Source organism: Pinus tabuliformis, chromosome X (genome assembly GCF_031772625.1).
Source record: "Pinus tabuliformis cultivar Carrire ecotype Pingquan chromosome X, CPIR1, whole genome shotgun sequence".
Taxonomy (NCBI): Eukaryota; Viridiplantae; Streptophyta; class Pinopsida; order Pinales; family Pinaceae; genus Pinus; species Pinus tabuliformis.
In genome coordinates, this window is record NC_142308.1 from 1582697056 (window position 1) to 1582841234 (window position 144179).

Below are 144179 nucleotides of genomic sequence, written 5' to 3' on the forward strand. Positions count from 1 at the left end.
TGATGTGGCTTGTACATTGATGCGGCCTCAAGAAGGAGGTAAGAACTTCAAGTGGGAATAAATTTGCATCAGAGCTCAATATGAGATGAAATTTATTTTGTTAGAAATCTCTCGATGAGCAGAAGATGATGATGGTATCAGAAATCTAATTTGAGATGACAAATGAAAGAGGATATTTTGATAACCCCATCTTCATAAAAAACTTTTAAGGTTGGGTCTAATTACACACCACGACCCTAATATGACATCAGAGGTTTGGGTGTGTTACAAAGTTGTATTAGAATTGTGGAACACTGGGCCTCAAGGACCAGTAATACTCCATAGGGATAAATCTAGAGCTCCACTCCATAGAGTTGTTAGAACTTATGGTTCAATACTTAGAATGAGTGAGCTTGGAATAGAGAACTAATTTGAATATATGTTGTGATGACCTTGTTTATTTTGATAATTTATTTAACTTGTGTTTGAATGTGTTAAATAACAACTTTAAGCTAGCTTAAGCTAGTGTTGTTGTATCCATGGTAACTTAGTATCTTTGAATATTATTTATGATTATTTTAAATTAATAATTGTGCATGTGATTCTAGCACATAAGGAGATACATCTATAACAGAAATATAGAAAGGAATCTGTAGCAAAATGGTCCAATACAACTTGGACAAGACTTCTCATAATAGAGAATAAGAGTTAGATGAGGGGATGGCAGTAGAGTAACTTCTAATTGGATGGAGATCCTTAGAAGCCTGAGGGTTGAACTCAGGAGTTATAATGCTCAAATTAAGAAAATTATCAGATCAAAAGAAAGTAGGAAGAGGTAAATGAGGTAATATTACAAATCTTATCAGACTTGCAATGACAATAGCAACATGAACTAGGTGCCAAAAATTTGGATAGGCCTATGTCCAAATGGGTTCATAACCCATATGAAATCTAGAAGTATGGAGCATGGACCAACAAAGGAAAAGGGAGGAGATCAAGAAAGGGGACATGAATACAAGAGAGGATACAACAAGTGAGTATACCCCAATATACACCTCTCGGGTTGAAACTAACAGTTTTGATAAGTTGTCCAACATAGCATCTAACTTGAGGTTTCATAAAAAAATTAGACTAAAAGAAGCCTATTTCCTAAATAATTTAAGAATAAAAAACCTTGTACCTTCGATGGGGAAGTTATAAAGAGTGAAGAGGCTGAAGCACTATTTCTAGGCCTAAAGAAATATTTTAGATTGCATAATTACTGTAAAAACTTGAAGGCACAAGTTTCCATATTTAATTTGAGAGGAAAGGTTGATATATGGTGGGAAAAACTAAATAGTGTCAAGGGAATTCAAGAGAAGAAACTAACATAGAATAAATTTGAGAGGTACTTTAGGGATAAATACATGTTTGAAAGGTGATATGACGGAAAAAATAAGGAATTCCATGAGCACGAGATGGAAAACTCACTATGGAAGTGTTGGCGGGAAAAATTCCCTAAGGCAAGGGTTGAAAGCCTCAATAGAGCATAACCATTAGGGGAATTTTGAGGTCTAAAATGGGCCTCCTAAGAAAATTGTACAACCAAAATAAACTTTATATTAACGAATAGGATTCAAGATGATGATTTCAACCATGGGGGATGATTCACCATTTTTGAAGTAAAAAAGTAAAAAGATTAAAAAATAATAAAATAATAAAACTACTTTTTCAAATCGTATTTTCAACTTATCTCCCTAAGGTTTTACTCAAATTTTGAGTAGGAATACTCGTTGGATGAAAAATTTAATTCCTCATCCAAGGAGCACCCATCGAAAGTATGCAACACAGGTACTCCTTTGATGAGGAATCAAATTTTACATCTAATGAGTGTTTCCACTCGAAATTTTGAGTAAACCCATAGGGAGATAAGTTGAAATATGAGTTGAAAAAGTAGTTTTTTCTTTTTTCCCTCTAAAAATCATGATGTAATCTAATCTTATTTTATTATTTCCACTATTATTTTATAATTTCCTTAGGAGGCCCATTTTAGACCTCAAAAGTCCCGTAATGTAAGATAATAAAAATAGAGCAGTCAAACAAGCATGCCAAACATATGAATTACTAAACATGGATTTGGAAACATACCTGGAGGTCCTACGTTTGATGATGTTCCCGTAGGGTCCAAACCCTCTGCTTCCTCCAAACAAGCAGACCTGCAAGTCAATTCACATAAGCATATACATAATATATAATTCAATGTGCATACATAAAAGATATGTTATATCATCATATATAAGAATATAAACTATTATTCATGAGATAATAACATCTCAGGAAGAAAACATGAGCTTCTATATTGATTAACAACAATAGGTACATGAAAGGTACAACATGATCCAAGCCAAAGGCACCAACGAAGCCTTCCTTTGGATCTGTCCAGCTCGAGCCATGAAGAAGAAATCTCTAACAAGCGTAAGGAGATGTTATAAGGATGATGAACATCTCTGCAAAGGAAACTAGGGTTTCCTAGAGACTGGGAGTGTAGGAGGCACGAGAAAAACAAACTTGATCTGGGAGAAAAATGGGTATAATGTCGATATCCCTTCTCTTGTATGAATTAGGCCTACCCAAGGGGTGTATATATACCACCTGAAATTGGTTAATTCAGTTATGTCGTGGGATCTTGTAGGTGGGCTCTCGGTAAAACCCATAAACCCTGCCCAAAACTTAGCATTTTATTTTATTTTTTCATATTTTAAAAGGTATACGCAGGTGCAGTGTTATAGTACCCGTGTATGTACACAATTTAGTGTGGGAAAAATCACGTATGGAATTTGAAATATCATTTTTTAATATAAGATCATGTTTGTATGGGGAAAGGGGTTGCTTAGGGCCATACAAGGACATCAAGTCTACAGGAGTGCTAAATGATGCTATAACAGATGCCCCGAAATATATGAGGTTAGAAGGGGTACATGATGGCCAAAATATATTAATTATAAAGAGAGGATTCATTTGAAGACTCGAGAGAATATCACCACATTCTAGTCCATCGAACACTTGTGGAAGGAGTCAAAAAGAAAACTCATGTCTCAAGCAGGCATACCCATGCTCAAAAGTAATAAATCATGTTTGTTGATCAAGTATAAAGCAGATCTAGAATGTATAAATAGGTGTAGGTAAAGAGCTAAAGAATACATAATGGATCATCAGATCATAGCCATGAAGGAACACAATGAAGATATGTCTCAATATCACATATAGATGAATATTCGATCAATGATACTAGAATATTTTCTGATCAATGGTGTTGCATAACTGATCCTCATAAAAGCACCAAGTCATATAGGTGGAATAATGGTATTGCATAAAATCGAGTGCCATCATGTAAGATGTTGTTGTGAAGTACTGCAACATATAAAGGTGGGAGGTGTCACTGGAAAAAAATGAAGGAGCTTTCAAGTGAACCAAGATGCTGACACAACCTGAGGCCTTCACTAACCACACATGGTACACTTATACACTATGCGAATAAATGAGTTGAAGTTGACCATGTGAGAAATCGTTTGATTACCTGTCATTCATGTATACTATTAACAAACGCGAGACAACTCACCAATAATGATAATGAGTGTCAAGGTACCCTAGTACAATCTAACAAGTGTGAATAAATGTGTTGAAGTCAAACACTTGAAAGAATCTACCAATCATAAGACATTAATGTATTATCATTGTCGATAGTGAAGGAGTCTACCACTAATGACTGCAAACCCTAAGGTTTTTGGGCATGGAATCCCCCCACATCATGTTTTGGGGCTCAAAGCCTAGGTTTTGGTAAAATATGTTGTAAGACTCTACGAATTGTGGGCGCGGAGTGAAAAATGTATATTGAGTCATAGGGTTGTCCACCCTAAGTGTTGTAATGTAATGTAATGTCATGTCGACCTACCCATGGTTAGCGGACCATGGGATTTTTATAAAAAGTGCCTCGGACCATGAGATTTTTATAAAAAGAGTGAGGCTTTAAGTTGTAAAGATAGCTAATTGAAGATAAGAAGAGATGGATTAATGTAATGATCTAGTAGCAGATAGAGAAGAAGTCTAAGTGTATTGGGTCGTAGTAGTAGGAAGAGGCTCTACAGCTGAGTGCACAGAGGCCTAGTAGAGTCCACAGCTGAGTGCGCAGACCAAAGTTGAGTCTGTAACCCAAGAATAAGAGTAATAAAGAGAAGTTTGATTCTAAATACTGTGTATCTAGTTTTGTATGATTTTTTATGCCTTTATATTGTGTTGTTTATCGCATGCACTTATGAATATTGAACACTGTTAAGTATAATTGGGCTCATACAAATAAATTAAGTAATCGGATAATATCGGGTTAAGAACTTGGGTAATAACACAGATTGCACCTCGAACAAAGCTTCGCGAAGGCAACATTGTAGGCTGCAAGGTAATGATAGGTGCGCGTAGTGACATATGCGTAGGGTCAAACCCTGGACCACCGAAAAACCATTAGACATCTCTAGGGTGCGGAAACCTGGTTCTAGCACCTGCCCATACTACTTTGAGTGAGACCTCAGTCTGCGCTCCGCGGACTATTGCTGAAAGGGCCAATAGTACTGGAATTTGTTTGGCTAAATCACCTCTGAACTTGGGTCAGGCCCCTACAAGCCAACAAATGGTTTTGTTTCTGGGACTTGAACTTGGTTTTCTTGGGTGAGAGACGAGTATCCTAACCAGGAAGGGGTCGCTGACAACTAATTTGTTATAATTGCGGATGGCCAAGGCACTATGCCCATGATTGTACAAACCTGACAAGGACATCATGTTTGTATTGTACTCAGTTTGATCATGAGGTAGAAGACTGCCCTACATTGATAGCGAGACTGCGCGAAAAAGGGGTACTTCAGCCCCCTCTGACTCATAATTTGCACATGATGACATCTGAGCCACGCGAAGAAGACCCGAATGTAAACATGATACTCAGGAGTGGTATGGCCATTGGCGATGATAAAGGTAAGTAGTCAGAAGAAAGTGCGTGGGTTCGCAAGGTTCCTACAAAGGAACTTGAATTTGATTTAGAATGTGCGAAGGAGACATTCATGGAATCTAAGAAGGGCTTCATGAAGGCCTCCACTTTAAGTAGTAAGGACCAACTAGAACTAGGGATGGATCCTTCAATTCTCAGTACCTTTCTAGAGACATGCATGAAACTGCTACGATATAGCAAGGCAGTAAAAGGATTATAGGAACTTATCACTAGGTGCGTGCGGTCAGGAGAACCGTGCGTGGTCTAGAAACTTGGAAAGCATGCATTGCACACAGGAAGGGAAATGAGGTTGACTGCGCAAATCGACGAGTATGAAATGGATAAGGTAATCCTAGATCTTGGATCAGATGCGAATGCACTTCCAAAAAAAACATGGGAATGCATGGGCAGACCCGCGCTATAGTGGTCTCCCATTTAGTTACGAATGGCAAACCAACAGAAGATCTTGCCCATGGGAAGATTGCAAGGGGTAACAGTAGATATTGAAGGTGTGAGGGCACAGGCAGATTTTGAAGTGATAGAGATTTTCGATGACAGTAATACCTATCCTGTGATACTAGGAATAGACTGGGCCAATGATATGAACAGAGTCATAAATCTTAAGAAGCGCAAAATGATCTTTGAAAAAAGTCACTACGCGTAGTAGTACCGCTAGATCCAGCCGAAGGAGCGCGATACACTGAACCGGTGCGCGATGATGATAGTGATGACGATCTCGATTGCATCTACAAGATAAATGCACGAGAACAGGATTGGGTGAATCCGGCTGCAGATGGAAGAATTTTGTGGGAGCGCGAAAGCTCCTGCACTTCAGATTTAGACGAAGAAGTAGAGCAATGGCAAAATCGGCTACACGAAGTAACAACACTTAATTGCAACATGATGGTTAGATCACTGCACTGCATCACAATGGAGGCAAAGGATACACCTACATATGATGGGTTGACAACAATGGATGAATTCCTGAACAAATTTGAAAGCGCAGTACCAGAACAACAGCGGTTCGATGCTCTGAAGTGGGCACTGTGTGCAACGCCCGCACAATGGTGGGGTACGCATCAAGGAAGTTTTGAGGACTGGCGTGGATGTAGAAGAATGATGCACCTACGATTTGGGAAACCACAGATACAACTAGTAGACAAATATGACGGACGAGATGATCCACACACACACCTCGCGAAATGGACCAAGGTCTACGGGGAAGAGCCACAGCTTGAATGGGTACATTTATTCTATCATACCCTGGATGTCATACCCATGAATTGGTATACTGAGACGGAGCTCCACCATGGTACAAGTGAATGGGATGTCTTATGCGAGGGATTTTTGTTAACTTTCACGTTTGAAGATCATTGGTCAGATACTGTTGATGATGCGCTACAAGCAGTAAAAGCAGTTATCTTCAAAATACCCCAGAAGCCAATGGAAGTACTTCAGCGAGAATGGGCAACACAGTAGAGCTGTGCGCTAGAGTATTACAACGTAAATGTTGAGGAGGGTGATGAGGACCCAAAAAATATTAACATTTCAGAAATGGAAGGCTATTGCGAGATTCGAGGACCATCACATGAAGACCCCGATATCACTGCGCCGCTAAAGACGAAGTAGGTGAACATTGGAATGGAGGCGGAGCCGAAGTACGCAACACTTGGGGACTATTGGGATGATGCCACAGTGGATAAGGTCGCTGAGTTACTTCGCGAATACCAAGAGTTGTTCCCAACCAAAATTACAGACTTAAAAGGGATCATTGGTGACTTAGGGATGATGAAGATCACCCTGAAACTCGACGCAAAGACAATTAAGCAGCGGCCTTATCGCTTGAATCCGAAGTATTAAGAAAAGGTCTGCAATGAATTAAACAAAATTTTCGTAGTCGGAATTATTGAACCAGTGGAAGAATCCCACTGGGTGTGTCCTATGGTAGTACAAGAGAAAAAATAGAAGGGAAAAATAATAATATGCATGGACCTCAGGAAGCTGAATGACGCCTATGTACATGATCCATTCCCGACACCATTCACAGATGAAGTATTGGAGAATATTGGTGGTCAGGAGGCATACTCATTCACGGATGGGTTCTCAGGGTACCATCAGATCAATATCGTGCTGGAAGATAGGAGCAAAATGACCTTCGCAACAGAATGGGGCTGCTTTCAATACACCGTTATGCTGTTTGGACTGAAGAATGCACCAGCTATATTTTTGCGCATCGTTGTGGCTGCGTTCAAAGAATACATCCACAAGTTCTTGGAAGTATATTTGGATGATTGGACTATCTTTGGATTAGTTAAACACCATGTAGCAAGCTTACTCTTGATGTTGGATACGTGCCACCAACACCAGGTTGCACTGAACCTTAAGAAGTGCACATTCCTTATTCCCTTTGGACACCTACTGGGATATGCGGTTTGCAAACAAGGACTGATGGTGGACCCTGGGAATATTGTTGTTATTCTAAATTTGGAAGCACCACGAAGTGTTAAACAACTGCGCGCTACTTTGGGACACACTAGATACTATAGGAAGTTCATCAAAAGTTATGCCCAAATAACAATGTCGATGGAAAAGCTATTGAAAAAGGATGTTACATATTGTTGGAATGATGATTGCATGAAGAGTTTGGATGTCCTGAAGGGGAAACTGGCCTTTGCTCCAGTCCCGGTCTTCCCAAAGTGGGATGTGGAATTTCATGTACATGTTGATGCGTCATGTATTGCACTGGGAGCCATACTCACATAGGAGGGCATGAAGGGCGTGGAGAACCCAATCGCATTTGCAAGTCGGAGATTGTATAAAGCAGAAAAGAACTATTCAACCACTGAGCGTGAGGGGTTGGCAATGGTGTACGTGCTCCAAAAATACTGACACTATTTACTTGGAGTACATTTCAAGATGTATACCGACCATTCCGCGTTGAAATACCCGGTGAATAAGCCTATGTTGGGGGGGCGCATATGAAGATGGCTCTCACTGTTTCAAGAATATGATTTTGAGGTCATAATCAAGCCGGGATGCCTAAACGCAGGACCATATCACTTGTCACAAACTGAGACGAGCGAGGAACCAATGAATTTGGAGGAGGGACTACCTAATGCACGCTCTTTGCAGTGTGCGTCGCGGATGAACACTTCGAAGATATAATCCATTTTCTAACAACAGAGACTACGTTGAAGGAATACTCAGTCCAACAAAAGAAGGAATTGGTGGTGCGCGCGACAGACTTTTCTGTCATCGCAGGGCACCTCTACAAAATGGGCAATGATGAGATATTGTGAAGATACGTACCTGAATTTGAACGAGGTCAGATCCTCGCGGAAGCACATGGGGGCGCTGCAGGAGGACACTATGCAGGATGTACGACCGCACAGAAGATTCTTCATGTAGGGTTATGGTGGCCAACCCTGCACTAGGATTTGAAAGCGCACTGTAAGGCCTGTGATATATGTCAAAGGATTAGAAAACCATCACAAAGGGACAAGATGCCATTAAATACATAAATGAAACTGCAACCATTTGAAAATGGGCAATCGACTTTGTGGGACCGATCAAACCTCAGGGAAAGATGGGCGTGTGCTACATCATCACCGCGATGGAGTACCTGACACGATGGGCAGAAGCACAGCCGGTCAAAGACTGCATGACCACTACAGCTGCGAAGTTTTTGTTCGAAAATGTGTTGACACGATTTGGCTGTCCAAAAATCTTAATGAGTGATCGTGGAACACATTTCCTGAATGAAACCATCAACGTGCTCACAGAAGAGTTCCAGGTGTATCATCAGAAAAGTACACCGTACCACCCACAAGCTAATGGGACAGTAGAGGCATTCAACAAAATACTAGAGACTGTGCTGACCAAAGTATGTAACACGCAGTGAAACGACTGGGACCTACACATACCTGCCATATTATGGGCTTACAGGACAACGTGCAAGAAATTGACGGGACAGACACCTTTCTGGTTAGTCTATGGCATGAAAGCTGTCATGCCAATGGAATACATCGTACCTAGTTTGCGAATAGCAGCACTCACAAGCATGACGGATCGTGAAGCTCTGGAAGAAAGGCTCACACAATTAGAAGAACATGAGGAAGAATGGTTTTTGGCTGGATTCCATTAGCGGGTACAAAAGTAGCGTGAAAAGGCCTGGCACAACCGCCATATCAAGTTGCGCACCTTCAAGGTAAACGACTTAGTGTTGTTGTATGACAGTAAGTTTGAAAAATTTTCAGAAAAATTTAGAATGCACTGGCTGGGACCATACATGGTTAAGGAGGTAACAGACGGAGGTGTGGTACAACTAGTCAAACTAGATGGAGAACCCTTCCCAGGCAAAGTAAACAGTAGTCACTTGAAGCCCTACACGAGTGGGCTGACTATCTGACTAACTGGCCAAAGCACAGTCTTCGCGACTCGAGGACCTGGACAAGGGCATGGGACTATAAACACACGTAGTAGATGCCGGTACCAAGGTAAGGACACAATTTAGACACAGATGATTCAGAAGAAAAAATGCAGCAGGTGCAACAGGCAGCAACCCAGTGCGCTATCGACATTCAGGCCGTTCGGGACCAGTTGCAGGGACTCCGCGCCAAGATTTCTGCGCCGACAGAGTGACTCGAGGGTGAGTCACGATGTTTGTGTTGGGGGCCTATTGGGCATGGAATTCCCTCACAGCATGTTTTAGGGCTCAAAACCTAGCTTTTGGTAAAATATGTTGTAAGACTTAGCGAATTGCGGGCGCGGAGCGTGAAATGTATATTGAGTCATAGGGTTGTCCACCCTAAGTGTTGTAATGTAATGTAATGTCATGTTGGCCTACCCATGGTCTGTGGACCATGGGATTGTATAAAAAGAGCAAGGCTCTAAGTTGTAAAGATAGATAATTGAAGATAATAAGAGATGGATTAATGTAATGATCTAGTAGCGGATAGAGAAGAAGTCTAAGTGTATTGGGTCATAGTAGTAGGAAGAGGCTCTGCAACTGAGTGCGCAGAGGCCTAGTAGAGTCTGCAGCTGAGTGCGCGGACCCCTGCAGCTGAGTGTGCAGGGAAAAGTTGAGTCTGTAACCCAAGAAGAAGAGTAATAAAGAGAAGTTTGATTCTAAATATTGTGTATCTGGTTTTATATGATTTTCTATGCATTTACACTGTGTTGCTTATAGCGTGCACTTGTATGAATATTGAACACTGTTAAGTATAATTGGGCTCATACAGATAAATTAAGTAATCGAATAATATCGGGTTAAGAACTTGGGTAATAACATAGATCGCACCTCGAACAAAGCTGCGCAAAGGCAACATTGCAGGCTGCAAGGTATTGATAGTTGCGCATATCGACGTACGCAGAGGTTCAAACCATGGACCACGGACAAACCATCAGACATCGCTAGGGTGTGGAAACCTGCTTCTAGCACCCACCCATACTACTTCGAGTGAGACCTCAGTCCGCGCTCCGCGGACTGTTGCCGAAAGGGACATTAGTACCGAGATTTGTTTGGCTAAATCACTTCTGAACCTAGGTCAGGCCCCTACAAGCCAACAAAGGTACTAAAAAAAGGACTCTAGACCTTGTTCCCAGAGAAATGAGTTAGAGTTGATGGGAAAAGATCCATTGGAAGGAAGGAATTAAGGCATCCCACATCAACCAGCATGAGTGTAACCCGCAGGCCAATAATTTGGAAGAAATCAGATGAAGAGAGATGAAGTAACCATTCCAAAGTACATTTCTGATGTACATAAGATGTGGCTAGCACATGACAGAAATCCTCTGAACCAACCAATAATGAAAGTTGACACAGAGGCGAGGAATCCACCAACAAGGTTGTAAGAACCACCTCTATAATAAAGTAAGGACCACTTTTATACTATATATATATATATATACATATATATATATATATATATATATATATATACATATATATATATATATATATATATATATATATATATATATATATATATATATATATATATATATATATATATATATATAGATATAGATATATATATATACATTTTTAACAGAATCACAATAAAATACAACCAGAAGAGAAAAACATAGGGAATTCAAATTTATTCAACTCTATCTAACACATCCCTGAAATTCATTTCACTGAACATATCATAAAATTACATATATTTAACTAAGGCCATAAAGAAATCATACAAATAATTTTGAAACAAATATGTACGGTGCACCAAAAGATGAGACTCCACTTGATTGTTTCAAAAATGCGTATGCAATGGTTACATAATGCACATAACTTAGATCACTGGATCAGTTCTATTATGACAAATTTAGCTCTTGAAACAAGGTGCGAAGTCCATCTGGAAAGCTTGAGCGAAATAGGCTTGACTAGTGTATACAAAGAGTCACAACCAATGAAGTTGTCCACATTGCCTCAAACTTCAAGCATCATGATACTTTTGCCCGAGCCTTCACACTAATAGAATGTGACAACATTAAGCTTCAAGGATGTGCGAATTCTGAACCAGGTCAAAGGCAACAAAGACTTCAAATATCTATAGCGAAACACCACAAAAGACCCCCGAGATATTTTGAGAAATTAACAATCTGCACACATGACTATTCTAGTCGAGGTTAACTTCATTCTTCAAAAAGGACCAGCGAATCCAATCATCTGTAGTTTTAGACCTTCCTCAATCTGTTTCATGGCTCCATAGGGTCAAGTTAATTCATAGAAGAATCACCCTTTCTAAGGTACAAAAGATCTATCTCATGGACAACTGGAACGACATTTGTTGTCCTGTCCAAAAGAAAGAAAAGAAATGAGACCCTTTTAAACCCAAACACTTAGATCTTGAGACCGATGCTTAGATTAGCATGACTGCTCTAAATTAGAACTGGTCCTTACACTTGGTATCCATGATCAAACAACAACCAAAATTTGCTTAGGCTCTCGGATAGATTTTGAAATTTCTGTTAAAAAAGAAAAAAACAAAAAAAAAAACAGACATGATGAAATACTATGCTAAAACTCCACGGAAACCAGACTTATCGATGCAATTGGTGGGGTACTCGAGTACGAATAAATTATGGGTATATAACTTGAGTTGAGCTGCTTAACCAATACCTTATACCACCGAAGCATTACTTACCAAGCTTTACTGTGTGTTCTCTGTGCATATTTAATTCTGAATATCTCCTCTTAGTGCCATGCTCCTTTTGCCAACGTTATAGCATGTGGTTTCTGGGTTCCTCGAATTGACATGTATAGCCATTTTTGCACGATATTTCTATTTGTTCTTTAAATAAGACATAATGCCCAGATTCGATTTTCTTGGAACGAATTCGAATTTAAATTTTTCGAGGACTCTGTGCAGTTCAAACGTCGCTGCCTTTTCAATCACAACTGAACAGAAGTTAGGGTGACAAATATTCATTTGATGTTCTGTTGGAATTTCGGCCTAAATACTTCAGTGTCAAATACCAATTTGACTGGATAGGAATTGTATTCAGATAAACAACGTGATGACAAGCTTCCATTATACTTGTATATCACATTAAAATATGAAGCCTGTGAGCATCATTTGTACTTTCTCATGTAGCATGAATTATTCAGCAAACAATTTTGTACATTTCCTAATCTGTTTCCATGGTTTCAATTTGCTGACCTGTTGTCCTATTATTTTTTCTCATTCGTGAGAGTTTTTTTTATTCAAATTTATGCAGCCCATGTAATATGTAATTAAGGGCTCTATTGTAATCTCTAGTACTTTAATTCTATTTGGGGCTTTTGCTTATATAAATAGCTCCTCTCTGCTTGAATTTGTGTATCTAAAGTTATAAACAGCTCCTCTCTGCTTGAATTTGTGTATGTATAGTTATAAACAGCTCCTCTCTGCTTGATTTTTCATTTGTCTTTTGTTTTCCATCTGTGCATTTGGCATTTGGAACTTAGGGTGGAGTTTGTCAGTTGTTTGGAGCTTTATCAGCTGTTTGGAGAAAAAAATTTCTGCTTTGAATACAGTCACTGCTGCCTGGAGGTGGAAATTGTTGTTTGGAGTTGACTTTGCTAGAAATTGTTGATTGCACATATTTTGATTTGGAAATTGGATTGCACATATTTTGATTTGGAAATTGGACTAAGTACTAAGTCACACTTGCTTATTTCTAATAAAATTTGTGACTTTATGGTGTCAAGAATGCTAAAACATTTGGTTGATTATGTGTCTTTTTACTTCATCATTCATGTTTAATTTTTAAGACTCTTCTAAATAAATGATTGGGAAATTTGAATAATTTTTGGAACTTTTTCATTTTTTTTTGCTTATCTATCTATCTATCTATCTATCTATCTATCTATCTATCTATCTATATATATATATATCTATATATATATATATATATATATATATATATATATATATATATATATATATATTAATATTAATATTATTTCTCTCCCCTAAAGAAAATTCTGGTGTGTTGTGGTCGTCCCCCCATTTGCTATTCTGGATAATTTATTTCATTGCCCTTGTAGGTGACACTGAAATTATTAGCAGATGATAGAGGTTCAAGGAGCTAAGGAATTTGGTTGGAAAATTGAAAATTCTATCATAATCTTTTATTATAATTCACAACATCCTTGAATAGCAAATATGTTTAACATATATGCAGAATATCAAGTATGCATATTACAAAGTTAATCCATTTTTTTTAATAACTCAGAAGGATTGCTACAAGTTGTGTTCTATAAAAATTTCTATGCACTGAAGACAACTTTGCTAAGCAGCTAGGCTATTGTGTTACGTGGTGTTTTTTATTGAGCACAAACATTTTGTCCATGGAGAGATCAAAAGATGTAAAAGTTACAATGGTTATAATAGTGATATCCCGTGATTAATTCCTACATCAATATTATTGATCTCAAATTGTCTATCTAATTGTTGCTCAATGTCAAGGTGCATTTATACTTGTCACTGAAAAGTTATGAACGACATGAGAATGCTAAGATTTCTACTAATTACATAAGGCTTCCCTTAAGAGACATGTAGTCTTTTTGCTTTGAAGAGATAATTCTTTTATTAGGCAGTAGTATAATATATACAAATGCAGAGGTAGAATCATCCATCTCACTGTAGTCAAAGTCAAAAGTGAGTTCAAAATGTGCCATGACAGAGAAATCCTTATCACTTTTTCAGCCAAAAAAAAACCTCAACAGTAACTTGGGAAGCCAAATCATCAAAGGCCATCTTTCAACAAAACGTTGCAGACCCTACCATACCCTCAAAAACATGTACATCAAATCCTACAGAAGCATTGATCCAGTCACCACAACACTTACCCAACACAAGTGACTTAATGCCCCAGTCACTTGAGATATATTCACTTATGTAAACATGTATTTCACAGGAAGCCTTAAAGAAACAATTAAATTTTGATGTCAGGTTTATCAAGGTAGTTTCTACTTTTACAATGCAGGCAGTTTTCCTGAAATAGCTTCACATCTACAAGGCTAAAGCAGAGAAGCCTTTTAAATTGTCAGTCTTCATGGGGTGTTTATACTCATCATAGTTTTGCATCAAATTTGCAATTGCTCACTTTGGTTTAACAGGTTCGCCAGTGGACAACCATTTCATGGTTGATAGTCCACTCTGTAGCCCAATGATTTTTTGTTGGCCAAGTTAAACGAGTTTGATTTAAGATTTTACATTATGTGTTCTCTATAGGTAATCCTGCATCCAGATAGAGGAGGGGGTTAAGTGCTTTGAAAATTTGTTATAATTAAAAGTTAAGATAGTATATTACAAAGCAAAAACTGCTTTGAGCATTTTCACTATATTTGATTTTGTTACCTTACATTTGATACTTGGTTTCTAGTTTCAAATAAGTTCCCCTGCACCCAGTATTGTTGGGAAAGTTGTTATTGTTGGGAAAGTTATAGATTGAACTATCAAGCTTTTCCTCATTGGAGTATGAAGAAAAAATTATATTGAGAGTAAATCAGACCAAAATTGGAAAAAAATGATTTTTTTTTATAGAAATTTTATATGAATAAATGTACCGAATGAATTTGCTGGGTGTGTTTTGACTGTTAATACCAAAAAATATTTACTTCAGTTCACTCATACATTTGAGGTGCTGCAAAGTGGCTTTAAAGAAATGTTCCGAGATTTAGTTAGGGTGAGATCTTGTGCAAAATAGGGATATCTTGCGATAACCACATGAATGTAATCTTTTTGGATTCGAGCTAAGGATAATATGTAACTGTAACATACTAAATCAACAAAAATAGCAGAACATGAACAATATTCAGAGAAATTAAATGTGGAAAAGAAAATACTAAAAAAAAAAGGTTTAAACTTGCAGATTATCTCCCTTATCTTAAATATCTCCATGAGAGTGAGCAATGTTCATAGGCTTCTTCGAGGCAACCTCCTATGAAAAGAGCTCCAATTACGGTAATAACCCTTCAAAAAACATTCCATAACCTCTAACTGTATAAAATAATTTCTTAATTGAAAAAAGCCTTGACTACTTGTGGGCTTGTCATTAATGGGTAACAATCACCTAGTGGGCCTTAACTAATAAAGATAACCAATTTCATGTTAAGTAACTACTTACTATCTAGTGGTCTCTATTCAAAGAACACGACCTCATATAGTAATTGACTAACTATTAAGTATCCAAATTACGGAGGTCATGATAGGAGCCTAACATGCCTCCCCTTCAATGGGAACATTGTCCTAAACACTAGAGGTGGGGAAACTGCTATAGGCTAGCTCTTGGTTCCCAAGTGGCATATTTTGGCTGCATATCTTTGCACTAGATCAAAACTTCTTAGATGGTGCACTGCTCCTCAATAGACAATACAACTTCTGGCTAGGCCAAAAGGACTCTTTTCAATCCATTTTGGAGAGGTTAGATTGAACTCAACAATTTGATGCTACCCCCTTCAAACAGGAAACATGAAAGATTGGATGGATCTTGGAGTGGGCTGGAAGAGTTAATATAGTAGGCAACTTGTCCAATACATTGGGGGATGTAATAGGGTCACATACAATTTTGGTGCTAGTTGTAGGTGGACTTTATCTTTGAGAGAGGTATTATAAGGTTGAAGGTGAAGAAACACATGATCCCTTATAGCAAAAGAACACTTAGAGCAATGCTAGTCAACTTGTCATTCAAGTGATTTTGATCTATTGCCACATTGACTATAAGGGTAGGGAGAATGGCCTTTTGTGTGAAGCATGTAATCAACATCTTGAACTTTGGATGTGTTTGGTAAATATGAAACCATAGAAGGGAATTTTTGGACATAGATTGCCATAAAGTGTCATTGTGGGAGTGCCATGATAAATGGTATTGTACCACCATTATTCAAGGGCTGGCCATTACATTACTAATGTTGCTTGTCTAAAGCAAAGCATCAAATTAGGTTTTCAAGCACTTGTTGACCCCTTTTGTTTAACCATTATTTCAAGGATGGTGGATTGTGCTCATGTACAATTGGGTACCTTGGAGTTTAAATAGCATCTACAAAAAATTGCTGGTTAATGTGGGGTCATGGTTTGACAAAATGTAAGTGGGTAGATTGTGTAACTTAAAACACCAATCCATGAAAACTTGGACAACTAAGGAAGGTGTAAATGGGTGTGGTAAGGCACAGAAGTGTGCATATTTGGAAAGGCAATGAACGACCAGCGTGATGACTAATTTGTTGCTTGTTGGAAGGCCCATTATAAAAACTATGGAAATTTTAGTCCAGATAATGGTTGATATCAAAAGTGGTTGCAATTCCATAGGAGTCTTAATTGTCTCCCCTGTTGGAAAATGTAACTAGGTTCGGTCTTTATTGTTGTACTTGAAGTCGAAATGTAATTTATTTGTCAAAAGAAAGTGAAAATAATTTTTAGTATTGACTTATTAAATCATGGGTTTCATGCTTGGGTCAATTATAGGTCAATCCTCCATTGTAGGCTTTAGTTTAATTGTCAAAGTCATTTATTGTTTGACTCCTCTATCAAGTCATACTCTTTAGCAAAGTCTTCAAGACTGCCTTGTCAAGTCGGCCTCAAAAGTATATTTATTAAGTGAAGATCCTATCGGCCTAAACATAGCGACGTACCTATTCATATACACATGTCGACTCATTTCTAGATGGAAAACTACTATATATACCCAGTTGATCTTGTCACATTTAATCATCTGTGCAGCTCGCATTTTAGAGCAAGTTTCGGTGTTTTCTATGGAATGTTTCAGTATCTTTATAGTGACAAGTTCGAACCTTAGAAGGGAGTTTCGAGTCCATACCCAAAAGTGTTCCCCTTTAGGGTAAAGAAAATTTTCCCTATACTTAAACCTTTGCTCACTCTTCAACCGATATGTCTCCCTCACACTTGGTCCTTACACTATTCCAAGGACTTCGAGACGAAGTCTGCTGGAAATAATACTGAGAGGGTGGGGGGGTGAATCAATATTATCAAATCAATATAACTTTTTCATTTCCATACTCAGATTCATATGCACTACTTTAGTTAAGGATACCCGTGTATATACGCAACTGTGTTTAAAGCAACTAGCGTATATCCAATAAACTTATGATTCAGTTAGTAGATCTTCAATGAGTGTATCAGAACATTATTAACCATATTAACAGTAAACAGGTGCAATAAAACAGAACAGATCATCACACATAAGGAGCACACATGAACACCAAGATATAAGGTGGAAACCCAATGTGGGTGAAAACCACCTGCTGCAATTCGTCTCTATCTTCCTTTAATAAGAAACTTCTGTTTACAATATTTATGTACTGGTGCAGTCTTATACCAGTACGTAGGCTTCTACCTACAGGGAGCTACAACCCCCTTAGCTCTTGTACTAGCCGATCCATTTACTAGTATGTAGGTGCTGGCCTACTGAAGGCTCACTCGTTTTCCAGTTGCTCCTGGAAGGGAGCTACAACCCCCTGGCTCTTGTACTGGCCAATATGTTTACCAGTACGTAGGCGCCAGCCTACTGAACTCTACGATCTTCTCTCTTTCTCCAGGGACCACGTTTCATACATTTTCAGACTGGATCCATAAATACAAAACAATCACCACTGCAATACAATCATCAACTTATACTTGCATCATCAATCTCTAAATCACCCACTACTGAAACACTGAAAACCTGTCAAAAAAATAGAACAGACAACAGAACTCTGCAACTTCAACTATCATATCTCATAATGTATATGCTACTATGAAGAACCAAACCAGCGTACATACACGCTTTCACCAAAGACAACCTGCGTACAGATCTGCAAATATTTACTCATAACTTTGCAGTTGTTTCAGACATCAGTCATACCCAGTTCATAACATAATAAAACATGCGTCAATAATTAAAATCTAGTCTATCCATAATCAAACCTTATAATGATAAACATTCCAAGCCTTAAAATCCCGATCCATCATCCATCATCAACCGCATAGGTGCATCCTTGATTCAGATCAAGCTAAGCATCACAAACCCATAACCAACGTACTAGATCTCACACTTCATCAGATATTCATCACTTGCACCCCTCACCCTTGGCCTAATGATCTTCTCTTTATATAGGTTTAGGCTTCCCTCAATACCATGGTCCAAAACCATGTTGAACCAATACCTTGGACCCAATACCTGGGGTCAACACTTCAGACCAAATACCATGGACCAAAACATAGTTTTCCCACATGTACGCGCCTTTCATTCTGTGAACCTGTGTGTGTACGTATACATGCCTTTTTTTCTTCTCACCCACGTGTATATTCACTTTCATCAAGGTTAACCTACGTATATCTCTCTCTTGACTTGCTATACTAAGATCTGTCCTCTAATTGAGTTTCCATCACCTGTATCATACCTCTGAGTGAGTTGCCATCAAGGACAACACTTGTATCATAATGCCAACAATCTCCCCCTTTGGACTTGATGGCAACCACCACACCAAGTCACTCTCCCCCTTTGACATCAAGGGCAAAGGGTGGACCAAGATATTCACTTCTTTGATATACATTCTGTTGTCCATGCTCCCCTTGAGTACATGCTGAAGTTTTTGATTGAGCTCCCCCTTTGTGCATGCCAAGATGTACCATTCTGTCCATGCTCCCCCTGAGCACATGCAAGGTATCATCCATCCCAGCAATCTAATCAAGACCATGATCAAAAACTATCATACACCATGTGTCATAAGCATCTTTCATCAGCATCCAGACCTGTAACCTGCAATACCATTATTTTGACCAACCAACAATAAGTAGCGAGATGTATCATTCACCAAAGACTTCTCATCAAAATGCCAATAATGCATTATTTGAAGTATATGCTCCCCTGAACCTGTGCCATGTCATCATCAACCAGTGACTGAACCATATCAGACTTCTGTACTGCTGCTTTTCTTCAGAACATCATATACGCGACTATGCATCGTCTAACTCGCGTATATACGTGACTTATCTTCATGATACCTGTGTATGAGATTTAGAACACTGATTTTCCACACTTTCAGCTTCCTCTGAGTCTATCATGTATGTGTACTCTGCTATGCCACATATTTCTGGCTGTACTTCCTTTTTCTTCCATATCTTTAACTGTGATGAAATTTCTCCTTTTGGTATGGTGCCCAAAATCTTATCCCACATTCCTTTGCTATGTGTCCAAGCTTGTTACATGCATAAAATATTACATGTTTCATATTCCTTCTGTAGTAGTCAATGGCTTTGTGACCAAACATATTGCAAGCAAAACAATATCCCTTAAAGTACCTCGAACGTGATGATCTTTCTGTGTGATGATCTTGAACCATTCTACTTCTGCATCTGGCTGCAACATGTCCAAGATTATGACATACAAACATTCAACATTATTCATCAGAGGAAATAATCATCTATCACTTCCACAACTAGGAGCAAAAGATTTTCTTTGAGAAATTCCTTTCCTTGGCTATTGTCCTCTCATCTCCTTGTTGATCATTTTAGATTTCTCATTAGAGTTCCTTGCCTCACCTTGTGAGCTAGATTCACCTTCAGTAGATTCATAAAAACCAAGACCAGTTTTGATAGTAGGTGACCTTTGAATACTAAGAATATCATCCAAAATCTTAGTACTGTCTTGAAATCGTAATAGTTTATCCCTTTCTTCTAATTTACCTCAACCTGATGTTGTTCCTCCTTTTCCATAAATTGCTTCTTCAAAATTTCTTCAGACTTTCTTCCTTCTTCCACTTGTTGCCTTAGTTTGAGAATCTCTTTTTCTTGTTCTTCATTCATCTCCTGTAGCATTTGACGAACTCTGAAGGCACATTCCAGCTGAGATTTTAAGCTGATAATTTCTTCTTTGAGGGCACTCTCCCTTTTGCTAGGTAGATCTTCTTGATCTATGATTTTATCTGATGCTTCATTTGCTTGTTCATCTTCAATCTGAGGTGATTCAGGATCTGAATACTTGCTTCTACTCAATGGCAGGCTGTCATTGTTCCTTTGAGCTATCTTCTTCTTTTGACGCGCTTTCTTTCCCATTGTTCTATGGATCTCCTTCAAGCGATCAAGCTTCTACCAAAGGACCTGCTCTGATACCAATTGTTGGAAATAATACTGAGAGGGGGGGGGGGGTTGAATCAGTATTATCAAATCAATATAACTTTTTCATTTCCATACTCAGATTCATATACGCTACTTCAGTTAAGGATACCCGCGTATATATGCAATTGTGTTTAAAGCAACTAGCGTATATCCAATAAACTTATGATTCAGTTAGTAGATCTTCAATGAGTGCATCAGAACATTATTAACCATATTAACAGTAAACAAGTGCAGTAAAATAGAACAGATCATCACACATAAGGAGCACACATGAACACCAAGATATAAGGTGGAAACCCAATGTGGGTGAAAACCACCTGCTGCAATTCGTCTCTATCTTCCTTTAATAAGAAACTTCTGTTTACAATATTTATGTACTGGTGCAGTCTTATACCAGTACACAGGCTTCTACCTGCAGGGAGCTACAACCCCCTTAGCTCTTGTACTAGCCGATCCATTTACTAGTATGTAGGCGCTGGCCTACTGAAGGCTCACTCGTTTTCCAGCTGCTCCTAGAAGGGAGCTACAACCCCCTGGCTCTTGTACTGGCCAATATGTTTACTAGTACGTAGGCACCGGCCTACCGAACTCTGCGATCTTCTCTCTTTCTCCAGGGACCACGTTTCATACATTTTCAGACTGGATCCATAAATACAAAACAATCACCACTGCAATACAATCATACACTTATACCTGCATCATCAATCTCTGAATCACCCACTACTGAAACACTGAAAACCTGTCAAAAACATAGAACAGACAACAGAAATCTGCAACTTCAACTATCATATCTCATAATTTATATGCTACTATGAAGAACCAAACCAACGTACATATGCGCTTTCACAAAAGACAACAAGCGTATATATTTGCAAATATTTTCTCATAACTTTGCAATTGTTTCAGACATCAGTCATACCCAGTTCATAACATAATAAAACATGTGTCAATAATTCAGATCTAGTCTATCCATAATCAAACCATATAATGATAAACATTCCAAGCCTTAAAATCCCGATCCATCATCCATCATCAACCGCGTAGGTGCATCCTTGATTCAAATCAAGCTAAGCATCACAAACCCATAACCAGCATACTAGATCTCACACTTCATCAGATATTCATCACTTGCACCCCTCACCCTTGGCCTAATGATCTTCTCTTTATATAGGTTTAGGCTTCTCTCAATACCATGGTCCAAAACCATGTTGAACCAATACCTTGGACCCAATACCTGGGGTCAACACTTCAGACCAAATACCATGGACCAAATACCACGGACCAAAACATAGTTTTCCGACATGTATGCACCTTTCATTCTGTGAACCTGTGTGTGTACGTATACGCGCCTTTTGTTCTTCTCACCCACGTGTATACGCACTTTCATCAAGGTTAACCTGCGTATATCTCTCTCTTGACCTGCTGTACTAAGATTTGTCCTCTGATTGAGTTGCCATCACCTATATCATACCTCTGAGTGAGTTGCCATCAAGGACAACACTTGTATCATAATGCCAACAAAGTCTATTATTAAGAGGGGGTGTATGTAGTGCTCGCTCTAGTTGACTGACAGTGATATGACACTAACATTGATTTAACCCTAAGGCCCACACATTATTCTTTGAGGACCTCAGGTTGAGGATCCGGGCACATGAAGCTATTATAATTAGTGATTGAGATATTCATGGTTGTGATGTTTATGTATGTTATCTATTGGTATTATGATGATTGTAACATCAAATGTTTAAGTTTGGTCTTTATTGAATTTATGATGATGATGGAAGTAAAGGATATGTATGCTCTCTATTAAAATCGTGATGATGATTTATTTGATAAATAGGTATACTTCTATCGATGTTACGATGTTGATAGTTTGATGGATAGATATGTTTCCATTAATGTTTTGATGATGATAGCTATGATGGATGTGTCCCCTATGTTACCTACTTTCATTAGTTCAGGCTTGCAATGAACAATGATGTGAATGACTAGGTGTTGTTAATGATGCTATTATGACAATGACTAACACTGAGAAACCTTGTTGCTGATGATTATTGAGTATGGCAGGAAACCACCAAAGACACTCGCATATGACGAGTTGATGACAACTAGTTTGACGAAAAAAAAATTATATTATTTTATCTTTGAAATTCAAAGTCAATTTTGAAACCTGCTATATATTTTTATCTATATTTTGATGAGATGTTAGTGGTTGCAGGAACATATTAGTTGCTTGGCCGAATGACTCACATATGGGTGATGGGGTTGTACAAGTGGATGGAACTACATGGGAGGGGTGGGACAGTGTCCCTGATCTCACCCACTAGCACTCCCGCCGTGACTTGGGCTGGAAAGGTTGAAACACCTTCGCCTTGAAGATCATGATGTCATGAGGGCAAGTCCCAAAGTTGGGTCGCTCATGAGGATTTTACCGGGGGGCACGCATCAAGGTGGATTCCTTGATCCCCGACACCATTAGTCTCACTATAGCAGGCAACATAAGAGATGATAGTGGTCTATGACGTTGCACCTATACTTTCCCCTCGTAGTCACTGAATTCTTGAAGGGCAAGTGGTGTGGCACCCTTGGAACTTCAAGGGAATTTCTTGAAGGGCACGACCAACTTGGAACCCTTGGCATCACAAATAAACTATTAGGTGTGGCACCCTTGGAACTTCAAGGGAAGTTCTTGCAGGGCACGACCAAACTTGGCACCCTTGGAATCATTAAAAATAAATTAATTGATAAATATAAAATGAAAACTAGGTAAATTTACATCAAGGGTAAATGAGGTTAGAAACCGAGGTAATTAAATAAAAAATAAAACGTGGGTTAAGAGGATCATAGGAAGAAATAAAATAGGTTACTTTAAAAACTCTACCCTTCCCATGTTGGAAAATATTAGGTAGATTATGTAGTTTAATTAGGAAAAAAAGGGGAAATAGGGACATAATTGTAAGGATAAAGATTAATCCTAAAATAGTTAAACCTAATTAAGAGAAGAGGATGGGGAATTAAAATAAGATTAATAAATTAAATTCTAGAGAAATGTAGAGAACCTCCATGTGGCAACAACCAACATAAGAATATCCAAGAGATAACTTGAGTTAAATTAGGGAGTAGATAGGGGATCAAATCTTGAATCATTAATTGACTTTAGTAATGAACACAAATTAAGGAGTAAAAAGGGGGATCAAGAGGCAACTAGGAGAATAAATAGGAATCTTTATTGAGGTGAGAAAAATATTATTTTTAAAACAAAATTTAAGTAAATAATTTTGGAGACCCTTGATGAGAGAGTGACACATGGGTGGGTGAATAATCAAACCACTGAATTATAAAAAAAAATTAATTAATTATGCATGACATGCCGAGTGTCACCTATGAGGACTCCTATAAAAGAAGGGGCAAGCCATGGGAGAAGGCACTTTTGGGAACCCTATTGTTGGATGGATGAGACTATGTCAGAGCAGTGATTACGAAACTATAATGAGTTTGGTGAGGTAAAGGATTTTGGAGAGGGGACTTTTGAGCCAAGAAGTGCTCTCCTCTACCAGCTATTGCATTCCTCCATTATACAACCCCATTACAACTTGGGGGTCCACGGGGAAGAAGAGTACCCAAGGAGTAGGCTGGGAGGTTAACCGGTGGGTCATCACATTCAGATCAAGTACGTCATCATTCACATTCGGAGGTGACTAACAATAAGGGAAGATAAGGAACGACAAAACAAGTGGAGTCTCATCTTCTAGTGCACGGTACATATGTGTTGCAATATTATTTGCATGATTTCTTTATGGCCTTAGTTAAATATATGTAATTTTATGATATGTTCAGTGAAATGAATTTCAGGGATGTGTTAGATAGAGCTGAATAAATTTGAATTCCCTATGTTTTTCTCTTCTGGTTGTATTTTATTGTGATTCTGTTAATATATATATATATATATATATATATATATAGTATAGAAGTGGTCCTTACTCTATTATAGAAGTGGTTCTTACAAGGGTCAAATGGAAACCAAGGTATTGCACGAATCCCAATGTGTGATAATGTAAGTTGACTTCTAACACAAGGGAAACCACTCAATCAAAGATCCATAATACTGATTTATGTTGAGCACAAGGTCACCTATCAATGATGTAAATAGGGCCAGGGTGCAACTCTAGGTCTACTCTTAGAGAAATTTGTTGAAGTCGATAAGAGAAGACCTGCCAGTAAGAAGTCAATGGGGACCTTCTTAACCAACATGAGTGAAGGACCATGTCACTGATGTGATATTGAGAATAGCTTGATAGACCAGGTATGGTCGACAGAAATGAGTCAAGAGACACTACAGAATGGATGAAAACAAGTTTACTTCCCTTGAACAAAAGCACGAATTGATGTGACTTTATGGCAACATAAGATAACTTTGTATAAGTTTGCAATGCAGGAAGCATTAACAAACTCTCCATATGATTGGAAGAGATAAACAACTAGAGGAGGAATGACTCAAGAACAATGTTACGACTTCCCTAAAGTCAAACTAAGTCCCATCCCAATGGAGGAAATACTTGTTTTAAGTGATCTATTCAAGGGCGACACGACTGACTCTTACTGCCATCAAATAATAAAGAAACTATCCCATTCCCCCTCTTTTTGGAATATTTGATTTTTTTTTGTCTTTTTCATAGTTAAAGCCTAAAAAAGAATAAAAGAATGCCTATAGTACATTGGAGAGAACGAGTTTCAAGGGAAAGTGCACTAGTTCATGGGACTGGAACAATCCTATGCTCAATGCAAGGTGGAAGATGCTGGTCATCGACACTCAAGGCATGTTCTCTCCATGAAAAAATAGGTATTAAGTCATAAAGGCTTATCAATGCATGGTTTTAACTTGCAAAAATTCATGGTCAAAAGTGTCTTATACACGAGTCCAAATGAAGCTAGCTTAAGGCCAAAAGGCGTATAAGTGGTAAAAATGCAATGTAATTGTACAACTTAACACATGGGAGCCTCTAGGGTATAAGGCTAAAAAACAACGAATAAGAATGAGGCTTCAACACAAATTCATGGCGGAGCTAAAGAGGACTCCCAAGCCTACACAATACTTACAACATGGGCGACATATGCTAGTGAGGATCTAACTAGGAAGACCATGGAAGGAGAGGCTTTACTGCTATGTTAAAATTTTGCAAGTTGATGAGTGAGAGGGGTTAAAAAATTGCAACATAATAGGTTCGAACCTATGGATAAATATCGCAGTATAAGGTCAAGATGCATGATGCAACAAAAAAGTGAAAAATTTCCTAGTGGAGTTTCCAATTCTGTTGGCGGGAAAAATTCCTTAAGGCAAGGGTTGAAAGCCTCAACAAAGCAGAACAAGATAATAAACAAAAAGAAATCAAACAAGCATGCCAAACATATGAATTACCAAAAATGGATTTGGAAACATACCCGAAGGTCCTACGTTTAATGATGTTCCTGTAGGGTCCAAACTCATTGGTTCCTCCAAAACAAGAAAACCTACAAATCAAATCATAGAAGAATATACATAATAGATAATTCAATGTGCATACATAAAAGATATGTTAGATAATCATGTATAAGAATATAAACTATTATTCATGAGAGAATAATATATCAGGAAGAAAACATGAGCTTCTTTATTGATTACCAATAATAGGTACATGAAAGGTACAACCTGATCCAGACCAAAGGAACTGACGAAGCCTTCCTCCGGATCCATCCAGCCTGAGCCACGAAGACAACCTATCTAACAAGCGAAAGGAGATGCTATAAAGATGATGAGCATCTCTGCAAAGGAAACCAAGGTTTCCTAGAGACTGGGAGTGCAGGAGGCACGGGAAAAACATACTTGAGCTGGTAGAAAAATGGGTATAATGGCGATATCCATTCTCTTGAATGAATTAGGCATAACCAAGGGGTGTATATATACCACCTGAAATTGGTTAATTCAGTTATAACACCATATCTTGTAGGTGGGATCTCAGTAAAACTCGCAAACCCTGCCCGGAAAATAACATTTTATTTTACTTTTTCATATGTTAAAAGCTATATGTGGTTGCAGCATTATAGGACCCACGTATGTATGTGATTTAGTGTGGGAAGGGTGATGTATGGAATTTGAAATATTACTTTTTAATATAAGATCAAGTATGTATGGGAAAAGGGGCTGCCGAGGGCCATAAAAGAGCATCAAGTCTACACGAGTGCTAAATGATGCTCTAACAGAAAGCATATGGCAATATGTTTTTGGAACCATTGAGGTATGTACCTTATATTAGAGATGAAATATAAGAATCCAATGCCTTCTCAGTGGGCTTCCATAGACCTATAAAGAATAAATAAAATTCAATGAACATAAAATGTTGGAGGATAGCATTGGGAATGATAAAGACTATTACAACCAATCAAAGCATAATATTGATTTCCAAATGAAATGGAAAAATAAGGAAAATACCAACTTCAAGAAATAAGGGATGAAGATCCTTATGGTATAGAAATTTTGTGAAAAATGTCAAGGTCTACATATCAACTAAGATCAAATTCTAGTAAAATTTTCTTGTTCTAAGTGGGAATAAGCTATCTTGACTAACAAAGGATAAGGTTGAAGAACCAAGGAAAAAGTAATTGAATTGTTGGGGGTGCAGTGAATAACATTTTTTAAGATATTGTTCACACCGATAGCAAGGTAACATAAGTGTGTATAAAGTCCAAGAGGCTACTACTATCAATGATGTGACCTGTAGTGTATCCTGGATCTACAAATTTGTGGAAAACATGTAAGAGGACCATTAAGACTTAGTGGTGGAAATTGAAGGTATACTTTCCAACTGCCCCATTTCAATTTTAACCCCAATTCTAACCTCAGTTATGTTACTCCATTGAAGTCTTTGGTTTACAGAGGAAACAACATGCCAAGCCGTGGTTAGTCCAATTAGTCATTAGGACCAAAAGGAAGGTGAAAAATTATATTGATTCATGCAAGTTTGAGATGAATGGCCTACCCACATGTGCCATTTTAAATGTATTTCCTATTGGGTTATATGAATTTCTAGTCAGCATGGATTCGTTGGAAACGCACAAGGAAAATTTGGACTTCTACAATAAAATGTTGGAATGCAAAGATGATGAAGGAGAGAATTTTTTTTTACAAGGAATATATAAACTTGTATATGTGAGGTAGATTTTAGCTTTTCAATTGAAGAAATATAGCTAAAAGGTACGCCCCTTTTACGCCATGCAAGTGACTAATTTAGAAAAGGGTAGTAAGTTAAAGTTAAAGATGGCCAAATACTACATAATATAATGATGTATCTTTTGTAGAGATACTAGGATTTCCACTGAAGAGAGACATCAATTTCTCTATAGATCTCACTCTAGGAACAATTATTGTATTTAGTACACCCTATAGAATGAGCACTTCTGAGTTGGTGGAGCTAAATTTGCAATTGAAATAAATTTTGGACAAAGGGTACATTAGACCTAACATGTTTCTCTAGGGATATCCAAGTTTTGTTTTTTAAGAAAAGGTTGGTACCCTTAGGTTATCTATTGATTATAGATAGCTAAAAAAAAACTATTAAAAACAATTATTCGTTATCTAGGATTAATGATATCTTTGACCATCTAAGAGGAGCCACAATATTTTAAAAAATACACCTGAGATTAGGGTGTCATCAAGTCTAGAGCAAGGATGAGGATATCCACAAGATTGTAATAAGGATTATATATGGACACCATGAGGTAATAGTGGATCCATTTGAGTTGGCTAATGCACCAACCACATTTATGTGTCTTATGAATAATGTTCACAACCAATACTTGGATAAGTTTGTGTAGGTTTTTAATTGATGGAATTCTAGTATATCAAAGACTAAAGAGGCATGAAGAGCACCTCAAGTCCATGGTACATTTTATAGGAGCATCAAATATACATTAAATTCAGTAAATGTGAGTTCTTTCAATTTCAAGTGCACTACTGTGGTCATGTTATTTTAAAGAGAAGTAGTAGTAGTTGATCCTAAAAGGGTTAAGGAAATACTAAAGTGGCATATTACCTAGAATGTAATGAAAATAAGATCTTTTATGGTGCAGTAAATTCAATGATTCCCAAATATTGGGCACCTAATTATAATATAGCAAAATCAGGGAGTGAAATTTCATTGGACATTAGATGCCTAACAAGCTTTGAACACCTTAAGTACCTTCTCACACATGCCCCTATCTTGAAGATTGCAGAATCAGATAAATATTTCTTAGTTTGCATAGATGCTTGCAAGTGTGACTCAGTGAAGTTCTCATGCGATATGAACAAATGATTAGCTATTCATCCAATAAATTAAATGAACACATGAGGAATTATGTAATACATGGCTTAGATCTTGTAGATATAGTGCACACATTAAAAATGTGGAGGCACTACTTGAACGGAAAATAAAATAATCTTAATGATGGATCATAGTGGGATGAAGTATTTTTTGAATTAACCCCAATTGAATTATCGAAAAGCTAGGTGGATGGCACTCATTAGTGAGTTTGATTTTGAGATCAAACACACCAAAGGAAAAGAAAATTGAGTAGTTGATGCACTCAACAAAAGTGTGCAAGTAATACACATGGAAACCATTGGTACATGTGAGATAAATATCAAGGAAAGAATCAAAGAATCACTATAAGAAGATGATCAATTATAACATGTAAGTGATGAATACTTGGCAATTACTGAGAGAAGGGGTGAATAAAAAATTGTGTGTTTTTAAAAACAATCGATTCAAGTTAATTTTTCACTTTCAATATTTTATTTTGCAATTGATGACTTATATATATTTTCAAATATTAATTGTTTCTTTTGCAGTTACCATAGAGACATTTACATTCAACATACAATAATGATTTTGAAAATAATTACACAAGTGAGACATTTTGATGGAAGTGGATATTGGTGGACACCCTCCTATTCCACTTCAACCCCCAACACTATTTCCTTTTAGTTTCCTTAATTCTAGCACATATTTCTATTTTTGGTAGCTTTTAGGCCCTAAACTTCTGAAGAAGTTTTGAGGTCCTAAAAGATGTTTCCTGGGAAAATAGAGAGACCTGAAAAATGTCCAAATCTATTTCGCTTATACTTTTTTTTCCTATCATGGAGATCTTCAAAATGAGGTATTATGATAGCAAAACGAAGATCATATTCCAAAGTTAGGACCTCGGGAAGTTGGTAGTCCAACTTATCCCAACAACCCCAAAACTATTTGTGCTTCATCTCCTAGGGTTAGGGTTTCACACTTCTTCTTTATGATAAAAAGGCATCTGAGCCTAATTGTAACATAATTCAGAAGGAATGTAGTCATCACATCTCTAGTAACTCAATCCATTGCCTTCTAGGGCTCTACAATGTTTTTCCAACCTCGCTCCAAGGGCTAGTAATCCAACCCACCAAGGGCTCCAGAGCATTTGTCCCAACCTAGGCTCTAGGACAAGTAACTCAACCAAAGCTATTCCAGGGCTTCTAGAGTGTTTTTTCCAACGCACATCCATAAGGAATTATGAGCACCCGTCAGAAAACAATCAAGTGGAAAAACCCACAATACCATGGCTTTCCAGGAAATGGCAAGGAAAGGCTAAAGCCACTGTCAATCTAGGAAATCCTCCATGCAAATGAAAATACATAACTAGAAAATCACATGCATTTACCGCGCATCCATAAACCAACAAGGAAATTACACATGCAACCTATTACCTGCCAAGCAATCCAACTGTAGTTGTTGATCCAACTATTTCCTTACACTTTCCAGCTTTTCTTTGCCTTCTTTCTCCAATCCAATTATGCCAAGGTGCTCCAAGAATACTCTAAGTGTGCAAGAGTATGAGAGAATAGAAAAGAGATCCAAAAGTAAACTGACAAAAACCTGTGAACTGATCCTCAAAATCATTTTTATCATTGAGGCCACTATTTTCTTCATTTTCCTTCATTTTTCCTTCAATTTCCCTCTCATGCAAATATGTGTCTCTTCACATTCTGTTTTTCCTATTTTCCTTTATTTTCATAAATAAATACCAATTAATGTCGCTTTTCATTAGAAATTCCTTTGCCACTTTCCTTTTAAATAAATAAACCGAAAGAAAGTGAGTTGGATAACGAGAAGGGGAGCGGACAGTGGAGGGCGAACAACGATCAGTGCAGCTAGAGGCAGACAGAGAGCCCTATGAATGGTGGTAGAGGAGGGGGCTCCACTCCCTCCTACAAGGAGGTCGTGGCTAACAGAGGCAAGAAGCCTCTAGAAAATGCTAGGGTAACAGGGGTGGAAGGAAAAAGAATTACGGAAGAGGTGATAGAAGAACCCATAGATAAGGATCAATATGGCACAAAAGACAAAGAGGTAGAAGACAAAAAACAGGGAACTAAAGAAAAGAAAAGCAAGGGACCCTGCAAACCCAAAGTAGAAATAACTCCCAGGGTTATTTTAAATAATCCAGAGCTGCAGGCGCACAAGGAGCACATGGGGACATATGCCATCATCTGTAAGTTCATGGGACTATGGCCCACTAAAAAAGCTTTACAGTCATGGATTAAATACCACTAGAAACCTAAAGGGAGCATAGATCTTCATCTTGGGTCTAAGGGATTCTTTACGGTGGTGTTCACAAATATTGAAGACAAGGATAGAATATTTGAAGGAGGGCCTTACTTCTATGCTGCTGCGGGGCTCTACATGAGACCATGGATGATGAACTTTGTTCCAGAAAGGGAAACTTTTACTTCAGTTCCGGTCTGGGTAAGGCTCTATTCTCTACCTCTTGATTACTGGCAAAATGAATTGTTAGCAGCCATAGGCAATAAATTAGGTCGCTATGTTAAAGCCTCTGAAGCCACTAGAAGGGGGAAATATACTTCCTTTGCCAGAATATGTGTGGAAATGGATCTATCAGGAGCTTTACCGGATGAGGTCATCTTGGAAGTTTTTGATGAAGAATGGGTGCAAACAGTAGATTATGAGCACATTCCGTTCAGATGTCGAAAATGCCATGAACATGGACATCTTTTCAGAGACTGTCCGCTCAACAAAGAAATAAACAAAAGCAAAATCAACACAATGAAAGAAGCAGATAGCTTCCAGAAAGAGGTTAATCAAAGTAAAGGAGGTAAAAGAGGACCGAAAAATCAGTAGCGAGAAGGACAACAACTCAGGCAGAATAGTTTCTAGGTGCTTCAGGAAGAGGAAGAGATTACTAAAGAAGATCAAGCAATGGAAGGGAGTATTGTAGAAAAGGAGAAGGAAGAAAACCTGGAACAAACACACAATATTGAGTTCTAGAAAGAAGCCACTATGAGCGATGCTAAACAAGAAATGGATCAGGAAATGACCCAGAATGATACCGACCCAGAGGACCATGAACTATTAGAAATTCTTGACAAATAAAACCTAGACCTAGAAGGATTCTTGAGGTAGGGAACTACGGGGGGAGTGGATTTGCTACCTCAAGAAGAACTCAACAGAATACAACAGCTGTTTTTATGGAAAATGCAGACTAAGGAGCTAGAGCGAGGGAAAAACATAGATAAGCAGGACAACCGAGGAGTGAAAACGATGAAAACTATTATGGGACTAGCTACTAGAAACCCAGGCAAGAAAAGAGGTAGGAAAAAGCAAAATGAACTCTTGATGGAGTGTGGAAAGTTGATGATTGATTCAGGTAAGATGAAAGATCTAGCCAGCTACTCCTTTACAAATCTTTTATAATGAAGTGGATATCTTGGAATATTAGAGGTCTAGGGAGTAAGAGAAAGCAGAGAATTCTTAGTAACAGAATGAAACAAGAAACACCGGATATAATGTTCATCCAAGAAACAAAATGTTCCATTCAAAAGGTAAGACAAATTCACAACAAATGGCTCAGCAGCTATGAGTTTCTTGAAGTAAAAGTAGAGAATACAGCAGGGGGCATACTCACTCTATGGAATCCCCACAAAATAGGCATTCTGGATGCTGAGGCTTCCAGAAATTATTTATCGGTTGTTATTCAACCGGTTGGAGAAAGGGACACCTTTCTGGTCACAAATGTTTATGGTCCTCAGAGATTAGATGACAAACTTAGGTTTCTAGATACCCTGGTGGATCTCAGGGATAGACATGCAGATATACCCTGGATCATGGGAGGGGATTTCAACATGATCAAATCTCTTTCAGAGAAAAAAGGAGGAACAAGATCTCTAAGTAAAGACTCCATGGCTTTCCAAACCTTTTCTGACAATATAAAGCTTGTTGACACTAATTGGAATACTGGCCTCTTTACTTGGAATAACAGGAGGGGAGGAGATTCCCTTGTTGCCTCAAAGCTAGACATATTCTTCATCTCTGAAAATCTTATGCTGAATGGTAAAGAGGTAACAGTGCGAGTTCTTCCCTTTGCAGGCTCAGACCACTGGCCAATTCAATTGGAAATCAAGGGTATTGGCACTCCTAGGAACAAACCTTTCAGATTTGAAAATATCTGGCTGTCACACCCAGACTTCACAAGCAACATGGAAAAATGGTGGTCAAAAGACTTGCAGATTCAAGGGACCAGAATGTATCTTCTTCACAAAAGACTAAAGCACATCAAGCTCTGGCTTAAGGAATGGAACAAGAAGGATTTCGGTAATATTTTTGAAGAAAACAGAGTAGTTGAAAAAAAAAATCCAGGTTCTCAAGCAAGCTCTAATTAAGGATGGCTTTGATAAAGATATCAGTGATCAAGCAGATAAACATTATCAAAAATGGGAGAATCTATGTAAACAAGAGGAAATATTTTGGAGACAAAAGTCCAGAGTTCAATGGCTCAAAGAAGGAGAGCGTAACACCAAGTTTTTTCATAGAACCACCATGGCCAATAGAGCTCATAACAGAATCTCTTCGATCAAGAATGAAGCAGGGGAACTGCAGACCTCCCATGATGCTATCGAATCTGTGTTAATCCACCACTTCCAAGGTATAACACAGGAGAATAATTCAGATAGAGAACAATCCATCAGGGAAGTTATTAGTAATGTACTGAAACTGGTGTCTAAAGAGGACAACTTCAACCTTAATAGACCAGTAATGGAAGGGGAGCTAAGTGAAGTCCTCAAAGATATGCAGAATGGAAAAGCACCAGGCCCGGATGGTTTCAATGTGGACTTTTTCAAAGCTTGCTGGAATATTGTTAAGCAGGACATTTTGAATGTTGTGGAGGACTCCAGGTCAAACAAAACCATTCTGAAAGCACTTAATACATCCTTTATAGCCCTGATCCCCAAACAGGAGATTGCTCATACACCGGATAAATACAGACCCATAGCCCTATGCAACATGATCTACAAGATTATATCCAAGATTGTTGCTAACAGACTCAAGCCTTTGCTTCCGGTTCTTGTTTCAGGGGAGCAATCTGGTTATGTGGAAGGCAGAAAAATTCTTGATAACATCATTCAAGCGCAAGAAGTGGTGCACTCTTTAACTAGCAAGAAGTAGGCAGGTATGATCATGCAATTGGATATTGCCAAGGCTTATGACAAGGTTAATTGGGTCTACCTCAAGAAAATGCTAATTGCATTTGGTTTTGATCATAACTGGGTCAGATGGGTAATGGCACTGGTGACCTCCTCTAGTTTTTTTATATTGGTTAATGGCTCTCCCTCAGAGATGTTTAGTCCCTCAAGAGGCCTCAGACAGGGCAACCCGCTCTCCCCCTTTCTTTTTATCATCATGATGGAAGGACTAGGTAGAGCTATAAAGCAGGCGAAATCATCAGGAAAGATCAAAGGTTTGCAGCTTATTGATAATGGTAAGGCCCTGACTCACCAGCAATTTGTAGATGATACCATGTTACAGGGAATTCCCACAGTCCAAGAAGCTTCAAACTACAAAAAAATTCTGAATCTTTTTGCCTCGGCTTCAGGTATGGAAGTTAATCTCTCTAAATCTAAAATCTTTTTCTTCAATACCAATATTTCTATTCAGAAAAAACATCTCCAAAATTCTTGGCTTTCAAAGGGATTCCCTTCCTTCAAAATATTTGGGAGTCCCTCTAACTGCAAAACCTATGCTCAAAAGTATATGGGAACCTTTGATCAACAAGTTGCAGGACAAAGTCAGTAAATGGACCATCAGATCTTTAAACCTTGCTGGTAGGTTAGTTCTTACAAAAGCAGTTCTTCAAGCAATCCCTATTTTCATGTTATCAACCCTCCCAGCTCCAAAAGGAGTCCTTCAGCAAATTAGAAATATTCAAAGAAACTTCCTTTGGGGCAGGGAGGAGACTAAGAGGAAATGGGCCTTGGTGTCTTGGGAAAAAATTTGTAAGCCCAAGAACCACGGTGGGCTAGGATTGGATGATCAGGAGATTCTCAGCAAGGTTCTAGGGGCCAAACTTTGGTGGCACTGGGTTCAACATCCAGAGACTCAATGGGAAAATATCTGGAAAGAAAAATATGCTAGTTCCTAGCAGAACCGTGATCTTATAAGAATGTCAGGAAATATAAAGGGTTCATATATTTGGAACAAAGCCTGGGAGAATAGAAGACTAGTACAAGAGAATAGCTTCTGGGAAATTAGAGAGGGAAATCTTGCTCTTTTCTGGGAAGACAAGTGGCAACAAGAATCAATTCTGTTAAAAGAAGACTTCCTTGATCTTAAACAGGAGTCAGATTCCCAAGGTTTAATAAAGGTTAAGGATTTCTGGAATCATTCTCATCTTATGGGTAAGTGTAAAATTTGGAGAAACATAGACGCAAAAATAACAATCTCCTGAAAACAAAAGCAGAGGAGCTCAGGAAAATAGTAGAGCAAAGGAAAATCTTAGTGGCAGAGGGACAAGACCAACTGAGATGGGGAAATAACAAAGAGGGCACCTTTAATCTTAAGGAAGCAAAAAGCATTCTCCTTGAGCTGGATCCCCTGGTTCCAGACAAAATCTGGCAAAACCTTTGGAGGCACCAAGGGTGGATGAAAATCAAACTCTTCATGTGGGTAGTGTACCACAAGAAAATTCTGACTTGGGATAACATAAGGAAGAGAGGTGTTCAGGGGCCTTCAAGATGCCTGCTCTGTGAGGCTCAAGAAGAAACTTTGGAACATTTACTCAACAACTACATTTTCACATCCTGGTTATGGGACTTATTTGCTACAATCTTTCAACAATCTGATAGAGACAGAGGAAGCATCATTAGCACCCTCATCAATTGGAGGAAATTTTTTTTGGATAATGAAATTCTAAACTCGGCGTGGGCTCTTACACCAAGCTTCATTATATGGAACGTTTGGAAGGAGAGGAACAAAAGAATTTTTAAGGAGGAAAAAAAGCCCCCACAACACCTGCTGGAGATAATCCTGAAATAGCTCAAGGAGACTGTGAGAACCATTGTTCGCAACTTCCCTAAAAAACCTCCCTCTGATGTAGATTTAAATATTCTCAGGCAGCTGGGGATGCAGGGGCTCACCCTCCTTGGCCCAGACAGGAAGGTGATTTCTTTGGATATGGAGAAGGAATTTTGGCATCCTCCTCCAGATGGCTATTTAAAATACAACATTGATGGGGCTTCAAAAGGGAACCCGGGAATAGCAGGGTATGGAGGTGTCCTCAGAAATGCAGAGGGAAGTATTGTTTTTATCTTCCATTGCCACCTAGGTACAACCACCAACAACATGGCTGAACTAATGGCTATGGAACAATGCCTGGATTTACTGAAGCAGGTCAACTATCTCAATGTCATGATAGAGGCAGATTCAGAGTTAATTATCAACTCAGTGCAAAAAATACATAATGGAACTGCGCCGGATAAAGTCTCTAAGCACTGGAAATTAATTTGGGTCTTCCAAAGAATTCAAAGCCATCTTCAGGACCTACGCACTGTCAGTTTCCACCAAAGTTCGCGGAAAGGGTAATAAGCTGGCGGATCTTCTGGCCAACCAGGGAGTTAGCTTCATAGAGAATAATGTGTTGATGAAGTGGCAGGAGTTGCGGCCAAGCAGACTGAAAGCTCTATGCTGCGAGCAGGCGTAAGAAGATAGGGAAGTATTTAGACTCAAATCCATGGAGACTAGCTCGATTTGATTTTCCCCTGCATGTGTCTTCATTTTCTGAGTTGCTGGTCTTTGAAGAGAAGAGATCCAAGGCTGGTCACCCAGACTCATGGAGTAAACGTGATGAAGAGCTCAGTTCATCATGGGCAATGCTTTGATTCCCACAAGTCCTTGCTCGGTGGAAAGACTCTTAACCTCACTACCTCCCAAATTATGGCAAGGAAGTTTAACATCTGCAAGAGGATCCTGGTTACTCGGCAACTGGAGTTTTCTGATTTTGGGGTCCAGAATTGCAAAACCGCCTCCCAGGCGGTTTTCGACCGATCGCGCCGCTCTCAAAGTGGTAATGGTTTTGGCGTTTTCGCAGCGATTCCTTTCATCCTGCGACACGTGGCAGGGTGGGGTCCCGAAAACCGCCCTCCATCGCTGACTAAAGTTGCACCTTCTTGTCCCGCGCGAAATCATTCTCATCCGTTGGATTCAGTTGTAGTGAATCAACGGTTGACCTGGTTAGAGCAACTTGGTGGGGCAGGACCATTAATCTTCGGTCTCTTTAGCTTGGCGTCTTTCTCTTCTGCCGTCGATCTTCTTGATTTGATGGGATGGTTCTTTTAGTTTGGGTTTTTGCGGGCTTTCCGAGGGATAGACTTTAGTTGTTTTTTAGTTAATTCTTAGGCTCAAACTTTGAGATGTAAAGCCGTATGGTTGTGCCCTGAGTGGCTTAAGCTTTTATTTCTTTTCTATTTCTTTGACGTCGGGTGGATGTTTGTACATACTGTATATTTTTTTTTTGACTCAATGATATAGAAGGATCCATACTTTCTTCAGCAAAAATAAATAAATAAATAAACCAAAAGTGATACCCACTAGGATGTTTATCCCACCATTCAACTTGAAATATGTGTCCCATTACCTTGGTCTTATGTTTTTTACATGGAAAATTGACTAGGCACTGTTAAACACCCCCAACCCCTCCCCCTCCCACCCCCTTTTGGGGGAACACCATCCTAGGTTTTCTATAACACGTATAAATGAACAAAACACATGCTTCCCATGGAGCTTTATAACACAACTCATTGCAATATTTACAATAACCACTGCTGAAAACATGACAATCATACTATTTACTGGAGATTTATAACACAACTCATTACAATATTTACAATATAAACCACATATATACTCATGCAATTTTTCTCTCACTAGAAAATAAAAGGACATGGTGCCCTCATCAGTCAACAAGGGAATCCATAGGCTCACACCTCCACCCTCAAAAGTAGTACCAAGATTCAATCCTTCACAGGAAGTCCACAATCCATTTCCAAAGTCAAACCTGCACCCAATGTCCAACTGCAAAAATGACCCATTTTATGGCACTTTATGGATATCATCCACCATCCATTGCATCATATTTAAGGGAGAATTCTAAGGTTAAAGCAATGGAAGATCACATCGAGCATCAAAAACAAGTTCTCCAACTCTTAAAGGATAACCTCACTCTGGTGCAAAATCGAATGAAACAATAGGCCGATCAACATCGAAGTGAAAAAGTTTTGATGTAGGCGACTGAGTATTTTTATGGCTACAACCATACAAGAAAATGTCCCTCAAGCAAGCTAATAAGGATAATAAATTATCACCCAAGTAATAAGGTGTTGCAAAATATTGGTACTATGGCATACAAATTGGAGCTACCTACATCTTCCCGAGTACACCAATTTTTCCATGTTTCATGCTTAAAGACTGTCATTGGTGACAAGCTCCTAGTTCAAACAATATTTCCAAAACTTGATGAAGAAGGAAAAATCTTATTGGATCCTGAAGCAGTCACAAAAACAGAACCTAATAACTACGAAATCGATCAATTCCAGAGTATCTCATTAGGTGGAAGAAATTACCTGTTGAAGATTCCACGTGGGAGGATGAGAATTTTATACAGAAGCATCCAAAACTACTCAAGCATTGAGGGCAACACCTTTTTGAAGGAGAGGGGCATGTTAGGTCCCTATAATACTAGCGTATACCCTTTATTGTTATTGTTAGTGTAGCCCCCCTATTGTTATTGTTGTGCCCATGTAGCCCCCATACTATTATTGTTATGCCCCATAGAAGCCCAATATTATTATTTTCGTGTCCTTACATTATTATTTTTATGTAGGATCTAATTATATTATGACCCCTTAGACTCCTATATATAGCAAGGAGGTCTAGTCATTTGAATCATTTAATAATTTTTCATTTATGTGATGTAAAGGAATTTTCCCCTTCGAAGAGGCTAATTTTGAAGTCATTGATCTATCTTTTTTTTGTTCTGTTTACATAACACATACACAACATCACTTTCATAATGTGTACACAACACCACATGCACACAACACCACATGTACCACATGTACAACATGCACACAACTCCAAATGTACACAACACCACATGTACAACATGCATACATCACCATATGTACACGTCACCACATGTACAACATTCACACAACATCATATGTACACAACAACACATATACAACATGTACACAACACCATATATACACAACACCACATATACAACATGTACACAACACCAGATATGCAACATGCACACAACAATATATGTACACAACAATGCATATACAACATGTACAAAACACCATACCGTTACACAACATTGCATATGCAACATGCACACAATACCAATACTACACATCCAAAGACCACACTGTCTCTACCAAGCAAGCTTGCTTCTAGTGTCTTCCACTATCCATGCTTGTCCCAACATGTCGCAGATAGCACTGCTTTCACTCTGCTAATGTATCCTTCATCACAAACTACCATAATATAAACATAGGCATAGTATAATCACATAATATCAATTAATAGCCACATGATACTGACCTCATAGATATGTTAGGGCTACTCTTCCTGCTTGATTCCTCATAAAGCAAGAACCTCTTCATGTCATCCACTTGCATAAGCAATCATTCCTCCACAAGAATGATCTTTGATGACCCTGTTAGGAAATTATATTCATACATAAATATATACATATAAACATTAGCATAAAAAAATCATGATCCATGAAAACCCTGTCACACACACACACATATACACAAATGTAAGCATGATCATGACCACAGTACAATTACCAGATATCATAAAGTCAAGGTTAAGAGAAATCCCTTTATTCATGCACAACATGCACAACATTGAGAATAGTAGTTCTCAACTTAGCCAAGGCATCCAACACCTCACATCCATCTAATTTATCTTTCACGTTACCTTTCTTATGATTATACTACCAACATCTATTTATCCCAATAGACCCAACCAACCCAACTCGCTATCATATTCTTGCCATCAGCTGCCCTTATACATGCATAGAGATTCATATGGGTCTTACATTACTTATTAGGTTTCATTCAACTCTCCTCAAGCTCCATGATCGTCCTCTTTCCCAACCAATTCCCAAGGCCCTCAAAACATAAAAGGCAAGAACAAGAATAAAACAAAAGAAAACCATGAAAACTAATAACAATATGATACTACAAACTAAGTGGCATGGCCATGCCCTAGAAAAAAGAAAAATGAAAATCAAATGCAAAAAAATCACAAAAAATTGAAAGCACAAAACTTTTAACATACACCATGACTCAATCCCCATGGGTTCCCAATGCTTCCCAGGTGTTGTCACTCACTGCAAAATTTGTTTTTAGCTGACCAAAGTACAAAAGAGAAGGAAATTTTCAGCCATATTTCAATCCATTGAAGCACTCAAATATAAATTGGACCCCTTCCAATGGATAGTGCTCAGAATTATCTTTCCAATGGTATATGGAACTCCTCAAATGGATTTCAGAATCAAAATTTAGAGCAGATTGAAAGTTACCCTTGAAAACTAGAAAACCAAGGAAAATGCTTAAGTATAATCCTGGATCCCGCAAATCAGAGTTTTCTAAAGCAGCCATAGGGGAGGTCATAGAAAACCAGTGATCAACAATCACCAATATTGGCAATCAGAGATTGAAGGTCCAAGGCATAGTATCTATCGGCGATCGGGGGGTCCTGCAGTATCGACAGGGTCACACATTGGCGATGCCACATATCAGAGGTCCAAGGCGTTAGAGTAGTAGGAGATCGACACATAACAATCAGTGATAAAATAGATGACACCCTTTCAAAGTTTCGATTGCGATTAATATTGTTGGGATTTGAGCCTCTAGTGTTAAAGCATTGGGAAAGCCTTGAAATGTTTAACAAAGGAAATCAACTGAAAACAAGAAGAGGGATGACCTTTTATTCTTCCTTGAGGGGGGCCACATGGTTGAAAATCATTGGATCCAATAAATAAAACATGGCTACAGATGATTGGTTCTGATACATGACACTTGGCAGCATATTGTTGGTTCTGATAAGGGACATGGGGCAGGTGATGTCAACATAACCTAACGGTACGGTGGACACGTAGAAGGAAAATTCGATGTTTTGAGGGGTCATAAGGGGCCAAAATAGGGCAACACATGTACCAATCACAAGGTGAGATGTGGCAGAGGATGACATCACATAGGCGATCGATGATCATAGGATGAGAATTGTCTCTCCCAGTGAAACCTTTGATTGCGATCCACTGATAAAGGGGCTCCGACACAGGGGCTAGTCTGCCATCACATAAAGAGCCAAAGATCCAAGGGATTAGCGTAGAAGGTGATCGAAAATCGAGGATCCACAAAACAATGCATCACACCATAGTGAAATCGCTGATTGAAAACCTCTGATTGGGGGGCTCTGATATAGGGGCTGGCCTATGGTCACAGGAAGAGCCTAAGAACCAAGAGGTAAGCAGAAAACATGATCTCATTGTTTCATGAAGCCTATTTAGTGTGAAGTCTCGATTTTCCGAGTTCTGATATTTGGCTAAGCACCCGGTCATAGCCCCTGGTCATACGATGAAAAATAACAAAAGAGACCTAAAGGGGATCATAATTCACTGTTTTTCAATGTTTTCTAGTGTTAAGTGTCAATGTTGGAAAATTCCCGATATTACATTGTGGTTGTTATAAAGGTACGTATGGCTTCAATAGTGTTAAACAAGGAGTCTGGAGGAATAGATGAGTTTGCAGTTGTGCTTAGCAGATGTTATGGCCATCAGAAGTGATCGCTCCTGGTTTCTGTAAAAGGAAGGAGTAAAACTATTAAGACTGAAAGTAACATGGAACTGTCTAGGAGTGTATGAGGCATGATGCAACATAAATGTGGCTAGAACAAAAGCCATATGAGGAAGTGGCAAGGAGATAATTCATACACCATCATTTAATTTTCATGTTTTGTTATTTAATTTGTTTATTAGTCTGTCATTCTATTTTATTTTAAAGAAAATCATCTTTCTGTTGTAATAATTGGAGGCGACAGAGCCTACATGCCGAGACAGCTAGTCATGTAGACAGTTGGAAGCTCATGCCTAAGATATTTTTATAACTAATTTTCAAGATCTCCCTCTCCTTATAAAAGGGAGGAAGAAGAACTTAACAAAGGTTCCAAATTTTGGGAAAGGTGACTCTTCTACGAGACCTTTCCTGTTTTCATAAAGGACTTCTTGAAGCTTGTTGTATTCTAGTTTTCCTGAAGATATTAATAAAAAGTTTATGGTGATTCCAACTGATATGGATTGCAATATGTTTTTATCTCTCTATTTTTCATATATGTTTTTAATTCTTCACAAATTGCATGTCATAGTAATAGCGAGCTATGTTTCCCTTTAGATACATATTCATTTAAATCATAAATGCTGGTGGATAATGCTTGTTTCATGGTGGAAATCAAGTCTTTAAAAAGTGCTCCATGCATCTTAGAAGTTCATATCATCCCCTCTTTCCCGTTTCTCTCTGAGTCTTCATATATAGGATTCTTATGTCTTAAGCTCTATATGATAGATTCCTCCTCTATTATATCCCTCAATTTACATATGTTTTAACCACTAAATCGCTACAATCTCTAGACCTTTTTGGCCACCTTAAATCAAAGGTTATTTCCTAAGTACTCCTATATATCAACTGCATTCCATTTGGTGTGTTTATAAATGGTTCTGGATCAAATTCATTTGTATTTGTGTGACATAACTAAAGTGTTGTAAGCCTCTACTCTAAAATCTGTCAAGCACTCTCTTAAGATGTCCTAGGCACTGGTCTACAATCAACCCAGAGGCTGTCTCTAGGAAGATTTTATATCTTCTGAAGTACTTGTGTTCTCAGTGCTAAAAAAAGCTACAACATCTTTTTGGCACCATTATCGGGGAACGGATTAGAATATTTTTTATCCAGGTGGATGTTGGTGGCCACCCACCTATCCCACTTGGACCCCCACAACTCTCTTTCAGTTTTTCAGTTTCCTTACTTGTAGCACAATTTACTATTTTTAGCAGTTTTTCGAGTCCTGAAATTCCGAAGTCGGTTTGAAGCCCTAAATGACGTTTTTTGGGAAAAATGGGACCAACATGGGTCCATGGACCGATGTTGTTCTTCCCTAAGTTGTAATCCTCAGATAGATCTTTCTAACGAGGTATTGTGCACATCAAACGAAAATCATATGCCAAATTTACGACCCTGGGAAGTTGATGTACCAATTTACCCAAATAGGGCCCATAGTTTGGTGCTTCATCTCCTAGGGTTAGGGTTTTGGATGGTTAGGGTTTTCCATTGTTTCTCAACAATAAATAGGCCTTCAAGCCTCATTGTAACACAGTTCAGAGGCATGTAGCCACCACATCTCTTCTCATAGATAAGCTACCATCGCCCTAGCTAGTTTATTTCTATTTCTGTTTGTAAGCATATTTCAATATTTTTCATTAATGAAATGAAGTATTATTTCCGCTGCATCCTTGTATTTATGGTTATTTTTGTACTTTATTGCATTCCTGTTTAAATCCATATCAGTGGTATCAAAGGGGTCTGTTCTTTCTCTGTTTTTCTTTGCATGTCCCCAACGAGGTCGGGATATAAGGAGTTAGGGCTTGAACTGGTCAAACCTTTGCAAGACCAGCCTCGCAAATCCTAACGGCCTCCCATGGCAGATGAAAAGAAAGATGAGGGGGTAGGAGATCCTATCAAAATATTGCTCGAAGAAGCCCTCGAGCGACAAAGGAACGCTGGAAAACTTTGCCCAGATCCTTCAGCGGCTACCCATGGGCAATGCATCTAGTTCCGACAGCTACCCAGGAAGCACCACACCATTTAAGGTACAAGTTAACTTTGGAATCCCCATAGTCAAAGGTCAGATAAACGCAGATGCCATAGATAAATGGTTAAATTTGCTAGAGGGTTATTTTTCAGTTCATGATTTTTCCAGCTGGGAAAAGATTACTTTCACTCTTCTCAAAGTAGCCCCCCACGTCAAGGATTGGTGGGAAACCTACTGCGAGCAGAAGGATGAAAGTACGAGCTCACTACTTTCAGCCGCACCCACTTGGAATTCATTCTAGGATTCCATCAAGGAGTAGTACTACCCTGTCAAGAGCTATAAGGACAAATACATAAAATGGACCAGGTTGTGGCAGGGAAGGGACCAAGATGTGCCGAAGTTCACAAATATTTTTCATACCCTTCGTATAAAGTTGGGTATCAAGGATTTTGAGTTGCATTTGGTACTCAAATACCGTGGATTCCTGCATAGATACATCCAGGACGAGATGGAGTTCCTGAACATCTCCTCTATTTGCACGACATATCGATATGCTGTCAAGATTGAGTAGAAGTTTAAATAGAAGAAGCGAGACTTTGGATCTGCGAATCCAAAGACCAAAGGACAAAGCCAAGGTGGGGTGACCCAAGACAACCTGTCGAAGCCACAAGAAAAGAAAAACACCACGAAGTTGAATAAGGAAACAAGAAAGTGGTGTGAGTTCCACAAGAGCCCCACTCACAACATAAGTGAGTGTCGGACCAAGCAGTCACTGGTGCCCGAGTTGAAGGCTTCAGAATCAAATGCATGTTCCGACCTTGAGTCAGAACCTGACAAGGGGAATGGCAAAGGGAAGCAGATCATTGACTCGGAGCACAACGCCACTGTTGCCACCGCTAAGATCCAAAATAATGAGCCCGAAGATCCAGAGGAGGGGGAGCATCTTTTCCACTCACAGATGTGGGTGAAGGGTTCACCACTACAATTCATTGTTGACAGTGGGAGCCAAAAGAACCTCATTTCAGTAGAGGTTGTGAAGCGGTTGGGCCTACCGACTACACCACACCCGTAGCTGTACAGTATCAGGTGGCTTCACCAAGGATGAGATCTCTGAGTTCGCCAGCAGTGCCACCTTCCCTACAACATCAAACCCTTCACAGACGAGGTATTGTGTGATGTTGCACCTCTAGATGTTTGTGATGTATTATTAGGTCAACCATACTTGTGGAGGTGACATGCTATATATGAGTCAAGGCCTCACTCTATTATTATTTCTTTGTGTAATTCATTATACAGGATACCGGAGGTAGCCCCACCTACCACCACCTCTTTGATCTCTGCTAAGAAATGTAGCAAGATCATCTCCCAGACTAGGAAATTCATTTTCTGTCTGGTTCACTCCCAAAGTAAGGGGAAGATCGTCACCACATCCATGACCCTTGTGAAGGGTTCCTCCATGCAGCAACAGTAGCAGATGGATATAGTCATGAAAGAAGACACGTATCTTCTCCTCACCCACAGGGGTACCATCGCACTATCAGGTCAAGTAGTCATTCAATCTGAATCCCAGAGCACCTCTACCCAACGGGCTGATATATCATTACTCCATTCAAGAAAATGCCAAGTACAAACAACAACATGAACAACATTGGGTGCCACACAAGTTTCAAGTGGGTGACAAAGTTTGGTTTCACTTGCAAAAAGAACGCCTTACAAGAGCCCATCAGAAGCTCAGATCACTCCGATGTGGTCCGTACACCATTACCAAGGCTATGGGAAACAATTCTTTGGAGCAACACATTCCCCTATTCCTTCGCTTACATCGAGTGTTCAATGTGGACCGCCCTCGACCATGCTTCCTGCCATTACTGGACACATCAGAGGTTGAAGAACATCTCACTAGGAACCAATTCCTGCAGAAGTTTCCTCATCTCATGGAGGAACTTAATGCAATGGGGATCGTTGTTTCCTAAGGGGGAAGGAATGATCTAGGTGTATTTTGGTGGTCACCCACCTATCGCACTTGGACCCCCACAACTATCTCTTTCAGTTTTTTAGTTTCCTTAATTATAGCACAATTTACTATTTTTAGCGATTTTTCGGGTCCTGAACTTCTAGAGCCGTTTTGAGGCCCTAAACAACGTTTTTTGGGAAAACTAGGAGCAACACGGTTCCATTAACTAATGTCTCTCTTCTCAAAGTTGTAGTCCTCAGATAGATCTTTCTAACGAGGTATTGTGTGTGTCAAACAGAGATTGTATGCCAAAGTTACGACCCCGAGAAGTTGATGTACCAATTTACCCAAATGGGGCCCATAGTTTGGCGCTTCATCTCCTAGGGTTAGATTTTTGGATGGTTAGGGTTTTCCATTGTTTATCAATAATAAATAGGCCTTCTAGCCCCATTGTAACACAGTTCAGAGGCATGTAGCCGCCATGTCTCTTCTCAGAGATAAGCTACGATCGCCCTAGCTGATTTATTTGCATTTCTATTTGTAAGCATATTTCAGTATTTTACATTAATGAAATGAAGTATTATTTCCACTGCATCCCTATATTTATGGTTATTTCTGTACTTTATTGAATTCCTGTTTAAATCCAGATCCATTTTTCCCTGGGTACGACAAATCTTTACATTCCCTTTATTAGGTGAGCAAGGGAAGTGTGGGTTGAAGATCTCTCACCTTGATGACTCCACTACCTGAATACCCATTGTGTGATAGTCCCAACACTGACAACATGTTTCTGACACCATTGCCGAGGAACATATTAGAATATTTTTCCCTTGGTACGAAAAATATTTACATTCCCTCTGTTTGGTGAGCAAGGGAAGTGTGGGTTGAATATCTATCACCTTGGTGACTCCACTACTTGAATACCCATTGTGTGATAGTCTCGACAATGGCAACATTTTTTTGGTGCCGTTGCCGGGGAATGAAACTGAAATATTTTTCCTTGGGTACAACCAATCTTTACATTCCCACTGTTAGGTGAGCAAGGGAAGTGTGGGTTGAAGATCTCTCACCTTGGTGACTCCACTGTCAGAATTTCATTATAATCACCTTGGTGACGCCATTTTCTGAATCTTAATTTAAACACTCTGATGACTCCGCTGTTCCTTTTATAGACTGGAAAAACTGGAGTTAGAAAGTATAAACCGACAAAACTTCCAGGCTTCTAATCCATGTTTAAATCCCAAATATAGAAGGCCTCCCCTACAAATATTGCAAGGGGAGAAGAAAGAACAACAAGATAACACTCATCCTCCACTATATATAGAAGATGATCTGGAGAAACAAACACCAGATGCCTATAAAGTTTAGGGTAACTTATGTTCCTCTTTCTCCAATAAAGAAAAATAACTCAGAGCATGTGAAGGAGAGGAAGAGGATATTTATGCAACGCTGAACTATGACGAGATTCATGGTTACTGTAAACAGTTCACTGATCTCATGTAGGTTCAATTGCATAATAAATACTATCTGAGGTCATCTTGAAAGATATCGAGAAGACAAGATCAAAATGAAGGTACTCCTTCCCCAGAGCCTCCTAAGATAACTGATAAGGGAAAGGGGCCTTTAGATCCCAATTTACTTCAGCCTTAAATCCCTCAAAGAAGAGAAGCCACCCTCCCCCTCTAGGCCCATCTAGAATAAATAAAAAGAGCTAAGTAGTGCTAGCGGTTGCCTGAACCAAGAATATATTGGTCAACAAACTATTCAAGAAAATGAGGCAGCTGCAATTTTCACTCATCAGGTCCATGATCCAGTAGCTGACTACATGGCATATTTATTTGTCCTAAAACATTATGCCTCAATTCCAAGACCAATTAGAAGGTTGATGGAGGAGATTAAAAGAGCTGAGCATCAACAATCAAGTTAGGGGCAAATATCAATTTTTTTTTCAGAAGATTTTTCAGCGTGCATACTTATTTTGATTTTTGAATTCTAGCAACATGGAGGCATAAGGTCCAGTACTCTGATGTTGGGTTGGCGTCACTAGAATGTGGACCTAACTTGGGTGAATTGATGCCCAGTACATAAGTAGGAGTTGTACATAAATAAGTTCACTAGCTAAGCATTTATTTTCAGTTCTTAGAATTTACTTTTCTGCATTTTAGTTTGATTAGGAAAGGACTCCCTACAAATAAAGTTCCATGGGATTCCTGATTGTATAAGTGCATTATAATTGTTGACTCCATGCCCAATGGTGAAGGCTACTGGTCTCCAGGTTCTCAATACCTTACCAACAAGGCATTGTCCCCAGTTGGAGCCAATGTTGTCACTCACTACAATTTTTTTTTTCATTTGACCAAAGTACAAAAGAGAAGGAAAGCTGCAGCCATATTTCAATCCACTTAAGCAATCAAAGCTAAATGAAACCACCTCCAATGGATGTTTCTCAGAATCAGATTTCCAATGTGTTGACGGTGCTGGACCTGCCAACATGTCAAGGGGATATCCCCAGTAAGAAGTTCCAGTTAGACCTCAGACTGTTTGGTGTAGGAGTCCCAACAGTGGGTTGTAAGGTAATGCCTTAGCCACGATGTCACACAGAGGCAGGTAAGATAAATCTGTCAGTAGCAAGGGTATGACTGATGTAGTGAGTCAATGAAGGTGTATGAGCAGTTCTAACACTTCGAAGGGAGGATAAGGTGAAGGTGAGTTCCAGGTTGAAAGGGATCAGTCCCAACTCAGCTTGGAACACACAAAACAAAAGGACATGCATAGCTTCTGGCAGAGAAATCCACTCGGATGCAGCAGTCACATAATACAAGGTAAGATAACATGTACAACACTCACGATCAGTCTGAGATGAGTGCGATGGTTGTTGCAAGAAGGTTCATGTGAAAGGTCTGTTTGATGCCTGACAGAGCAGTCGAAATGGGCAGTGACAACATTAACAACATATACAACCCATTAACAACAAGATTCATATAATTGCATACAAATCAGTTCATACACAAATACTTAATTTAAACAACATATATCATTAAGGAAACTGGAACAGTCCAACTACAATAACAACATATGCATGAAAATGTGTTGGCTCTTATTATATAAGGAAGTCTAAGTCACAATCATACAATACACCCATGTAAACTTGCCTGCCCAAACAATGGAATGTTACAGCCACATCCACCTGCTCCTCCAAAGAGATGAACTAGCTCAGTGCAGTGGAGAAGCCAAGGCGCGTTACAATACTGTCCAAGATTTATCCAATATAGTCTTACCAAAAACTTGGCTAACCACTAGCCCGTACAATGAGTTATGAGGGACTATTTATAGTAAAGGGTGGGGTGACCCTTGAAATTCCCCTTTGTGACAGTTCGACTACCCTCATGACTCTTCACCTACTCTATGACTGTTACATCCAACTATGAACACTTGGCTTACACTTGACATGACTCAACATTATAATGCACATGTACTCATGTGAGACAACATGGCTTGAGCAAGCCAAGAAATACATCACTGACACTTGGTCCACTGTGGTGAGACCAACTGTTTGACATCCTTGTGATGGTGAAGAAGGTGAGCTGATGCCAAGCTTGGTCATCTGTGAGGGTGTGCATGCACCTCATGGTAACATCTTGCTGAAGCGAACTCTTGCCTTAGTTGCAACCAGTGGATTGGTTCGGACCCTTCATCCAACTTGTCTACTAACATACGCATGGTCTTCTTGGGTGCAGCTGAAATGGCAACACACTGATGCATAATATTCGTGCTAATATTCAAGTGTGTGGTGGTGGTCATGCGCATCAACTTTCGGAAGTACATGTTCAACTCCAGTTGGACTTGCTTCTTGTCTTCACCTTGGTGAGTGTGTTGAATGGGTTGGATTGCATGCTTGCGCTCAATGACATAAATGATGCTGAATCCCTTGCATGCAATAAAAAACACTTCTCACCATTTCTGCAATGTGTCAGCTATTGGGATGGATCTTTAACTTGTACGAGCGCAGTTTCATGCATGAGTGCATGTTGCGCTCACCGCTGTTCTTATTCCTGCTGCAACTCATTTGTCTGTCTGTGAAGTTTCTTGTTCTTCCCGAGTTGTTGCTTCAGCACATGAAAATCCTTGTTTGTTCCATTCTCTATCTTCACACGATCTTCATGTCGTGCTGTCACCTCATAGTAGAAGTCTCCAAAGTTTCTTTCATCATCCATGGATCTGCTTGAGCTTACAACCTTGTTTCGCCTCTGTGTTGTCAACAACTCTCCTCTTACATTCGTTGCATTTGGTATGTTGTCTTCAACTATTGTTCATGATATTTTTCGCTGTGATGCTGCTGCTATCATATCTTGATGTCCTTGTCTACGAAAAACTTGATGTCTTTGTGGGTAGGCAAGTCCATAGACACTTGATCGACTGCATCCCCAAGTGTGCTATGAACGGTGTCCTCATCTCTACTCGCTTGGAAACCATTTTACCTATACTGTTGAGAGGCAGATGAACACCTGTGATACCTGGAGACATGGAAACACTTATGGCAAGAAATATGTCAGTCGAAAACCAAAATGAACACGAGAACTGATTTGCAATATACTTGGGTGAATGATCATGAAGGTTTCGCAATTTCGGCTAGGAGGTCGGGAGACCGATTGCCAAGACTGCACAAGGCACAGTCTGGGTTGCTGGGAGACTGAATGACTGCAGGAACTATGCAATGCACAGTCCAGTCTGGCTACTGACTGCTAGGATTTCACAATGAGCAATTCCAGTTGGCAAGGACTGCTGGCCCAGGGACATATTTGCGTAATTTCTTGGGCTAAACAGCCACTGTCCTCCAGAAATGCACAAAATAGTCTTGTAGGCCAGTGCTGGGCAGGAATGCACAAATTTGGAGAGGAAGGTGAGACTTCCTTCCCCAGATTGCGTAATGCAGCCTTGGTGAAGGCAGAGTCCGGGGCAAGGTTGGCCCAACTTATCGACGGGCAACTGAAAGAAACTAAGATAGTAAATGCATGGCGACACTAAGTGATAGTAGAAGTGATTGATAGTACAAACAAAACATGAATGAAATATTCTGCAAACAGATCAAAACACATGTGGGTGAGGTAGTTCGTTGGTTGGGCGAATGTATGTGCAAAACAATTTCATGCATGCGACAACAGTGAGATAGAAACGAAAACTGAAACAGAGCTAGGACAAGCTAGAATACATGTAAACAACAACAAGCATTCAAAATAAATCAAGAAAACAATATTTCCATAAGAGAAAATACAAAAAGTGACATAAATGCAGCACAAGGCATGGGAAGTGGGCTTACCCCAAAACAGCTGAGCTGAATGTGCCGACTACTCCTAGATGTGATGTGGGATGTTAGAGCTACAAGGTTGATGTGAGGAATGAGCTCTGCAGCATCTAGTTGATGAGTTTTGATAACATCGAGGTTGTGATGTGCATGCCATGAATCTAGGGGAAGCGACACTTGGTGGGAGGTTTCAGAATTTCTCCTTGCACATAACCTCCAACTGCTAAATATAGATCCCTGAAACAAGGGATGCCTTTGCATGCTGCATTGGGAGAAGCAACCCATGCATGAAAGTCTGTTTCGCTCAATCCCGGAGGGAACCGGTCAACTTAGTTGCACATGCAAGAGATTGCTCAACTTGTGGAGAAAAATGCACATTTTTGGCTGGGCGCTGGGCTGGCTACCTAGGAGATTTGCTCAATTTTTGGGTAGAGCAGCTAATTGTTGCCCAAATTTGTGCAAATTATGGGCTGAGCAGCCTTGCTGGGGAAATTTGTGCAAATCCTACTAGGAGTGTTGGCAGGTAGGATTGCACAATCATGGAGCCCAACAGGCTGCCAGATAAGATTGCATAATTTCTGGAGGGAAGGCCGGTTTCCTTCCAAAATGCACAATTTTCAAGGGGAAGCTGCTCAGCTTGCAGCTGGGCGAAGTTCGGGTGAATAGCCTGTGAGGGGAATGGATCAAGCTGTGACCGACAAGCTGCCTTTGTGCAATAAAGACACTGAAGCTTGAGAACTTGACAAAGCAAGGAAAGCTGCTATGAAGGTTGGAAGGGAGGCTCCAAAACGAGGCTAAGGTAAAATTTTGGAGGGTGGTTGTAGCCGCTACAACACTTGGTGACACACTGGTAAAAATCCAACTCTTCGAATGGACCTTGTTTGTGAAAGGCAAGTTTAACACCTTCAGAAGTATTGTTCAGCTTTCAACTCATCTTGGTTTCACACTAACTTGATTGTAAGATTTAGCATTTGCCAAACCCTTGGTTGATTGAAACACATTCCAAGCCAAGGAAACATAGTTGTTTTGATTGGGGTCGAGGGGTATATAGGTTCACAAGCAGTATAGTCGTCAGAGTCTTAGTTTCATCTTTGGTGTTGCTCCACTACCAGTAGGCTTGGACAACACCTTATGGAGTCACATAGGAACACAAGCATGGCTCTGTTGCTAGTGAGCCTGGTCAGTACCCCGACGGAGTTACTTGCATCACCTCCCTACATAGGAAGCCTTTCTCTTCTTTTTCCTTATTCATTTTTCATTTTTCATTTTTGACTTTTCATTTTTTTTATTTTTCACTGTGCATAACACTTATTCATTTCAAAGGCAGAAGAGGGATCTTGACTTATTGAGAGTAGGAGAGGTTATTCCAGTAGAGAATTAGTTTATTGTATCTTTGACGTGCCTGTTAAGGTTTCCCCCCTTACCTTACTCTACTTGATTGAGCTGACAAGGGTTAAACCAAAAAAAATTGACTATAGAAGGTGACACTAGTTAGTGCGCAAGCGTTGTGTTTACACCAAGGTTCACTTCGAAGAGTACGTATTTTCCTTCGACATATTATGGACTAAAAGTAAAAAGCTCATCATACAGAGGTAAGATGAAAGATAACCAAGTAGTGATAGCTATACAAGTACTCTTGTACTTTACCCAGCTTGCTTCAAGAGTCATACATGGTTTCATGCAAAACTAACCTATGAACGAAACAAGCAAACAAACTAACAATCAACAAAGAAAAGCAAGAGCAAAGGCAAAAATGAAAGCAAAGCAAGAAAACAAACAAGAAAACAAAGCACGTAAGCAAACAAGCATGCAAGCAAACACTACTCCTACTCCTACACTAACGATACATGGGCCTGATCACGTGAAGTGATACTTCCAATGTAGCCACCGGTGCATTGGTAGACCCATGTTGGTGAAGGCTTGGTCTGCGAGAAACCCAGTTGTGTGAACCAGCAAGCAAGAAATATATAACAATGAAGACAAACACACTTCGTGATTCAAAGTGCCCACGGGACATAAGTGAGTGCATGTGCATGGCGGGTAGTCCACGGACTTATCATGGTGTTGTGTGACACTACATGCAACTTTGAAGCATAAGCACGCTCTTGGTTGTGACATGCAATAAAATGAAAGAAACAAAGATAACTTGTGTCACGCACTAGTGCTTGTAATGTAAGGCTCCTCCAATGCGTGAGCAATGGGATTGTGTAGTTCGAGTGGAGGAAGTAAAATATGAGTGTTAGATTGATCTTGAGTGCATACAAATGAGTGATGAGGAGCCTTGGCTATTTGAAAAATTTCCTGATCGGAAGTGAAACCAACCTCATGACAGCGAGGGCCTGACATAACCATCAGCTCAGGTTAAAGTGCCTCGACGGTCTGTGGGATTTCGACTTCGTTGAAAGATGGATCTTCGCAGATCTGTGGCTTAGACAGATTAATGATGAGTGAATCGACATTGTGATCAGATGATGAGGTGAAGAGATCAAGACAACCAAGATTAGAAAATTCAGGATGTCGGTCGGCATCCTTATGGTTTGATGAATCACATAGAGGGGTAGATGACAAGGAAGGATGTTCACCCTCTACATTTCCGGAAAAAGTAAATGAAATATCAAGTGGATTTCCAATGAATGATTGGTCCTCTTCGTTGTTGAATGATAGGATAACATACAATGTGTCCTGTGAAATATCAACAATGGGTGCATCTGTGGATGAAGACACACATGCGAAATCATGGATGGAAGGTTCACCAACGATGTTAGGAAAGAATGGAGGGGGCTTGGACGAAAGGGAGTCATCCTTCGCTGAGTGTTTACGCTCAAGCTCCCACTCATACTCTTCATGAATGATAGCATATGTTAGTTGTGCAACACCAACTCCATCAGTGGGTTGTTCCTCGTTCACAACAAGTGAAGAGTTTGGAATGGATGAACACAAGACAAAATCATCCAGAGGAACACCCGGGTACGAAGATGGAGGTTGTAGAAAAGAATTCATATGAGGCCTCGAACGACTCACAACCAATTAACTGTGAAAATTGAGTTAAGTGATGGTGGGAGGGTTTGAAAGATGAACAGGTGTGTGAGCATGATCCTCAACATCACTGGGCAGTGGTGGAGTTGTTAAATAAGAGGAAGGCAGACAATTAGTTGAGACAGTGCCTGCTTCCACATGAGATTGTGTAGCTCCATCAATGAAGAATGTTGAGCGAGGGTTGATCTCAAACTTTCTCTTGGGACGGGCAGATTTCGTAAGGCAGTACTCAAACTGTTCCCAAATATAAGAAAATTTCATCTAGCTCCTTGGAGCTTGGAATTGCAATTCATGGAAGCACTGCCAAAAATCAATAATAGATTCATGCGAAGACTTTCATTGATGTAACAATTTCCGGTCAAGATGGTCTGGATCAAAATGATAGAACATGTCTTCAATAATATCACAAAAGTGCTCAAATGAGTGCATGATGTCAGTCGTAGGCTGAGAACCCAATGAAATGGAGATTCGCGAAGTGTGTATGCAAGCAGCGAACCGACCTATTCATCAGAAAACTCATCTTCCTCATGAATCATGGAAAGAAAGTTATGTAAGTGCTTAGGCTAGGCCACTTCTCCTTCACCATCATACATGCGAGTGAATGATGAGCCTCATAAATGGGTAATTATATGGGCTCACTTTACCTCCTAACCTAGTCAAATCAACCATTCTCTTATCTTATTGTGTGATTTTCTGATTATATTTATGCTTATAGGGTGAGTTGAGTTAGTTAATATGCCATGTCGTCTAACATGTATTTAATGTAGATTATTGATGGATTTTGAGGTCAAAGTCAAGGACCTAGTGGTCAAACTGCAGCAATAACTCGAAGTAGATAGAGGAGAGGACTTATAGGAGGGAATCCCCCTCATTTATTTCTCCTCACTTTGAATTCCCCTTCATTCAGCTCGGAGTACAAGCAGCCGAATCATGCACTAAAAGGCAACTGAGCAAGTAGAAGATGATTGATAGTTATCTTGAGTTTTGGAAGCCAATCCTCCCTGATTTTAAGGAAGCTGTTGGTAGCTTCAGATGTATAAGTAGAGAGGCCTAGGGCCTCACTAGAGTTGACTTTTTTTTGCTTGTGTAAACTCTGCTCAAATTTCGAGCTTACTATTTTATGATAGTTTTATGTAATCTTGCTATTTTTTGATGATGAAGATGGAATCCTTTTTGAGCTAGCACTAAGTTGCCTCAGAGGGCTAAAGCTCTTGGGTTAGGGCCTAATCCAATTAGCCAAGCTTCTCTTCACTTGTATTTGTATGCTTTACTTCAGTTTGTAGATTAGTTTGTTGTTAGATATATTTCTCTTATGGTTAAGAATAGGTTGCTTTTGATGATTTAGTAGCTTGCTTCCATTTGTGCTTTTTGTAGTAGGTTAAGCATTGATCAGAGAAGATTCAGAAGGCTAGCAAAAATTCCTTGGCCTCTCTTCCTACCTTTGGGACCATGATTTGAGGCAAAGACTCTCTTGTTGCCCCAAAAACACAGATTTTCCTCATTCTTAGGACTTCTAGTGTTTGCAGCTCTCTAGTAGGTTGATAGTCCAGTTTTGCTTTGCTTTAGATATTCTTTATCATGTTCACTTCCTGATTTGCAATATTCCTTTTGCATGCTTTCCTTTCTTACAACATTTCCCAGCATTTCCTTCTATACATCATAGTTTAGGCCATTTTAATGCAAAACTCTATTTTTCCTAGGATGCACTCATTTAATTGGTTGCTTGATTTTCTTGGTTGACTGTCAATTTCTATGCAGTAGATCTCTTCCAGAGGGAGGCCAAATTATCAACAATCACACCCTCCATCTGATCCATTCCCTATAGGTCTCCCAAACCTCACCTCAATTTTTCCCTAGTTTCCTTCATTTTTCATAGAACTTCTTCCTCTTTCCTTGAGCAAACCCAATCATATTTCTCTCTCATGGTGATTCATGGTAGACCTTAGGTGCCCTAACACCTCATTCCAACCTTCATCCACATTTTCCACCCACTCTCACACCCTAAAAACAGCGAAAATTGCTCTCGGCCTCCTCCTGTAGGCCTCCTGTAGTTTACCTGTTTTCCTCCTGTAGTTTTCCTGTGTCCCGCTGTAGTTTTTCCTATAGGCTTTCTTTTGAAGGCCAAGTGTGGGAAAAGCCTCTAGAAGGCCAGCTAAGACCTCCTAAGACCCATCCACACCATCCTACATCCTCCTAAGCTCCAAAACCGCCCTCTAACGCCACCTGTTCACTGCCACACTCACACACAATAAATTAGATGCATGTTAAATTCACATAAAAACACATAAAAATCCAAAAATATGTTTTTTGATTATTTACTTCCAGAAATAGCATGGTTAGATGTTGTTTACTTCCTTGATTAGGTAATGGAATTTCTTTCATGGTTTTCATAGTGTTTTTGGCAAAAGTAGAATTAGCTTGTTAATTAGGGTTTACTAGGTTTTGCTTTACATTCCAATCTTTCTCCTTTTTGCAGTTAGAATAGCATCTGTAGAGTAATATTTCTTTCCTTTCATCACAAATATACCTTCTTCTAAAATCTATATAAGTTGGCTTGATCTCCTAGTGATATCGCGCTGGCTGACCAAGTGACAACTTGTAGTGAGAACTAGTACTTGTGCATATAGCACCGATGCTTCCAAGTTTGTTACGAACTACTAGGTTGATAAAAGTAAAGTTGGTAGCCCAGGATTTGCAGCATTCTTACTGCAATACTAGCGCTCACCACTTTTTGGCGTCGTTTCCGGGGAAGTGTCAGAGTATTATGTGATTACTGCTTTCTTCTATTTCCTATTGCAACATTCTGCTAATAGTTTATTTCGACAAAAGTAGACTAGTCATTTCTTTTTTTTTAGTTCTACATTTTCTTGCTTTCCTTTTCAATTCTGGAAATTTCCATTCAGCAAGTTCATTTCATCTAGTTGCAAATTGTTTTGTTCAATCACAATTTTAGTTTCTGCAGGTAATTTCAGTGTGGGGAAAAAGAAACAAAAAACCAACCAAAAATATTTCCTTTCATGCCTCGTAGGAGTAGAGATAACTTAGGAAAATTTTTTCCCAACACCCCCACTGCTTCACATAGCCAACCTTCTCTCTTCTTTGGTGGCTAAAATCAAGAAGAAACCTTAGGTGAACATCCAGACATATTTGAAGAACCTATATGGGAAGAAGAAGAAGAAAACATTCCTCTGGAGCCAATGGATGAAAACAGAAATTCTAGGGGAAATGGAGAGAGAATAGAGGGCACCTTCTCCATTTGGGAGACCAATGGGGACACCAAAATGAATAATATAAGTCCTTCAACCCTACCTCACTTCCATGGTCTGACTACAGAATATCCTTAAACCTTCTTGTTCATGTTTGATGTCATCTGTCGAACTTGTGACTATGCAGAAGATGAGAAAAAGTTGAAACTGTTCCCTTCTACTCTCAAGGACGTAGCACTGCATTGTTTCATGGGTTTACTTGGCAATAGCATCACAACTTGGGCCTACAACACAACATGGAAGACCACTACTAGGTTCACACTCTATGAATTGGTCTATGGGAAGAAGGATTTACTGTCAATAAAGTTTGAATTCAATACCCTAAGGATGGTGCCTCAGGTGGACCTAGACCTCAACCATGCACAGAAGGAGAGATTACTTCAGCTCAATGGATTAGATGAATACACATTGCAAGCCCTTCTCCATACAGAGGTAGTTCAGCTTCAGAGAAAGATATGGCATGATAGAAATATTAGGGAGAAGCAATTCCAAGAGGGAGATTGGGCACTACTCTATGATTCAAGATACACAGATTTCAAAGGCAAGCTGAGGAAAAGATGGCTGGGACCCTACACTATGGAGAAATGCAATGACAATGGTTCAGTTCTGATCAGAACCATTGATGATGAAGCCATACCCATGCTTGTCAATGGAAATCGGTTGAAAGTCTACAAGAAACCCCTCTCCAAGCAAGAGTTTATTGAATATCTGAATAAAACATTGATGGTAGTGGAGCATGTCTTAGATTCTACTTCACCCACTCACTGAAAAAAAAAAAGAGAAAAAATAAGGACTTAAGTGAAAACCTCCATGAGGTGCTTGAGTCCCATCATTGGGTTGAAAACCTCTTTTGAGGTGGCCCAGTGATGTCAAAAAAAGAAGGGAAAATAATAAGATCCTTGGGTGAAGACCTCACTTGGAGGCACCCAGGGCAGGAAATTAAGGTGAAAACCTCTTTGAGGTGCCCTAGTTGTTTTCAAAAAAAAAAAAAAAGAGAGAGAGAAAGAAAAAATGAATTTTTATTGCATTGCAGGTTTGCAGGAGGACTACAGGGAGTAGAAGAATGTGCCAAGGGGACCCTGACATTCATACCAACATCCATCTCATCTTCTCCACACCTTCCTCCATCATTTTTGGCATTTCTTTCACCCCACTATACCTCTTCTTCCAAAACTGTGTTTTCTACAGGAGGCTCCTGTAGGAATTACAGAGAGCCAAAAGTATTTACAGGAGGCAGTTTGAGGGACAAGAAAAGATTCATGAGGAACCTATAATCCCTATTACCATATTCAAACCTCCTTGCCATCATTTCCAAGCCTGCATCACACTCCAAGTATCATTATTGTGTTTTTTTTCCCTTTCCAAGAAAAAACATAGAAAAATAGTTTTTCAGTTTTGAAAAAAAATAAAAAAAAAAGGAGGAAAAGGCACCATTAAATTTACTTGAAGCTTACCTACTATCCCTCCATCATTCATTTCCAGATTTGGCATCATTATCGAGCTCCAAGCATAGGGAAATAACTAAAGTTTCAAGGGGAGAAGGAGTTACAGGAGCTCGTGTAGCAGCTGATCCCATAGAAGTCCAGCACCAGTGGCAAGGGATAACACATCTAAAGGTTGAAAAGGGACATGCAACTCAGATCCAGCAAAGAAGAACCTAAAAAAACACACAAAAACACATCATCAATCAAAGACAACATGCATGAAGGAAAATTAAGGCATGTAGCAGAGAAAGCCACAACACCTCACAGTCGATGGCAGCAAATACACTTTGATTACAGGTAAGTAGCTAAGTCACTCCTCTATCTGCATTTGTGTAATTAGGAATCATACGAAGGCAACGATATGGTTGAAATTGAAAGAGGGAAAGGTGGCCAGTTAACATGGCCACCTTCATTTAGTTGACTCCACTTAACTGAGATATCACCCACACATGCACACAATCAACTCAAGCAAAAGATGCGAAGGACAAGTAGTGGGAGGAAGAGTTAACTACGATGCAGTAATGAGGGGATGATTACGAGGGGGGTCATGATGACCAAGCAGGTGGGGACCAATGGTCCTAATCTAGGCAACATACACCTTGCCAGCTCAACACTCATAACCGAAAACAACCATAAAAGGTAATGAGCACTCCTCCCTGCGCATTCTCACCACCTTTTCTTTAGTTTCTCCTTGTAACTCAGCCACACAACAATATTCTTATTCCCCCACAGCCTCGTATCCACCATCCTCCATTGATTTCCTCCATATTTTTGCTCTCGGCATCTTCTACAGGAGCCCTACAGGTTTTCTACAGGAGCACCTATAGGAAATCTATAGGAGGGACAATGGGCTTCTACAGGAGGGGCAGTGAGTCATTTTGAAGGGAGGAAACATGATTTTTGGCACGAATTTCAGTCTAAAGAGGTAGGGTTCATGAATTCCCTCTGTTGAATATCAAAATGTGAAAGAGTTGGTCTCAAATTGAAGATAAAATGAGTCTTTAAGAGGGTAGAAATACATTAAAAAAAAATTGTTTTAAAAAAAAACACAATCCCCTCTGTTTTTCTATTTCACTCAAAATTCTTTGTCTCCACCTCCATATCTGGTTTTTCAAAATAAGTACAGGCAGTATGACAGGGGGGTTTATGAGAAAAGAGCCCACTAACTCCACTAGACTCCATGCACATCCTCAAGTGGTGGAAATATTTACAAGGGCAAACTGGATGAATTTCTTTGAGAAGTTTAGAGGGTTTGATGATGAAATTGCCCATGAATTTGCTCTCTCTTTGGTCCCTCACACAAGAACTCATGCTACTGTAACCATTAGAGGCCTCTCCATTGAAATAACCCCTGAATTCATCAGTAAGGTTACTACCCTTCCACTTGGGCTGCCTTGGAGTAAAGATGAGAAAATAATTGGCCAGGCTGCCAAGAGGAAAATTTTCCAAGATAATGAAACCCCTGTTGAAGACAAAAATGGAATTAGGAGGGCTAGTGTACCATATCCCTGGGATGAGGTTAGCTACCAAGTGATCAAATAAAATTCTTGTGAGGGGAGGCACAACATTGTTTATGGATATTGTTTCAGAATCCTCCAAGAATTGAGATATAGCATGGATACCCCAGCACATCAAAAGTTCAGTATCCCTTACTTTCTCATTCAGTCCCTCATTGACTCCAGAACCAAGGTACAACAAGGAAATTCACAGCAGCTAACCCACCATAGCCTAATCAAGATCCTAGTAGAAGAAGTCCTCCATACCCTTACAATCCCTATAGCATGGGAAGTTTTCAGAAATATGACAGCTGAGGATGACATCAAGGCATTAACCTATGATGTCAGTCCTGTTATCAGTGAGGAGGGAGAAAAACAAGGAGGAGAAGATGAAGCTAGTGGTGACATAGCAGAACAAGAGAGGAAGGAGGAAAGAAAAGAAATAAGGAGGGGAGAGTTGAAGAGACAAAATAGGAGGTAGAAGAAGATACAAGGCTGGAGGAGGAAAAAGAAATAGAAGAGGGAGAAAAGGAGGCAGAGAGGGTAGAGCAAAGAGAAGAGTCCCCTGAAACTTTGGAAAGAGAAGAAACAGCTGCCCTTACTGCCCTCAGTACACCAGTCAAGCAGAAGCAGAAGAGGAAAAGAAAAATCTCTATGTATTTCAAGGCAAGGAGGAGTACCATATTTAAAACAGGCAAACCTCAGCCCTCATCAAAGACTCCCATTAACATTGAAGATTCACCATCTGCCAAGGTGAAAGAATCTCCTTCTAAGACACCCATAACCTATGAAAGGAGGACTACAAGATTTTCTACATGGAAGGGAAAGGCAATTCTATAGGACCCCAAACCAGACCTATAGGAGGCTAAAATAGTCCTACAGGAGACATTGTCCAAACTACAAGAGACACAAAAACTTGAGGAAAAGATAGGAGGACAACCAGAGGTGAAAGAGGAAGCACAAGAGCTACAAGAACCTGACCCCCAGCCTAATCTTGACTCCTATTATAGACTACTTGAGGGAGGCAAGATAATCCCACAGAAATTTGCAATTCCATTGTTTTTCGAATTGGAAAAAGAGAGAGTGAGAACACATAGGTGGATGCAGATAGCCAAGTCCAAAGGAGTTGAGGATATTGGCCACATGGAAGAAAAACTCAGGGAAATGGGCAGGGAATTGAGTGCTCTCAGAGACAGAGAAGCCATTACAAGAAGCCACCTTGAGAATGAGAATGAATTACTAAGGAGGTAGCTGCAGGAGAAAGAGACTCATTTGGCATACATGGCCAACTTATCCATAGAAGCATTACAATGCAGAACACCAGCCAAATCTTATGGCCTCTATCTGAAGGATCAATGGCTTCAATTCCAAATAAAAACTTTGGCACAAAGAGGCATAATGCCTTTCCAAGACTACAGGCAGTTCATGGATTTGTGTGACCAAAGCACCTCCAAGGACAAAGAAAAGATGGCAAAGTTCTATCTACATAACATGGCCCTCACAGACTTAAATGTGTGGGACCCCAATGCTAAGCTAGGGGATCTACAATTAATGGCCATGGTGTCATGGATGAACCATGAATAATTTAGGGCAGTAGAAATGAAAAGATTGTTAATAAAAGAGAAGAATGAACCATTAATGATAAGAGCTAAGCCATCAGATCCTATGGCACTCATCAGCACACACAACTTGCTTGCCAATGACCCTAATATTGCCCCTAAATATCTAGTCAATCGGGAACAAGCCACACTTATAAGATATGCTTAGGCTACTTGGGGATGATTGTGTGCATGTGTGCATGAGAAGATGGAACACTCTATCCCATAGCTTGCAGATTAGAGAATACCATTCCCCCATGAGGTTGAAGGAGGCATTGAAAAGAGTGCCAATGTACAAGCACTCCATGTAAAGGCTAAAGGTCAACTGGATTGGCCTCAAACTGAGTCCTCCACTCATATTATGCATGCTGGAAGGCAGAAGAGAAGAAGAAGAGGAGGAGCAGTGGAAGGACATAGACAGAAAAGTAGGATTTATGGAGAACATGAGCAGACCACATCAGAAGCTTGGAATGCTAGGGAGGCCACCAGGGCCATGAAAGACCAAGAGATTGACTAGGTTGCTCAGAGGATGAGCAACACCTTCAGTAGGGGGGTGATGATGAGCCTCATAAATGGGTAATTATATGGACTCATTTTACCTCCTAACCTAGTCAAATCAACCATTATCTTAGCTTATTGTATGATTTTCTGATTATATTTATGCTTATAGGGTGAGTTGAGTTAGTTATTATGCCATGTGGTCTAACATGTAGTTAACGTAGATTATTGATGGATTTCGAGGTCAAAGTCAAGGATCTAGTGGTCAAACTACAACAATAACTCGAAGTAGATAGAGGAGAGGACTTATAGGAGGGAATCCCCCTCATTTATTTCTCCTCACTTCGAATTCCCCTTCATTCAGCTCGGAGTACAAGCAACCGAATCATGCACTAGAAGGAAGCTGAGCAAGTGGAAGATGATTTATAGTTATCTCGAGTATTGGGAGCCACACCTCCCTGATTTTAAGGAAGATCTTGGTAGATTTAGATGTATAAGTAAAGAGGTCTAGGGCCTCACTAGGGTCAACTTTTTTTTTGCTTGTGTAAACTCTGCTCAAATTTCGAGCTTACTATTTTATGACAGTTTTATGTAATCTTGCTATTTTTTTATAATGAAGATGGAATCCTTTTTGAGCTAGCATTGAGTTACCTCAGAGGGCTAAAGCTCTTGGGTTAGTGCCCAATCCAAGCAGCCAATCTTCTCTTTACTTGTATTTGTATGCTTTACTTCAGTTTGTAGATTAGTTTACTGTTAGATGTATTTCTCTTATGGTTAAGAATAGGTTGCTTTTGATGATTTAGTAGCTTGCTTCCATTTTTGCTTTCTGTAGCAGGTTAAGCAGTGATCAGAAAAGATTCAAAAGGCTAGCAATAGTTCCTTGGCTTCTCTTCCTCCCTCTGGGACCATGATTTGAGGTAAAGACTCTCTTGCTGCCCCAAAAACATAGATTTTCCTCATTCCTAGGACTTTTAGTGTTTGCAGCTCTCTAATAGGTTGATAGTCTACTTTTTCTTTGCTTTAGATATTCTTTATCATTTTCAATTCTTTATTTTCAATAGCTCTTTTGCATTCTTTCCTTTCTTACAACATTTCCCAGCATTTCCTTCTATACATCAGGCCATTTTAATGCAAAACTCTTTTTTTCCTAGGATGCACTCATTTCATTGGTTGCTTGATTTTGTTGGTTGACTATCAGTTTCTATGCACCAGATCTCTTCCAACAGTAGGCTAGCTTACCAACAATCACATCCTCCATCTGATCCACGCCCTATAGGTCTCCCAAACCTCACCTTAATTCTGCCCTAGTTTCCTTCATTTTTCATAGAACTTCTTCCTCTCTCCTTGAGCAAACCCAATCATATTTATCTCTCTTGGTGATTCATGGTAGACCTTAGGCACCCTAACACCTCATTCCAACCTTCATCCACCTTTTTCACCCATTCTCACACCCTCAAAACAACAAAAATTGCTCTCGGCCTCCTCTTGTAGTTTCCCTGTTTTCCTCCTGTAGTTTTCCTGTGTCCTCCTGTAGGCTTTCTTTTGAAGACTGAGTGTGGGAAAAGCCTCCAGAAGGCCACCTAAGACCTCCTAGGACCCATCCACACCATCCTACATCCTCCCAAGCTCCAAAACTACCCTCTAACGCCACCTATTCGCTACCACACTCACACACAATAAATTAGATGCATGTTAAATTCACATAAAAACACATAAAAATTCAAAAATATGTTTTTTGCTTATTTACTTCTAGAAATAGCATGGTTAGATGTTGTTTACTTCCTTGAGTAGGTAATGGCATTTCTTTCATGGTTTTCATAGTGTTTTTGGCAAAAGTAGAATTAGCTTGTGTTAAAATTGGCAACCAGGGCAAAACTTCATGTGGGTCATCTTATTCATGGCTGATAATATTTTTATTAGATTCCTCTCATCGAGAGGTGTAGGATTGATATAAAGATCATCCGATTCCAATAAGTATTCATGGAGATATGAATTTATTTTGATTATGGAATTATTATCAAGCCGACCCAACTCATGTAGGCTCAGAAGCCCAACAGTCGCATCTATTCACCCACCAACGTTGTGTATAAATATAAGAGGAATTTTCCTCATTTGGACTCACTCATCTCATCACATCTCTCTCTCTCTCTACTGCGCAGATATGAGTCTCTTCTCTACTGTGCTGAAATGGGTCTCTCTCTCTCACACATGTGAAGCCAGAAGCTATTGAATTTGAAGCTGCAACTGCAGAAGTAAAGATTGACTTGCGTGGCCTAGAAGATCTCTTCTTTGGAACTGCGTTGTAGGTTCATCTGAACCTCCTTTGAAAGCCACAACTTTTGGTGGTGGAATGAAGTCAATTCGACGAACGGTTTGCAAGATATCGACTGCCCTAGTTTGAAGCAGGAAACTGCTGAAACTGAAGCTGCAACTGCAGAAGTAAAGATTGACTTGCGTGGCCTAGAAGATCTCATCATCTGAACTGCACTGTAGGTTCATCTGAACCTCCTCTGGAAGTCGAAACTTTTGGTGGTGGAATGAAGTCAATCCGACTGTCGATTTGTGAGATATTGTCTGCCCTAGTTTGATAATGAAGCCGCTAATGCTGATGCTGCTGATCTAGGGTTTGCTACTGCTGATATGAATCAGATTTATTGTACTATTTCTCTCTGCTGAATTATTGAAGATAAAAGAAGATTTGATCAAAGGGTTTCCCCACACACTGTGGGGTTTGTCCTTGGCTAGCCGCCACATCTTGTGTCTCTTGTCTTGGCTTGTTTTCTATCGATCGTTTAATGTTCTATCTGCACTTTACTTTATGTACATGTGATTGCTAATCGGTGGAATATAATAAGAAAAAGAAGTAAACTGTTATAAGCATAGAATATACCATAACTTAACATGGTATCAGAGCTGAGGTGAAGACAAAGCCCGCGCAAGAGTAAGAACAATCATTGAAGAGAAGATTGGCAAGGCTATCCTAAAAGAACTATGGGGTCCTCAACACTCTTTCCTGCCGAAGACAAGCTCCGTGAGAAAGTTGACTATCACGGATGGAAGATGTCTATCGATCTAACCCTTGAAGATCTAGGAGTGCTGGACCATGTAAGAGGCAATATTGTTGAGCCTTCATCAAATGCATCTGCTGCTGCCTGGAACAAATGGAAAAATGGAGAAGTCAAAACAAAGAAGATCATCCAGGACTCTATCGACAAGCGCTTGGTGGCCTACATCTCTGATCTAGACACCTCCAAGGAAATCTATGACAGACTGGTGAGTTTATTTAAAGTTAATGATGCAAATCAAGTTTTGTTTCTTAGAAATAAGTTGAGGGAAATCAAGAAGGGTAAAGATGAAAGTATGCAAGCATACTTCTTAAGAATCACCGAGATCAAGAACGATCTCCTATCTATTGGGGAAACCATTACTGACAGAGAAATGGCACTCACAACTCTCGGAGGATTACCATTTGAATGGTATGTGTTCAGGACTACTCTTCTAAACAATAATGTAATTCCTAGTTTCGAGGAATTAATGGCTAGATGCATTCAAGAAGAAACAAGGGAAGAAGTGCAAGAAATGCCCATGCCTAAAGGTCCTCCTGCTGCATTTTCTTCTCATGCAAAGAAAAGAAATAATTCCAGGACTAAATCAAAAGGAAAGGCTGGATTTAAGGGTGGAAGAAAAGGACGATGTTTCATTTGCAATAAAGTAGGTCACTATGCAAGGGAATGCCCTAATAGAAAGGACTCTCACTGTGACGATGATCAAAATCCCTCTCATGGTAATCGAAGGAATGGAAAATTCAACAACAAAGGAAAAAGGAATGCGGGAAATCAAGGAAGAGGGCAACCATTCAAGAAGGCTAGAAATTCCAGGTATGAACCTAACACTATTGACGATAAGCACACTGAATATTATCTACCAGCTGCTCTATCTACCTCCACTCCTTCGGACTCAATGGGAATTTGGCTCATTGATAGTGGTGCCTCAAGACACTTCACTGGTTACAAAGAAGTACTCTACAATCTGGTAGAGAAAGAAACTAACCTGGAAATTGTCCTTGGAGATGACATGAAATACCCAGTGAAAGGTGTAGGCAATGTTTCTCTTAAACTGAATCAAGGTAATACGATTCACTTACAAGATGTATTATATGTACATGATCTCAAAAAGAACCTGGTATCCATCTCGGCAATGGAAGACAAAGGCTATAAGGTAACCTTCAGCGATGGTAAGGTACGCATATGGAAAAATAATGTTAAAGATGCTTTCACTCTTGGGTTTCGAGTTGATTCTTTATATCAAGTCGGTGGAAGTCCGCTAGGTGTCATGTCTTGTGACACAACGCTTTAGTCTGAACTTTTGCATTGGAGGTTTTCCCACCTTCATTACAAAGCTCTACCCAATGTAAGACAGATGGTAACAGGGATGCCTGAATTCCAAGTAGAGAAAGAAGGTGTATGTCCGGGATGTGCTGAAGGAAAGCTCAAAAGGGGACCATTCCCTTCAAGTCAAAGCAAGACCTCCGATATATTACAATTGGTTTACTCAGGCATACCTAAGGTTGGAATTAAGAGGGAGAATACTACACCACATACTCCTGAGCAGAATGGTGTGGTGGGAAGGAAGAACCACACGATGATGGAAGCTGTCCGGGCCATGCTACATGATCAAAGACTTCCAAAGTTTCTATGGGCTGAAACTACAATCACCGCCGTATATGTACAAAATCGATGCCCTCATCAAGCATTGGGTTCCTAAACTCCTGAAGAAATGTTCACCACCGGTCAAAGGGAAGTCGTGATTAGTCATGATGTCATCTTTGACAAAGATATGGCTCTCAGCAAGGTAGACAATCTGCTGACTTTGAGTAGCTCTCAAGAAGCCGAAACCAGGGAACCGAAAGAAAAGGATGATGAATCAATGCCTGATGTAGAAGAACCCATGGATCCGATTGATCCTCATCCACATGAGCCTTCCTCTTCTAGGAAGAGGCCTTCATGGCTTAGGGGGATACTTAATGATGCTGAAGGACATGTTGCACCCTGAGGAACCTTCCATCAAAGTAAGAAACTTAACAGGTATCAGGGATACCTGACCATCATGAGCACGATCATACAAAGTGAACCTTCATCATTCTTAGATGTCATCAAGCATTAACTATGGAAGGATGCTATGACCATAGAATATGAGTCTATTATGGAGAATGATGTCTGGGAAGTAGTTCCCAGACCGTGGACAAGACAATTGTTACTTCAAAATGGCTTTACAAGATAAAGCATGCAGCAAATGGAAGTATGGAAAAGTATAAGGTTCATTTTGTTGCTCGTGGTTTATCCCAGAAGGGAGGTATAGACTATGATATTTACACCTGTTGCCAGATATTCGACCATCCGCTTGATCATAGCCCTTATGGCTTCACAAGGATGGAACCTACATCAGATAGATGTTAAGACTGCGTTCTTGCATGGTTCTATCAAAGAAGAGGTCTATGTGGAGCAACCTGAAGGATTTGAGATTTATGATTCAAAATATCATGTATGCAGGTTGAAGAAGGCTCTCTGTGGGCTGAAGCAAGCACCCCGAGCATGGTATGAGAGGATCGATAGCTACTTGATGAAGCTGGGATTCACTAGGAGTGAAGCTGATCCTAACCTTTACTTTAAGGTTGAAGATGACAGGCCTCTCATACTGGTGTTGTATGTGGATGACCTCTTTCTAACAGGTGCAAACCCTCTCATTCACAAATGTAAGAGGGAGATGGCTTCTGAATTTGAAATGAAGGACCAAGGAATTGAAGTGTGGCAGAAGCCAAGGGAAATTTTCCTATCTCAAGGAAAATATGTGGTAAATATATTGGAAAGATTCGGTATGATGGACTGCAAGCCTGTGACTACCTCGAGGATCTTAACTTTTAGAATTTATATGGTAGTGATGTTGGACCATACTTGGGAAATGCCTCTGAGTTTCAAAAACTCATTCGCATTGATGTTCTTGGTGAACCTCCGTCCGAACATATGTTTTGCAGTTAGCATTGTGAGCTCATATTTGGCTGAGCCTCACTGGATTGATGCCAGGAATCTTCTGAGATGTCTTCAGGACACAATCTCTCATGGATTAAGATACACTGCCAGAGATGTGAGACTACTTGGATATACTGATGTTGATTGGGCAGGCAGTGTGGTGGACCGTAAGAGCACTTCCAGGTACTGTTTCACCTTCGGATCTTCTTCGATATCCTGGATGAGCAGGAAGCAGAATTCGGTAGCTTTGAGCACCGCCGAAGCAGGATATATTGTTGCTAGCATAACCTCGTGTGAGGCAGTCTGGGTGCGAAAGCTCTTCAGTGAGCTGTTTGGATTTACATTGGATACCACTGTGATTCTCTGTAACAACCAGAGGTGGGATTCGATTATTGAGGAATCCCGTATTCGTCAATTGCTTTAGCAGATAGACATCATCTGGGATATGGTAAGTTGATGAGAAAGGAAGCTCCATCACATTAAGATGATGTACATGTTGATACACCTTGTTAAAGCCCCGAAGAAAGATCTAATCTGTGATTTTCCAAAACGACTTGGAGTCGGCAAGAAACCTTTGTACAAGGGTCCTGCATGTTGCATACATTGAGCTCTGGGAGCTCTAAGGGCTTGCAGTTCCTACTGGAGCAACATATGACCACAGGGTGACTCACCCTCCCCTGGTGGTGCACACTGGAACAAGATGATTCGCTCTCTTGTGGGACAAGATGATTCACTCTCTTGTGGAACAGGATGATTTTCTCTCCTGTGTAGCAGGATGATTAGTTCTCCTGTGAGGCCTGGATTGATGTGTTCTCCATGGCAGCCTGGATTGATGTGTTCTCCACAACGATTGTAGCAGGATTGATGTGTTCTCCTGTGAGGCCTGGATTGATGTGTTCTCCATGGCAATTGTAGCAGGATTGATGTGTTCTCCTGTGAGGCCTGGATTGATGTGTTCTCCATGGCAATTGTAGCAGGATTGATGTGTTCTCCTATGAGGACATGATTGATTAGTTCTCCTGTCGAGGCATCCTACCCATGCAGTCTGGGACTCATTGGAAGTACCTCTCATCTGATCAATGAGCAGGGAAATGAAGTTAGGGACCATAGTAGTACCGATGGATGCATCGTTGTAACTACCGTACTCCCTACGCTAGGATGACCTCCATTGATCTGGGATCAATGACACTGGTCTGGGACCGGTGGTAGGAGTTGTACCATACTATGACACTGACTTCGGGTCGGTTGAGACTGGTCTGGGATCAGTGGTACATACTCTAAGACTAACTTTGAGTCAGTGGAGGATGATATTGGTCTGGGATCATTGGAGTTGTACTCACTGTGACACTGACTTTGGGTTGGTTGAGACTGGTTTGGGACCAGTGGTACATACTCTGAGACTGACTTTGAGTCAGTATAATACATCCTCGATCATTTCTTCTTCTTCATAATTCAGACAAAAGCAGAGTAGAACAGAACAATGCAAGAGAAGAGCAGAACAGAACAAAACAGTACAGATCAGTGCACGGCAGAACAAGAAAAAGCAGAACAGGCAGAATAGAGCAGAGCAGGGCAAGGGTCAGGCTGTACAGGGCAGTGCATTTGATGGATGAATAGTAACGACCGATAGACAGATTGCAGATGAAGTTCTCCATGGTTGAGAGGGAGTGTTAAAATTGGCAACCAGGGAAAAACTTCATGTGGGTCATCTTATTCATGGCTGATAATATTTTTATTAGATTCCTCTCCTCGAGAGGTGTAGGATTGATATAAAGATCATGCGATTCCGATAAGTATTCATGGAGATATGAATTTATTTTGATTGTGGAATTATTATCAAGCCGACCTACAACTCATGTAGGCTCAGAAGCCCAACAGTCGCATATATTCACCCACCAACGTTGTGTATAAATATAAGAGGACTTTTCCTCATTTGGACTCACTCATCTCATCACATCTCTCTCTCTCTACTGCGCAGATATGAGTCTCTTCTCTACTGTGCTGAAATGGGTCTCTCTCTCTCACACATGTGAAGCCGGAAGCTGTTGAATTTGAAGCTGCAACTACAGAAGTAAAGATTGACTTGCGTGGCCTAGAAGATCTCCTCTTTGGAACTGCGTTGTAGGTTCATCTGAACCTCATTTGAAAGCCGCAACTTTTGGTGGTGTAATGAAGTCAATTCGACGAACGGTTTGCAAGATATCGACTGCCCTAGTTTGAAGCCGGAAACTGCTGAAACTGAAGCTGCAACTGCAGAAGTAAAGATTGACTTGCGTGGCCTAGAAGATCTCCTCATCTGAACTGCGCTGTAGGTTCATCTGAACCTCCTCTGGAAGCCAAAACTTTTGGTGGTGGAATGAAGTCAATCCGACTGTCGGTTTGTGAGATATCGTCTGCCCTAGTTTGATAATGAAGCCGCTAATGTTCATGTTGCTGATCTAGGGTTTGCTACTGCTGATATGAATCAGATTTATTGTACTATTTCTCTCTGCTGAATTATTGAAGATAAAAGAAGATTTGATCAAAGGGTTTCCCCACACATTGTGGGGTTTTTCCTTGGCTAGCCGCCACATCTTGTGTCTCTTGTCTTGGCTTGTTTTCTGTCGATCGTTTAATGTTCTATTTGCACTTTACTTTATGTACATGTGATTGCTAATCGGTGGAATATAATAAGAAAAAGAAGTAAACTGTTATAAGCATAGAACATACCATAACTTAATAGCTTGTTAATTAGGGTTTACTAGGTTTTGCTTTACATTCTAGTCTTTCTCCTTTCTGCAGTTATAATAACATCTGTAGAGTAATCTTTCTTTCCTTTCATCACACATAGAGCTTCTTTTGAAATCTATAGAAGTTGGCTTGAGCTCCTAGTGATCTCGTGGTAGCTGACCAAGTGATAAACTGCAGTAAGAACTAGTACTTGTGCATATAGCACCGACACTTCCAAGTTTGTTATGAACTACCAGGTTGATAGAAGTAAAGTTGGTAGCCCAAGAGTTGCAGCATTCTTGCTGAAATACTGGCACTCACTAGTGAACAAGAGATTGAAAAGCTTCCTTGAGATGGAGACATCTTCAGGATTTGAAAAACACCTCGTGGGAAGAAGAGTGCAAGACTCCATGAAAGATATGAAAATGTTCAAAATTGGATGAGAGGACACAACTTGTCATCAGGCCCTCCTTCTAGCGCCAGAAATGTTCATGGTGCTGGACCCACCAACATGTTAAGGGGATCTCCCTGGTAAGAAGACCCAATTAGACCTCAGGCCGTTTGGTGTAGGAGTCCCAACAGTGGGTTGTAAGGTAATGCCTTGACTGTGATGTCACATAGAGGCAAGTAAGATAACTCTTGTTAGTGTCGGTCTTGAAAGCCCTCCATCAGTGATCAAAGCTCTTTGCATTTGCATTAGTAGGTGTCCCATCAGTGTCAAAATTTGCATCCCGTTAGGCATGCCATAACCCTGATGGAGGAGCTGGTCTATTCATATCCCTTTTGGCTTTGCTGGATCAGGTCATATCAGGTCATTGAGTTTATCAAAATGCTCTTGTTTGGTCTTAATGTCAAAATTCTAGGTCTAGGGTTTTGGTCAGTTGTCTTAGCAAGGTTAGCAAGGTCCTGTTTCTGAGAGTCCTTGAGTGACCAGCAAGCCAGAGGGAGGATGGTAAACATGTTCCTTTGAAATTTTCATCATGTACAGCTCATTTTTAACTTTGGATTTAAAAACCCTGTTTTTAAAGCCAAGGTCATGATAATTTTTGTAAAAAGAATAAGTGTCCAAGAAATCTTCAGAAAGGCAGCAACAACCCTGGTCCCCTTGCCACAGTCCTTCAGACGATCTCCCTGCAAAAAGAATCAGGTGAAAGCACTCAAAAAGTCAACTTCAGGATAAAGGAAACCAAGAAAATCAGTGTTTTTAAAAAGTGACAAAATAAACTTTATAAAGTGGGTTTTGGATGAAATTTTTTCAAAAGTGAGATTATAAAAGGTAATTCTCCCTCACAATCTTATTATGCATTTCGAGCTTCCAAGAGAGATTGTGAGAGCGTGCAAGGAGAAGAAGGCGAAGATACAAGTGTTTCGGGCAGTTTCCAGGTGCGCGACCCGTCCAGGTTCGTGCGCGACCTGTTGGGCGGTGCGCGACCCGTCCAGCAGCTTCCGGCAGTGCAAAAACACAACGGGCGCGACCCGTCGAGCTGTGCGCGACCCGTCCAGGGGTGTGCGCGACCCGTTCGTCTGCCAGCTTCCAAAACTGCCAATAAATTCCCTCATTCCTCTTCAAACTTGCTAAATCGATCGAGGTAGGCACTCAATTCATGAATGTTGATATGGGTGGTGGAAATAATGATGTGTGTCATGGTTTCATCATTTAAATTTGCAAGTGAATGGATTAATATGGCTGTTGCTAATGTTTGTAAAATGCTAGGGTTTTGTGACTGTTTCAAGTGTTTATTGTCCCATTGATCCCTTCCTTTTTCCCCTCTTTCATTAATAATCATGCTTGCATCTCTGTCCTATTTCATTTGCACATAAAATGTTGCCCTACCCCCATCCCTAAGTTATAAACCCTACCCCTCTCACAAGCACTCAAACCCTAATTCCCTCTACCATACACATGCAACAACTAAAACAAAAAAGAAAAGATACATTGTAAAGACAGAAGGGAGTCATGTAAATTTAATGTGCTGTATATCTAAAAGCATGTACAAACCCCTATATATCTTTGACATCTCCTTATGCATGAACACTTTCCCTTTATGTGAAAATGATGAGTATGTACCCCTTAATGTGCATGCACTCCTTAAGAACAGAAAAAGAGCAAAATTTGCCCTATGCCACACATGAACTCCTGCAAGCAAATTTGTGTATGGTGTCTTTATGTCCCTGTTGATTCATGTATGCCCCTTCATGTTCATTATCATACATGTTTTGTCCCATAATGAGATGTTCTTTGCAAATGATTTCCCAATGATTAAATTGTTCCTATATGCATGACAATATGTAAAGTTTCCCTTAAAAATTCCCTGTTATTATCATATATTCCCATTCCTTGTTAAGAAGTTCCCTCCCCTAACATTCCCCTCATGTTTTTTCCCCTTGAAACAGCATAGAGTTCAGTACTTTTGCAGGCAGAGGCAGCAGTTCATTTACTCCTTCAGTTTGCCCACCTTGCTCCAAAACCATGTCAGATACTGAGATTTATGAGCAAGGTGATGACCATTCATCATCTACAGAGATGGAGGAACAGAGGAGGCCTCGTAGAGGGGGTAAAGGAGGTCACCATAGGAGGGAGGAGCCCACTTCATTGGCAGAGTTACAGGCTTGTCCTTTGGCACTGAGTTGTTTCCAGTACATGTCATGCTATCAGTTTTGTGAGAGGCTCTCTCAGATTCAGCATCATAGAGAGTTGGCCCGCTTGTTTTTCTTACACCTCCATGATGGACATGTCACTCTTGCAGGGGTGAATTTCATATTGACACCCGAGGTGATCTCAGAGGCTACAGGTATACCGAATGTGGGGGAGGTGTGGTCTAAGCGCAGACTTCTTGATTTTGTTCACTTTGAGCCCTATATCCGGCCATCATTTGTGAAACTGTTGACAGGTGTTTTCCCATTCAGATTTCTTCAGAGTGAGTATGCTCCCCTCATGAGACTCATCATGCATTATTTCACATGTGAGGGCAGATTTTCACAGGTGTATTCATATCACATTCGCCTGTTGATGCATTTCACCCGGGTGAGGATGATGAACCTCCCAGTCTTTCTGTTTCAGAACATTCAGAGGATGGTGCCTATGTTGCAGAGGAAGACCCCGGCCCAGCAGTACAGGAGTCTTTGTCATTATGGTTTGATTCAGCTCATTGTTTTGCATTAGTTGACTCAGCAGGGCATCTCATGGGAGGAGTTCATCTCCCGTGAGTTTTTCACAGTGCCACCTCAGCCACATCCGGAGGCCATTCATGAGGAAGGGGGACCATCTCAGCAGCCTGATGCTCCCATCACCCGACATGTCAGCTCTACTCCCATGGTCACTTATCAGAAAGGCCCAAGGGCCTTATTTGCAGCAGCCAGGCGAGTACTATCTCCACAGCAGGTGGAAGGGGTCTCGCCTTCATCTTCAGAGCAGCGAGTGTTATCTCCACAGCAGGTGGAAGGGGCCTCGCTTTCTTCACCAGCAGAGGTATTGCAGAGGGGCAAAGAGCCCATGGTTCATGAGGATCCAGTGATCGATCTTGAGGTCAGTTCTCCTAGCCAAGAGGCCAAGGAGATCATTCAGCAGCTTAGGGCCGAGAATGATACTTTGCAGCGGAGACTTGAGGGTGCTCAGTGGACCATCACATATTTAGAGCAGCGGAACACTCAGCTGGAGGAGGAGAAGGCCCTTGATGAGATTTGGAGGATTCGAAGTGATCGAGTCCTAAACCGTAGGAGGCCCGGTGACCTATTGCCTGCTGAGAGAGAATCCATGCTCATCCGGGTCAATGCACACTTGGAGAGGCTGTTGGCTAAGGCCAACCAAGACAAAAGGCTGCTAAGGAACATGAAAAACCACTATTGGGCTAGGATGCACGTTTGTAAAGCAAAGATGAAAGTGTTTCAAAGAAGATTGACCGAGGCTCTTGGGAGGAAGAAGAAGGCCAACCCACTCCGCATCTTGGCCGAGGCTTCTCTCACTCATCATGACACTCACTAGCCTCTTCACAGCATCAAGCACAAAATTTTTTGGAAGTTTTGGCTCATTTTTGGCATTTTTGGGCAATTTACAGGTTTTGGCTTCTCAACGGGTCTCACCCCCGGTGAGACCCTTTGTCATCGTAGCTCCGTTTTGCGGAAACTCAGGATTGGTGGATTTTTCATGCAAAGTTACATATGCCCATCCCTTACCTTGAGTTTTCATGGGGTTTTGGGCCTCCAAAAGGTCAAAATTCAGTCAAATTTTGACTTTCTGCCCTTTTTTTGAGCTGCAGAAGTAGTCTTGGGAGAATTGACTTCTGACTAGGCAAATGACCTACAAATCCAAAAATTCCAGTTGGGTTGAAAATTAGACTCAGAGACCTTTCCAATGAGCTATACTACACCTGATTCTGACACCGGGAAGGCCTCCAAACAAGCCTCCAAAGTGCGCGACCCGTTGAGCAGCATGTGCGCGACCCGTTGAGCAGCATGTGCGCGACCCGTTGAGCAGATTTGGCCAGATTTGACTAGTTCAGCCCAGAATTTGCAGATTAGCCCCAGTTTGACTTGCTGAGGTCGATGATGATCCTTTTGACTGTACTTGTGTCACTTTTTGGGTACTTTTACTCTTGTTTTACTCTTCTAGAAGTTTCTCTCATGTAAAAGGGTAAAATTGACTGTATGAACTGGTTTCCAAGTTTTTAGAGGCAAGTTGTTTTGACTGCCTATTTTGTAGTGCTTAGTTTAGGAGTTGTTCAAACAGCTCCTAGGATGGTGAGCTCGACCCCTAGAGGTGGGGAAGAGGTTAGATCACCTATATTATGTACTTTCATGCTCATTTTCATGGTTGGACTCTTGAGGGATAAGCTATCATTGTATTATCACTTGTATCTCTGCAATTTTTGGCTAAGGAAGACCAGGGTTTTGCAGTCATCTTTGGGATTCATGTGGACTCAGGTGTTGATGGTGTGTTTCTTTATGTTATTGTAAGCTTTGTTATGTGATTCATTTCCTTTCTATACTTCTGCATATTAAATAAATGAAGTGATAAAGTCAGAATTCATGCTTGCCATGCTCTACTTTTAAATTTGTTTAATTTCTATGTTTTCTGCTGTCTAAAGAGAATTCAAATCCATTGTTTGCTCTCTTTAGCCTTCTTTTCTTTCTTCCTAATCATCCCTTTCAGCTAAAGACATCAATACAGCTTCCTACCTTGCCCCAAAGACCCCCCTGCAGAAACTGTGTCCAATCCCCGCACCCTAAATTGCAGCTCCTCAATTTGCCACCAAAAACCCAAAAAAACCCCAAATCAACCTTCAAATCAGTTTACTAGCCTAATATCAGTGTTACCTTGATTGGTCATCTCTTCCTATTGAAAATTTACCGAGATTGACCGGAGAGAGCCTTCTCCTGCCCCGTAGGGCTAGCTACGAGGCTGAATGGTTTGATGTAGCTTTGAGATTTGCCTTTTCAGCCTGAGATGAAATTTCAAGTGCTAACAACTCTATCAGTAGCAAGGGTGTGACTGATGCAGTGAGTCAAGGAAGGTGTATGAGTGGTTCTAACACTTCGAAGGGAGGAGAAGGTGAAGGTGAGTTCTAGGTTGAAACGGATCAACCCGAACTCGGCTAGGAACACACAACACAAAAGGACATGCATAGCTTCTGGCAAAGCACCAAGGCGCATTACAATACTGTCCAAGATTTATCCAAGATAGTCTTACTAGAAGCTTGGCTGACCAAAATCCCGTACAATGAGTTATGAGGGACTATTTATAACAAAGGGTGGGGTGGCCCTTGACATTCCCCTTTGTGACAGTTTGACTACCCTCATGAATCTTCACCTACTCTATGACTGTTACGTCCAACTATGGACACTTGACTTACACTTGACATGACTCAACGTTACAATGCACATGTACTCATGTGAGACAACATGGCTTCAACAAGCCAAGAAAGACATCACTGAAACTTGGTCCGCTGTGGTGAGACCAACTCTTTGACATGCATGTGATGGTGAAGGTGGTGAGCTGATGCCAAGCTTGGTCATTTGTTTTGGTGTGCATGCACATCATGGTGACATCTTACTGAAGCGAACTCTTGCCTCTGTTGCAACCGGTGCATTAGTTTGGCCCCTTCATCCAACTCATTTGCTAACATGTGCATGGTCTTCTTGGGTGTGGCTGAAACAGAAACACACTCATGCATAGTGTCTGTGCTGATCTTCAAGTGTGTGTTGGTGGTCATGCACATCAACTTTCCGAAGTACATGTTCAACTCCAATTGAACTTGCTTCTTGTCTTCGCCTTCGTGAGTGTGTTAAATGGGTTCGATTTCATGCATGTGCTCAATGACATGCATGATGCCAAATCCGTTGCATGTGATCAACAACACTGCTCACCATGTCTACTCCGTGTCAGCTACTACTAGGATGGATCTTTAACTTGTACGGGAGAAGTTTCATTCGTGAGTGCATGTTGTGCTCACTGTTGTTCCTGTTCCTACTGCAACTCATTTGTCTGTCTGTGTAGCTTCATGTTCTTCTTGAGTTGCTACTTCAGCACATGCAACTCCTTCTTTGTTCCATTCTATGTCTTCACATGATCTTCATGTCATGCCATCACCTCATAGCCGATGTCTCCAAAGTTGTTTTCATCATCCATGGATCTACTTGAGCTTGCAACCTTGTTCCGCCTCAATATTGTCAACAACCCTCCTCTTGCATTCATAGCATTTGGTATGCTATCTTCAGTTGTTATTCATGATGCTGCTTGTTGTGATGTTGCTGCTATCATACCATGATGTCCTTGTCTACGAAGAACTTGATGTCTTCATGGGCAGGCAAGTCCATAGACACTTGATTGACTACATCCCAAAGTGTGCTCTTAACGGTGTCCTCGTCTCTGCTCCCCAGGAAACCATTATACCTGTACTACTGAGAGGTAGATGAACACTTGTGAAATCTGGAGACATGGCAACACTTATGGCAATAAAGATGTCAGTCAAAAACCAAAATGAACATGAGAACTAATTTTCAACATACCTGGGTGAATCATCATGAAGGTTGCGCAATTTCGGCCGGGAGGTCGGGAGACCGACTGCCAAGACTGCATAAGGCACAGTCTGGGCTACTAGGAGACTGACTCACTGCTGGAACTACGCAATACATGGTACAGTCTGGCTGCTGACTGCTGGGATTGCGCAATGCGCAATTCTAGCTAGGAAGGAGTACTGGCCCAGTAATAGATTTTTGCAATTTCTTGGGCCAAGTAGTCACTGTCTTCCATAAATGTGCAAAACAATCTTGGAGGCCAGTGTTGGGTAGGAATGCGCAAATCTGGAGAGGAAAGTGAGCCTTCCTTTCCCATATTGCACAATGCAGCCTTGGTGAAGGCAAAGTCCGGGCCAAGGTTGGCCTGACTCGCCGACGGGCAACTGAAACCAACTAAGACAGTAAATGCATGGTGACATTAAGTGATAGCAGAAGTGATTGACAGTGCATGAAAAACATGAATGAAATATTCCGAAAATAGATCAACTGGCATGTGGGTGAGGTAGTTTTCTGGTTAGGCGAACATCTATGCAAAACAGTTTCATGCATGCGACAACAGTGAGATAGAAACGAAAACTAAAACAGAGCTAGGACAAGCTAGAATGCATGTAAACGACAACAAGCATTCAAAAGAAATAAAGAAAAAAGTACTCCCACAAGTGAAAACACAAAAAGTGACAGATATGCAACACAAGGCATGAGAAGCGGGCTTACCGCAAAACAACTAAGCTGAATGTGCCGACTGCTCCTAGACATGATGTGGGATGTTAGAGCTGCAAGGTTGATGTGAGGAATGAGCTCTGTAGTGTCTAGTTGATGAGTCTTGATAACATCGAGGTTGTGACGCGCATGCCATGAATCTAGGGGAAGCGACACTTAGTGGGAGGTTTCAGAAGTGCTCCTTGCATGTAAACTCCAATGGCTAAACATAGATCCTTGAAATAAGGGATGCCTTTGCATGCTGCCTTTGCCTGAAACAAGGGGCTTCAACACAGGGGCTGGCCTGCGGTCACATAAAGAGCCAAAGATCCAAGCGATTAGCATAGAGGGTGATTGGAAATCTATAATTGACGAAACAACACATCACTTGATAGTGAAATCTCCGATTGAAAACCCCCAATTGGGGGGCTCCGATAGAGGGGTTGGCCTATGTTCATGGGAAGAGTCGAAGAACCAAGAGCTAAGTAGAAAAGGTGATCGACATTCGCTATTTCATTAAGCTTGTTCAGTGTGAAGTCCCAATTTACCAAGCTCTGATATTTGGCTAAGCACCTGGTCATAGCCCTCGGTCATATGATGAAAAATTAAAAAAGGTGCCTAAAGGGGATCAGAATTCACTGCTTTACAATGTTTTCCAGTGTTAAGTGTCAATGCTAGAAAATTCTCGATATTACATTGTGGTTGTTTTAAAGGCATGTATGGATCCGATAGTGTTATACAGGGAGTCTGGAGGGATGGATGAGTTGGAAGTTGTGCTTAGGAGATGTTATGGCCATCATGAGTGATCGCTCCTAGTTTCTGTAAAAGGAAGGAGTAAAATTGTTAAGACTGAAAGTGACAGGGAACCGACCAATAGTGTATGAGGCATGATGCGCATAAACATGGCTAGACCAAAATCCATATGAGGAAGTGGCAAGGAGATATTTTCACACACCATTCAATTTTCATGTTTTTTTATTCAGTTTGTTTATTAGTGTATCATTTTGTTTTATTTTAAAGAAAAACATCTTTCTGTTGTAATAATTGGAGGCAACAGAGGTTACACGATGAGACAGCTAGTCATGCAGACAACTGGAAGCTCAGGCATGAGATATTTTTGTAATTGATTTTCAAGCTCTCCTTCTCCTTATAAAAGGGAGGAAGAAGCATTTAAAAAAGGTTCAATAATTTTTGGAAAGAAAACTCTTCTACGGGACCTTTCCTATTTTCATAAAGCCTTCTTGAAGCTTGTTGTATTTTGGTTTTCCTGAAGAGATTAATACAAAGTTTATGTTGATTCCAATTGATTTGGATCACAGTATGTTCTTATCTCTTTATTTTTCATATATGTTTTTAATTCTTCATAGATTTCATGTCATAGTAGCAGTTAGTTGTGTTTCCCTTTAGATACAAATTCATTTAAATCAGAAACGTTGGTGGATAGTGTCTGTTTCAAGGTGGAAATCAAGTCTTTAAAAATCTCTCCATGCATCTCAACAATTCATAGCATCCCTTCTTTCTCATTTCTCTTTAAGTATTTATATATAGGATTATTATGTCTTAAGCCCTATATAACTTATTCCTCCTCTGTTATCCATCTCCATTTACATATGTTTTAACCACTAAATCGCTACAAGCTCTGGACCTTATTTGACCACCTTAAATCAAAGATTATTTCCTAATTACTCCTGTATATCAATTGCATTATATTTTGTATCTTTATGAATGGTTTTGGATCAAATTCATTTGTATTTATGTGACATAACTGAAGTACTAGAAGCCTCTACTCTGAAATTTATCAAGCACTCTATTAAGATGTCCTAGGCACTAGTCTACAATCAACCTAAAGGCTGTCTCTAGCAATATTTTCTATCTCCTGAAGTACTTGTGCTCCAAGTGCTAGAAAAATCTACAACACTAGGGAAATCTCAATCTAAGCCTTATTCAAGATTTTATGGAAGTCTCTTTTCCATGCAATCCCTTGCATCACACTGCCATAAACACACCACTCTTAGTGAATAAATAAACATAGCAATATACCGATTATCTTATCTTTTTGTACCCAACACAATAACTTGTAACTTAACACGTACATATATCACTAATTATTTGACGAATCTAGCCATAAATGGAAACTAGTTGTTATACCCATCAAATACATGTTCAAGAATATAACACATATCCACATAATGTTTGAAAAAATCAAGGTTAAGAAAACTTCTTCTACTCATGAAAAACACTCATTCATTTGGAATTGTGTTTTTCCAAACTTAGCCAAAGGAATTCTTACCCAATTCCTTTCTTTTAACTTTTACCTTGCTGTTGTTGAGTCTTATTACATGCTATCACATCACCCAACAGTTAGTTATATAGACAAATCAACTGTTACATTGTCATGTTAATACCAAGCATGTTTCCCTCCAAATCTTCACACATGACAGTCACCTGTTCCAAAGATCAATACATCGTGTCTAATAATTTGAAATCATCCTTTACCAACTAACACCCACTCACATTCAAGTGCCTATCAGTTGTCTCCTCACTTATTGTGTTTTTACAACTAACTTAAAACGAGATCATTCCTTCATGCAATTTTATATACACATACTCATATCATGCAATTAATCAAACATTTAAACAACCTATAAACATACCATGTTAAATAAACGAAATAGATGACATAATCAAACTCATACCTCGATGTATCTCAAGAGAGGCTATCACTTCTGCATAAGTCAATCCAGATTAGTACAACACAATATCACAAGTATATCGACTCATACCTTAATATCATAACCATAAACATTTGCAAAAACTAATCCAAATTAGCATGATACATAATAACACCAGGAACTTAACGGAATAACCATAATCATCATGTGTATGACCACAATGCATATAACAACAAGTTAACTACCATGCATGACCATCTGACACATGTGCATATGACCACACTGAAAGCTAACATCTATCATGCATGTAACCACAACAAAAATAGAATGACAAGCATGCATATAACCACAAGGAATCTAACAACCATTGAACATGATACTTGAATGCCAAACATAGAAACCTGTATGACGATCTATTCTTTGCTCGAGGTCAAGTGCTACAACCTCACTTTGATGATTTGCATCTGCTGCTCCATCTCAACCAACATATCAACATCATAACATACCAACAAAATCATGATGGCACATACTGCATAATGACCACCACGATGCATGTCTGACATACTATGCATGCATAACCATATACTTTTAGTTGGATGGGATAAATGTACGAGACATCACCCAAAGAGAAAGAAAATCCGTTTTGATACCACCCTGTAACCACCCCTCCCACATTTACCTAAGTTCACTAGCCTTCCAGGGTAAACATGAGACAAAGAGTTACTATGACATGACCCAACCTCCTAGCTCCAGTTAAGGAAGTGGGGCCTACAACTAACCACAAATAACTTGCAATATCCCTTAGGGCTAAAGGACACTCAGGGACCAAAGAACCACCCCAGGTGACCAAACCCTGAGTTGGGGCTCCTTTTCACACAAATTAATCCCCAACCACATGCATGATAATTCCTCCATGTGATTTAAGGCCTCCAACCACATGCATAACACTGCTTGAGTGTAGTTGTGACCCAACTTGCCCAGCTCAAAAGGTGTGGTCCTGAGATCTGAGCTACAATTCCAAGTTAGCCTCTAAACCACTACCCAAAACTGTCCGAGAGTTTCCAGAATCACAAATGACATAAGGACAAAGCTAATCATACAAAACTTGAACAAGAACTTGACCTAACCAGGTCTAACCATGACAATCATTTCATTAAACACATGGAAAACATGTAAGCTACAGGTCATGAATTCATATCTGATCATAATAGCCTGAGATTCATTTGAGAATCACCAAGAAGTCCCTATGCCCTCTCCACATAACTAAAATAACACTTATTATTCCATGCACTTATCAACTATTCATATATTCTTCAAACATGTCAAGATCCATAGAAAATATACATCATATAACCAACATATAACTAGTAAATAACCAACATATAAACCATGGAAAATAAACCATAATATCACCATCATAATCAATACATATGCTCATATATCACAATAGAAAATACCTTATATTAACATATGAAAATGCCAACCAAGTCGGGGACTTCCACGTACCACCCAACCATATATTGGGCTAAACTAAATATCTCTTTCAGCCAATCACCCCCACTCCATATTCCAATCATGAATGTGGGATCTCATGGAATAAACCAAACAAAACCAAACCAAGGATTCCAGAGATCAAGCCGCCTCAACCCTCAACCAGTGATTCCACCACACAGTTCAACATCACCAACACCAACCAGATCTGTCTCTACCCAATTTTTCCAGGGCTCTAGGAGCTAATAACTCAACCCACAACCTTCAAGGGCTCCAGAGTGTTTGTCCAACTTAGCTCCAGGGACTAGTAACTCAACCCACCAAGGGCTTCAAAGCATTTTTCCCAACCTAGGCTCCAAGAATAGTAACTCAACCCAAGTTGTTCCAGGGCTTCCAAAGTATTTGTTCTAACCCATATCCATAAGGAGTTATGAGCACCAATCAGAAAACAATCAAGTGGAAAATCCCACAACACCATGGATTTCTAGGAAATGGAAAGGAAAGGCTAAAATTACTTTCAATCCAGGAAATCCCCCATGCCAATGACATCACATAACTAGAAAATGACATGCATTTACCATGCGTCCATAAACAGGAAAGGAAATCACGCGTGAAACCTGTTACCTACCAAGCAATCTAGCTGTAGTTGTTGATCCAATTGTTTCCTTGCACTTTCATGCTTTCCTTTGCATTCTTTCTCCAATCCATTGTATGCCAAGGTGTTCCAAGAATACTCAAAGTGTGCAAGAGTATGAGAGAATAAAAGAGAGCTCCAAAATTGAACTGAAAAAAGTATATGAATTGATCCTCAGAAGCCTTTTTATAATTGAGACCTCTATTTTCTTCATTTTCCTTCATTTTTCCTTCAATTTCACTCTCATGCAAATATTTGTCTCTTAAACTTTTTTTCTTCTATTTTGTTTTATGTTTTTCCCACCATTCATCTTGGAATACATGTCCAATGACCTTGGTCTTATTTTTTTTTACATAGAAAATTAACCAGGGTCTGTTACAACAACAACATGGGAAATCTAGCATGCCATGAAAAAGGCATACTCATTTTTTTCTTTGTATAGATTCAATTATATGGATAGTAGAACATCAAGGAAGGTGTTCCTTTAAAGGGGAGCATATTATAACATCTATTTTTCTAATCCTCGAGTTTTGTAATATAATTAAAGGATGATAATGCTAGAGGCCTAGCATAGATATCTTCCTAAAGTTGTTTGAAGTAAATATTGTACTAATTAAATCATCAAATGTTGAAGTTGAAGTGGAGGACCAACCTATATGAATATTAATGTCTAAAGGGACAACTTACTTGAGGAAGCTTGTAATATGGATTGGGAAGTTTCCTATCTTTCCTAAAATTAATATTATGACCCTTCATGTTCTAGTTGATCTACAAACTTCCATGAAGTTATGAGAGAAATGGTGGAGGAGGTACCAAACTACCCAAGCGTGGGATACATACCATATGGAAGATTCATGGTTGAATTTGTAGCCTGAGAAGGGACCCTATATCTCTCATACGTGAGGAAACACACATGAGGAAGGAAAAGTAAAGCAATTGCATCCAAGGGAACCATTTGAAGGTTGAGATTTTGGGAGACTATGAGTGATGGTGAACGTGAACCCTGGTGAACCCATCGTGTGCCACAAAGTGGTAGTGACATGTTATACCGTCACATGAAAGCAATGGGTAAGCTTGTGTTTGGAAGCTAGACCATAAGTGTATGCTTGAATTGAGTTAGCTAAGGAAACCAGTGAGGGGGCCCTTATATTGAGTTAGGTAGAATAAGAGGAACTCAAATTTTTAGTTATGTTTATGCAAATTAAGAATTGAAGAGAAATATAATTTATAAGGGACCATAAAGAGCATTGAAGGGATTTCCTTTTGTGTTGTGCAAGGATTTAGTGGTCATATTTGTTTGTGTGATTATCCTAACCTCAATGCTTTAAAGTTAGCATCATTTTTCCCTTCCAGTGAAGGAGAATGGATTCCCTTATTAAGCCCTATATAAATCCCATGTTAACCTTAAAACCCCTTGTTAAGACCTACATATTGAGTGATCAAATTTTTGTTGTTATATATTTTTTTTAGGATAGAACCCCTCGTGGTCCCATTTTATTATAATTGTACCCCATTGTCTCCTATATATATACTAAGGAGACCTAATCTTAGAATCGTGAAATATTGTCTTGTAAATTGTATTAATTATAAAACGCTATTTTCCCCTCAAAGAGGACTATAATTATTGGCTTCTTATCATTTTTAAGGTGCAAGTGTCATAAAATTTGGCATTAGAGCACATGATCTTATGGTTTTTCTACTTCAAATAGGTCATTGTGGAATTTTAACTATAATTTTTTTTTTGTTGGGAGGTTTCAGACGGTGAAAATTGGAGAAGATTGAGAATATGTATTAGGAAATGTCTAGTTCAAGTTAAAGATCTCGGTTTGTTATACTTTTGGAGATATGTTCCAAGGAATTTAGGGTTTCTAAATGCTCCTAAAAGCTATCTTAAACATGTCAATTTGACATTTTTGCTATAACCTTTTTTGTGAGGCTTTAGATCGTGAAACTTGGATCATGTTGAGGAAAAATAATGGTGTTTAAGTTATATATATTAGTTCAATATATTTTCGAATATATTCTCTAAGGAAGTTAGCGTTTCTATGTGCTTAAAAAATCAATCTCAAACAGGTCAATTTGGAATTTTCACTATAACCTTTTTTTAAGGCTTTAGAAAGTGAAACGTGGATCATACTAAGGAGAAATATCAGGGAATATATGGTTCATGATTAAGCATTTGGTTCTCTACATATACATAGTTATATCCTATGGAAGTTATGGTTTCTGAATAGTTAGAAAATAATTTTTAAATTGGTCAACTTGGTATTTTTGATATATCTTCTTGTTTGGGGATTTTCACATTGTGAAATATTCAGGGATTTTCGAAGACATACAAAAGTATCTTGGGTAGAAGTTTTAGAATTATATTTGAGTAATTGGACACATGGCATGCTATACACATTTTCTTGTGGGAAGATGCCAAGAAATCAACAAGTTTTGGGAAATTTACCATAAATTGTAGTTGCCACATCAAATTCAATTCACACCTATGGAATTAAAAAAAATACATATCATAGTATTACAAAAGGAATTTTTAGATACAAAAGGAATCAATTCTCATATGTGTGTGTGTGTGTGTGTGTGTGTGTGTGTGTATATATATATATATATATATATATATATATAAATCTTCAGTTATTCTAATATTCTCCAAATTAAGGTACTTAACTTACTAGTGACCTAATGGGTGATTAGAAGATCCTTTGTTTTGGTGATTGAAAGTTGTGATAAAAAGGAGTACTACTATTATTTTCCAACATGCCTCCAAATAAAATTGATATACCATTTAAATATATTGAAGGCACATCCTTGACTCAGGGGAACCAAAATGTCTAAAATGTAGCAGTGTCACCCGTATTTGGCATTGTTCTCCAAGTGGAGGATAAGTGTCACCTGTATTTGACAATTTTGGCCTAAAATCTAGGCTAATATGAGTGCCATGTGTCATAGATTAGTAATTTCCATGTATTGGATGATCCAAAATAGCATTTTCCACATATCAGGTGTTGATTGGATGTTGAAGAATGATGTTGCACACTAAGCTATCACATCAGCATATTAGCACATTATGATGGTTGTACCTTGGAAAATCTATAATATCCCAACATCTTAGTATACACATCAATATTTCAACATGTATGGAACATCACAATCCACCACATGTTGGACAATAATTAGGTGTCAAAGAAATGAGGTGGCATGATGAGTTATTCTACGAACCATTGACCTATCTGGAATTTACATAGTTTTGCAATTATAAGGAATTTGTAGATATCCTCGTATTTCATGTAAGAGGATATAAAATATTGGAATATCATAGGAACTCAAGCATATCAACATATCGATATTTTAGGGCATACCCACTTATCAGAATACTCGAACCCCTAGGGATATGGAAAATGTTGGGTGTGGAGCCTAATTATCTTATTTATTTAGAGGCCTCAGCCATGTTGGACCCCAGTTCCTAGAAGGGGTGGAAATGCCGTGTATATGATAGTCACCAAGGTGGTCCAAGTAGGGGGCAACGGAAATAGATGAAAAATTTCCTTGTCAAATATTGTAATTTCATAGTCAATCTAGGTCGTTCATTAAGCGAATGATATGACGGTAGAAGTTATGTTAATTTAGGGTTTTTTTTCCCTAGAAGGCAACCCTCGGTTTATATAATGGAATTGTATTACGGTTGTGTATGATTATTCTGGGTGAGAGAGAGAGGAGGTTGTGTGAGAGCATGCTAATTTTTCTTAGGGCTATATTGTTCTTTTTTTTGATAATTTCATTTCTTCATTAACACATTAAATTCACCCCATAACATCACAACATTATTTAGATTTACATCATTATTCAACAACATATGAAATTATATAGAAACAACAATATCATCATCATCAATGCAGTGAAACATAGAGGAACAATAGAAGAAAAACATTCACACATACAACACTTGGATTGGTCGAAATCGAGGGAAAAACCCACTATGGGGAAAACCCTTCAAGTTATTTTTCTTAGTAGATTCTCATCAAATGATTCAAACTAAGAGAGTACAATGACCCATATATTCATTTATGCAACGAACCAGCAAAACAACTACAACATCCATGAAATGAACCCAACAATGTATATACTCAAAACCTTGATTCTAAAGTCTGTAATGAACTGTCACTATCTGTGGTCAACTTCCAAACATTGCGGTCAATGAGCAAAAAATTCAGAAGACTGAGATTTCATATTTTAGGTATTGGTTGCATGGAGGAGGAGTTATCTGAGTGACTATAGCTTCCTAGTCACTCCCTTAAGCTTGGCATGCGAGCGATTGGGGTCAGATCTGGATTGCAGAAACGCTAACTCCCAGTCGCATGGATGAAGGGTTGTTTGTGCAACTGGAAGGCTCCAGTTAGACATATGAGATTCTGTGTGAGCAACTGTAGTTGACATCTTCCTGTGTTGTTCCTACGACTGAGGCTCGAAACCCTAAATCAGAGATGCGAGCTTAAGACCCTGCAATTTCACCTCAGAGCAAACATGTTCCTCAACGGACAAGCCTTAGACTTGTGCGAGCCAAAACACAAGATAATAGAGTGTCTTATAGTAGTGTCTAAATGAGGTAGATGTCACTTGTATTTATAGCCTTCCAAGGTGGTCCACTTTGCTTTAGGGCCAACCTTATCAAATATTCACATGTGGGATTTTCTTCATAAGTAAAATTTCCATTATCCAATTTGAGTGATGTTTAGGTCGATTATAGTCCTCTTGAAAAGAGGAATTCAATGCAATTATTATCTCCATCAAGTGAGTTGTCCAAAGTGGAAATTGGCTGCAATTGAATATTTTTAACACTCCCTCTCAACTAGGGAGAATTCCATTTGTATCATGTCATGTGTATCCTATCATAAAATCATATCCAATTTCAAGTATCTCTTCATCGCATATCGTCACTGATCATATCAATTCATCTCTTGCTTATTCTTGCTTATCTCTTGATTGTCCCTACTCATATGTTGAACATTCTCAAATCTAAAAGAAGAATAATTTTGACATCGGAGGGGAGCTCAATCTACCACCTTCTGTCCATTGGGCTACTACCTGGAATCACATCAGAGAGTCAATTTGCATCATCATCGGAGAGCATATCATCAGGGAAAATATCTCAAGCTAGAACCACATCAGGGAGCACATCTTGACCCAGAATCACATGGGGGAGATACTACTAAGATCCCATATTGGGAAACAGGATATCTAAACACACAGGGGAGCACATCTCAACCCTGGAATCACATCGGGGAGCTCATTCTCAACCTAGAATCACATAGGGGAGAAAATATCAACCTAATCCTATTGCTTGTTGATCTTCCCATTGATGACTCTAAGCAGTCATGTGGTAGAAAAACTGCATCATAATCGACTTGGGTTGTACACCCCAAGTACACTCTCAATCCATTGGCCAGATGGGGAGCGGTATTCCCAACAAGCCCAGCTTGTGGGTATGATGCCAACTGGGGTATACTATGCAAATACCAAGATAGGGGAGCAACATCTTCGACCCTATGAAGATAGGGGAGCAACATTTTCAACGTTGTGGGTAACAGATAGGGGTGATACCCTATTGTCCAAAGTTCCCTCAACCCCAGGAGCCCTTCTATCTCAATTCCTCACCCTGGGAGCTCAGACAGGGGGGAAAAGCTAGCTTAATGTCCTCGATCAGTGATGCTCTCTATCATATCATTATGTTCATTTCAGGTATCATCTTGATCATCATGAAGAAATAGCAGCAGTGTCTTGTTCATGCAGGTCATTACATCAAATATCATATTAGAACATAAACAATCATATATATATATCACAAAACAAAATATACCATATTCATCCTCCCTCTCAAGGAGGTGTCAATCACAAGTCTATGCTTGTCTCATACAACAACACAGCCTCACTATATGAAGGTATCTCAGTCCCAACTATATATAGGATTCTATGCCAATTGGATCCCACTCATTGTCATCGCAATGTATCTATGTCATATTCAAAACTTTCTCAAACATCTCTCCAAAGATCTTCTTCATATTTCCTCATAGCTAGTCATGCTAGCAACATCATACTAAAACTTGGTCATGCTTAAACCTATGAACCTCTCATATCATGCTAGATCTCATACTAAGGCAACACCCATACACGCTCATCAATAATAATCCCAAACATCATCAGTACATCCATGCAGTCACATATCACAAGAAGAATGTCTCATATCAAAAATATATCGTCCCATGTAAATATCACGAAGGGTTATCCGTGGAAACTCTATGTTTATGAAGTCACTCAATCACGAATTCATCCAAGTTGTATGTGCATAATATATATATACAGACAAGTGTTCAACATGGAACATCAATGCTTCAATCAACTGTTAGTTGCCAAGTTGAGTTCAACAAGATCTATTCACAACATCTTGAAATTCAATCAGAGTGTCTAAGGATTTGCATTTCCACTTTCCAATAGTTCTTCAATAGCTTTGCAATATAGATGATCTTTTCCCAACTTCAGAAATCGATTCATCATTCCATGAATAATTATTTTGAGATTCAGAAGACATATCCCTCTTACTTAGATCATCATAGGCTCATGACCTGTGAATAGTAGATTGTTATCATATAAAACCAAAACCAAAATTAAAATAATACCTTGGAACACTTTTGGAGTGGAGGTTCGGATCAACATATCATCCTGACTTCATCAGAAAACTATCAATGCAGACACATCAAGATCAAAGATCTTGCTTCATACAATGCTCTTTGCAAGCATAGCACTTTTCCAAATGAATATGCTCAATACTGTACAATCAAATCAAATAAGTCATCTTATCAAAGTTTAGATGCCAGATCAAAACCAATACCAAAATCATCACAATATCATAGTATTAGATTCTTTAGACCAGGCGATAGGTAGAGCTCTCATCAAGTCATGACTTCATCTATTATCATGCCACCAAGTTGTCATATTGTTGGGAACGAGTTCCCCAAAGAGCAGTTTTGGGGCTAAAAGCCCATGTTTTGGGATAATTTTGTAATAAAGTTGTAAAGTCTCCGCATTTTGTGGTCGCAGAGTGTGAAGGTGTCAAGAGTCATAAAGGGTTGTCCACCCTTATTTTGTAAAGTGTCAAGTCGGCTGTAAAGATCCACCCATGGTCCGTGGACCATGGGATTGTATAAAAAGGAGCTAAGTAAGTAAGCTCTAAGTAGTGAAGAGAGGAAGAAAGTAGCGAAGTAGAGTGGAGAAGTCTAAGTGTTCTCGAGTCTTAGCGTAGGTAGAGGCTCTGTAGCTGAGTGTGTAGAGGCCTAGGGTGGAAGTCCACAGCTGAGTGCGCGGACCCCTGTAGCTGTGTGCGCAGGGCGGATAGAGTCTGTATTAAAATGGAAGATATCAATAAAGATAAGTATTCTGCAATTACTGTGTATTTAGTTCATATTAATGCATCTAATTATATTGCGTTTTGGGTTTAATTTACAATGTTTATTTGATGCACGAATATATGTGATTGTATTGGTTAATTGAATGCAAGTAAGGATATCAGTTTACATGGTGCTAACTGTGATTGATTAGTAAGATAAGTAAAACACTTGAGATAACTTGGGAACCTATACAATACATTGTCATAGCTACGTGAAAGTACCTGGACCACGGGTTAGGGTTGCACGAAGGTCAATTGTACACCTTTGTGGAGGTACTGAAGGGCGGAATAAAGGGTAGATTGGTAGAGCCCTAAGGCTTATCGACCCGTGTGAAAGTAGTGGCAGAGGGTATAAACCAACATCACGACCATCTGAGGGTGCAGAAACTTGGTTCCAGCATCCCCCTATATTGCTCCAGGTGAGACTTCAGTCCACGCTCCATGGGCTAATGCCGAAAGGGCCAGTAGTGTAGGCATTTTTTTGGCTAACTAATGTTGAACCTAGGTCAGGGCCCACAAAGCCAACAAATGGTTTCGTTGTCGGGACCAGAATCTGGATGAGAGATGTGTGATGTTGTATCACTAGAATCCAACTAAGAAAGATATTGAGGACTAGTTGGATAAAAAGATCCACGAATTCGTAGTGCGGGAGAACAGAAACCTGCGGCTAACAAAGGAATAGCGGCTAGATAGGTACCTATATATAGAAATCCACGAGATATTTTTTTTTCCTTTCCAGTTGAGTTATACGAGTGGATTGCGAAGCTAGCATATAGCCAAAGAAGGTGGATGATTGATGGTCCTATTGTCTAGACCTCGGAGCTAGTACAAAGACTAGAAGCTTCGAAGGATAAGATTGCCTGCGTTGTCGATCATTGGATCAATTGTATCATAGGAGTACTTGTGACTGAATTCATGGTCGATACCTCAGTCAGTTACAGTGAGGTGGAGCGACGCTTTTTCAAAGGTCTGCGAGGTAAGTACTTAAAGTCTTTAAATACTTGGATTAAGATGTTATTGTGCGAAAAATGGGTTATGCAGCTACCTTGATGTTCGGAGCTACGCAAAGTAGAAAGACTTACAGGAACGAAGGAATAAAGGGACCTGAATATAGCCCACTGATTTTACCTCCTTTGATTAATGAAGAGGGAGTAGCACAGGCTTCTTCGCGAAGTGCATTTTAGTTGATAAAACGAGGATTCCTACGACTGCCACCTCCACCTACACCACCTCCAACTTCACCACCGTCACCTGCGACTTCGCCCACACCACCACCACCTCCACCATAGTTCAACATGGTGAATTCAGTGAAGTTGCCTTTGTTTAAGGGCTTGGGAAATGAGGACCCGGACCAGTTCTAGTTCATCATAAAAGTTGTATGGGAAGCTCAGGGTGTCACAAACGATCACATGAAGAAGGCAACGTTGGTTAGTGCTTTACAGGATTGCACACTAACTTGGTACATCAAGTACTCTAATGATAACCCAAACGCTGGGTTGGTAGAGATCCAGACCGCACTGAATAAAGAATTCAGTAGGCCTAAATTTGAGGTGCAGTCGATTGTGGGGTTCAAGGAAATTGCGATGAAACCAGGTGAGATACCTTGGGAATTGGATCAGAGTTTGAAGTGTAAAATTCATGAAGCTAATATGAACTTAACAGATGGACAACACCTCGAGTGGTTCGTGGCTTCGCTCCTACCTCACCTAAGGGTTGCACTATCACAACAGAAGATTACAACTCAGGTAGAGGCCTTGGAGATTACAATAAGATTGCATGAAACACCAATGCAAGATCCGAATATGGGGTTTCAGCAGATCCATGCACAGTAAGCTTGAAGCAGGACAAAATAATTCGACCGGAGGTACGTGAATAGATATGGTGCTTGAAATGTAAGGGTCAAGGGCATGAAAAAGACCACTGACTGGTATTTGCTAACTATATTGCAGGAGGAGAACCGATTCCTTTGAGGCCAGAAGCCCAAGCAGGACCGAGTGCGGGGCCTACATTGTGGTGTGCTATATGTTAGGTAGCAAGGAAACATACGACTAATAACTATCATTTGCTGCAAAAGTTTGTACAAACACTGCAACAACTATTCTGCAACTTCTACCAGTCGGTAGCGCATGATGAGCGCAACTGTCGAAGTTATGAATTGATGATGGACATAACACCCGCTTATAGAGTTCAGGCAGAAAGGTGGCCTCTTGACCAGAGCGCTTCGGTGGCGTGAACAGGATTTCAGGGGCATGGATGAGGCCAAGGTGGAGGAGGACCTGGCAGAGGTCGGGGACAGTTGATCTATTACAATTGTGGAGGACCATGACACTATGCTCATTAATGCACTAATCCAATGCGTCTGTCATGCAAATATTGTACTCATTTTGATCATGAGATGGAGGACTGTCCTACACTGATAGCAAGGATATTTGAAAAAGGGCTGCTACCGCTGCAGCTGACTCAAAATCTGTAGATGATGAGGGCTGAGCCTCATGAAGAGGATTCAAATGTGAATATAATGCTTCGAAGTGGAATTTCAATGGGCGACGATAAGGGGAAACAACCAGAAGACAACGCATGGGTTTGCAACGCTCCGGTGAAGGAGGCTGAATTTGATTTGGAGCGTGCACGTGAAACATTCATGGAAGAAAAAAAGAGCTTCACTAAGGCCTCTACCTCAGGGAGTTGGGATAAGCCTGTTCAGGAAATGGACCCTTCTATGCTTACAACCTTTCTAGAGACCTGCATGAAGCTGCTGCGTGATAGCAAGGCTATGAAGGGGTTACAGGAACTTATAAATAGATGCGCTAGAAACGCTCCGGGTGAACCGTGCGTGGTATAGAAGATTGATAAGCATAAGGCAAGGACAGGGCATGAGATGAGACTCACCGCACAGATAGGAGAATATGAAATGGATCAGGTTATTTTGGATCTGGGGTCAGACGCGAATGTTTTTCCAAAGAAGACTTGGGAGCAGATGGGGAGACCCACGCTGTAGTGGTCTCTGATTCAGTTAAGGATGGAAAATTAGCAGAAAATCATCCCCATGGGACAACTGCAAGGAGTAATTGTAGATATTGAAGGCGTAAGTGCATTGGCTGACTTTGAAGTGATAGAAATTGTGGATGACAACAACCCCTACCCTGCACTCCTTGGAATTGATTGGGCTACTGACATGAATGGGGTAATCAACCTAAAGAAGTGAAAGATGATATTTGAAAAGAAATCGCTTCGCGTAATAGTACCCCTAGATCCTGCTGAAGGATCGCGCTATATTGAACCAGTCTGTGATTATGAAAGCAATGACGATTTGGACTGCATATATAAAATAATAGCACGAGACCAAGATTGGGTGAATCCGATAGTGGATGGCTGAATTACATGGGATCGTGAGAGTTCCTGCACCTCAGACTTAGATGAAGAATTAGAGTGCTGGCAGAATCGGCTACATGAAGTAACTACGCTGAGTTGTAACATGATGACTCGATCGCTGCATTGTGTGTCATCAGAGGTATGAAATATGCCCACTTATGATGGCTTGAATGATGTGGATGTGTTTTTGGATGCATTTGAGAGGGAAGTACTAGAGAAGCAGTGCTTCCAGGCTTTGGACTGGGCACTGCGCGCTATGCCCATGAGATGGTGGGGTAAGTACAAGGGTAGTTTTGACGACTGGCGCAAGTGTAGGAGGATGATGAGAACATGGTTTGGGAATCCGAAGGTATGAGTGACAGAAAAGTATGACAGGAAGGACGATCCATGCACACACTTGGCTAAATGGGCTAAGGCCTATGGAGTGAAGCCCCAACTTGAATGGGTGCACTTGTTTTGTCACACCTTGGATGTTATCCCGATGAACTGGTACTTGGAGATAGAGCTTTTCCATGGCACAGGTGAATGGGATATTATGTGCAAAGGGTTCATAATGACATTTAGCTTTGAAGACGGGTTTGACTATGTTGTGAAGCGCTACAAGAAGCTAAAGCATCAATCTTTAGGATACTGCAAGATCCTTTAGATCTGATTCAACCCGATTGGACTACTTAGTTGAGCCATTCGATTGAATGCTATAATGTGATAGTCGAAGAAGAAGACGAGGACCCCCGAAAGATTGATATCCCTGAAATTGAGGGTCACCGTGAGGTCGAGGGACCACATATCGAGAATCCTAATATAACCACACCACTAAAAATGAAACAGGTAAATATTGGTACGGAGGTGGAGCCCAAATTCACGAAGATTGGAGATTACTGGGATGACACGACAGTAGATAAGGTCGTCGAATTGCTTCATGAATACTAGGATTTGTTCCCTACCAAGTTGACGGAGTTAAAAGGGATAATAGGAGACTTGGGCATTATGAAAATCACGTTAAAACCTGACGCAAAGCTAGTTAAACAAAGACCTTACTGTCTCAAGTTCAAAGTATAAGGAGAAGGTTCATTTAGAGTTAGATAAGATGCTCGCGGCAAGAATCATTGAGCCTGTAGAAGAATCTGATTGGGTGAGCCCGATGGTGGTACAGGAAAAGAAGAAAAAGGATGAAATAAGGATATGCGTAGATCTCAAGAAGTTGAATGACGCTTGCGTACATGATCCTTTTGTTGAGTCTTGAAAATGTCATTCATTTGCATTATACTTTCACTATTATGTCCATTATATCACCTCCATTTCACTACTATGTCACCACATTCATCCCACTTTCATTATCATTGGGCCACCTTTATGTTTTTCCAATATTTATTATTTCTAAGCCTTTTAAGTGAATTTGTGGTTAAACATTAGAAAATAATGTGCATATGCTTATACCTAACAAATGGGTTGAGGTTGTTGACATGTGTAGGTTGAAAGGAGACTTCTAGAAGACCCTTATGTGGCACCCCAAGGCCAAATACGAATTTGGTTGGAAAGAATCATGGGATCATGAGAATATGTGTCACATCTCCTAATCGTATTGTAACTCTAAAAAGACATGTGTCTTATCAGTTCCTATTTTGATTAGGACTCTAGAGGTAGAGAGAGAGATTCATGGATTCTCATTAATGAGATGGCTCTCATCTTTTTGTATAAATAGGAGATCTCTCTCCTTCATTTGTTAGTCTTTTCCTTTAGTCTTTTCTTAGTTCTTTTAGCTTGTTAGTCCCATGGCTTTTGAAAGCTTTGGAGAACTTTGTTGTACTTTGCACTTTTGAAGAAATTGAATAAAGCTTTGATGTTCTCAACATGGAAGGAGATGTGAAGTAGATGTCATGGAGCATATTAGGATGTAAGTAGAGTAGATTTCATTTTGTAAATATTGCTTTGTAGAATGTAAGGTAGATTATATTTTCATTCATGCAATTTTAATTTATGCAAGTGTGTTTAATTTTGCTTTGATTTCATAGGTGGTAGGGGGCCCCTGCCTTGTATAGTTGTCACTTTAATTTCTTGCATTTCTTTTTCTTATTTCATGTATATTAATGTACAGATGTCTTTACTTTATTTTCTTGTATTTCTTTTTCTGATTTTCATGTATATTAATGTACAGTTTGAATTACTGCATTTTATTTTCTTTTTAACATGTATATTATTGTACATAAATTGCTTTCAAGTTGATTGTAGATAATTTAGTGATGCACATAGCCTTTTAATGAACTAATGACGTGATAGAATCATCTTGTCCTTTTGCTGAAGCAGCAAGGATACTGGGTCTCATAGTCATTCTCTCATTATTTGATTATTGCATTTTATTTTGATTGAACTAGTTGTATATTTACACTTTTGTTTAAATACTAACTCCATCAATAACATGTTTTAAGTTCTTTTGAAGTGCTAAGTTTTGGAAGTTACCATTAAAGACATAGGCCTTGTCTTGAAATCTTTATCCATACTTGTCCTTTAAAAGTATTCTTAAGACCTTAGAAAACCAACAAGAACAAAACCCCAAAAACAACATAAACTATAAAACAACGAAGTAAGAGAAAGGTTAACTAAGCACATATAGTGCACCACACTTCATCAGTTTATGATACCCGGATTGATAATTTATGTAGAGCAATTTAAGACATTAAATTGACTAGACATTTTGGCGCCGTTGCCGGGGAAGTGTAATTAGGAGACCTTATTTCTTACATCTAAAAAAATTAACAATTATTGAGTATGCTCTCCTCCTGCACTTTGTGTGATCTGGAGGATCAGAAAAATGATTGTTATGTAAAAAAAAAAAGGTTAATAATTCTTGAGTATGCTCTCCTCCTGCACCTTGTGTGATCTAGAGGATCAGAAAAAGGATTGTTAAAAGAAAAAAAATAGGAGACAAAATAACTTCAACATTTCAATTGATTCAATAAAAAAAAATGATAAAAAAAAAAAAAAAAAACTCAACTGCTTTGATAGGTTCAAATTGTCCAAAATTGTCTGGTTTTGCTTTGTAGTGGTCTTCAAAACACTGTATCCTGTTCAAATAAGGTTTTGCAACTTAGCTGCGGAAACTGCCTGATTCCGCAGCTAGCTGACAATTCCGCAGTTGTTTCAAGGTTTAGCAGGTTACAGGCATCTAATGAAAAAACCGACCACATGGGCATCTCCAGAATCGTCCCGACATGGATCCTATCCTAGTCACCCAGCTCAGATCGATGAAAAACCAGCCTAAGACCTCAGTCAAAGTCATGTTTTTAGCATGTTTTTCTTGAAGTATTTGCTGCCTGAAATTGAAAATCATTAATCCTTTTTATAAAATTTTACAATTTCAGAGAAGAAGAAAAGAGAAAAACAATCTATAGCTATTTTCAATCCTAGCTTCCATTGTGGCTGAGAGAAAAAATAGATCGAATTGCATGGACTGCTGTGTTAAAATAAAAACTCTGTGTTTTTGGGATTTGGTTGGACTCTTGCTGATATGGCTTTCAAAGAAAGGATATGAAGGATTAACTGGATATCTTGTAGAATATAATAACAATGAGCCAAGGAAAATGATTAATGAGTTTGAAATTTTTGAGAATCTAAGAGAAGATGAACTCTATATGGGAGATTCTCTTGCTGCTGTTCGTATTACTACTGAGGCAGCAGCAAGATTCAAGTTGCATTTCAAGAACAGTAAAGACATTTGAATCAGCTGGCAATGGTCTAACCAAAGAAGAAACTTTTGAAGTGATCGCTGTCCTTAGGATTTAGAAAGCATTTCGGAAACACCATGAAAAGAAGTAGATTATTGCAGTCAGGCGTATACCATACAAATGCTGTGATTGGAAGGCTTGGAAAGAATTTTTTTTAGCATCTCCTCCCTTGACTGATTCATTTGTTATTGATTTTTCCCTCTGAGATTTAATCTTACAGCCGCACACACTTGCTCTACGGGGCAGCAGCAAGAGTGACTCAATAGATTTCTTCATTCGGGCTTGCTTAGGCACCAAACCATGGACTGGGTCTGCTAAGTAAGTTACTTCCCTCGATCAGTATCAGAACGTGTAGAGTCTAGACAAGGGTTTTGCCGAAGGAAACGAAAAGGGAACATATTACAGAGGTTCTAACACGTTTGGCATACACCTGCAAAACAGTAAATCAAGCCAAAAAGCCGAATGCAGCAATTCATCAAAATACAGAACAGTTAACTCAGAAAACGTAAACAGCAGAAAAACGTCAAACTTCACACCTTCGATTCTCCCAAACAGAGATGAATTTAGAAAAACTAAAACATGGGTTTTTTTTCCAGGTGGGTTAATTAGATAACCCAGAAACCGTTTGAGAAAATTCGTGGCGGTCTGGGAGAAATCCTTGGTTCTTTGGAGTCCCTTTTTGACTGCCGCGCGTGAAAAAATCAGTGTTTTTTTTTTTAAACAATTGTGACCATATTTCGTTTTCCCTGAGAAATCTGCTCAGATCCGTTTTCCTTGGCAGCCAAGTCATCCACGGTGCCGCTGAACATGAAAAAAAAAAAAAAAAGATTTTTATTCATACACGGTGCGCTTTGGTTGTTTGAAATAATACGTCTTCCGCCACCCGTCTTCCATTCTTAACTCTACCTCTCCCACGTCTTCTGCCCTTGCAAATCATTAATACCTGTTTTGAACAGTCTGAATCGAAGATGGCTCTGTTTGATTTGGTTGGATACGGCTCTTCTCCACCGTATAACTCTTACTCCCGTGCTTGTCTTCCACTCTTCACACTTTCACCATTTCCGCTCTCGTTTTGCTGTAAACTTTACGTCTCTGTTTTAAACCCCGAATTGCTATAGTTGGCATGGGCTCGTATTCTTATTTCTGTGTAGTTGACAATCAGTCAAAACAAAGTGAGCCGCTTGCACAACTGTTTCAGATCAATGATGGTGACATCAAAAGGATTGTTCTATGCACCTGCATTGAAGGTTGATGTTGCAGATACTGTAGGATGTGGAGATAGCTTTGCAGCTGCTATTGTTGTTGGTTATATAAATTTGATGCCTATAATAACCACTCTAGTATTGGAAAATGCTGTTGGTGGTGCTACAGCAATGGGCTGTGGGGCAGGCCGGAATGTTGCAACCAAAGAAAAAGTTTGTGAACTGTTATTGGCTTCAGAAGTAAACAATGACTACGAGGATTTCTGGAGAAGAATACGTGCCCCTGAGTATTTTGAACCGTGAATTGCACTAGTTAAGGGATACATTTTTTCTCTTCCACGCACACAGCCACTCCATTTCACAGTACTTTCTACACTCTGCACTTTCCGCAGCCAATACAGCGTTTCCGCAGCCAATCCCAGATTCCGCAGCTGTTTTGTTAAACTCTAGGTTGCAGGTGTCCTCAAGCAAAACAAGTCACATGGGTAGCTAGGGAAATGTCAGTACATGGATGGTGTCCTATTCATTCGGTCAAATTTGATGAAAAAGACCCCGGTCAAAGGAAAGTCAAATTGTGTGTTATCACAAAGTCGCCACCCTGAGTCGCCACACTGAGTCGCTGCATGTCAAGAAAAAATAATAATTTTGAATCAATGAAATGAACAAGTTATTTTCTCACTTTTCTGAAGGTATTGATTAATTTTGGACTGATAATGAAAGATGAATGGCTAACTTTTTATTCAAGATTTTTAGCTACAGAGCTGTTCCTCAATTCCGCAGCCAGAAAAACCTCATTGTTCAAATCAGCCTATCTTTCTCATACAAAATCAGATTTTGATGATTTAAGTACCATTGGAAAGATCTCAACAAGATCTATACAATGAGAAATATATCATTAGAGTTTGAAATGGCAAATAATGAAATAAATTGCTGAAAAGAAGCAACATCAACTTGAGGCACTAATTCCAAGCAGGTATAAATTCTTTTGATTTTTCCTTTGAGAACTTGTTTCATTAATACAAATTCTTAGTTTTGTGTGTAAATATCATAACTAGAGAGATTGATCACCTCTCTCCTTTGATAATCTTACATTCCATTGCAGAAGAAGTATTAGTTTTTTTGCAGGTTTCAGGAGGAAGGACAAATGACTACAAGAGAATGGTGTCTCTCTAAGAGACCAATTTGTTTCATAAGAGGATGATCAGCAACAAAGAGGAAATATGCTGATGTAAAATCAGATCCAAACACTTGAAAAACTTTCAGATACTATTGTATCCATCATATCCATCCATCACATCCATACCTCATAATAAACCATTCACCTCATTCCACTCCATATTTTCCATTTACATTCACATACACTTTCCATCTCTTTTTGTCCATTCATAACCCACAAATAAAAGCAAGAGGCTCATTCACATGCTTATTGCCATTGCCATTTCTGTTCTCCATTGCCATTTTCCATTTTCATTTTCCATTCCTTGTCATTTTCATTCCACAAATAAGCCCTGCTTCAATGCAAATTATTGAGTCCATAGTCCTTTGAGTCTAAGTTCTTTGTAAAAACACCTTGAGGCTTGCATGCCTTAATGGCAAGTCCTCATGCTGACAAACAATGGGAATACATTAATGTCCCTTGTTCGTTAGATCTTCTAGGTGACTCGACATCAGCAAATTCATTCGTACCTAACAAGATGTGTTTGGGCATCTTGACTCTCATTGTCATCAATGGTGAGAGTTCTCGTGTTGACTAGTGGCATCCATTAATGGCCACTAAGCCAACAATTTCCTACTATGTTCGACATCAGAACATCTTTTCACATAGTAGGAATTGTGCCAATGAGTTTTGAAGACATGAAGACTATTATTTTCAGCATTTTGGAGCAGATTCAACAAGTTTTAGTAGAAGAAATAAAAAGTCATCTTATCTCTCTATCCATGACTCCTCTTGATCAGCCACTTGAAGAAGAAAATGATCAGAAGTTTTCAGCCACCACACATACAACTCATCCATTCCAAAGGGTAAGTGAAGGTACGGAATTTTCTAACTTTTAACCATAGAATTCCATAAAAAGCTAGAATGATAATTGTTGGAAAAACATTTCTCTTCCTCATTTCAGAAAATTGCCAATACCATCAGTTGGGGGGGGGAATACATTCATATTCATATCTTGCCATGTCCATATCATATTATAGAGCTCACATACTTCCAACATATATTAATTATTACATTGCTATTATGAGCATACAATGGCTTTTGAAAAAGTGCTTAAAGGATAAATTGGATACAAACAAAATCATGGTTGTCACACAAGAACCAACCATCATGCAATCCAATAAAGATATACTTTGCAACAATAATCAAAATATCATTATGCAAAGTTCAAAGATCAAAATAGAAGGCAACAAAAAATGGTTGTAACACAAGAACCAACCATGTTGCAATTCAAGTGAAACACTTTGCAGAAATATGAAGTTATCAAATGATATCATGCAAAGTTAAGCCAAAGCTCAAGGATCAAAAGAGTTAATGTAATATATATTGCATGAGGACATGCAATAGCTTCAGTTGGGGGGTATGTTGAGTCTTGAAAATGTCATTCATTTGCATTATACTTTCACTATTATGTCCATTATATCACCTCCATTTCACTACTATGTCACCACATTCATCCCACTTTCATTATCATTGGGCCACCTTTATGTTTTTCCAATATTTATTATTTCTAAGCCTTTTAAGTGAATTTGTGGTTAAACATTAGAAAATAATGTGCATATGCTTATACCTAACAAATGGGTTGAGGTTGTTGACATGTGTAGGTTGAAAGGAGACTTCTAGAAGACCCTTATGTGGCACCCCAAGGCCAAATACGAATTTGGTTGGAAAGAATCATGGGATCATGAGGATATGTGTCACATCTCCTAATTGTATTGTAACTCTAAAAAGACATGTGTCTTATCAGTTCCTATTTTGATTAGGACTCTAGAGGTAGAGAGAGAGATTCATGGATTCTCATTAATGAGATGGCTCTCATCTTTTTGTATAAATAGGAGATCTCTCTCCTTCATTTGTTAGTCTTTTCCTTTAGTCTTTTCTTAGTTCTTTTAGCTTGTTAGTCCCATGGCTTTTGAAAGCTTTGGAGAACTTTGTTGTACTTTGCACTTTTGAAGAAACTGAATAAAGCTTTGATGTTCTCAACATGGAAGGAGATGTGAAGTAGATGTCATGGAGCATATTAGGATGTAAGTAGAGTAGATTTCATTTTGTAAATATTGCTTTGTAGAATGTAAGGTAGATTATATTTTCATTCATGCAATTTTAATTTATGCAAGTGTGTTTAATTTTGCTTTGATTTCATAGGTGGTAGGGGGCCCCTGCCTTGTATAGTTGTCACTTTAATTTATTGCATTTCTTTTTCTTATTTCATGTATATTAATGTACAGATGTCTTTACTTTATTTTCTTGTATTTCTTTTTCTGATTTTCATGTATATTAATGTACAGTTTGAATTACTGCATTTTATTTTCTTTTTAACATGTATATTATTGTACATAAATTGCTTTCAAGTTGATTGTAGATAATTTAGTGATGCACATAGCCTTTTAATGAACTAATGACGTGATAGAATCATCTTGTCCTTTTGCTGAAGCAGCAAGGATACTGGGTCTCATAGTCATTCTCTCATTATTTGATTATTGCATTTTATTTTGATTGAACTAGTTGTATATTTACACTTTTGTTTAAATACTAACTCCATCAATAACATGTTTTAAGTTCTTTTGAAGTGCTAAGTTTTGGAAGTTACCATTAAAGACATAGGCCTTGTCTTGAAATCTTTATCCATACTTGTCCTTTAAAAGTATTCTTAAGACCTTAGAAAACCAACAAGAACAAAACCCCAAAAACAACATAAACTATAAAACAACGAAGTAAGAGAAAGGTTAACTAAGCACATACAGTGCACCACACTTCATCAGTTTACGATACCCGGATTGATAATTTATGTAGAGCAATTTAAGACATTAAATTGACTAGACACCTTTCCTGACTCCATTCACTGATGAGGTATTGGATAATGTAGGTGGCTAGGAAGTGTACTCCTTCACTGATGGGTTTTCTGGGTACCATCAGATCAAAATTACGCCTGAAGATAGAAGCAAGATGACCTTCGCAACTGAATGGGGATGTTTTCAGTACACTGTAATGCCTTTCGGATTGAAGAATGTGCCTATGATTTTTTCACGCGTAGTCATTGCTACATTCAAAGACTTCATTCATAAGTTTTTGGAGGTGTACTTTGATGGCTGGACTGTGTTTGGGTTGGTAAAACGCCATGTGGCAAGTTTGTGCTTAATGCTAGATACTTGTCGAAGGTACCAAATTGCGCTCAATCTGAAGAAATGTCTGTTTTGTGTTCCTTTTGGGACTTTGCTGGGTCATGTGGTTTGTAGATAGGGACTGATGGTAGATCCCACGAAGATCACAGTGATACTTAACTTGGAGGCACTGAGGAGTGTGAAACAATTGCACGCAACCTTGGGACATACTAGGTACTACAGGAAGTTTATCAAGAGCTATGCCTAGATCACCGCGCTTATGGAGAAGCTGTTGAAAAAGAATGTCATGTTCTATTGGAACGAGGACTGTCAGAAAAGCTTGGATGTGCTAAAACGAAAAATGGTCCCGCACCGGTATTAGTCTTCCCAGATTGGAAGAAGGAGTTTCATGTACATGTAGATGCATCATGTATAGCACTAGGAGCAGTAATGACACAGGCTGACAGAGGAGAATTGGACCATCCTATAGCGTTCATAATTTGGAGGTTATTCAAGGCTAAGAAGAACTATTCCACCACTGAGCGCGAAGGACTAGCCATGGTATACGCGCTCCAGAAGTTTAGACACTACTTGCTGGGTGGACATTTTAATATGTATACAGATCATTTTGCGTTGAAATGCCTGGTCAATAGGTCTATGTTGGGGGGGAGAATCCGTAGGTGGTTTTTATTGTTATAGGAGTATGATTTTGAAGTTATTGTGAAGCTTGGATGACTGAACGCAGGTCCAGACCATCTGTCGCACATCGAAATGGGGGAAGAGCCTTCTAATTTGGAGGAAGGATTACTTGATGCATAGCTCTTTGAGGTACGCATCGCGGATGGTCACTTTGAAGACATCATACACTTCCTAACGACAGGAACTGCCCCGGAAGGCTACACTGTCCAACAGAAAAAGGAGTTAGTGGTGTGCGCGATAGACTTTTCTGTCATTGCTGGACATCTGTACAAAATGGGGTCTGATGAAGTTTTGTGATGATATGTACCAAAGTTTGAAATAATCAGTATCCTTGCGGATGCTCATGGGGGTGCCACGGGAGGCTATTATGCAGGAAGAGAGACTGTGCACAAGATTCTACGTGCAAGGTTGTGGTGGCCAACCCTCCATCAGGATTCCAAAGGCTACTGTCGGGCATGCGACATGTGTCAAAGGACTGGCAGGCCATCATGGAGAGATGAGCTGCCCCTGAACCCATAGATGACGTTACAACCTTTTGAGAAATGGGCCATAGATTTTGTGGGACCCATTCATCCCTAAGGAAAGAAGACGAGAGCATGGTACATTATCACTGTGACTGAGTATTTGACTCGATGGGTAGAGGCACAACCTGTGAAGGACTGCACAGGCATGACCACTGCGAAGTTTCTCTTTGAGTATGTATTGACGCAATTTGGGTGTCCAAAGGTTTTGATGAGTGATTGTGGTACGCACTTTCTGAATGAGACGATCAGCGCGCTGATGGAGGAATTTCAGGTGTATCACCAGAAAAGCACACCTTATCACCCATAGGCTAATGGGATGGTGGAAGCATTCAATAAGGTATTGGAGAACGCACTGACCAAGGTTTGCAATGCTCAGTGAAGTGATTGGGACCTGCACATACCTATAGTACTATGGGCCTATCGAACGACATGCAAAAAGTTGACTAGGTAGACACCCTTTAGGCTTGTATATGGTGTTGAAGCAGTGATGCCCATGGAATACATTGTACCTAGTCTACACATAGCGGCTCGCAGAGCCCTAGAAGAGAGGCTCGCACAACTTGTTGAGCTTGAGGAAGAAATATTTCTGGCTGGATTTCACCAACAGGTCCAAAAGCAACGCGAAAAAGCATGGCATGATTGGCACATTAAACTATGCACCTTTAAGGTAAATGATCTGGTTCTGTTATATGACAACAAGTTTGATAAATTTCTAGGGAAATTCAGAATGCACTGCCTAGGGCCCTATGTCATTAAGGAGATTACCGATGGAGGAGCAGTTCAGTTGGTTAAATTGAATGGAGATCCCTTCCCAGGAAAGATGAATTGCAGTTGATTGAAGCCATACACCGGTGATCTGACCAGATGACTATATGAAAGAAGTGTTGTCTTAGTGCTCTAGGCAGCTGAAAGGAGGTGCGGGAATATAAACTACACTGCCTGGGTTGGAGAACTGCACGATTGGAGTATTGTGCGGAATGAGGCAATGTCACAGGGTTCGTGACAACGCAAAGAGAGTTACACTACCCAGGGGAAAACTGTGCAGATCAGCCGAAAAGTGACTGTACATGATTTGACAATGAGAATGTGGCCAAATGGAGCAGGCGACTAACATTTAAGAAAAAATTTATGGGTAAGATCTTTGGAAAATTTCCGCCAATCCGACATTAATGAACCGAATGTTGGGGGAACCATCGGATTTGAATTCAAAATGGCCTATAAATTACAGATGGATGCCCGACAAAAAACACTTGGCATTTTGAACATTGAGTTGGTGAGCTGTCAGACGTGCATGATCCACGCTTTCTTCGAAGAATTGCTTGACTACCTAGTGTTTGATCGATTTCTAGAGTCCAACTGCAATTTCATCTGTGATTTTATCCAAATACGAATTTGGTTGGAAAGAATCATGGGATCATGAGGATATGTGTCACATCTCCTAATTGTATTGTAACTCTAAAAAGACATGTGTCTTATCAGTTCCTATTTTGATTAGGACTCTAGAGGTAGAGAGAGAGATTCATGGATTCTCATTAATGAGATGGCTCTCATCTTTTTGTATAAATAGGAGATCTCTCTCCTTCATTTGTTAGTCTTTTCCTTTAGTCTTTTCTTAGTTCTTTTAGCTTGTTAGTCCCATGGCTTTTGAAAGCTTTGGAGAACTTTGTTGTACTTTGCACTTTTGAAGAAATTGAATAAAGCTTTGATGTTCTCAACATGGAAGGAGATGTGAAGTAGATGTCATGGAGCATATTAGGATGTAAGTAGAGTAGATTTCATTTTGTAAATATTGCTTTGTAGAATGTAAGGTAGATTATATTTTCATTCATGCAATTTTAATTTATGCAAGTGTGTTTAATTTTGCTTTGATTTCATAGGTGGTAGGGGGCCCCTGCCTTGTATAGTTGTCACTTTAATTTATTGCATTTCTTTTTCTTATTTCATGTATATTAATGTACAGATGTCTTTACTTTATTTTCTTGTATTTCTTTTTCTGATTTTCATGTATATTAATGTACAGTTTGAATTACTGCATTTTATTTTCTTTTTAACATGTATATTATTGTACATAAATTGCTTTCAAGTTGATTGTAGATAATTTAGTGATGCACATAGCCTTTTAATGAACTAATGACGTGATAGAATCATCTTGTCCTTTTGCTGAAGCAGCAAGGATACTGGGTCTCATAGTCATTCTCTCATTATTTGATTATTGCATTTTATTTTGATTGAACTAGTTGTATATTTACACTTTTTTTTAAATACTAACTCCATCAATAACATGTTTTAAGTTCTTTTGAAGTGCTAAGTTTTGGAAGTTACCATTAAAGACATAGGCCTTGTCTTGAAATCTTTATCCATACTTGTCCTTTAAAAGTATTCTTAAGACCTTAGAAAACCAACAAGAACAAAACCCCAAAAACAACATAAACTATAAAACAACGAAGTAAGAGAAAGGTTAACTAAGCACATACAGTGCACCACACTTCATCAGTTTACGATACCCGGATTGATAATTTATGTAGAGCAATTTAAGACATTAAATTGACTAGACACCTTTCCTGACTCCATTCACTGATGAGGTATTGGATAATGTAGGTGGCTAGGAAGTGTACTCCTTCACTGATGGGTTTTCTGGGTACCATCAGATCAAAATTACGCCTGAAGATAGAAGCAAGATGACCTTGGCAACTGAATGGGGATGTTTTCAGTACAGTGTAATGCCTTTCGGATTGAAGAATGTGCCTATGATTTTTTCACGCGTAGTCATTGCTACATTCAAAGACTTCATTCATAAGTTTTTGGAGGTGTACTTTGATGACTGGACTGTGTTTGGGTTGGTAAAACGCCATGTGGCTAGTTTGTGCTTAATGCTAGATACTTCTCGAAGGTACCAAATTACGCTCAATCTGAAGAAATGTCTGTTTTGTGTTCCTTTTGGGACTTTGCTGGGTCATGTGGTTTGTAGATAGGGACTGATGGTAGATCCCACGAAGATCACAGTGATACTTAACTTGGAGGCACTGAGGAGTGTGAAACAATTGCACGCAACCTTGGGACATACTAGGTACTACAGGAAGTTTATCAAGAGATATGCCTAGATCACCGCGCTTATGGAGAAGCTGTTGAAAAAGAATGTCATGTTCTATTGGAACGAGGACTGTCAGAAAAGCTTGGATGTGCTAAAACGAAAAATGGTCCCGCACCGGTATTAGTCTTCCCAGATTGGAAGAAGGAGTTTCATGTACATGTAGATGCATCATGTATAGCACTAGGAGCAGTAATGACACAGGCTGACAGAGGAGAATTGGACCATCCTATAGCGTTCATAATTTGGAGGTTATTCAAGGCTAAGAAGAACTATTCCACCACCGAGCGCGAAGGACTAGCCATGGTATACGCGCTCCAGAAGTTTAGACACTACTTGCTGGGTGGACATTTTAATATGTATACAGATCATTCTGCGTTGAAATACCTGGTCAATAAGCCTATGTTGGGGGGGAGAATCTGTAGGTGGTTTTTATTGTTATAGGAGTATGATTTTGAAGTTATTGTGAAGCTTGGATGACTGAACGCAGGTCCAGACCATCTGTCGCACATCGAAATGGGGGAAGAGCCTTCTAATTTGGAGGAAGGATTACTTGATGCATAGCTCTTTGAGGTACGCATCGCGGATGGTCACTTTGAAGACATCATACACTTCCTAACGACAGGAACTGCCCCGGAAGGCTACACTGTCCAACAGAAAAAGGAGTTAGTGGTGTGCGCGATAGACTTTTCTGTCATTGCTGGACATCTGTACAAAATGGGGTCTGATGAAGTTTTGTGATGATATGTACCAAAGTTTGAAATAATCAGTATCCTTGCGGATGCTCATGGGGGTGCCACGGGAGGCTATTATGCAGGAAGAGAGACTGTGCACAAGATTCTACGTGCAAGGTTGTGGTGGCCAACCCTCCATCAGGATTCCAAAGGCTACTGTCGGGCATGCGACATGTGTCAAAGGACTGGCAGGCCATCATGGAGAGATGAGCTGCCCCTGAACCCATAGATGACGTTACAACCTTTTGATAAATGGGCCATAGGTTTTGTGGGACCCATTCATCCATAAGGAAAGAAGACGAGAGCATGGTACATTATCACTGTGACTGAGTATTTGACTCGATGGGTAGAGGCACAACCTGTGAAGGACTGCACAGGCATGACCACTGCGAAGTTTCTCTTTGAGTATGTATTGACGCAATTTGGGTGTCCAAAGGTTTTGATGAGTGATTGTGGCAAGCACTTTCTGAATGAGACGATCAGCGCGCTAATGGAGGAATTTCAGGTGTATCACCAGAAAGGCACACCTTATAACCCATAGGCTAATGGGGTGGTGGAAGTATTCAATAAGGTATTGGAGAACTCACTGACCAAGGTTTGCAATGCTCAGTGAAGTGATTGGGACCTGCACATACCTATAGTACTATGGGCCTATCGAACGACATGCAAAAAGTTTACTAGGTAGACACCCTTTAGGCTTGTATATGGTGTTGAAGCAGTGATGCCCATGGAATACATTGTACCTAGTCTACACATAGCGGCTCGCAGAGCCCTAGAAGAGAGGCTCGCACAACTTGTTGAGCTTGAGGAAGAAATATTTCTGGCTGGATTTCACCAAAAGGTCCAAAAGCAACGCGAAAAAGCATGGCATGATTGGCACATTAAACTATGCACCTTTAAGGTAAATGATCTGGTTTTGTTATATGACAACAAGTTTGATAAATTTCTAGGGAAATTCAGAATGCACTGGCTAGGGCCCTATGTCATTAAGGAGATTACCGACGGTGGAGCAGTTCAGTTGGTTAAATTGAATGGAGATCCCTTCCCAGGAAAGGTGAATGGCAGTTGATTGAAGCCATACACCGGTGATCTGACCAGATGACTATATGAAAGAAGTGTTGTCTTAGTGCTCTAGGCAGCTGAAAGGAGGTGCGGGAATATAAACTACACTGCCTGGGTTGGAGAACTGCACGATTGGAGTATTGTGCGGAATGAGGCAATGTCACAGGGTTCGTGACAACGCAAAGAGAGTTACACTACCCAGGGGAAAACTGTGCAGATCAGCCGAAAAGTGACTGTACATGATTTGACAATGAGAATGTGGCTAAATGGAGCAGGCGACTAACATTTAAGAAAAAATTTATGGGTAAGATCTTTGGAAAATTTCCGCCAATCCGACATTAATGAACCGAATGTTGGGGGAACAATCGGATTTGAATTCAAAATGGCCTATAAATTACAGGTGGAGGCCCAACAAAAAACACTTGGCATTTTGAACATTGAGTTGGTGAGCTCTCAGACGTGCATGATCCACGCATTCTTCGAAGAATTGCTTGACTACCTAGTGTTTGATCGATTTCTAGAGTCCAACTGCAATTTCATCTGTGATTTTATCCTAGGATCCGAAGCTATGGATGCCAAAGCAGTGACAGCCGAGGGGGCTATGCTGGAGGTTGTTATGGAGGCAGAAGGCATTGCTCTAGAGGTTGGAGAGGTACTAGTTGAAGTCCCCAAGTCACCACGGACACCTAGATCGAAGCCTACCTTGACCAAAGAGAGTGCGAAGGATAAGAAGGGAAAGTAGGCTGCGATACCGATGCACGTGTCGCCTAGAAGAAACCCACAGAAGGATAAGACAACCACACAGGACAAGGGCAAAACCATTAACTTAGAGGCGGAGGAGGAAGAAATTGAGGACATCCCGATGGATGATGAGGACTTGGGGGTGGAAGTGGAGGACATTGAAGTTGAGAGTTCTGACCCTATCACTAATTTGTCTGAATACGTCCCTCCGCGCAAAGGCAAGACCAAAGTGCCGAAGGACATCGACAAAATCAAGGTCACCCTGCACATACCTTTGCTATCGGACGAGATTATCTTTGAAGGTCCACACTTGGGGCGGGTTCCTCTGTTGAAATTGGAAGATTGGGACTTAGCTGACAATGAGAAGTTCCCGCACTTGGCGACAGAACAACTAATGCACCACATTGTTCACACAACCACCGAGATGACTGCATTGGAACCGCAGAAGTGGCTCAGGGGTGTAGACAAAGTAGGTCTGCTCAACCTGCTATGGGTGCCACACTACAATCGCACACCCATTACAATATTGGTCATCAAGCAGTTGTTATGCTTGGTGCACGATGGGTGTCTGTGGCTGGAGGAACCATTACCCATCACTAATAGGTTGATCAATAGGATCATATGGCTGCCCTATACTGGGGAGAATCTGGCCATGATGTTTGGCAGAAAAGGTGGCAAGTAGGCCCTCGTGAAGGCCATGAAGGAGAAATTCAAGCTCGTGAAGAAGCTGCGTGGCTATGCCATCTCGAGTATCTGCGACCCTGCGGTCAAGGTGTCCGTGCAGATCCTAGCAGGAAAAGTTATGTGGAAGTGTCACGCATGTTAGGGTCCTATATTAATAGGATTCATAATTTTGAATTAGCTGTGGTTTATCTTGTAATATTGTACATACTTTTTCTTTCTGCAAAAAGTTTTCCATATTAAAAAATAAAAAATGTAAAGAGGGTATGTCCTAAAAGAAATATGAAACGATAAAAAGAATAAGAAAAACTCAAAAAAATGAAATATATGAACCCCAAACAAAAACAGATCATGAAAGTGTGCAAGTCTAAGTGCCACTACTTTTTACTTTACTGTGAAAAATAATGGTTGTGTGCAGCTTGTCATAAATTCCACAACCCATGATAGTCAAATAGTTTAAACTTGACTAGTTCATGCTTTAAATTTCATGTTTATAGTTAGAGAATAAAGATCTAGCCAAACTGTTTAATCTTGGCAGATCAATAGTTAGGTAGAGGAATAAAATGTGCTCATAAGCTTAATCTAATCCATTGGAAGATATAAGGTTATCTAGAATTAGAAAGTTTGTTTTACAAAAGAAAAGGAAAGAAAGGGTTTTCTAGTTTAAATGCACCCAATAAAGTGAAGAAAAAATGTCAGGGCAAGTAGAAGAAAGGTTGCAGAAGTACAAAAATGATTGAAGCATAAGCACATTTATCATGCTTGATCTAATGTTTTAGTGTTCAGGAGCAGTTATGAAAGTGAAGGATGTTCACAAGCTGATTTGATTAACTTCCCCTCCTTTCATTTCATCCCCACTACATACTTACTAATTTCCCCATTATCCCATCATTTCTTGTTAGAATTCCCTTTTCCCTTCATTTTCACCTTTGCCCCTTGGTTTCACACATTTCCCTAGAAAATTACCCTCCAAAAGTCATTTCCCAACCTAAAACCCCTTTTCCCTAGTGTGAAACCCATTCCCCTTTAAAAAATTCATTTTACCCTTACTAATTTCCCTATTTTTCCTAAAAAAACCCATAAAACCCCCCTTGTCCTAAGTTTTATTACCCCCCTCTGCATTATTTAATTAAATCTCCGAAATTCACATTTTCCCGATATAAAACCCATTTAACCCACCACTCTTGTGCGGTTAACAAATCCCACCGCATTTAACCCTGGTCCCACTCCATAATTCGTTCATTATATTTTAATCCCCATTTATTCATTAAATAATTACAAATCAATTGTAATTAATCCCCTGAGTCCCGCAAATCTCCGCCCAAGTTCCCTCCATGGAGCTTCACCACATGACAATTGTCCAATCTACCACCCCTAGATCTAACGACGTGCATCCATATCGCACTGATTCCCTTCCCTAACTTTGCCCGCTCGAGAGCACGCGAGATTCACGGTTTTGCTCGGGCCCTCTTTGGTTATGTGGCAGCACCAGGTGAACTCGCATGCTCTCGGGGAAATACCGCTCGACCGTCAAAAACAGTGCAATGGCCCCCGAAACCACCTCCCCGCCAAAAGCCGAAACCACCCACTATTCATTATGAAATTTCGCGCCAAATTCTAACCATTGCTGGTTAAAAGGTCAAAGACGCTCATTTTCACTGTTTTTGCTCATTCGCACTGTGAAAGCTTCCTAAGCCTTCCTACACCACCCTAAGCCTCTGCAACCAAATTTGACTGCCAGCTACCTCTTGAACACACTCTAGATGCCCAATTCAGCCATCCAGTGCACAACTGAAGCCAGAGTACCCTCTGCAGCCACCATTGAAACCAGTTGCAGCCTATACCACCATTTCCAGGTATTTTGACAAGAAACCAGAACAATCCTCTCAAATTTAAAAATGTATAGTGAATTCAAATGTTAAATTAATTGAATTTAATTAATTTTCCCTAAATTGAGAGTATTTCCCCCCATTAATACCTAAACCCCTTTTTTCCGACCTGCAAACTACCCTTTCACTCCACCAGACTTGTTCAGGCTTCACTTCTATAGTTTGTGCAAGCCCAATTCACACCTTTCCCCACAAGATGGCTTCCCAGACCTCTCTGGATGTTATACCTATGTCAACCCCTCACCTGGGCATTGACCATTTGGCCCTAGCAGACAAGGATTTCCAAATAAAAGACAATGCAACTTAAACCCACCTTCTGAAGCTCCACTGTTGGAGTAAGGACAGATTTTTGAACCATGTAGATGACATCAACATTTGGGAATAAAATTTACCTAAATACACATTCCCAGAAGTTCACCCTTTCCCAGATATTGTACATTATTTTCATGCCTATTATGTCCCTGGCCAAAGGGCTATTGTTGCCCCAAATCAGCATTTGTTATTCACTATTACACCTGAGTCAATCAACCAAATGTTACAAGTCTAATCTAGCCCTAATATGACCGCTCTATCCAACAGAAACCTATTGGACTTGTACATCACATTACACCAGGTGAAAATTAAGCAAATTTACCAGAATTTTATCATTGAAGGCCTCCATACTCCTACAAGTACCCCACCTTATGTTGCCACCATTTTCTCAGAAATTGGTAGATGCATAATCACCATGCTCTCATGCATCCTAGGATACACATCAGATGAGCATGTGGATGAGGTCATCCTGGCCTTCCTGTCCATTTTCACTCCAGGCAAGCCTCCTGCTATCATGTATGATTATGCTCAGTTCATTGCAGACAGAATGCATGAACAATTCACCAGACTTCCCACTGAAAGAGTTTTCAAATACTCTTCAGTGTTGTTTTATATGTTTTTGTATTACCAAATAGATAAGTTCCCTATGAGCATCCAGAAGTTGGACACCAAGGGAAAGGAGAGATCAGTGGTCTACTGGACACCCTTGGTCCAGAAGTTTTCCACAACATTCATCTACAAATATTTCATAGACTCCTTTGTGTACCCAGTCATGAACTCGCTGACTTCTAATACTCAGCCTAGAATCAGCCAAGACATCAAGAGAGTGATTCAATTGGCAAAAAATAGTAAGGTGGGAGACTGGTACCTCTACCAGAACCACACTAAGATCAGAGTTTATGGCTACCAGTTAGCCCCTTATAAGTTGCCAAAATACCTCCCTATGAGGATATTTTCCCTTGAATATTTTATACAATTCATCAATTCTGATGAGGCCCACTTCCTATTTGCTAGGAAGAAAACCCAGTTCAAGGTAAAAAAACCAATTGGGCCCATTCATTTGCAACAATAGAGAGAACCAGAGGCCGACAATTTACTACAACAGATGAAGTTCAGAAACAACTTCATATGGCAGTATGACCCTCATGGGGTCATACACAAGATGAGCCTTAAGGTCAAGTTGGGACCTTACATACACCACCCAAGACCAGACATTGAATAGTTTGCTAACCAATTTGAGTGGGTGGAGAACACATTGATTGATATGGACAACACAGTTGTGGATGTTGAGAACACACTGATTGACCTTGAAAAACAATTTGACCAGAGCTCTTTCTTGTAGGTTCCAAAATTAGGAGAACCAATGAATGTTCATCCTGTGCTTCAGACCCTAGTCAATGAGGAGAAAAATCCTAAAAGGAACAGGGAAGAAGGATCCAACTCTGCCATGGAGACTACTGATGAGCTGTTTGAGCTAAGAAAGAGGCCCAAATTGAATCTTGTGTCTGAACAGGAGGAAAACATTGCTTCAAAGGAAATAACTGACACTGAGACAATGGGACAGAGAAGTAAAGGAACAACTGCATTAGGGGAAACACAACAACCATCAACCTCCAACACACAGATGATAGAGAGACAATAGAGTATGGAGGTTTCTTCCTTTGTTAGGCCAGCTGACAGGGAAAAGGATATCAAAGACAGATTCAAGGAAATAAAGATGAGGAATGAAAAATTGAAGGCAGAGACATATGCCCAATACCTCAAGCTTACACCACCAAACCAGACTAGACTGATGTCAGCCTTTGACATCAAAGCAGGCAAGATGCAGGTGTCATTTCTATAGCCCACTATTCAGCAACCAAAGACCTCAGCAGACTACAAGAAAACAAATTTTGAGGTGTTGGCCAGGGATGTTCATCCCATTGATCAGATAGAGTTCCATAAATAGGTTGGAGAAATGATTTACTCCACCCTCATAGGAAAGGCCATGGCTGCCCACAAGCTACAGGATTCATTGGATAATGTGACAACCCAATACAAACTGGAAAAGGCCTCCTCACAGGCCAAAGACAATAGAATAAAGTCCTTGGAGGACTTGGTCATTGAACTCGGCCATGATCCAAGTGATATTAAGGCTACTGAACAACTGATCAAGAAGAAGAATGAGGACATAGCAGCCCTCAAGAAATAGCTTAAGCTGCCTCATTCAAAACAACCACAGATAAAGGAGGTCCTAGAAAGTTAGAGCAATCATGAAGATATGATGGACTTAGAGCTGTAACTGAATGATCAGTTGAAGGAGATGGAGAAAGAATTCGATAGCATGATGTAGCTCAAACAAGCTAGTCTTGATGATGTTCCAGCAACTATCATTCCAATAGTTACCACTGTTGTACCTTCTACATCTGCAACATCCTTAGCTCCCATTGCTCCAATGGCCACTACACTACCGGCATCTACACTGACTACATCAGCAACAAGATCGAAAACAACAGGCTCTACAATTGATGAAGCAAACATGTTGGTCAAAGCAATGGAAGAAATTTCCATTCAGACCACGGAGATGAACAGACTTAAGGAAAAAGTCACTAGCCTAGAAACAGATTATAAATTGGCCCAAATCATGCACATAGAAGAACAACAGAAGGCCACAAGGATGTCTGAAAGAATCAAAAACCTGGAGAAAGAGCTAACACTGAATGAACCTCTAGGTCAAGCTAAGGAACAATTGTGGGCTAATATCATTGACTCTGCCAATGATATTTGGCCATCCATTCAGGTTATTTTTGAATAGATTGAATTGATAAAGCAGGCTACATAAGCCATTCAAATAGTCAAAGAAGAACTTGGAGATATGCCAGAGGAAGCTGAAAGAATCATCCATTTCCTCAACTCCAAGAACAAGTATGAGCTACAAGAGCTAGAGATACCTAACATGATAGGTACAATTTTGGAAGTCAAAGGAGTCCTCATTAAGAGAAATTTGATGTTGAACTTGGAGGATAAGTGTTAAACCATGCAATTGGCCATTGTCAGGTTCATGGTTAAGTTCAAAATTTTGAGGCAAAAGGGATTACCAAGTCCTTGAGTTATAAATGTTAAGCTAGTGACATAGGAAGATTACAATAAGAAGATCAAGGAAGTGGCCAAAGATCAGGTAAACAATTCATCCATGAGGGGCATACCAACAGGCCAATTATTATAACAAACTTTTGAAAACTTGTTTTACCTCCAGCATGAGGTAAAAAACGTTTTTGTCAATAGGCCTACTTTTGCCAAATACACAGAGGCAAATGAGATATACTGAAAAATGCTCAATATCCAATTACCAGATGTTGATACATGGGAAAAACTCAATGATCTACTGTAGGAAATACATAGTAAAAATATAAATATACAGTAAAAAGTGAAAAGGCACATTAAAAGGGTATTGACAGGACAACAAGGTCAAAGAGTATCAGATGAAAGTGTATCAGATGAAAGGTCATAAGTAAATATGACATCCAGCGTGAAGACCAAACAGCCAAGCAACTTAAAGGGCAAAAGATCAAAGAATAGAAGACAACAAAACCTAAATAACAAGGACAACAAACAACAGTTCAATAGCTATCTCTATCTTCTTGCATGAAGATATTTCCTTTTCCTAGATTAGTTCTCAATGCAGTTTGAGATATTTTGTAAATTCTTTTTGTATAAATACTTCATAATTCGAAGTATTGAAGGTGGATTGCTATACATTTGTAAAGTTATTTTGATCTTAAACCTAAGGGTGATTGTACCAATTTTCAAGTCAACAAACTGGAGCAAGTAATAAAAGGATTGCACTATAGGATTCATGAGATGAGCTATTTGCAATGAAGTATCTTCTTTGTCTAATTTTGTTACTTTTTTATGTGTTTCATAAACTTAAATGTTATTCAAATTTGAATGAATTAACTGGAAATATAACTCAGAACTTGTTTAAGTACACTCTGTTTTGCACAGTTAGTCATTTATATGTTTTCCTCTGATATCCAGATTTGAGAACCCTTAATTTCTCTCCCATCCCGGTTGAACTCTTTCATTCTCTTCATAATACGGCCTAAGGAACCCTCAATTTCTCCCTGGATCTGATTAAAAACCATTTCACCATCCAGCCTTTGATATCTGTAATAACTCACCTATCTTGCCCTGTAAACACTATTTTTAAAGCTTGATCCAGTCCGGTTTGTCTAACATTCGACCCCATAGACCAATGGTAAAAGACAATCCTTTTTCATCTAAGTAAGTGATCCCACCACCCAAATTCAAATAAAAACCTCCAGCACTATCAAAACTAGCCTAAAATCAATTAACTAAAACAAAGTTAAATAAAAAAGAGAGAGCGCTCTCTGAGATCAGGAAGGCTAGATCCTGATCTCCAAAGTTGGTTTGTGGTTACCTCTATCATTTATTTTTCTGAACAACTTACAAGAAATGTTGGAGTGATAACATCATTGGCGACCATACTGGGGACTTCGACCCTCAGTCTTATAAAACTTTAAGGAAACCTTAAATTTAATCCTAAGCCCCTTAACGTCATTTTTAGAAGTTTTTCTTCAAAAAGTTTCATAAAAAACAGTTAAAAAGTTAAATTTCTGGCTCCCAAAAAGACTCACTATACCAGGGAAAATCAAAATCCAAACCCTGCTACCATAGTTGATGAACCAGATAGGATTTTAAGAAAACCCAAAAAACAAGAAACTCAGGCAAGTAGTAGCTAGTTAGTCAAAGAAAATTCACTCCCTGAGGAGTTGTCAACTTTAGAGGAAATCCCTTTTGATTTGTCATTTGACCTCTCATTATTTAGAACTAAATCTGAGAATGCCATCCATGAAACAATGTTAGACCCTAAGTTTACTCAACTCATCAAATCAAACAGGGTAATTATCCATATATATTTAGATAAATTTGTCTTGGACGCTTTTGACAAGTTAGAAGCTTTAACCTCTACATTGATAAACAATATAGATGATGCTTACCTTCAAAAATCTATTGAACTAGCTGCCCTCACTGCTTCTGCCTCTGAAATTTCCACACAATCTTCACTCACTGTAAATACACCTTCTTTTACCACAACCTCGCCTATAGTATCCACCATAGTCCATTCCCCTAAACTAGTAATTCATCAACCATCCTCATCCTCATCATCATCTAGTTCATCTCCATCAAGTTCAAGCCCTTCCTCAAGCACCACTTCTTTACCCCCTAGTCAAACTAAAATCTCAGCCATGGTAGACCGATATGCACCTCTGGTTTTACCTGCCCAACTCCATGCCATGCCCCAATATTATCAGAGAAAAATCTTTTTGTTTGATGCTACTGGTCAGTACACTGTCTAGCATCATGTGAACAAGATGACTGACTATTTTGAGTTGCATGAGACAGATGAATCGGATGTCCAAATGAGGTTTTTTTCCCAAGCATTAACTGGGGATGTCAAGAAATGGTTCAAATCTTTACCTACCCATCATATTGTAGACTTAGCTAATTTTCATAGATTATTCATTGATAGATGGGAGAGAAAGAAAAACCCTCTGCAAATACTTTCTGAATATGACAACATTAGAAGAGCTCCTAATGAGTCAGTCCAGGATTATTGTACTAGGTTCAATAATATCTACAATGCAATCCCAGCTAATATTAAGCCTCCACCTGACCTAGCATTAATTAAATTCCCTAATGGTTTTGACACTGACATGTCATACCAGTTAAGGGAAAGAAACCCTGAAACATTGGAACAAATGCAAAGCAATGCTGTTAGTGTAGAGGCCAACCTATTAGCCAAGAAAGCCAGAATGAGAAATGAAAAGAGAGTTGTAATTAAAGAGGAAACTTCCACTTCTGATGGAAAGATAGATAGTTTAGCCAAGAGTGTAGAGAGAATAATGGATAGATTAGAAAACATGGAAAGGAAAACTCAATGGGAGAATCAACAACCACCCCCAATAAGAAACCCCAACTTTAGGAAGAACCCTAACACTAGAAAGAATGTTGTACCAGATCAAAAAATTAGGCCCCCTTCCAAGAGAACTATGCTGAGGGTCCACAGATCCAAGAAGGAGAGGATGATACCCAGATAAACTTACTAGAAATCAAAGACGAAGATGATAAAATTATGCAATAATTTCATGCAAGTGATTGTGGAGGACACTTGCACTGGAAAACTACTGCTAACAAAATCCTAAGGGCTGGTTTCTACTAGCCCACTCTTTTTGCAGATGTTAAAAAACATGTGACCTCTTGTCATAAGTGCTAGATATTTGAGGGGAAGAGAAAACTTTTACCCTTGCCTCTTAAACCAATCTCCACAGAAATTCCATTTCAACAATGGGGGTTAGACTTCATTGGAGAAATACACCCAGCCTCCTCAGCCCAGCATAGGTGGATTTTGACAGCCACTGATTATTTTACCAAATGGATAGAAGCCATCCCTTCTAGACAAGCCACAGACATTGTCATTATTTCATTCCTAGAAAATAATATCCTGTCAAGATTTGGATGCCCCCAAAAGCTCATTATTGATAATGCAGTTGCCTTTAAATCCAAGAGAATGATAGACTTCTGTAACAAATACCATATCACCCTTGGCCACTCCATTGCATATTACCCTCAAGGTAATGGACTTGCAGAATCCTCTAACAAAAGCCTAGTCAATATCATTAAAAAATTAATGGAAGACAACAAAAAGACATGGAATAAAAGGTTAGTCAATGCCTTATGGGCAGATAGATTAACTACCAAGAAGTCCATTAGCACATCTCCCTATCATTTAGTATATGGGATGTATGCTATTTTTCCATCCTCTTTGGGAGTGCCAGTGATGAAGATCATATAGGAATTGCAGGTAGAACCAAATGATATCCAGAGAAGGATAAATCAGGCCATACACTTGCCACAGACCATAGAAGAAGTATATGTAAAATCACAAGTAATCCAGGACAAAATAAAAAAGATATTCGATAAAAGGACCAAAGGTGATGATTTTTACATAGGTGATAAAGTTCTTAAGTGGGATTCAAGAAGAGAAGACAAAGGCAAACATGGAAAATTTGACTTCTTATGGAAAGGGCCTTATGTCATTTATGGTTACAGGGGTAACAATGCATTCTTCTTGAGAGAGATAGATGGATCAGATCTACCAGGAGGACCTATCAATGGTAGAATGCTGAAGCATTATTTTTCCACTGATTGACCATAGTTCACTTTACTTTGCATCATTGTACATAACATTGCAGAGTGTAGATTGGATTGGATGGTAATCTTTTGAAGTTGAAGCCCGGAGAGAAGGCCCTGAGCTTTGAAGGGTTCACCATCATAAGTATCAATAATGCAAAAACACAGAAGGACAATTTACAAGGTAACTTCAGTCACAATTCAAGGGCTACTAATCTTTAGAGTTCTTGACATTTCACCAGGAAATGTGTTACACAAAATATTGTCACCATGACTATTTGTAGTCAGTATGGGTCTATCATCATTCATACTGTCCTCCTTAGCAAGTCTCAAACCTCAGCTCTTCATGTCAAGCTTTGAAAATGAGAGAAAGACTTTGAAAATCAATAAAGCTCTGGTTCCGCACTTTCTCTTACTGTTACATGCGGTCCCGCACCCCTTGTTCATGTTACCTGTGGACCTGCCCGCTTTGTCTCTAAAGGAGTGGGTGCGGACCCCTGTGAAAGTCAAAAAGGCGCAAGTTTATTCTTAAAAACTCACTTTGGGTTAATTCTGGATGATTCTAGAAGGAACCTTGACGTGGATGGTTTGCTCCTATGTGGTTCATGCATCCCAAAACTAAAGGAGCTAATCCCTTGATGAGAGGAGCTTATCCCTTTGAAGGAGGACTTTATCCCTTTGAAGGTGGACCTAGTAACTTCCCTCCATTGCACTATAAATTAAGGAATTGGGCTGGTTGCTAGAGAGGTTAGAAGATGAACATTTTTGAGGGTAAATGCTGTTGGAATTTAGACTTCCTAGTTAAGCTTGAGAGGAGAGATTACATACCTTTTGGCTTCATTGGGAAGAGAGTGAAACTTGTCAAAGTAGAGGAGATTCTTGCTGGACCCTCGGAGGAGCTTGTACAACATCAAGGCACCAAGGTTGTAAAGTTCTTCTTTGATTAAAGTTAATACAATCAGATTCATTTTTCTCAACAAATTGTCTTATGTGATTTGTTTCATGAATTCCTTGATCATCATAATAAATATGCTTTATTATATTGGCTTTGCAGGCACTATTTAGTGTGTGCTTGTTTGTGTTTGCAGATTCTTTACAAGGGAGCTCATTTGGATCAACGGAGCGTGGCTTCCACAAACTTGCACTTGACCTAAGGTAGGCCTAAAACACTTGTTTTCCTTTATCTATAAATTTCATATTTAGAGAAAGATAGAATTTGTTTGGTTTGCTTGTTGCTAGATATCATTAGATACTAGGGAGGTCGGTCTTGTCCGCAAGAACGACTTATTCGGCCGACAAAATGGCGACTCCACTGGGGAACTTGAATTTTTTATTTTTGTTTTGCTTTTACTTTGACTTGAGAAACTGTATCTTTGTTTCTGTTTTTGGCTTGATGTGTGTGGGATCGGGTAGGTTTAGTAGATATTGAATTATTTTTTGTTTTTCGTACTTTTGGGAGAGGACCGCACCCTCTGCTTGTAACACAGTGCGGACATACCCGCACTTTTGCTTTACACATAGAGCAGTACCGCACCTGGGTAAATTGGGGGCCTGCAGACCCTGTCAAAATTTTGAAAAACTTGGAATTTTCTCATTTAGTCAGCTTAGGATTTGTTAATGTGTTTTTAGCCTCTACCCAGATCTGCACGTGACTTTTCAGGAACTTTTCTTAGGTTCATTCCATTGGCATTAGGGTTTTAGGTGAAATTCCTAGAAGTTTTGTGTGCCGGGCTTGATTTTCATTTGGTCTTGTAGTAACTCAGAGCTTAGAAGCCTTAGAAACCTCAGATCACCTTGGTTTTTGCTGGTCTTCTTATGAGTCTGACCGTTTGCAAAATCTGCCTTTGTTGAGGAATCCATCTTGTTTTTCTCTTTGCGAAACTTCGAAAGGACTTGTGTTGAAAGTTTTGGATTTCATTTTTAGAAAAGAAAACAAAAATTGGTTGTTTTTTGACTGATTTGTGATTCTGGACAAATTAGTCCTTAGTTTGCTTATAGCTAAGTAAAACATCCTTGAAAAGAAATCTTGTAAGCTTTTACTTCAAATAGTTTTTTAGAATTTATAGATCTCAAGATTAGATTTTTCCATCATTTTGAGTGTTTTATAAAAATAAAAAAAACTTATTTTGAAAAAGTTTGTTTTAGTAGTATTTGAGTGTTTGAAAAGAAAGGGAAATTTTCATGAGCATAACTAGTTGTCTCGTTTTTTAGTGTATTGGAAAAGACAAAAAGCTCTTCTTTTGATTTGTTTGTTAAGGAAAGATTTGTTTTTACAAGCATTTGCATTCTCAACTCTTTCTTAGCTAGAAATTCATTGAAGGGAAAGGATTGTTTTTCATCTTAAGTGCATTTTTAGTGATTTGGAGTCGAGTCTTCACACCATAAGTTTCATCTCCGCACCTTTTGACTTAAGAAAAAACTAATAAAAATAACGCTTAATGCAAAATCTATCTAGTAATCTTTTCATTTCTAGGGCTCTTTATCACCAACATAGCTTAGGCTAGTATCTTGGAGTAGGGAGTAATTAGCTCTCCAAGATAGTGTTATCACTCAGGTTGTTCCCTGCCTCCTGAAGGGAATATGGCCGAGGTAACCACTAACCAATATTTCAGCTACAGGTCCTAGCCTACCTGCAACCAGAGAGGGCTCTCTCTTAATAATCTCGCTTTGTTTTGGAGTAATTTTTGGCTAGTTATGATGTACAGGGTTTTGTTTTAAATTTGGTTGGATGATGATTTCAGGCAGAACTGGTATGCAGTCTCAGAACAGTCTAGACTATTGGGCAATGGAGTCAATGATGGTGTACTGCTAAAAGTATTTCTTGGGGAAAAGGTAATGCTACAGAGCCAGACAAGCATCTATGGAACAATTCTTCAAATCTGGGAATCGATGGCATGAAATCAGGGAATGAAAGGCAGTCAAGGATCTTTCACTATGTTGATAGAGGGAAAGTGTGAGAATATTATCTAGGAGCAATTAAGAATTCCTAAACAGCATTCATAATGAGGGAATTAGTGCAAACATGAGCAATTAAGAATTCATATTTATGACCAATTCTGAATAAAACATAGTTAGAAACAGAGATTGATCACAGGGTGTATTCAAACAAGTCCTGAGCTATTCTTTTTCCCTATTTCTAAGATCATGAAACATATATGAAACTTGTAAACATAGAAAAGACAAAACATGGTTTAGGAAAACTTATTGTTCCATTAAACGACACAGGAATTCTGTAGCAGAACGCAGTTCATTACTTTCACATCCAGATAGTGCAGAGACCATGAACTTCACCAGCCATTTGTATTATAATGTCTAAAAATTTACAGCGCAGCTCTTAGAGAGAAAATCACCAACACCATAAACGTTCTATGGGGAGGTATATATACAAAAATGAGATACAAAATATCTAGATGATGAGTCTTCATGCAATAAATTACATCACCAACTCTTCTAAGGAAGTAAATAAAGAATTAAATGCTGCAGTAAGTATTAGCTTGCTAGCTGTCCATTTTGTCAGAAAAATTAGACTTTTGGGATCAATTGAGTCGACTGAGGTTGCGCTTTTAATTTGTATTTTTGGGCCTACTGTCCCAGTGATTTGCTGAGTCACTGCCTTGACCCGCTCTGCCTGTTGTCTTCATGCTATGTCCGGTGCCTACGTACTCAACTCTGCTAACCTGTAGATGACTTGTGGCTGACCAAAAAAGAGAAAGGACCGAGATTATTTTGGCAAAATTTCTAGCATTTCTTGCCACCAATCTTCTTTAGGCAGTTGATGTCTTTGTATCTTTATTAATGTCTCATCTGCCTCGGTATATCTGTAAAAATTGGACGGGACCTCAAACAAGTGATTGATCTCATGCTCAATATAAAATAAGTTTTCCAGCTTTTCATAAAGGCTCTGTCCAGATGGAGGCCCTGTTTCCTCCGAGGTACTTGTGGATGCTGTAATCTGATTTGAAATAAAATTATTCATCCTGGTGGCATACTGTTCCCGGGTCAGCAGTCTTCTGGCACTGGTTAACAAGCTGGGTAATCCCCTGTTTTGTAATGCTGCAAGCTTTAGCTTGAAATCATCTACTTCTGCCTGCGTTTCCTGACACTTTCTTTCTAGACTTTGCACAAAATTTCTTAGAGTCAGCACCTTTTTTGCTGTCAGAACAGTATCTGTAGTGTTACTGATGTCTAATGCCGCCAACTCCTCTTTAGTATGAGTGTTCAAGAAATGAATCATTTTACTGGTCTGCTCAGGCATATTCCCTAATGCTGCTCTAGCCCTTTGATTCTCAAATCGAGCCATGCCTATCAATTCTATCTGTTCATGCATGGTTTGGATCGATTTCCATTGGTGAGTGATTGATTGGCCAATTTTGGCCCACAAAATCTCTTTATTTCAGCTAGAGTCTTGTCCAAAGTCAGCTCCTTCTCCAAGGATTTTATTTTGTCATTCAAGGCCTTAATCTCCCTTGTTTTTTCAGCTACTGTCATCTTGGACTTATCGTAGCTTACTTCCAGTTTGGCCAACTTTTCCTTGGCCTCTTTCACCTCTGTTGCCTGAAGTTCTAGCTCCTTGACAGCTTTCATCATTTCTTCCATGCTCATGCTAGACTCAGGTGTTGTTGTTGTTGTTGTTGTAGCATCTGTAGTTGTTGTAGTTGTTGGGATAATAGGAGGGGTCACCGTTGCTTGTGTAGGAGGAATAGTAGAAACAATTGGAGTTGTTTGAGGTGGCTTGGAGGTTGACTCTCCCTGCTTGCCTTGGACTGCTCTTTCCAATTCTTTCTCCATCTGAATTATTCTTTGGTTCATTCTCATCAGTAGATCCATTGTATCCTTAGCATCTTTTTCTTGTACCAGCTCTGCAGTTTGAGGGTGCATAGTAGAAGGCAACCCCAATTGTTTTCTAAGGGCAACAATATCATCTTCTTTTTTCTTCATAAGGGCTCTGACACCCTTAGGATCCTTAGGATCATGTCCTAGGTCCAAAATAATGTCCTCCAATGTTTTTATTCTGTTATCTTTGGTTGAGGAGGACATTCTTTCCAAATCTAGTTGAGTATTTGTGTTCTTCAAAGATTCCTTCAATTCATGGGCCAACATGGCCTTATCTGCTAGAGTGGCATAGACCATCTCACCTGTTTGCTTGTGCAGCTCTATTTGGTCCATGGGGTGAATGTCCTTGGCAAGGACCTCTAAATTTGTCTTCACATAATCTGTAGCTGATTGTGGCTGCTGTATCTTCGGCTTGAAATGGCTAAGAATCATTTTTTCTTCTTTGAAGTCATAGGCTGCCATCAATCTTTGTTGTTTGGCAGGTGTTGCCTTGAGGAACTGATCATATAATTGTACTCTTAACAGTTCATTTTGAGCCTTAATTTCCATGAAAGCAGTTTTGATACCAGGTGGCCGCTTGCTTTGTTGTGTTGAGGAGGATACCTCCATGCCATGCTGCCTCTCTTGCTCTTGCTGGAAAGAGCTAGTAGGTGTCTGCTGGCTTGCTTCCCTTTCTCTCCTTGGACTTTCTAGGACCTCTTCACTAATTTACTCCTCAACTGGAGGATCAACTCTTTGCCTCTTAGCTTCGGGCTGCTGTGTAGACCCACTAGCTTGTGTGGAGTCTTCTCGGTCTCGCTTCTTACCTCTTTCTTCATTAGCAGGAGTTTGTAAAGCTGGCACTTGTAGTGCCTCTATTTGCTGTGGAGGAGCTTGTTCTTGAGTTTGCTCCTTTGAGGTGGTAGGTTGTTCTGTAACCATTTCTTTCTCTACATCCATTGGCTCCTTGCCTTTTGTTGTACTCGTTGCTGGTGTAGACCGTTGTTGGGCAGCTTGCGAAGCTGCAGCTGTAGATGGGCCTTTTTCGACTTGTTGTGGTAGTTTGAAAGTTACCTGGTCAAAAGAATCCAAGTCAAGAGTTTTTTCTAAATCTTTGACATTTTGCTCCATAATTTCTTCTTGGGTAAATTCTTCAGCTAGTGTCCCTACCACCCACTCATCTTAGTTGGCATATTTTTCAATTTGTGGGAATTTACAATGCTCATAGGCTGTCAGCCTATATTTTACTTTTCTGGCATTGATAAAGCCCTCCGGGTCATAAGGGACCCACCAGAAACTTCTTTTTAACTTGAATTTTTCCTTCAATATTTGGTCAGCATCTTGCCAACCTTCTTTCTTGTTCATAATAAAGGGGCCTAGATGGTCTTTTAATTTCAAGCGAGCTTTCTTCTTGGCACTATGAAAATGAGTGAGATCTGAATTGATGAGTTGCCTGTAATACTCCAAGGCAAACAGTCTCATTGGTACATATCTTGGGAGCCTGTAAGGACAGAGCTCAAAGCCATAGATTCTAATGACAGTGTGATTTTGGTAGAGATACCAATCACCTATTTTGTAATTCTTGGACAGCTGAAAGATCTTCTGCATGTCATATGATAATCTAGGAGGGGGAGTTCTCATTAGGAGACAAGAGACTGGGTAGAAAAATTGGTCAATGAACTCACAGTAGGAATATGGAGAGTTTTGAACCTCATGAAAAACTGATGACCAAAAGATAACAGACCTTCTTTCACCCTTTGAATCCAACTTCTTGATGGGACATTGGAAACATTTAGACTGGTAATACATGAATAAATGATAGATATATGATGAATATTTAAAGACTCCCTCCCTATCCAGTTTTACTAGCTGGTCTTGTATTTTGTTGGAGATAAATTTGGCATAGTTATACTTGATAGCAGGGGGCTGTCCTGGGCTGTAGGCAGAGAGCAGAACCAACATTGTTTCATCAATGTGCTCACTTGTTTTAAAACCTAGCATAGAGGAAATAATATCTACAAGCAGCTTGCCCACCTCATTGAAGTTGACATATAGGAATGGAGGTGGCTCAGTAGGTTGGTGGTCTGCCCTCATGAATGTCTTGGCAACTCTTGCAATCTCAAAGTTGGAGAGCTTGGAGCCTTCATCCAGCAAGTATTTCATAGAGAAAGGAAACAATAGCTGAGTCTGTTTGAAGTTTAGCATCTAGTTGATATAGTCAGGAGTAATATGAAAAAGTATGCTCCCAGATGGAGACTTGACAGCTCTCTGAGTTGGCTCATAGTTCCCAGCACATAGATGGATAATCTCAGGAAAAATATTAACAGAGGGGAGGAAGTAGAAAGGCAAATTAGACTCCCATATGCCATACATGTCACAGTTGTTTAAAAAACTATTTCTCAACTGGCAGAAGGTCTGCAAGTGATTCCTTTCCCCAACCAAATCTTGAATGAGGTAATCTTTATCAGCTAGGGGCATTGCTTCAAGCTCTTTGTTGGGTGGGTTCATAGGAGTGATGTTTAGAGCTGTTGGAGTGGCCATTTTGAAATTTTTCTGTATTTGTGCTTGGAATAAAGATTAGAGCAGTAACAAACTGAGGATAACTACTTCTGAGGATTTTCAAATGAGTTGCACAATGAGTTCAAATGAGGCAATAGTCTTCAATATATGTAAGTATAATGGAAAAGGCAAACTTTGCAGAGTTTGGATAAGGCCTTTTTTTTTTCTCTTTGATAAATTCTCTGGGTTGAAAGACTATAAGGGCAAATTGCAGAAGGAATGGGGATTATTTCAGCCCAATTACTGAAGTCTTTTGCAGCGGAATGTGGAAAAAGGGGATAATCCTGAGCTTTTATGAAGTTCTTGCCGGGAATACGAGCTTAAAAACGGCTTTCAATGGTGAAATTGTAAGTGGGCGCAGGTTTACACAGTTTCTTTTGAGCTGGAGATTTATCAGTGAATTTAGGTAGCATTTGGGTACATGAGTGACTTTAATTTGAGGATTTGCAGGTATTTAAGCAAGTGAAAAGGAGAAAATGGCAAGAACAGGGGTAAACAGATGAAAATTAGGCAAATACCTGGTTTTTAGTCACCGAGGGTGGTCGAGCTGGTACAATGGAAAGCAATGGAGGTGAAATCCTAGGCAGCAGTGGCTCAATTGGTTGAATTTGAACTTTGGAGGCAAAATGACATAAAATAGCATGCACAGCACACCCAAATCGACTAATAAAAATGAACTAAAACGGTCGAATTCACGTGTTTTTTATAAAAATTTGGGACTTTGGCGCTTTCGGAGCTTTTTTGGGATGACGTCAGCATGACTTCATCCGGCGGGTAGGGGTACGGCAGGGTGACGTGGCTGCTGATGAGGATGGTGACGTGGTAGAGGACATGGTGGTGGTGACACAGGGCAGCGACGGGTCGACGCGGAGGTGACATCATGGCGACATGGTGCTGACGTCACTAGCGGATGGTGGTTTCTGGTTTCACCCCGCACCACCTTTGGGCATAAGCGGTATCAGGGAGGGGGCCTCCGAACACGCCGGGAGGATGACGCATGGCGAGGGTATGGCAGGGAAACCGCCCATCCCCCAGACGCTAACCTCCGGCGGATCGACATATGAAATCGACCGCCCACCGTTGATCTGCGGCTTGGAAGATCGGACGAAGGACGGGGCGAGCGAAGCGACAGTTGGTTAGGCGTGGGACCCACCCGAATATAAAATGAAAATGTACCATGGCGGGGGGTTGAAAACTTAAGTTTATGAGGGTTTATGGGTTTATGTGCGGGGGCAGCGTAGTTTGATGTTTTAAAAAACATTTAACCATTAATTTTAACAATGAGCGCGAAGAGGAGAAGGGTTAGGTTTATAAACAAAGGGGGGGACGATGGTTATTAATTTAACGAGAGGTTAAGCTAAATCTGGATTTAGGACGCGGAAGGGTTCATAATAGTCCCAAATGGACTATTATTTCCCAAAGCTATGTTACATAGCTATAGTGCTCTAGGGTAGGATATTTAGTATTTTTTGGGGTTTTTTATATGATTTTTTGTAAAAATAGGGATGGGAACATAGGTTAGGGAGCTACATAAATAAATTAGAAGTTAATATGATTTTGTGGAGTGAAAGTGCAGGGGCATGAAGCTAAGTTTATGGAAGAAAACTTAGATATAAGAAGTGAATGGAATGTGGAGAAATGTTTTTTACACAAGAATTGTGGCTTCTTTTTATTGAAGAAAGTCAAAGCTTGGCTTAGTATTTTACAAAAATGAAGTGAAAGCAGGACTTGTTGGGCAGATCCCAAGGTCCTTCAGGGGATGTTAGTGAGTGATTTATGGGGGACTGAAAGGGGAATTAGACATGCTTCCATAGTTATGCCGTCAAACAACTGTTTTGAGATTTCCGTCATTGATGAGATGGACCTTGTTTGACAATATAAAGGTGATCCAAACCTTGCTGCTGCAACCTCAAACTACCTACCCAGCCTAATTACACCTAGTATTTTTTCTTCCTTTTGAAAGGGTGCACTTAGACTTGCAAACCCTGATTGTTCTCTTTTATTTTGACTGCCCTCCTATCTAAATGTACCCTTATCTCTTCCAAGGGCCCAGATTAAGCAGTTGGGCTCCTTAACTTCTCTACCTAGCTACTCATCTTCCAAGCTTAAGCTGTTTGGACAGACATTCTTTCACTATTCTACAACAGAAATTTAAACATGGCATGGTCCAGGTTGAACTGTTGGGCCACCCATTAAGTGTGATAACAACAATACTTGCACATTGTGGACTTGCAAATAAGATAGTAGTGGCATTTTGACTGGCCACTTTCCTGGTCTTTCTTTGGGGTTCATTTTTATTTTTATTTCTGACCAATTTACTCTTTTTTCTCTTTGATAATTCTTTTAGGGCATACCCTCTTCACATTTTTTAATTCTGTCTATCTGTATAGAAAATATGGAACCTTTGCAGCATCAAAGATGAACATATTTGGCACTTCCACTGTTAATCATGAAAAATGAAACCTATTGGTATAGGAACCTAACAGTGGCTCCACTTGGGGATGGCTTTTCCAGATGAAAAGCCAAGAACAACAGGTTAGATTGCCTTATTTTTCAATTCTTGCTGCAGTCTGAAACTTCCTTGTCTTGGAGACCATTGATCTGAATCCTTGTAACTTGTATGCAGTACCTTTTTGAGTTGTTCTATCTGAAATTACAGCTCTGCTTCTTGCTGGTTTCTGTGAGTGCTTATCATCATCTTCATACTTCCCAAGTCCTTTTCTTGATTTCTTATGGTGGACCCAAAATACACATCCAAAGTGGTGTAATCTCCTGATTTCTCTTCAAAATTTGCTGCACTTGATTCCTTATCAAACTGTTGTAAATAAAACTGCTAGAAATACAAATATTTATATACAATATACAGTTATGTTGTGTTCATCAAAGCGGATCAAAATAATGTTTGAGCATTCTCCCATTGACTGGGCCTTCTTGAGTATTTTTGCTATCCAAACTCTTCAGAGAATAAGTGTTATTACCTTGTACAACTTGAATAACATATGGTCCCTTCCATAGGAAATCAAACTTGCCATGTTTCCCTTTATCCTCTCTTCTAGAATCCCATCTCAGCACTTTTTTTCCTATGAAGAAATATTCAGCCTTTGTTCTTTTGTCAAAGATCTTCTTGAGTTTATCTTGTAGAACCTGGGTTCTCTCATATACTTCTTCTCTTGTTTGCTACAAGTGAATAATTTGATTGATCCTTCTTTGAATATCATTAGGCTCTGCTTGTATTTCTTGTAGTAAATTGATCACAGGGATTCCCAAAGATGAAGGAAATCTTGCTTCCATTCCATAAACTAGTTCATATGGACTTGTACCAATGGATCTTTTAGTGGTCAATCTGTCTGCCCATAGTGCATTCACCAGTTTTTTATGCCAATTCTTTTTATTCTCCGCTAAGACCTTTTTGATGATGTTGATGAGGCATTTGTTGGATGATTCAGCTAGGCCATTACCTTGAGGGTAATAGGCTATGGAATGGCCCAAGGTCATGTGGTATTTGTGGTAAAAGTTGATCATTCTTTTGGATTTGAAAGCAACAGCGTTATCTATAATAATTTTTCCTGGACAACCAAACCTTGAGAAGATGTTGGTTTCTAAGAATTGCATGATAATAGAGTCATTGTCTTGCCTACAAGGGATGGCTTCTATCCATTTGGTAAAGTAGTTTGTGGCAGTCAAAATCCACCTATGTTGGCCAGAAGATGAAGGGTGGATTTAACCAATGAAGTCTAAACCCCATTGTTGGAATGGTATTTCAGTTGAAATAGGTTTGAGGGGTAAAGGTAACAACTTTCTTTTGCCTTCAAAGATTTGGCACTTGTGGCATGAGACAACAAGTTTTTTCACATTGGCAAACAGGGAGGGCCAATAGAACCTAGCCCTTATGATTTTATCAGCTGTGGATTTCCAGTATAAGTGTCCTCCACAGTCCCCTGCATGAAATTCCTTGAGTAAATTGTCAGTTTCATCCAATGTTAGGCAATTAATCAAAATACCTTCATGATTTCTCCAAAACAATACATTATCCATAATACAAAACTTTGATGCCTTCATTTTTAAGAACCTCATTTTTGTCCTGGACAACCCTGGAGGAGCTTGCAGGTTTAACAATACAAAACATATGTCAGCATACCAGGGTGATTGTAAAAAGTCTTGATTGATATGTGGAGTCACCATCTCCTCTTCGTTGTCAAGTTCATTGATGTCAAGGGCTTGGAAATTGGTTTCAGTCATTAATTTGGCTAATCCTTGTCCTTTTATCAGTTTTGTAGGCTTGATTTCAATGTCATATTCTAAGATATTGGCAATCCATTTGCCCCTTTTGCCTTCAATTCCTTCTTGAGTTAAAATGTCCTTGACCACTGCATTTGGAACATAGGCTATCACATGTGAGTATAGAATGTGAACTCTGAAATCCTTGATGGCTTTTACAAGGGAATATGCTTGTTTTTCCATGATTTGATATTTTAAGGGAGCATCTCTAAGAGCTTTGTTGAAAAAGGCAATGGGCTTCTCACACCCTTGGTCATCTTTTTGAAATAGGATAGCAACAATTGTATGTTCAGAGGCAAAGGAAAAATGATGAAATTTCTATCAAACTTGGGGCTGGTGAGGACTGGTGTTTTTGTTAGGGCTGTTTTGATGTCCTCAAAGGCTTGTTTGGCTTCCATGGTCCATTTTACTTTAGAATTTTTCTTCAGCATATTGTTTAACAGTCTTATGAGCTCGGCCAAATTAGGAATGAATCTTCTCAAGAAGTTAATCTTCCCTAGAAAAGCTTGTAGTTCTTTGATGTTTCTTGGATGAGGCACTTGAAGGATAGCTTGAATTCTGTCCGGGTCGATCCTAATGCCATATTTTGAAATGATGTGACCTAGGAGCTTACCTTCCTCTAGGCCAAACAGTGATTTCTTTGGATTCAATGATATGCCATATTTTATGCAAATTAGGAACACTTGCCTTAAATGTTCTAAGTGTTCTTGGTCTGATTTTGAAAAGGCAGTGAGATCATCAAGGTAGATTACTAGGAAATCATGGATTTCTTTGGCAAAGGCTATATCCATTGCTCTTTGAAAAGTGGCCCCTGCATTTTTGAGTCCAAAAGGCATTTTGACATATTTAAAGGTTCCCCAAGGTGTTGTAAAGGCAGTTTTGTCTTGATCATCCGGGTGGACTAAAATCTGATTGAAACCTGAAAATCCATCTAACAATGAAATTCTGGAAGACCCCACTACCCTTTGTAAAATATGATCCATCTTGGGCAAGGGGTAATGGTCCTTGAGAGAGACTTTGTTCAAATTTCTCAAGTCAACACATAATCTTATCTCTCCACTTTTCTTCCTATTAGGCACTAGATTTGAGATCCACTCTGAGAACCTGATAGGTGCAATAATTCCAGCCTCATACATTCATTTAACTTCTTTTTCAATCAAGGGAAGGAGGATGGGATTCACCCTTCTAAGCTTTTGTTTAAAAGGTTTTTGATTCTCTTTCAGAGGTATAGTATGTTGGATGACTGAAGTATCATAAGATTTGAGGTCCTCATAACTCCAGGCAAACACATCTTGGAATTCCTTAAACAAGTCTATGTATTTCAATTTCTGATCAGTAGGCAAGGCTTTGGACAGTTTTACCATTTTGGGATTTTCTGTGGTTCCAATGTTGCAGTCCTCAATTTCAGCATTCAGTGGTTGCATTTTCGGCTTCCTTGAAATATCATTCGAATCGAATAAATCCTCCAACGGGGTCAAGCCTGTGGGCAGAAAATTGTCTTTTAGTTCAATTACTTCAGCTTCTGCATCAGCTAATTCATCAAGGTCTATTTGCTTCAGTTCTTGTAAATTTTATTTTATCAAAAATTGTTGGATGCAAGATCAGATTTGCTATTTCAGCTGATATATTTTGTTCAATTATGTCCGTCTGTTGTTGATCATCCATAGTGCTAGTATCAATGTTCATGCTGGAGAATTCCTCCTTCAAAGTCAAGAATTTATTTATCTGTGTGTCACTTTCAAAGACTTGCCAATTTTTTACATTATCAGGGACAACAGGTCTATGTTTGATTTCAGCTGTGAAATGGTGGTTGGGCTCAAATGGTAGCTTGCATGTGTTGGCAAAGGTTGCCAAGCTATGTGCATGTAAATTGTGCTTTCTTGAGATTTTGGTGAGTTGAGATTCTGAGAAGGTGTCAAGTATTTCAATGGCTTCTCCTCTGTAAGCCCTCAACCTAGGATCATTTGTGACAAAATTTCTCTTCATCTGCTGTATCATCAGACCTGAATCCCCTAGAATTGAGACTTTGGTTGCACCTAGATTTTTGATGAGTTTGAGTCCCAATAGCAGGGCTTCATACTCAGCCATATTGTTTGTACATCTGAAATTTAACCTATATGCATGACCTTCAGCATGGTCATTCTGCATGTTGTGTATCCAAACCCCTGCCCCTACTCCTAATTTGTTTACCGAGCCATCAAACTCTAAGTACCATAAGGTTTCTTGGTTATGACTTATCTTAAAAGTTTTAGAAGTTTGTTCAATGGGCAGATTTGGATCTTGTATGTCACATGATATATCATTTCCCTTTGTTACATCAATGCTAACAACAGTTTTTTGATCTTGAGTATTAAACTGTTCATTCATACCCTCTGGTTGTGCTGTTATCGGAAGTTTGACATCAGTTTTGGGACACATGTCAGCATTATATAAAATGAATGAATCCATATCGGAATGTATTGAATAGATGGGGAAGTTTTGGGGTTTTTCTTGACTGCTAACCACATATTTCATTAGTGTTTCACGGTACAATCTCTTTGGCTGTCCAAAGACTGAAATAGTGGCATAGGACATGTCTAGTTGCAAAGATCCTTGGATTTTTGCACCCCAAGATCTTGACAAAAGCATACCATACTTAGGTGGAATGTCAGCTACCACTACATCCATCAGAATTGTTTTGGTTGGGTATTGGACCAAGGAAACACACAAATCTTTAATTAGGCCTAGACACCTGACTTGGCTGGAATCAAATGAAAACAAATCTTTGTATGGTCTTGTGATATCTAGGTCTAGTTTTTCCATCACAGATTTAGGCATTAGGTTATGGGAAGCTCTTGAATCAAACATTGCATTGTGTAACACCTTGTCATGAATGTTTAAACTGACATAAAAAGGTAGAACTCCTCCATTCGCTGTTTTTCCATTAACTTCAGGACCAAAAAGTAATTCAGGTTGATCATCTAGAACTTTTACAGCATCCCTATTCTCTGGTATTTGGAGTGACCTATTGATTTGCTGTCTATATACTTCATGTTTGGCCGACTCAGAGAGAGGAATGGCTATTTTCAGCTTACCAATTTCTGCTTCTAAATTGAAGGGTTTCTCCATTTGAGTTCTTGTGTTGTGACCAGCAGACTTTTCTTTTTCGGCTGAATCTTCAGTGATATTTTCTTGATTTTGAATGTTGTTTTGAGGTACCTCTGTTTTAGAAATATTTTCAGGAATACTGTTTTAATTTGCTTTTGTGGAAGGGCATGCGAATGTCTGATTTTTAGAGGGTTGTATATCGGATACATCTTCCACAGTAACTTCTTTTGGGTTTGTTTTATCAGAGGGTTCAGTGGGGATAGCTTTATCCTTTACTTTCTTGGCTGCTTGGTATCCTTGAGCTTGGTAGTTTCAGGCACATCTATGGTTCTACTTCTTAATTTGTACTATTTATGAACCTCATAGACTGCTGCATCATAGCCTTCTCTAAAATCAAATGACTCTCCTGATTTGGTTTGAAATTGATTGAAATTATGGGCCTCTTGATCTTCTTGTGTTAGAAAGACTTGGTGTTCACTGTCCAAACCCATCAAGTTGATGTGAGGGTCCTCTGTTGGTTCACTAGATGTTGAGGCCTCGACATAATTCTCTTGAAATGGAGGTCTGATGTTCTGGTCAGGGCCAACCCTTCCAACATTTGGATTTTGATTTTTTCTAAAGCTTGGGTTTCTTGCAGTGTTACTTTGTTGCCCTTCCCATGATGATTTTCTTTCAATGGTTTCTACTCTATCTCCAAGCCTGTCCATACCTTTGATTATTGCATCAAGTTTTTTCTCAAAAGCTGAAGGTTCTTCTTTAAAAGTAGTTCTTCTTTCAGCTCTTGCCCTATTTCTTTTAGCAATTAGGTTTGCCTCCACACTAACAGCTATATTCTGCATGTCTGCCAAGCTTGGAGGGGCTCTTTCCCTCAATTGGTATGCCATGTCAGAATCAAATCCATCAGGGAATTTGATCAAAGCTAAATCAGGTGGAGGTCTAAGGTTTTGAGGAATGGCATTATAAACATTGTTGAATCTAGTACAATAGTCTAGGACAGTTTCTTGTGGGCCTCTTTTTATAGTGTCATATTCTGATAAAATATGCAAGGGATCTTTCTTCTTTTCCCATCTGTTGAGAAATGTTTGGTAAAGAGCATCCGGATTAGCTATGGAATTTGCAGGAAGAGCTCTAAACCAAATCCTTACATCACCTGTTAAACTTTGGACAAAAATTTTCATTCTCACATCATCATCGTCTATTTCATAATTCTCAAAATAGTCCTGCATTCTCTTAGTGTGTTGCTGGGCTGTATATGTACCCGTACCATCAAAATAAGTGATCTTACTTTGATAATCTTGAGGCATAGCCCCTGGATTTGCAGGTAGCTGTAAAGGGGCATAACGATTTTCCATATTGACAGGGATAAATGGGACAACAGGAAGGAATGGAACAGCTGGGACAACAAGGATAGTAGCAGAAATATGTGTTGTGGATGGAGGTGCAGAGAAAGTGCTTTGAGAGGTGGATGAGGAAGAAGGAGAAGTAGGAGCAATGTGAGGACGGACTGAAGCTTTAGCAGGGGTTGGAATATAGTTTTGTTGAACTGTTTCAGGGCTTGAATTAGCAAAATCTTCTTGTTCCTCTTGTTTCCTAAGGATCTTTGGGATTAAGTTGGGATTGTCAAAAACAGCTGGAGGATCTGGGTCAGGGTTTGACCTGGTATACCGAGTTTTTTTCTTTGGAGCCAGCTTCTAAACTTGTTTTTGGTATTTTCTGGGAATGTTTTAGATTAGAAAGAAATTGGTCAAATTTTGGAACATCTATTTACAGCTTAAAACTAGAATGAAGATTGACTGAAGCAGCTTTTATTTAATCCTGTAAATGCAGAGCAAGAACAGTTTCAAAGGCTTCCTGGCTAACATCCAGGCTTCATCTGTAGTTTTAAGGAATAAACAGCAATTGAAAAAATTTGTTCTTTCCCCAGTGGAGTCACCAATGATGTTATCACTCAGGTTGTTCCCTGCTCCTGAAGGGAATACGGCCGAGGTAACCACTAACCAATCTTTCAGCTGCAGGTCCTAGCCTACCTGCAACCAGAGAGGGCTCTCTCTTAATAATTTAGCTTTGTTTTGGAGTAATTTTAGATTAGTTATGATGTACAGGGTTTTGTTTTAAATTTGGTTGGATGATGATTTCAGGCAGAACTGGTATGCAGTCTTAGAACACTCTAGACTATTGGGCAATGGAGTCAATGATGGTGTACTGCTGAAAGTATTTCTCGGGAAAAAGGTAATGCTACAGAGCCAGACATGCATCTATGGAACAATTCTTCAAATCTGGGAATCGATGGCATGAAATCAGGGTATGAAAGGCAGTAAAGTATCTTTCACTATGCTGATAGAGGGAAAGTGTGAGAATATTATCTAGGAGCAATTAAGAATTCCTAAACAGCATTCATAATGAGGGAATTAGTGCAAACATGAGCAATTAAGAATTCATATTTATGACCAATTCTGAAGAAAACATAGTTAGAAACAGAGATTGAGCACAGGGTGTATTCAAATAAGTCCTGAGCTATTCTTTTTCCCTATTGCTAAGATCATGAAACATATATGAAACTTGTAAACACAGAAAAGACAAAACATGGTTTAGGAAAACTTATTGTTCCATTAAATGACATAGGAATTCTGTAGCAGAACGCAGTTCATTACTTTCACATCCAGACAGTGCAGAGACAATGAACTTCACCAGCCATTTGTATTATAAAGTCTAAAAATTTACAGCGCAGCGCTTAGAGAGAAAATCACCAACCCCAAATACGTTCTATGGGGAGGTATATATACAAAAATGATATACAAAATATCTAGATGATGAGTCTTCATGCAATAAATTACATCATCAACTCTTCTATGGAAGTAAATGAAGAATTAAATGCTGCAGTAAGTATTAGCTTGCTAGCTGTCCATTTGGTCAGAAAATTTAGACTTTTGGGATCAACTGAGTCGACTGATGTTGTGCTTTTAATTTTCATTTTTGGGCCTGCTGTCCTAGTGATTTGCTGAGTCACTGCCTTGACCTGCTCTGCCTGTTGTCTTCATGCTCTGTCCGGTGCCTGCATACTCAACTCTACTGACCTGTAGATGACCTGTGGCTGACCAAAAAAGAGAAAGGACCGAGATTACTTTGGCAAAATTTCCAGCATTGCTTGCCACCAATCTTCTTTAGGCAGTTGATGTCTTTGTATCTTTATTAATGTCTCATCTGCCTTGGTATATCTGTAAAAATTGGGCGGGACCTCAAACAAGTGATTGATCTCATGCTCAATATAAAATAAGTTTTCCAGCTTGTCATAAAGGCTCTGTCCAGATGGAGGCCCTGTTTCCTCTGAGGTACTTGTGGATGCTGTAATCTGATTTGAAATAAAATTATTCATCCTGGTGGCATACTGTTCCCGGGTCAGCAGTCTTCCGGCGCTGGTTAACAAGCTGGGTAATCCCCTGTTTTGTAATGTTGCAAGCTTTAGCTTGAAATCATCTACTTCTGCCTGCATTTCCTGACACTTTCTTTCTAGACTTTGCACAAAATTTCTTAGAGTCAGCACCTTTTTTGTTGTCAGAACAGTATCTGTCCTGTTACTGATGTCTAACGCCGCCAACTCCTCTTTAGTATGAGTGTTCAGGAAATGAATCATTTTACTGGCCTGCTCAAGCATATTCCCTAATGCTGCTATAGCCCTTTGATTCTCAAATTGAGCCAGGCCTATCAATTCTATCTGTTCATGCATGGTTTGGATCGATTTCCATTGGTGAGTGATTGATTGGCCAATTTTGGCCCACAAAATCTTCTTTATTTCAACTAGAGTCTTGTCCAAAGTCAGCTCCTTCTCCAAGGCTTTTATTTTGTCATTCAAGGCCTTAATCTCCCTTGTTTTTTCAGCTACTGTCATCTTGGACTTATCGTAGCTTACTTCCAGTTTGGCCAACTTTTCCTTGGCCTCTTTCACCTCTGTTGCCTGAAGTTCTAGCTCCTTGATAGCTTTCATCATTTCTTCCATGCTCATGCTAGACTCAGGTGCTATTATTGTTGCTGCTGTAGCATCTGTAGTTGTTGTAGTTGCTAGGATAATAGGAGGGGTCACCGCTGCTTGTGTAGGAGGAATAGTAGCAACAGTTGGAGTTGTTTGAGGTGGCCGGGAGGTCGAATCTCCCTACTTGCCTTGGACTGTTCTTTCCAATTCTTTCTCCATTTGAATTATTCTTTGGTTCATTCTCATCAGTAGATCCATTGTATCCTCAACATCTTTTTCTTGTACCAGCTTTGCAGTTTGAGGGTGCATAGTAGAAGGCAACCCCAATTGTTTTCTAAGGGTGGCAATATCATCTTCTTTTTTCTTCATAAGGGCTCTGACACCCTTAGGATCCTTAGGATCACGTCCTAGGTCCACAATAATGTCCTCCAATGTTTTTATTCTGTTATCTTTGGTTGAGGAGGACATTCTTTCCAAATCTAGTTGAGTATTTGTGTTCTTCAAAGATTCCTTCAATTCATGGGCGACATGGCCTTATCTGCTAGAGTGGCATAGACCATCTCACATGTTTGCTTGTGCAGCTCTATTTGGTCCATGGGGTGAATGTCCTTGGCAAGGACCTCTAAATTTGTCTTCACATAATCTGCAGCTAACTGTGGCTACTGTATCTTCGGCTTGAAATGGCTAAGAATCATTTTTTCATCTTTGAAGTCATAGGCTGCCATCAATCTTTGTTGTTTGGTAGGTGTTGCCTTGAGGAATTGATCATATAACTGTACTCTTAACAGTTCATTTTGAGCCTTAATTTCCATGAAAGCAGTTTTGATACCAGGTGGCCGCTTGCTTTGTTGTGTTGAGGAGTATACTTCCATGCCATGCTGCCTCTCTTGCTCTTGCTGGAAAGAGCTAGTAGGTGTCTGCTGGCTTGCTTCCCTTTCTCTCCTTGGACTTTCTAGGACCTCTTCACTAATTTCCTCCTCAACTGGAGGATCAACTCTTTCCCTCTTGGCTTCGGGCTGTTGTGTAGACCCACTAGCAAGTGTGGAGTCTTCTCGGTCTCGCTTCTTACCTCTTTATTCATTAGCAGGAGTTTGTAAAGCTGGCACTTGTAGTTGCTCTATTTGCTGTGGAGGAGCTTGTTCTTGAGTTTGCTCCTTTGAGGTGGTAGGTTGTTCTGTAACCATTTCTTGCTCTACATCCATTGGCTCGTTGCCTTTTGTTGTACCTGTTGCTGGTGTAGACCGTTGTTGGGCAGCTTGCGAAGCTGCAGCTATAGATGGCCCTTCTTCGACTTGTTGTGGCAGTTTGAAAGTTACCTGGTCAAAAGAATCCAAGTCAAGAGTTTTTCTAAATCTTTGACATTTTGCTCCATAATTTCTTCTTGGGTAAATTCCTCAGCTAGTGTCCCTGCCACCCACTCATCTTAGTTGGAATACTGTTCAATTTGTGGGAATTTACAATTCTCATAGGCTGTCAGCCTATATTTTACTTTTCTGGCACTGATAAAGCCCTCCGAGTCATAAGGGACCCACCAAAAACTTCTTTTTAACTTGAATTTCTCCTTCAATATTTGGTCAGCATCTTGCCAACCTTCTTTCTTGTTCATAATAAAGGGGCCTAGATGGTCTTTGAATTTTAGGCGAGCTTTCTTCTTGGCACTATGAAAATGAGTGAGATCTGAATTGATGAGTTGCCTGTAATACTCCAAGGCAAACAGTCTCATTGGTACATATCTTGGGAGCCTATAAGGACAGAGCTCACAACCATAGATTCTAATGATAGTTTGATTTTGGTAGAGATACCAATCACCTATTTTGTAATTCTTGGACAGCTGCAAGATCTTCTGCATGTCATATAATAATATAGGAGGGGGAGTTCTCATTAGGCGACAAGAGACTGGGTAGACAGATTTGTCAATGAACTCACAGTAGGAATATGGAGAGTTTTGAACCTCATGAAAAACTGATGACCAAAAGATAACAGACCTTCTTTTACCCTTTGAATCCAACTTCTTGATGGGACATTGGAAACATTCAGACTGGTAATACATGAATAAATGATAGATATATGATGAATATTTAAAGACTCCCTCCCTATCTAGTTTTACTAGCTGGTCATGTATTTTGTTGGAGATAAATTTGGCATAGTTATACTTGACAGCAGGGGGTTGTCCTGGGCTGTAGGCAGACAGCAGAACCAACACTGTTTCATCAATGTGCTCACTTGTTTTAAAACCTAGCACAGAGGAAATAATATCTACAAGCAGCTTGCCCACCTCATTGAAGTTGACATATAGGAATGGAGGTGGCTCAGTAGGTTGGCGGTCTGCCCTCATGAATGTCTTGGCAATTCTTGCAATCTCAGAGCTGGAGAGCTTGGAGCCTTCATCCAGCAAGTATTTCATAGAGAAAGGAAACAATAGCTGAGTCTGTTTGAAGTTTAGCATCTGGTTGATAGAGTCAGGAGTAATATGAAAAAGTATGCTCCCAGATGGAGACTTGACAGCTCTCTGAGTTGGCTCATAGTTCTCAGCACATAGATGGATAATCTCAGGAAAAATATTAATAGAGGGGAGGAAGTAAAAAGGAAAATTAGACTCCCATATGCCATACATGTCACAGTTGTTTAAAAAACTATTTCTCAACTGGCAGAAGGTCTGCAAGTGATTCTTGTCCCCAACCAAATCTTGAATTAGGTAATCTTTATCAGCTAGGGGCATTACTTCAAAGCTCTTTGTTGGGTGGGTTCATAGGAGTGATGTTTAGAGCTGTTGGGGTGGCCATTTTGAAATTTTTCTGTATTTGTGCTTGGAATAAAGATTAGAGCAGTAACAGACTGAGGATAACTGCTTCTGAGGATTTTCAAATGAGTTGCACAATGAGTTCAAATGAGGCAATAGTCTTCAATATCTGTAACTATAATGGAAAAGGCAAACTTTTCAGAGTTTGGATAAGGCCCTTTTTTTTCTCTTTGATAAATTCTCTGGGTTGAAAGACTGTAAGGGCAAATTGTAGAAGGAATGGGGATTATTTTAGCCCAATTACTGAAGTCTTTTGCAGCGGAATGTGGCAAAAGGGGATAATGCTGAGCTTTTATGAAGTTCTTGCCGGGAATACGAGCTTAAAAATGGCTTTCAATGGTGAAATTGTAAGTGGGCGCAAGTTTACACAGTTTCTTTTAAGTTGGAGATTTATCAGTGAATTTAGGTAGCATTTGGGTACATGAGTGACTTTAATTTGGGGATTTGCAGGTATTTAAGCAAGTGAAAAGGAGAAAATGGCAAGAACGGGGGTAAACAAATGAAAATTAGGAAAATACCTGGTTTTTAGTCGCCGAGGGTGGTCGAGCTGGTACAATGGCAAGCAATGGAGGCAAAATCACAGGCGGCGGCGGCTCAATTGGTTGAATTTGAACTTTGGAGGCAAAATGACATAAAATAGCATGCGCAGCACACCCCACTTGACCAATAAAAATGAACTAAAACGGTCGAATTCGCGTGTTTTTTATAAAAATTTGGGACTTTGGTGCTTTCGGCGCTTTTTTTGGGATGACATCAGCATGACGTCATCCGGTGGGTAGGGGTATGGTAGGGTGACGTGGCTGCTGACGAGGATGGTGACGCGGTAGAGGACATGGTGGCGGGATGGGAACACAAGCAGATGAGGTGGCGGTGACACGGGGCAGCGGCGGGTCGACGCGGAGGTGACGTCATGGCGACATGGTGCTGACGTCACTAGCGGATGGCGGTTTCTGGTTTCATCCCGCACCACCTTTGGGCATAAGCGGTATCGAGGAGGGGGCCTCCGAACACACCGGGAGGATGATGCATGGCGAGGGTATGGCAAGGAAACCGCCCACCCCCCGGACGCTAACCTCCGTCGGATCGGCATATGAAATCGACTGCCCACCGTTGATCTGCGGCTTGGAAGATCGGACGGAGGACGGGGCGGGCGAAGCGATAATTGGTTAGGCGCGGGACCCGCCCGAATATAAAATGAAAATGTGCCATGGGGGGGGTTGAAAACTTAGGTTTATGAGGGTTTATGGGTTTATGTGTGGGGGCAGTGTAGTTTGATGTTTTAAAAAAAAATTAACCATTAAATTTTAACAATGAGCGAGAAGAGGAGAAGGGTCAGGTTTATAAACAAACGGGGGACCATGGTTATTAATTTAACCAGAGGTTAAACTAACTCCGGATTTAGGACGCGGAAGGGTTCATAATAGTCCTAAATGGACTATTATTTCCCAAAACTATGTTACATAGCTATAGTGCTATAGGGTAGGATATTTAGTATTTTTTGGGGTTTTTTATATGAGTTTTTGTAAAAATAGGGATGGGAACATAGGTTAGGGAGCTACATAAATAAATTAGAAGTTAACATGATTTTGTGGAGTGAAAGTGTGGGGGCATGAAGCTAAGTTTATGAAAGAAAACTTAGATATAAGAAGTGAATGGAATGTGGAGAAATGTTTTTTACACAAGAATTGTGGCTTCTTTTTACTGAAGAAAGTCAAAGCTTGGCTTAGTATTTTACAAAAATGAAGTGAAAGGAGGACTTGTTGGGCAGATCCCAAGGTCCTTCAGGGGATTTTAGTGAGTGATTTATGGGGGACTGAAAGGGGAATTAGACATGCTTCCATAGTTATGTCGTCAAACAACTGTTTTGAGATTTCCGTCATTGATGAGATGGACCTTGTTTGACAATATAAAGGTGATCCAAACCTTGTTGCTGCAACCTCAAACTACCTACCCAGCCTAATTACACCTAGTATTTTTTCTTCCTTTTGAATGGGTGCACTTAGACTTGCAAACC